We start from the raw sequence: 133493 nt of genomic DNA, 5'->3' as shown, positions 1-133493 counted from the left end.
TTCTCACAAGGATATGTACACAGAATTGAGATTTTGGACAGAGCAGGAGGCAATGTCACAGTTATGGACATTAGAAAAAAAAGTTGACGCCTCACAAACTTCATATTGAAATCCAGCAGGATAAAATAGTGGAATCGTACTGCGCGTGTAAAGCAGGGTGAGTTAGGTTCGATTTTTTACGAGTGCATTTAAACAATGGTGATTAACTCAGTCCGTACCGTAGTCACCAGATGAAAATGTTTGACTTGGCTCGTAATCTAACCCAGTGCTCTGTCTTGAAAGTCCAACAAATAGGCAAATGGACGTTTCTCTTACATGACATCGTGCATTTATGGATCGCTAACCCGACTCTTCGGGGTAAAACATTGCACACTTTATTTAGCATGTCAGTGATACGCTAACAAAGTGAAAGTTGTTCTCCTGCAATGTATAAAGCACTGATAATAACTCAATCAAACTCAGAGAAGATACTTCTCCCTCACTTACCTTCGAACATACAGCCTTGTGTTTGTCGATATTGTTCACATTTAGTTGTACGTGCGGTCTTCCGCAAGCCTCAATCCATCGTAGAATCAAGCGAGCCCCTTGTAACTTAGCAGGATATCTTTCATCAGAATTGCACCTTCCCCAAGCGCATCTGAGGACCATTTTCTTCGTAACATTAAGTTTTCCAAGCGCACGCTACTGACAACCAGTATTGCTTTAGAGACAACATGGCGGCAGGGGCGTGTCAAGCCAGGGCTTAAGACAATGCATCTATCTGATTGGTTATTATTGTACGAGTGATTAACAGGTCGGAAAGGTCCATTGTAGCTGGCTGCACCCGCTAAATCCAATTTAAAACACAAATATGTATGACTTCCAATATGCACAGTAGGTCATGTCGCCAGATAGTCTGAGCTTGTGTCTGAGTTTGTGTCATTTGTGTTCACGGACTACGCATCCTTCCGCAACCCCACCTGGCGTTTAGCAGACAATCAGTCAAAATGGAGAATGGATCTTATAATCCGCAGATGCAGGTCCCATTCATCAACATTAGAACTGCACTTTCTCTTGAGGGACTCGGTTGCAATGCTGCCGGCGTAGCATTACCCCGAGATAACCACACTTGAATAGTTAATGTGGCTGCGGGGGCCCTTCTGCATTGCAAATGGGCCTATCCGTCTCACCTAGACCCCCGTGGGTGGCAGCGGCCCACTTCATCCTCAGCAACTCGAATCATTTATCAATAGGCAGCTATCTGACGCCCGCCGATGTGGGATACCCAACACTGTGACGTGGTCAAGAGATGGACATCCTGGTGTCGGACAAATGATCTGTCAGGTGTTATTGATACGCACACCAGTGTGGGATTATTAAAGTCTCCGTCACTCATTTTGCCATCGTAGATGTGGTGTGAGGGCAAAGAAAATTGAAATCATCAATCTGAATTACCATAAAATGTGATATTGTCATGTTTGTCTAAAAGTAACTGTTGTCTGATGGTTAAAACCGTAATAGGAACGCTAATTTGTGTTAGCATGTCTATGGTATTTCGTATTGCATGTTGACATTGAATGAGAAGTCTTGTTAATGATAATGGCAGTGATGCTGTTTTGAAAATACACTGAATACTCAGTTCTCGAATGTCTCCATTCTCGAACGAATCGGTTTTCAAACGAAAATTTCAAGATTCTTTTGCTTCTGTTTTCGAACGAAAATGCAGTTCTCGAACGCCCCCGAAAAAAGCCCCAAATAAGATATGGTGTGCGGCCCGACCAACTGATCCACGACGCGCTTTGTTATTGCGTAAAAACGAAGCCTCTGTACGCAGACGTGTATCGGTAGCTACATTTACTGACATTTTTTTTCTTCCTATTGAGGGCTGTTACCACCCAATCATGGCTACAAAGAAGTGACCCTAGATGAGTTCTTTGGGGAAAGAAAAGAACTTCCAGGGGTCGAGTCACCCTCACCCAAGAGATTTGATACTTGATAGTTTTGCATTGCCTTTTTCTCGTGAACTTTGCTAATGCTCTGTTCCATTAGCATTTCTGCCGTTTTGTTTTGTTTCAAACATTTAATTAACTCGAGTTACAAGTTCATGTTTTTGTATGTTACTTTTTGTAAAAAAAAAAAATTCTCCCCATCATTATTGCTTGTTTAAAGTTATTTTGCACTTTTGTCAATTAAATAAAAAAAAGTTTACAACGCTGGGAGCTGAGTCACTACAGATACAGCAACGCACCTAGCCTACTACTACTACTAGCCTACCCTACTACTAAAGCATACATTTTCAGCAAAAATAAATTTCTTAAATTATTTGATTGTATAAAGGATTTAAACTATACATGTATTTCTACTATGCATTTTATTATCAGAAAAAGCAAAAATAATGTTTTAAAAACAAATTTTTAGGCTTGGAACGCATTATTTATTTTTACATTAATTGTACTGGGAAATATCGATTCTGATTTTGAACAAATCACTTCTCGAACCGCCTCCTCGAACGCATTGTGGTTGAGAACCGAGGTTGTTAATTTTCGGTATCTGATAAAGAGCTCGAAGCGGGAACATTTTGCCTCTCGTTTGTAAAACTGTTCGCAAACTAATGGCTGCACGTTCAAGGAGGGCACAATAGAGAGAAAACAAAAACTGCCTGCTGTCGGAAATAAAGCCAAGTAGACACAACTCAAACCTGGAGTCTGCTTCCGGTCCCTGACCTGGTGGCAGCGAAAACGAGGAGGCTCCGGCAAACCCGATCGTACAAGAAATAAATCCTGCCGAATTTGGATCGAAAGTTGTGAATACTCGACGTGGGACGCCCTTGGTGACGACTTCGGTGGACTAATAATCATTCTGTGAAATCTTAGTACCCAAATTGGAGCCGTATTCGTGCGCGTCTGAAGCAGCGCGGCCTAGCTTAGCCTAGCCTAGCTTGCTACCAACAAGACGCATCAGTAATGAAACATTTACCGAGGAGGAAACATCAATCGCTAGTATCTACACGACCTGCGAAACCTTCGTATCGTATACAACGAGGTCCGTGAGGAAGTTGGACAAGTTGAAAGGCCGACTTAAACTTGCCCCACGGCCCAGACGACCTTTGCTTAGCTGGCTAACAACGAGACGAGTTTATGATCAAACCGTTGCTGTTGAAGAAGCATCGAACGTGAGTAACTGCATAATCTTGTTCAACTTACACAATTTGTACAACGACGATTACGAGGAAAACTGGTGCCGCAATAATATAGGGTCCCAAAAAATTTATGATAAATATGGGGTCTTTTGCGTTCATTTGTTCATCGAGATGAATGTTGTCAGTCAGAAATAGAGTACCAAACTTCTCCCTGCTTTAAAGTCGTCCTGCTGTATTTCCCTGGTCATATTTGCTCCTGTAAAATCGGTTTTGTCTGGTGTGAGTCGCAGCAGGGCCTTTTTTTTCTGTGACCTTCCCGACAAGAGGACGCCAATTACAGCGGAATCAATAGGACAAAAATTGAAGCGACTCAACTGCAGCAGAGCCTCGCACCTGTTCGAAGCGTAACTTTGTCAACAGAGATATTCCCCGGCCCAGCCCGGCCTTATTTCCCGCGGCGGTCATCGCATCAGTACTCAGCGGAGGGAATCTGTGTAAATAAACACGCTGATAAAAGTGAGCGCAGATTGTCTGGCAAAGGTAACGAGAACAGATGTCACCCGGACGGTGGTCCGTCTCAGAGGGCTGACGCTGCCATGCTGGCGTATGATAACATGGCAAAGGAACGCATTCCCTTTTGATCGGTCAGGTGAGACACACAGTCCGAGCAAAACAAAGGATGCACCTCAATCGTGCTTCAGCAGAGGAATGAAGTTATAATTTCATTCAGATGCTTTGGACTGTTATTACTGAATAGCAAACTTGAAAGGTCAAGTGTCATCCCTATAAACGTTCTAAAATAGATATTGTAATGGAAAATACATATAACATTATTCCGTTCAATGTCTGTACGAAAAAATAAATATGAGCGGAGAGCGCGTCATCTATGCGCAAAGTTGCGGAAGTCTCATTCGACGACATCCAAGTGGTCTCCAAATTGGCTGCTTCTCCTGCCCGTGACGTCACCCCGGACATTCGCCATTGAAAACACGCCGTGGCCCCTACTTTGGGACACGCCCCTTCTGATACGGAAGCTCTTTTCGAAGAAGAGAACACCACACAACCGAGTGAAGTTATTGGGGCAATATTACCATATCGTTTCGAGCCATTTTCATATGATATGCGATCACGGCCAAACCGCCTCCCCGTCCGATCCACTTCCATGGCGGAGATGAGCCATCGCGGCCCGGCGCCGCCACCCCGGCAGACAAGGCCGCCAAGGTGGCTTATCACGGCGCCGAGATGGGCTGCTTCACGGCGTTGTCGTTGCTCACGGCTGATAAGCCACCTCGGCGCCAAAGATGAGCCACCCCAGCCGAAGCCATGACCGGCGGATGCGGCTCCGAAGCAGGCGAAGGCTGCCGTATAGTGCCTCGTGGACGAGCACGGCTTCGGTCGTCACGGCAGCCTTCGCGAGCGAGCCGACGCGGAAGCTGTCCGACGCGCAAATTGACACATTTAGCATACATAAGTACGGGGATCTTTCGTGATATTATGAAAGACCGATTACGTGGTCTGCCCCAAACTATTATTATTTTTTTTTTAGTAGCTGTATACACACCTACCTGCCATTTGGAACCCACGAAGCTCTCGTCCTCTGCACCCGTGCAATCCATTTTTCACGACAAACCGGGTCTCTTACAAACTTATGAAGGGTAACTCCATCCTCCCGAGTGTTCAAGCAATGTCCAGCAATGCAACGAGTCAGCATTTTGGCTAACACGAAGGAACAACGCGCTACCTTCCCGGAGGTAAAACTAATAGAAACAAACGAGTCCACTTGAGGGCGGTCCTGCCATGTACGTCACTTCCTGCTTCTTCTCGAAAACAAATCCCTCAAGAGGATTTTCATGGCGGGAGTTACAAAAAGCTGTTTACGTCAAAATCATATTTTGTGGTGAAAAAAAACAAAACACATGGGTCCATGTCGGCTGCCGTGTTTTCATTAATAACATACTAATAATCATGCATTTCATGACAGTGGCGCTTTAAAGGTCTAATCCAGAGGAAATGTATTTTATTTGTCTATCATACAAAAGTAGCTAAAAATTTCATTTTAAAAAAATATTTTAAAAAATTCTCAACACAACAGAAATGAAATAAATTAGCGTCACAGTCAGTCCCGAGATTTTGTTCGGCAAGTTCCGTAACTCCCCGGAATGTGACGTCACATCTAGACAACATTTAATGGCCGAAAGATGAGCGGATAGGCGGGTTACGGACCAGGTTGGTGAAGACGAAGCGGGCGCATTGGACTTACATATCAAAGTGGACAGTAATAAGTTCCGAGCATTTCACGGAGGACTGCTTTGAAAACCAGGTACAGCGTTGTCTGATAAATAGCCATCTTTTTTATCATTCTACTTAGTAAAATTAGACATTAACTTCAGATATTATCATGATGGAGATCTACAATAAAAAATAAACGAGTGTTTTTTTTACCCTCCATTATTTTGGCATATAGTTTGCTTCGGTTTGCTATATGGATTTTTTTTTTTTTTTGCTTCATTTGTTGCACACTGCGATTGTATTGGAATCGTCAAATGACGACTTATATTTTTTGTAAATAAAGTTACCTGCTGATGATTTCACACGGCTCTGGGTTTCACATCATACGAGCGCCCTCTGGTGGACCATGCAGTATCTTTACGCCGTGTGCGGCCGAAAGTACTCCAAGAGCTGTATGTAAAGTGTATTAACAGCAGGGGGCGATATTTATTTACTTTATGTCTTGTTTTTGTTTTTTTTTTTTTTTGCTTTCCCCTCCAAATCAATAAGCGCTATTTTGATGAAACCTCTTTGGCTCGATGCACATGCAAAATCCACACAAGCGAGGCCGGATTTGCGAACTGTGAGGCAGACGTGGAACCAGTCGCCCGATGTGCCGCCATCATATTATTCCTGATGGCTCCAGTCCCATTTAAAACTGAAAAGTAGATTCGTTTTTTATTACTAATTAATTACATACATGGATCAATTTTTTTAGCCGCGTATCCTCACGGGGGTTGCGGGGAGTGCTGGAGCCTATCCCAGGTTTCAACGGGCAGGTCACAGGGAACACCCTGAACTGGTTGCGAGCCAATGGCAGGGTGCATCGAGACAAACAGTCGCACTCACAATCCCACCTAGCGGCAATTTAGAGTGTCCAATTAATGTTGGATGTTTTTGGGAGGCGGCACGGTGGATCAACTGGAAAGCTTTGGCCTCACAGTTCTGAGGACCCAGGTTCGATCCTGGCCCTCCCCGAGTGAGTTTGCATGTTGTCCTCGTGCCTGCGTGGGTTTCCTCCGGGCACTCCGGTTTCCTCCCACATCCCAAAAACACACAACATTAATTGGACACTCTAAATTGCCCCGAGGTGGGATTGTGAATGCGCCTGTTTGTCTCCATGTGCCCTGCGATTGGCTGGCAACCACTTCAGGGTGTACCCCGCCTCTTGCCCGTTGACAGCTGGGGTAGGATCCAGCACTCCTGCGACCCTTGTGAGGATACGTGCCAAAGAAAATGGATGGATGGATGGATGGATGTTTTTGGGATGTGGGAGGAAACCGGAGTGCCCGGAGAAAACCGACACAGCCACGGGGAGATTATGCAAACTCCCCACAGTCGGACCCGGGGTCAAACCAGGGACCTCAAGCCTGCGAGGCGAACGCTTTCTTAAAACTAAGTTGCTACGTTTTTTTTTCCTTTTTATGTATGTGAAAGGAAGATGCTAACCTTTTAGTCCAAAATCTACACAAGTACAGGTCATGTGAACCTCGCAGAGGATGCCTCGAGCCAAAATTTGGACCCGGGACCTCAGTACTAAGAGGCGGACATGCAACCCGCTCACCCGTTCACTGTCAGTTCCAATACAAAAGTGCAGACTTGAAATGGGATCCTTGGATACACCCTTTCGGAACCCCCAAAGGCAACAGGAGTTTCAAGCGCACTGGACTTCCAGAACTCCCGACCTCCTACCCGCCACTCGCACCTCCGTGTGAAAAAGGTTGCACATTTAGATTCACAACGATCACGTGAATGAAAATGCAATCATTTCAGTTTCTGTTGAAGTATGCCAAAAGTGACCACTTTGCTCACGCCAAGGTTTGGGGGCAGTTGTTGCCTCGGAAGGAAGTTTCAAATAGAACTCCGTTTTCACCCCTTGAAAATATCAAACGCTTGAGTCACGGGGTGAGTGATGCTCCAAGGCCCAAAATTTCAGGATGTGGCGGTTTAAAGTTGACTCAGAGACGTAAAATAAGGTAAAATGAAGTCGTTTGAGAGCTCCAGTTATTGTCTGCATACATAAATACGGCACTGTGTCCGCTAAACAAGCTGCACGCGCTCCTTCCTGTGTTTGTGTGACTCAGATACTACTCATAAATGCCCCCCCCCCCAACCTCCATCCACCCCCTCTCGCATTTGTGTCTCCGCCCACCTCGCTTTTCGACTACTCCCACACTGTCCCACCACAGGGGATGTGCACGCTCCCCCCACCCCTGTGTCCTCTCTTTTGTTTGAGGAGGAGGAGGAGGATGTGCGTGGTGTGTGTTAGTCATGGGGGGGGGGGGCCGCCCCGCGCCCCAATCAGGACTAGACGGCCCCGTCCACATCTGTCAGCCCCGGTTCGGCTGCGGCGGCCATTGCGGTTTTACACGCGCTGCGCCTTGAAATGGATTGCTCGAGACGAGCGTGCCAGAGGCCGAGATGGATGAGCGTTTAGGAGGAGGGAAAAGGGCAAGAGGACATCAGCGGGGTGGGGGCGTGGGGGGGGGGGTGAGCATGCAAAAGTGGGCTAAGACCCCCGCTAACCGTCCCTCCCACCGAGATGCTTAATAGGATTCTGTCTGCCTTGAGCTGCTGCACAGGAGACGATGAGCGCGCGCGTTGCGGGATTTGATTTGGATTCCGAACCGTCTCAGCAGTTCTTCGGTCCGCAGGTTACTCGTGGGCCACTGCAGAACTAATTGGAAATGCAGTCGCAGAAATCAATCGGATCGCAAGGAAAAATTTTGACCTTAACCTTAATATAAAAAAATAATAATAATCTTACAAAATAGTGGAAGGACGTGCGGAAATACTGACTGCCTTTTCATATGCCAAACAAAAGTATGAATTTATTTAAAAAAAAAAAAAAAAAAACAACACTTGTTTTGCATCGTTGCTCAGTCCCCGTTTCGGTCTCCAGGTGGTGCCACTGGCTCAGAAGCACAATCTTGTTTTTTTTTTTTTGTTTTGTTTTCCACAGAAGTACACATAAGGGGACCCATTTCCTCCTCTCCATCCACATTCTAAGGGGCTGGTGTGGCAGATGTGTGTGATTGCGAGGGGGATGGGGAGGGAGTGGGGGGGGGGAGTGGGGAAGATGGAGAGGAAGGAAGTGAATAGAGTAAGAAACAGGGAATGAAGGGGGTGGCATGCAAGGCTCACACATGCTGAGTAGAACATTGGCCTCATTCAGAGAAATAAAAAAAAAAAAAAACACCATCCCGATTCATGCCCTGTCCCAACCGCCCCACACAGCCGGCCTCATCCCACTTGGACAATTCATTCAATATTTCATATCGGGATGGATTAAATAGCCCCCTTTTTTCCCCCGCAGCATGATGCTCTCAAAGCCAAATGTTCTTTATCTTTGTGCAGTTCTGATCAATTTTTTGAACTTGCGTAGCTGAACATAGGCGAGTCATTTACTGTACATGAGAAAGTGTGGTGGGGTGGCAACGGCGGCGGGGGGGGGGGGGGGGTGGATGGCGTGGGACACACCGGGGCCTGCGTCCACCGGAGCCGTGGGACACGCGTTACATGTTTATCTTATTAAAAATGACAATTTAAAAAAAAAAAAAAAACTCCAGCACACGTTTACAATGTGAGAATACAAAACTCTTCGAGTACTCGTGCAGCTTTTATTGTCAGTGTGGAGCGTACCCGTATGTAGCCGGTCTAAAGAACTCGGCATCTGACCGTAGGTATTATGAAAATGTATTTACAAATACTACAGTTTGGACTAGTGTTCGGGTAAATTAGCATCTTTGCAAAATACTATTGGAACGTTACAACTGGAAGTCATGAGAAATCCGTAAGACAACGGAGGGGCAACTTTTACAATTCCAACTGAATAAACATTTTAATTTGAAGAAGAATATCCATCCATCCATTTTGTTTTGCCGCTTATCCTCATGAGGGTCGCAGAGAGTGCTGGAGCCTATCCCAGCTGTCAAGAGGCAGGAGGCGGGGTACGCCCTGAACCGGTTGCCAGCCAATCGGAGGGCACATGGAGACAGACAAATGTCGCACTCACAATCACACCTAGGGGCAATTTAGAGTGTCCAATTAATGTTGCGTGTTTTGGGGATGTGGGAGGAAATCAGGCGTGCCTGTGGAAAACCCACGCAGTCACAGGGAGAACATGCAAACTCCACAAAGGTGGGGCCGGGATCGAACCCGGGTCCTCAGAACTGCGAGGCCAACGCTTTACGAGCTGATCCACCATTCCACCAAGAGGAATATTATCACCATTATTATTCTTACATTCGGTGGCGCAACTGGTTAGGGCGTTGGCCTCACAGTTGTGAGGACCAGCGTTCAAATCCTGGCTCCGCCTGTGTGGAGTTGGCATGTACTCCCCGTGCCTGTGCGGGTTTTCTCCGGGCACTCCGGTTTCCTCCTACATCCCCAAAACATGCAACATTAATTGGATACTCTAAATTGCTCATGGGTGCAATCGTGAGTGCAGCTGTTTGTCTCGATGTGACCTGCGATTGGCTGGCAACCAGTTCAGGGTGTGCCCCGCCTCCCGCCTGTTGGTAGCTGGGATAGGCTCCGGCACTCCTGCAAGCCTCGTGAGGATAAGCAGCTCAGAAAATGTGTTTTCAGTGCATTTACTTTGCACCTCTATTATGTGCACAAAGACTTGTAAAGTGACCAACAGTGAGTGTGAAAGAAAAAGTTGTGATTGAAGGGTAGATATTTCCCACAGAAAATAATATACAGTATATATAATTTAGTGATGACAGCCAAGGCAACACAGTGGACAAGTTGTCCACTTGCGACATCCGCCTCACAGTTTTGAGGACTAAATTCGGTCTCACCTCATGTGTATAGTTTGCATGTTCTTCCCTCACCTGTGTGGGTTTTCTCCCGGCGCTCCGGTTTCCACCCAAATCCCAAAGACCTGCATAGCAAGCCCCCCTTAGCTACAGTTGCCGTGTCACACAATCTTCCAAAATGGCGACTGAACATAACAGGTCTGAACTGGATTCTCTATTGCGTATTCCAGATAATATTGCGATATATTTTTTTGCGTCAGACTTGTCCAAGAGGGTTCCACAGAGAGGTCTCAACTATTTCACGCAAGGATGTGTACACGGAATTAAGATTTTGGACAGAGCAGGAGGCAATGTCAGAGTGACAGCGAAACGTTGGCGATCGATGCAAAAAAGTTCGACGCCTCACAAACTTCGTACTGAAATCCAACAGGATAAAATAGTGGAGTCGTACTGCGCATGTAAAGCAGGGTGAGTACTTTTAACTTGGAAAGATCATGAATAATATCATTGGAGTCTTTAGAAGTGAGTGGGTCGTATTCTATTGGCTTGGCTCGTAATCGAACCCAGTGCTGTGTCTTAAAAGTCCGATGTGATGCAAATAGGCAAATAGACATTTCTCTTGCGTGACATGGCACATTTACGGATCACGAACCCGACTCTTTGGCATAAAACGTTACACACTTCATTCAGCAGGTCAGTGATACACTAACAAAGTGAAAGTTGTTCTCTTGCAATGCATAAAGCACTGTTAATAATTCAATCAAACTCAGAGAAGTTACTTCTCCCCCACTTACCTTCGAACATACAGCCTTGTGTTTCTTGATATTGGCCACATTTAGTTGTACGTGCGCTCTTCCTCGAGCCTTTATCCGGCGTAGATAAATTTGTCAACTGTGTTTTAGATTTTGGAAAATGAATCAAACGGGCCCCTTGTTACCTAGCAGGACGTCTTTCATCAAAATAGCAAGTTCCCCAAGCGCATCTGAGGACCATTTTCATCGTAACATTAACTTTTCCAAGCGCACGCTACTGACAACCAGCATTGCTTTTGGGGACAACATGGCGGCAGGGGCGTGTCAAGACAATGCGGCTATCTGATTGGCTATTATTGTACGAGTCATTGACAGGTCGGAATGGTCCGTTACCATATGCCTCCATTTTGTAGCAGCCGAAGTAGAGACCGAATGCGGATACTGGATATCGATATCCAGTCGATACCATCTTATTTCAAGGTATCGGTAACTCGTAAAGGCTACATGTAGCAGTCACCGATACTTTAGGTAAAAAAAAAAAAAGGAAACTGTGACGTAAAGTAAGTCCTCCTCGCCGACAGCTGATACTGCACTGTGGGAGTTTGACACATCTAAGAATTATCACGCGTGCCTGAAAGGAGGAAATTATTTTTCCACAAATATCTGTCATTGTGTTCATTGAAATTTTATGTATCAAAAGTACTAGTCGTATTCAGGATGTGGTACTTTCTATCAGTATCGGTGAGTATTCAAGTGTCTATAAACGTACTGGTATCGGTCTGGAAAAAAATGGTGTCAAACAGCCAATCGCAGGGCACATAGAGACAAACAGTTGTACTCACAATCCCACCTAGGGGCAATTTAGAGTGTCCAATTAATGTTGCATGTTTTTGGGATGTGGGAGGAAACCGGAGTTCCCGGAGAAAACCCATGAAGGCATGGGAGAACATGCAAACTCCACACAGTCGGGCCCGGGATCGAACTCGGGTCATCAGAACTGTGAGGCCAACGCTTTACCAGCTGTTCCACCGTGCCGCCTCAATACATATTACGTAAGATAAAAGTCGAGCGATGGTACCCAGTTTTAGGTTGGCATTTATCATCCATCCATCCATCCATTCATTTTCTTAGCCGCTCATCCTCACGAGGGTCTTGGGAGTGCTGGAGCCTATCCAGCAGTCATTGGACAGGAGGCCGGCTACACCCTGAACCGGTTGCCAGCCAGAGACAAACAGTTGTACTCACAGTCACACCTACGGGCAATTTAGAGTGTCCAATTAATGTTGCATGTTTTTGGGATGTGTGAGGAAACCGGAGTGCCTGAAGAAAACCCACACAAGCACGGGAAGAACATGCAAACTCCACACAGGGCGGAGGCAGGATTTGAACCCCGGCCAACCAGATGCGCCACCGTGCCGCCAAGTTGGCATTTATTTTGAGGAAACTACCGCAATGAAGTTCAGGCTCGAAATGATCGTGAATAATATCACCATTAAGCTGGGAAAGAACGACGTTACAAATGTGTGATACAGAAATTTGTATTGGCCAAAGCAGCAGTTTGCTCCATTCTTAAAAATAAATAAAATGCACAGGTGCGTTCAACAACGTTGGCAGGGGATCGGCGGAGTCTGACGAGAGAGCTGCGGCGGCGGGCAGCGAGCCGAGCTACCAGGCGGCGGAGGCCGTTAGCCCCGGACGCCGAAGCTCGGCTCGCGGCCTGGCTCGTCATTCCGCCCGAAGAACCATCCGAATATTCAACATTAATTCCAGCCACTGGTTCAAATCCGTATGGAAGTATTTCTCCGTCTTCCCAATCAACTGATATTTCTATTTCTTCATCAGATGAGGATAAATCCTAGAAGTCGGCGCCGGGCACAAATGGAATCGAGCCATTGTTGCGACACGGTACACGTCACATCCGCGCACGTAGGTCACGTGACTCGCGAAAATGGCAGCGCCCCTGAAAATTTGTAATTCTTGATTAAAAAAAAAAAATCTTCTCAAAACACGATTAAATGAGAAAGGATTTCACATCACATTGTCAAAATAAGAGTGCATATTACATGACCTATGGGATACATTGTTCATGCACGCCAGTGGATTTCCCCTTTAAGAAATGTATTAGGCCTGCTGCCATAATAACAAAACAGCATCATCAAGTGCTTTATTGTGGACAAATATTATCTATGATAAGCAAGCATTGGTGAACACTCCCCCTTTGCTCTATTGTATTTCGGCGCATTGTTTCACAGCAAGTTGTGCACACACATTTTATTGTGTCGCCGAGTCAAGGGGGGCGGGGGGGGGGGCATTTGGGGTGGGTGGCTGAGCCCATCCAGTGCCGTTGGTGGCCCATTTATCCTATCTCCGCCCCCAGCCCGCTTTGCTCCCGTGAGGGCGGCTCTTATATTGCCCCCAAAAACTCCTCCCGACTGGCGCCTTTTTTCTTTATCTGCAGAAGAGGAGACGCACATGCTATTTTTAGGGCCACGTAGGAACAAACCGCTTTACCTGCTGGTAAGTTAAAAAAAAAAAAAAAACGCGTCGCGGGTGTCGGAAAACACATAAAAAAAAAGCAGCCTGTTCCTCAGTGCAGACTTGGCTTTCCATTTAAAGGGGACGGGCTTTGTGTTAGTGTGTCGACTCGACGCGACGCTTTGTAGGTCGGCGCAGGGCTCTTTAACCGGGTAGGAGCAGCAGCGGGCTTAACGGGGGATATTCGCCGTGTAATTGACCCTGGGAGCTTGCACTTGAGCGGCAGAGGTGAGTGCACGTTTATTTTGTATTTTTTTGCGCGTAGCTTTGCACCGGCGAGCTATATTTTGACGGCGCCGGGCTCCGGCGAGAGGAGGCGACGCGCTTTCAATGGGGAGCCCGCCTATTGTTGCCGCAAAACGCGACGCGCAACGCCGTGGCTCGAAGATCAGTTTCCGTTGGATTGTTGCTGGTTATTTATTTTTAACACTTGCGTGTGCACGTAAAGAAGGGGCGCGCTATTAAAAGCGCGTGCGGCGTACAGCTCGCCGGCCCGGTTATTGTGTGTGTACGTACGTGCGTGCGAGTCGGGTGCACGCGTGTGTGGGCCTCGGGATGCGGTCGTTGCGTGAACGCGACCGCGAGGCCTGCGGCTCAAGGCTGCGCGATGCAAACCGGTTCGGCCGAGACCCGCGAGGCGGCGTGGGCTGCGCACATAAAGCAGAAATAGAGCCGAAGGGAAGCGTTGATTTTTAGGAGCTGGATGCATCGTGGTTTTTGCGACTCCACCCCTTTTTTTTTTTTTTTTTTTGGACCCTCCCTCCCCCGCATTGAAGTGTCCTCAGCGGGTTGCCCTGCTAGGCGACTTTGACCAGGTGCGGTTTTATTTCCTAGGTGTGAGACGTAAACATGAGCGACAAGGGGACAGTGGCATCCAAGGAGAAGGAGAAGGAGACTGCGGAGAAGAGGGGTCGCGGGAGACCCCGCAAGCTTCCTCAGGTAAAAAGACAAAAGTTTCAGGTGCATCAGGTTTGCATGACTCATCAGTTCCGGGAATCGAGTCCTCGCACCATCACAATTGCACCCCCGCCCCCCATTACTTTGCATCACTATCCTTTTTTTAACGCACGTTTCAGTGTCATTTTCTTTCTGCCAGTTCACAGGTAAAAGGCCCAATTTGTATGCACGCTCCAACTGTGATTGACGGGAAGTTCGCGCACCCCCCCCCCCCCAATCAACAAACTTCCTGTGTTTTGTCAGGAGCTTGTAACCCAACACCCCGAAACCAGTTTTAACCCTCTCAGACCCACCTTATACGACACGTGGTTGTCACTCCGCGCGGTGGACTGAATCGCTTTGGTGGCTGAGCTAGTAAACAAGCCAGAAATCCAATCAGATACGAACGCGCCTAACCGGGCTCACATGTGCAGTTTTGTCATAAGAACCCTGCAGCGGACTTGAAGGAAATGTTTTTGGGTTTTTTTTTTTTTTTTTTTTTTGTAATTGTGTTGGTTGCACAATTCCTTTTATTGGCACATTTTGCAGTGTAGGAATGTCTAGGTGTGTCAGTATTTCATTGAGTGAATTGTATGCCACTCATTTACCGGAGGTTCCCCCCCCCCCCCAACCCCATTTTGTTGCGCGAACAGCAGTCTCTTGAATTTCAGGAGCCCAGCGGATCGCCCACTCCGAAGAGGCCCAGAGGACGGCCCAAGGGCAGCAAAAACAAGTCCATCAGCAAGGGCAAAGTAAGTCCGCGATGTGTGCGTGCATGAGGGCGCGTCGCGGCGAAGTATTGACCGTAGCTTCTGCCGAGTCTGGATCAGCACGTCATAATTGCAACAAAATAACGCTTGCAAAACTGTGACTTCGGCTTTTAGACCAGGGGTGTCAAACTCATTTTTGTCGCGGGCCACATTGCCGTCACGAATCCCCTCAGAGGGCCGTTGTGGCTGTGAATCCGTGAAAATCTTTCACTTTGTGATATTTATGAACTGGTTTTGAATCAGGAATCACGCGGAATCGTTTTTTCAACTATTGTTCGTGTTCAGTAACTCGAAAATGCTTGCGATATCTCAACTTTGTCATTTATGATATGACAATTTGAAATTTTGTTACAGATGATTGCAAAAAAAATCACGGAAGTTGATATACATGGTTTGCCTACGCGGGCCACATAAAATCACCCCACGGGCCGGATCTGGTCCCCGGACCTTGAGTTTGACACCATCATTTAGACTATTTGATTTCATCTAACCCCCGTCAAAGATTCCCCGCGTTTTCCTTGTTAAATATCTCTTTCCCGTAAAATAGCCGCGCAAGGCTTCCCCATTGTAAAAGACGTTTTCTTAGCAGGAAGTGCAGAGCGACGCTTGCCGCGTGCTTCCTTGTCTTACAGCATCCTGCAGCGTCATGCGCGGCCTCGGGCGACGTAGCTGCAATAGTGTTTTTTTTGTTTTGTTTTTTTTTTTTACACATTGACACCAAACACCCCACCCCACCGCCCCGCACACAGTCCTAGTTCTTCTCGGCCTGTCGTCTCCATGGCAACAGCTGATTTTCTCCCTCGCCCTGAACCCTCCAACTCCCCTCATGCGCATTGCCATCGCCGCTACTATACGGCGCATGGCAGGCGGTGGCCAGAAAAAATGCTCACGCGCGCACTTGCGCTATAGGGTTAGCGAGGAAGTACCGAGCGGCCGAGGCTTTACCGTCCGCGCTCGCTTCCACCAGCTGTCTCTGAGCCCTTGGTCCAGGTGGCCAGCGAACTGGAGTGCCCTCTGTGCGGTTCCATTTGGCCTGCAGATAATAGCCAATGAACCCAGTGCCCCTTGTCCATACCGCTTTGCAGAGATTCTGCTGCCACCTGCAGGCCGTCAAAGCAAAAACAAATGGCCTTGACTGTATGTACAGATTTTTGCCTTTAGGACGAACAAGAATGTTTCTGATTATATAATACTGTTTTTGTTTTTGTTTTTTAAACCAAGCCCTTACTATATAGATGCATTTAGCGTGGCGGTACAAAAACAAAGCATTTGCGCGGCATTATATACAATCACACTTTTATTTTATTTTTTTTCTCTCTCTCTCTGTCTCTAGACAAAGGCAGAACCTGCTCCTGGTATAAAACGCAGAGGAAGACCCAAGAAGGAGGTAAGAATTTTCTGTGCAAACCGAATTGGAGCTGGTGTGGTGATTTTTCAGGGCACAATATTTTCCACACACACATTCCAAAATCCTTCAAGATGAGTCACGTTTTATCCATAAAATCTTTTCGGTTTGGACTCCGCTGACAATCGCCGCCGCTCGTCTTGAAATCGGATGGGTGGCCTGATCTCTAGCCATTCAATTTGGACCTTCTGTCACATGATGGTGAAAGAGGTTAAAGGTCAGGCACATGCTTTGTGTGCAGTCACAACCAAAGCACAAAACTAAACGATTGTTTGCAGTTGTGTTTTTTTTTTTTTTTGCAAGTGTTGCTCGAATTGAAAAGCGTGTGGAAAATTCCAAGTTTTTTTGACACGTTTGATAATACAGCGGTGCCTCGCTTCTCGACCACAATCCGTTCCAGAAGGCCGGTTGAAAAGTGAAATGTTCGAAATCCAAAGCGTGTTTTCCCATTACAACTAATGGAAAATAAAATAATGTGTTCCAAGCCTAAAAAAAATATTTTTTTCAGCGTTTTTTTTTTTTTTTTTTTTTTTTAAAAAGCTTTTCCTGATAATATACTGCATAGTAGAAATACATGTATAGTATTTCCGGGCAGGGGTTGCAAATTTTCAACAGGTTTAATATAATCGAAAATTTTAAGTCCAGAGTATCATTTTCTGAAAGTATCGGATTTTTCCCTCTGAAAAATTTGATTTGGTCTGGAGAGGGTTAAATACCTTAGATAATTAAAATCATTTTTTGCTTAAAATATATGCTTTAGGAGTAGAGTATGCTAGGCTGTCAAGAGTCCATTGCCGTATCTGTAGCGACTTGGCCCCCAGCCTTGTAAACTTTTTTTTTTTTTTTTTTCCCCCCCCGCCCTAACAAAAGTGCAGAATAACTTTAAACAAGCATTTGAATTCACAATAACAAATTGTCGTGGGTCAGCTGCTCGGGGCATCCGAATACCGATTGTCGTTTGAAAACCAAAGTACCACTGTAGTTGTCAACCGGTTTCCTTGACTTTTCAACTTGGAACACAGGAGAGAAAAAAAAATAGTCGAGTAGCTTTTCCCTTAAAACAAACATTTGACGCTTACTTATGGTCCATTTAAAGGGCCACTGTCATGAAATGCATGATTTTTAGTATGTTACTAATGAAAAAAACGACATGACATGATTTTGATGTATACAGCTTTTGGTAACTCCCGCCATGAAAAATCTCTCAAGGGATTTGCTTTCGAGTAGAACCAGGGAGTGACGTACAGGGCAGAAACGCATTCAAGCGGACTTGTTTTTTTTCCTATTAGTTTTACCTCCGGGAAGATAGCTCGTTGTTCCTTCGTGTTAGCCAAAATGCCGGCTCGTTGCATTGGTGGACATTGTTCGAACACGCGGGAAGATGGATTTACCCTTCATAAGGTTGCAAGAGACCCGGTTTGGCGTCAAAAATAGATTGCAGGGGTGCAAAGGACGAGAGCTTCGTGGGTTTCAAGTGACAGGTAGGTGTGTATGCAGCTACGAAAAAAAAAAATAATAGTTTGGGATGGACCACGTAATCGGTCTTTCATAACGTAACAAACGATCCGCGTACGCATGACGGGTGTGCGAAATGCTCTGCTGCTGACAATGGCGCACTCAGCCATGTGCGACAACGTCGTAAAAAACGCCCCGGCTCGGCGGTGTTGTTCATAGCGGACGGCGGCGGTTATGAACAACGCCGTGAAGCGGCCCGGCTCGGCCCCATGATAAGCAACCTTGTCGCCCGGGGTGGCTCGTCGCGGCGCCAGGCCTCGATGGCTTATCTCCTCCGCGGAAGTGGATGGGACAGGGAGGCGGTTTGGCCGTGATCCGCATATCATCTAAATATGGCTCGAAACAAAAGGATAATATTGCCCCGGTAACTTCACTCACTTGTGTGATGTTCTCTTCCGTGTCAGAAGGGGCGTGTTTGTCTCCCACAGTAGTTTTCAATGGCGAATGTCCTTGGTGATGTCACGGACAGGAGATGCAGCCAGTTTGGTGATCACTTCCGCAACTTTACGCGTGGATGAGGCGCTGTCTGCACATAATTATTTTTTCGTACGGACATTGAAGTGAATAATGTTATATGTATTTTTCATTACAATATCTATTTTAGAATGTTTATAGGGATGACACTTGACCTTTAAGATAAACCAAACCACCACTCTAGCATTTCTGTTAGCGGCGTCTGTGTACAAGTTGACATGCTGTTCCGACGAGGAGGATTGCGGTTTTGTAGTAAAAGTGCGATACTCGCACGAGTCGTTGTGTGTGTGTGTGTATATTTTCGGAGCGACGTCTGGATCGCATTAGTCACGAGGAGCAATGAGTCGTAGCTACGCCGCAACTTATTTTTATGAATGAACACTGCCAGTCGGGAATGCGCGAAGAAAGCCGGATGCCTCACCGTGACTCATCGGTCCCACCGTGAGTCACCCAGCCCCTCCCCGTTGTTGAGTTCCCCGCCACGAGTGGTTTGTCGAGATTTAGGGTCACGTCAATCGTGTCAGGGAAAGCCTCGCGGAGAGCGGAGTCAGCGTTTCTGTCCGGCGCTGACTGGATTGTTCTCCCTCTCGTTGCAGGAAAAGGAAGAGAAGGCATCACAGGAGTCATCTGAACAGGAAGAAGAGGAGGAAGAGGAGGAGGAGGAGGAGGAAGAGGACCAGTAATACACAACGGCACGCTACCTCACTCGACATAACTGACTTACCGTTAACTGTAACTGGACTGCATCTCCAAAACCAGTGCCACTTTCATCAACCACTGTTCCCAAAAAAGGGTCCTTGGCCCAAACAAGGGCCAGCCAACACGGTCCATAACCCCCCCCCTCCACGCAACAGCACTGGATAAAACGCTGGACCTTGCTCAAGCATAGATCTAAGTATCACGTGACAGCCGACGGGCCCTTTTCTCCATGTCATGAAATCGCATCTTTTATACTGGAGAAGGTGGGCTTTTAGGGGCCTAGTGTTTTTTTTTTTTTTTTTTTTTCCCCTCACCAAAAGATGGTTTGTAGTCTTTTTTTTTTTTTTTTCCCCCCCTCTTTACTCAATGTTACTTATCGATAATCCACGCGTCTGAGATGGTAGGGCATGTAGAGTTTCTGTTTTTGTACTGGACAACGGTGACTTTTTACCAATACTCGTCGTGTTCGTGTGACGTGGTTGAACCTAACCTTCGCGTCGTATGCTAGGTGGAGTTGAGCTTCAGTGTTTAGGGTGAGGATAGGTCACTGGTGGTATATATATATATATATATATATATATATATATATATATATATATAAAGCCCCTCCCCCCCCTTCCCAGTGTCACCTCTCACAAGTAGAACCTCCTAGGACATTTTAGGTTTTAGCTTCTCAAACAGCCTCCTCTGTCGTTGGTGTGTAGCGGGGGAGGCAACTGGTGTTTGCTGTTGATTTTGTTTGTTGGGTTTTTTTCTCATGTTACTTTCCAGTTTCATACCATTTAAAAACAAAACAAAACAAAAAAAAAAAACGTGTGCTGCTTCTTTTCAAGTGTTGTCATTTTAAAAGTACTCTAGGGTTCCAGGTTGACGGCATCATTGTCATTTTTTCAGGGATCTTTTTACCGACGGTGTTTTGCCTGCGCGCTCGCCCAGTCAATCGAAAGACAAACTGTATAACCACGAGGAGATTAATAATAAAATCCAGAGTTGTTGGTACTTTTCCGACAGGGCCGCATATTCCCCCCCCCCCCCTTTCTGCCACCTGCACCCACTTCTTCACCCAGCGCGGTTCACATGTCCTTCATTTTAGTTGTGTTATGCCATTTTGAAGATGTTTGGCTTCCTTCAACGACAAAAAGAACGTTTAAGTGTAAACTTGGCAGTTCTTCCACACACCTCAGCTGCTACAACCTCCTCCGTTTTAAAGCCGGAAAACTGCAAATTGAAAACACAATGCCTAGCGTTTCGTACCTCATTCAGCAGGCTATTTCATTGCAATTAACTTTTGTGTGTGTGTGCGCGACTGTGTACTCTGGCACTACTCTGACAGGTTTCTGTAGTAAACTTTTCTTAACATAAACGTGGTTGAAAACGCCTCAACTTGCTCACAACTGCAGCTTGAAGACTGGCTGGTGTTTGTTCGTACGCGTGCGTGTTTGTGTGCGTGACGCAAAGTCAGCTCGACAGTTGTGTTTGCCGGCTGATAAGTTTGAGCAGGTTTTTATTTTCCTTCAGGTGCACTGAAACGTTTTAACGCCGGACACTTCTCCCGCTCGTTTGGCGAAAGTCGTCATGAAGTGGTCATTTTTGTCCCATCGAATTCCACAAAATTGGAATCACATTGCATAGTGACATCTACATCTGTTCATTTATATACTGTAAACTGTTGAGGATGGGATCATTCTTTTTAATGGACACCGTATGTAAATGTACAATGTATATATTTTCTATGGTGCCCTACGATTTGTATGAAATAAAATGGTCAAATATCATTTTCTGTCATTCTTCTGTCATTCTGGGTGGCAGCAATCGAGCACGTTTGGCTTTGAGTTTATTGCGGTTCTAGTCGGCTATTTTTGGCTTTTTGGTGAAATAAGAACAGGTTAGATCAATACGACCTAATCTTAACTTTTGAATGTGCAAGTACCGCAACTTGGCATTTGTCAAATGAGCTGAAAGGCAAAATTCATCACAGGTGTATGATTATTTAACCAATGCATATTTCACTAGCATCTGGTCAACACTGATCAGTACTACTGTTCTGTCCCCACAAGTATTTGTTGCAAATGGCTCAACAAGCATACTGTTTTATTTTTCTTAGAAAGTGATGGTTTTGGCATCTGCATGCGCTCGCAATATTTACATCATGAGAGCAAGCGCAAGACGGCTACGAATGAAATGATCCAAACGGTATTTTTCTCAGAGGGAAGTGACCACTGAGTTGTGCGTGTTACTGTCATCAGAAATATTAAACATCATACTTGGGGAGCGGTCGGAGAAAGGCACAAAATTGTCCTTGGAAAATAATGCTGTTCAGCTTCTTGTTACAGATAAGTAAACTACTGAAACGTCAAACCGTTGGACATCCGTCCAAAGGTTTAGAGGTCAAATGAAATTTTTCTATAATGGTTAGAGTAGATGGTTAGAATCACCTGAAAGACAAATCTTCAAGTATTCTTTTTGCGAGTAAAGTAGAAAATGCGTTATCCAACCTGACAGACTGGAAACATTTAGAGCGCAGTCTATAGAGTTCGTGCACGTGACGTCACCATTTTCACGGCACCGTATTGCCGGTCAAAAAGAGATGCTTGACAGTGTGGGGGACATTAAACCGGAGAGGAATATTCACAGTGCTCGAGACTTGTTGTGCTGTTGGTTGTTACAACAGACAAGACAGATATTTAAAGACATCATTCTATGAAATACCAGCTGAAAAGTTGAGAAAAGAACGATGGATGCTGCCCAACCAAAGACACACGACTATGTAGCGATCACTTCATTTCAGGCAAGAATTATTCTTAATCTCAAATTCCCGAGAAGTATTTATAACGCCAAGTTGGCTCATTTGAGAACAATGTGTTAAAAAAAAAAAAAAAAGGGAGTAATCTCCAACGTACACAGAAGCGTTTTGCGGCCACACATTAAAGTTTGGTAAACCTCTCCTCGACAGATGTTTTTTTTTTTTTTTTTTTAAATATGCATTTTTCTCAAATGAGTCCAATGCATATTTAAAAAAAAAAAAAAAGTCAGTCACAGTGATGTTTACGTAGGTTAATGTGCCTAAATACGCATTGGACTCATTTGAGAACAATGCATATTTAAAAAAAAAAACGTCACAGAGAGGTTTACCAAAGTTTAACGTGTGGCCGCAACACACTTCGTGCACACAGGAGCCGACTCGCTGTCTTCACCCCCCCCCATCATAGTTAATGAATGCGAATTTGTGTAAAACCAGGGGTGTGTGTGTTTCTTTCGGCTTGTCCCTTTCGGGGTTGCCACAGCGTGTCATCTCAGATGAACGCATATATATGTTTGGCACAATTTTTACGCCGGATGCCCTTCCTGACGCAACCCTTCTCAGGGAGTGGAGGCCCCAGTGGGATACGAACCCACAACCTCTGGTTTACCAAACCAGTGCTCTAACCAGGGGTCATTTATTTAAATATTGGTATTTGTATTGAAAAAAATCTGAGTGGCTCCATCACAATGTGGGATTTATTCTTGATTGAGAACAGATCCAGCAACAAAGTATTTTGTAAGCGTCCAGACTTTTCTACGCTTTCAAACTCATCCGTGTAATTCTTGACAACTTATTCACCAGATCCATGTGTAGCTTCAGTTGTCCAAGACAAGCAGAAGCGGGTTAACAGTCCACTTTCTTTTCGGCGAAAACATCGACTTCGGCATTAAATATGGGTCCTCTATGCCAAGTGTCTCTCATTTTTCCATGTACCTTTGTTTATTATAACCTTCTAAACGTTTAACGGTATCGGACAAAACTCTGGGCGTCGTACTATAAGACGTATTTTCGTGCCGTCTCCAACCAACTTAGCATTGAAGAATGCTTTGCTAGACCGTCAATATGGCCAGTCACGTGACTTCGGTGACGTAGGTCCACGAGCTCTATAGGATCAAAACAGTAAGCTTCGAGACGAGTAAATCTCTCAATGCAAAATCTACATTTACAAATAACAAAACAAAATGTTTTTGGTCAAAGTATATATTCTGTCATTACACCCAGTGTAATAAACTAGTAATGACTGATCCTGTTGTACCGACAATGCAATCCTCAGACGTTTAAAAAAAAAAAAAAATCTACATTGACAAATGTTTTCTTCAGCAAACTTAAAAGCAACAACTGAGAGCAGAAAGAATATCTCAGAGGTGGGTTTCATAACAGTGCAGACAAAATTTACATCGATCCATTCAAGCTGTAGTAGAATTCAGTGGCTCAGTAACAAGTACAATTCTCGTATGACCGTACAAGAGTTAAAATAGTTTGAGGAAAACGTGGCTCAACGAATCAGATGAGGTTTACATTTCAACCAAATAACCTGGTCTCTCAATCACATTGCATAACTTGCTCAAATGCACTGAACTAGTACATTCTGTGTGATGCGTCGGCACTAACTACTAAGAGTCCAGAATGGCTTTGAATAAATGGGGGGGGGGGGGGGTCCTATCATTGGATACAGTCACAACCATGGCATTCATCTCTGGCTGGAGGGTGAACCTGTGCTGCTGTCACGTCTTCTGCACAGGACATATTTGGAGCGGGAGTCATTCAGAAGAACGCCGGATCTTGTTTATGTTCATCCTGAGGTTTTCATGCCATCCTTGCGACTCACAGGATTTGGCAAAACCCACACGATCTAGATCACGGGACACGGATGTTTTTTGTTTTGTTTTTTTTCGAGGGGGGAAAATAAAAAAAAAAAAGATCCTCGGCATTCTTTGAATGAAATAGAAAGTGAGTCACCCGAAAACTTTTTGTTTTCATGAACAGCTCACTTATTCAGAGAGATGATTACTTTCTCTTTTGTGATCTGCGAAGGTGTTTTTCCTAAGGCGCCGCAAAAGCTGCAGTCCAGAATGAATTCCAACACAATGGCGGGTCCAGAATGTTCAGGAATACTCGATTAGCTGGACTGACGTGTGAGCGGTAGGCACGGGACTGAATTAAACGAAAAGAAATTTATATGCTCTGGAAAGATGTTCCGTTTTAACACGGGTCACCAAAATCCAGTAAAAGATTGTGAAGAAATAAATATGATGAAGGTTGTTCGTACTGCAAATGCCTGACTTGTTGTATTGAAACATTAAAGGGGAAGCCGGGGGGGGGAAGCAATGCTTTTGTTGTTAGTGCAGATATTTGTCTTGCATTGTCATGGTTTGTATTCTTCAAGCATCTTCGGTCAGAAGAGGGCGTCGTTGTTGGTACCTTCTTGCCCAACCTTGAACAACCTAACAAAAGAGAAAATATGGTACTGTTGTGCTAAAAAAAAAAAAAAAAAAAAAAAACTGTAGCGTGAATTCAGAGATTTGTTTTGAAAAACATTCCATGTGTTGGAAGATAACTGTTAAAAATATGTGCAAAGGATGACAATCATCACCCGGTGTGATGGTCTGAGTGCTCCCGGTTCTGAAAAGTCTTCTTGTGATTAACGCGCAGGCGCGTATATTTTGTAAACTTCCGGCCAGTCTGAAACATCCCCATCCGCGCTTCGACGTGTGCCATTCGCCAACTTGTCGCCGAGCGTTCATGTTCGCTACGGACGTCCCAGAAAGACGAACACAGCGAACATCCATGTGTACATATTTTTATCAACTTTTGTTTTAAGGTTACATTTCTGAGTTACTTGGTCACAACATGGCAGAAACCAACTAAACTGGACCATTGCAAAAAATATATGTATAAAGTCAGTAACTCTGCACTACGCAATGGATGGAGCCGTGAGCGTGATTGACAGCTCACTTTTGACCAATCAGTGAGCGTCATTTTCTGACCTCCGCCCGTGCTGCCTACAGCCCCGATCCTTTACCCACAAACAAAAGAGAGCGCGTGGTTACTTTAAGCCTCTGAATTGCGAGTGTATAGTCCTGCTTATATCCGATTTGGAAATATGGTGCTTCGATGTGGCCTGGGAACGTGTAATGGAGATGAGCGCTACCCAGAGAGTTTCCCGGGAGGATATCTGTTGCGCTTTCCCACCCCAAAGCGTAATTTAGATAAATGCAAACTGTGGATTAAGGCTCGTGGCCGACCTCACCACCATCTGAACGTATCGAAGATAAATCAGCACAAAGTCGTCTGTTCCAAGGTAATTTACTCAATTAGTCGGTGTAATATTTATAAAGGAAAGAGGGAAGCTCTACCTGAGCAGGGCGAAACTCAAAAGCTTCCAGCCGCACCTCGGCTCTGCTCTCAAGCGCTTATCCATGATTAAACGCATCACGTGAATACAAATATTTTGGACCTACATTCACGTGTACAGTACATACGTTCAGACCGACAGAGGACACGCATACTGCCATCGTTTATATAAATTATCCACTATGAATGTGGATATCGTTTCGAATCGACAAGTTCATGTAGCGCAAAAATGGAAACTTAGGCATCGGAAATCTTATCGCATTCGATGTCCAACGTTAGTTTATGAGATGCTTGATTTTTTCGCATGGACTTACGGCCAACACGTTGCAGAAACTTGAACTGGCGTTCCCGTTTGGGAAAGTTCGACATTATGAATATATCCCTGTTGAAAGTAATTCAAGCCTTTCTGTACAATCTTTGTCAATATTTCTGATAGCATGGGCAGAAAGGAAACAAAAATACTATCGGGAATTCGCTCTAATGAATCACGCTCGTAACATGCTTCGGCCGCACTGCGTCCGCCATTTTGATCGGTAGCTCGGGGAGCATAACAACAGTAAGCAGGCGTGGCTTAGGCGCCCCGTGCGGGTCTATCCATTAGCTTGAATCTGATTGAAATGCACTGGCATGCCCTTAAAAGGACCGGTCATGCTAAAAAAAAAAACCTCAATTTTAGCTGAATTCAAACAAATGTCTCCACAGAGACCGACTCATCGGCAGTTATGTACAAATGCTTGATTTCAGATGATGCTGACGAGGACGATCTAACCAGTTATGTTTCGGGGACAATTATCTTTTTACACAGGGCCAGGTAACTTGGGGGGAGTTTTCATTTTTTTTTTCTTAGTAAATGGAATCATCATCTAAAAACAGCATTTTAAGTTCACTTGGGTTTCATTTGTCTGATATCTACATTTGTTTGATGATCAGAAAACGAGACTTTACGCCGATTTTCAGTTGATAGACTTAAAGTGTGATAATCCATCAATGCTCCGCAAAAGACATTTTACCCCCCGTCGCCATTGTGCCCAGTACATTTGAATTCATTTTTACAAAACAAGTTTTATTTTTTGCCTCGTCACGTGTCTTATGAAGTAGAACTGTAAATATCTGATGGCCAATAAAGTTAGTTAAAAAAAAAACTGTCGGCGCATGGGAGAGACAAGACGGGTTGAGAGACACAACACGCAACGCCCGGATCAGATTAAAATTTGTCAAATTTGCGCTTTCACGATTGCACGATGTAAGACTACTGCAATAAAATCTTGTATTCTGATACAATTGCATCATGGTTTTTACCATCGTTGGGCTTTATCTTGCAAACTGAAATTTGACTGGGGACATTCGTTACTGTGGCGATGAAAACACAAGTGGATCGAGCCGACCGTGTTATGGGGACAAAAATAGCAAAAGCGTGTGCTGGTTTGTCACCGGTGCTTAAGAGAAGGCGAGGAGAATTCAAGGCTTGCTTGAGGTATGTTCGCATACTTTTAATACGATATGGCTGGCAAGCAGGCAACAAAACATTACGGAGCTGAGCAAGCTAGTGCTAGCGCTTTTGCTGGCAGTTGTATGCAAACATGCTGCTGTTCTGTCGAGTCGTGCTCGAAAGCTTCGGTGTGGGGAAGTAATTTAATTACACTCAGTTACAATTCATTGTTTCTGTCTTGTTGTCATACTGATTTGACTTGAGTGAATAGAATAAGGTGGCACGGTGGATCATCTGGTACAGCGATGGTCTCACACTTCTGAGGACCCGGGTTCAAACCCAGCCTCGCATGTGTGGAGTTTGCATGTTTGCCTGCGTGGGTTTTCTCCTGGTGGGCACTCCGGTTTCCTCCCATATCCCCAAAAATATGCAACATTAATTGGACACTTTAAATTGCCCCTAGGTGTGATTGTGAGTCCGGCTGTTTGTCTCCATGTGCCCTGCGATTGGATGGCAACCACATCAGGGTGTACCCCGCCTCTTGCCCGTTGACAGCTGGGATAGGCTCCAGCACTCCCTGCGACCCTCGTGAGGATAAGCAGCAAAGAAAGTGGATGGATGAATAGAATTCATGATCTGACCGGAGCACTGAATCATATTTTACAATAAAAATTTCTCACCAACAAACAAAAAGTAGATACATAAAATACTATAAGTACTTACTGCCATCTAATAGAAGGCCTTTTTTCTGTCATGATGCCTCACTGGCATAAATACATGAACAAAGATACATTATCCATTCATTTTCTTAGTCGATTATCCTCACGAGGGTCGCGGGAGTGCCGGAGCCCATCCCTGCCGTCAACGGGCAGAAGGCGGGGTACACCCTGAACTGGTTGCCAGCCAATCGCAGGGCACATAGAGACAAAGAGCTGCACCCAAAATCACACCTAGGGGCAATTTAGAGTGTCCAGTTAACGGTGCATGTATTTGCGACGTGGAAGTAAACCGGACTGCCTGGAGAAAACGCACGCAGGCACGTGGAGAACATGCAACCTCCACACAGGCCAGTCAGGGATTGAACCTGCAACCTCAGAACTGTGAGGCCAACGCTTTCCAGATGATCCACCGTGCCGCCAAGGGGCCATTTAAATAGACTCATTGGTCCGGTGACCGGTTAAGGTTTTTTTTTTTTTTAAATTCACTGATCGGCCCCAAAAATCTTGATCTAAAATATTACAGTATATAAGATTTTGAGAAAGAGGGTGCAATACTTTTTCACAGCACCATATACTTTGTGATTTTTTTTTTTTAATCAAATTTAAGAGGGTGGTAAACAACATTTCTCTGTGGTGTCAAATTTCAAAGAAATTTTCACTTCACAGGGACATTTTTGATCTAACAGCCAAGAAATAAACACGCCCCTCATCCAATCGAAATAAGGAATAAAGTAGCGGTTTTGCGCGAACATCTTATGTGCGGTAAACACTGCCATCTACTGTTTCGAATCACGTGGGGCAAGACTTGGACTAGAACAATAATTTCAAGAATCCAGCCGTCCGGCCATTATCTGAGTTGCGTATGCAACTATATTTGCATCCCAATCGGGTTTACAGCTGGGATTTGGTTTGGTTTGATCCGAATTACATGACTTGAACGTAGCCCACGTGACCTTCTCTATTTATTTAGATAAAAGCTACGAGTTGATCAATCAATCAAAAGCCGTTAGGAAGAGTTTTCAACATGACTAACAGCCATTTTGTTGACACCCATACGGCCCAATTGGTACCAGACAGTTAATTAAGCGAAAAGTTCTGCCTCACAGTCGTGAAGTTCTGGGTTCTAAATCTTGGCTCCTGTCGAGTTTTCACGTTCTCCTCAGTCTTGCCTGGGTTTTTCCTCCAGGTATTCTGTCTGGCCTCCTTTCACATTCCAAAAAGCATAACTCACAGCATTAAAACGTGTGACTGTGAATTGTGAGATGTCGTTATGTCTTCTGTGATTGACTGGTTTTAAGACCTGGTCAGGGTGTAGCCCCACCCGTTGCCAGAATTCAGACGGGATGAACACCAACCTCAGTCAGGACACCAACAAAAACAAGCGCTACAGAAAATGAAATAATGTTTGGCCTCATCTTTTCCACTTGATAATGCCGATCCTAGCACACGGGTTCCGAAAACAGCCAAAAACTCAACACTGCTATAATCGAGCTGTGCTGGTTCTGATGTTTGGAACTAAAACAGTCCCTGAATTGTTCTATTTTCTTCGAGCAAGCGGCTGTTTTCCTACACATTAGAGGAACTGAGTTGTCAGAAACCGACAGTAACAGCCTAGCCACATAAGAGTAGATGAAGCAACCAAAGGAAACCACATAAATTTAAAAATAGAAACTAAGAAATGTATTTGTACAAGTGTTCAATTTATAACGTTTCAGTGAAAAAGAGAAGTTTGCCTTACTCTGGTGTCCTCTTCTCGCCACAGCATCTCTTGCTCAGCTTCATTCACCTCCTCTGAGGGGTCATAGGAGTAGATTGGTAGCAACTGATGGCGAAGTCTATCAAGTCTGAGAAGAGAGCGCAAGACCACATTCAGAGACACAAATCATCGCGAGCAGGTTCATCTCAAACAAGGGACTGCATCTTTACCTCCGTTTTTTACGAATATACAAGATCTGAAACAGAAACACAGAAATATAAGTAGGTTCTTTCTCATACATGCATTTCCATACAAGATGTGGTTTAAGCAAAACTAAAAACATGCACGTTAGGTTGACTAAAAACTCTTAAGACTGTTTATAGGTGTGAATGTGAGGATGAACAATTGTTTGTCTTTGTGTCGCCTGTGATTGACTGAAAAACCAACACCTGCTTAAAGGGGAAATCCATTGGTGTGCATGAATAATGTATCCAATAGGTCATGTAATATGCACCCTAGTTTGACAATGCGATGTTAAATCCTCTCTCATTTAATCGTGTTTTGAGAAGATTTTTATCGACAATTACGACTTTTCTGGGGCGCTGCCATTTTCGCCAGTCACATGACCTACGTGCACAGATGTGACGTGTACTGTGCCGCAACAGAGGCTGCCCAGCGCTGATTTCTTAGATTGATCCTCATCTGATGAATAAATAGCAGTATCGGTTGATCGGGAAGACGGAGGAATACGTCCGTTCACAGCTGTGAGCGGTGCCGCTCACGCTGCCGTGTAACTAGTTGGCATTGCGGAGTCTTGTTTGTTATCGGAATTAACCGGGACCCGGTGCGGCGGCGGCTTCGGGACGGCGCGCTGCACGATTGAGCTCTCCACCGGCAGCCCGGTGCCGAGCCCGCGCACGGGACGGAGGAAATGCACGTGTTGGTTTCAAGCGGAAAGTGTCCAAAAAGTTACCAGAGGGATAACTGACTTGTGGCGGCCAAGCGTTCATAGTCACTTTTTGATCCTTCGACGTCGGCTCTTCCTCCACAATGCGGAGGAAAAAGCCGTGAGTGACGCGTGTTATGCGGGGGACAGACACCCCCAAGCCGGCTCGCTGGTATTCCTTCCTCTTCCCGATCAACCGATAATGCTATTTCTTCATCAGATGAGTATAAATCCGAGAAATCAGCGCTGGGCATAAATGGTGTCCCATGTAATCGAGCCTTTGTTGCGGCACGTAACACGTCACATCCGCCCACGGAGGACATGTGACTCGTGAAAATGGCAGCACCCATGAAATTTCGTAATTGTCGATAAAAATCTTCTCAAAATGAGAGAGTATTTAAAATCACATTGTCAAAATAGAGTACATATTAGATGACCTATTGGATACATTGTTCACGCAAACCAGTGGATTTCCCCTTTAATGTCACCTGGATAGACTCCCAGTCACCCACACCCAAATGAGGACAAGTGGACAGTTATTGTCAAAGTAGGGTACGTGGGCTCGTTCTCCTGATATAGTTATCGTAATTCCAAGCTTACAGAGTGCGCCTGGTTATAAGCCTCACCTGGTACATTTGTAAAGGAAATACCATTTGGTACATATATACGCCGTAGCTGTATAAAAGCCGCAAGTGCCCACATTGAAACCCTCATTGAAACACGAGATATTTACAAAGAAAGCCGGTACACGGAAAGAGTTTAATGCTAGTGAGGCGCAAACACTAGCGCAGCACTAACATGGCCGGTAAAAGTCACTTCCTCGGCACATACATTGCGGTCTCGCTCTTTCCTTTTCCGCTCGAGCGCCCCCCCTTGAGGCCGTTAAAAAACAATGCGCAAATTCGCCACATAGCCGCATAAACCGCAGGGTTGAACGTGTGTGAAAATTTAAGTCGCGGCTTGTAGGCCAGAAATTACGCTTACCTCATTACATCGGGATTCTTTTAAAAAAAAGTGTGATTAAGCATTTATTTCAGTGCATTATTTTAAAACTAAGAATGAAGGCTAATGAAGTTATTAAGATGCCCCCCCCCCCCCCATATCTAAGTTCAGTGGCTGAGGGAAACGGAAGTCTGGGCATCCCCGTTAAAGCTCCCGCCTCCCTGCATCCTAACCTCGGATAAGAAGTAAAAGAATGATGAATGAATGAATTTAAGATCAGTCTAATTGTTTAAAATGTGCATAACCTTACAGTGGCTAGCTAAAGTCTCTGTTATGTTTTTGAACACGATTGTATTTTAGTTGTAGTCGTGGCTTTGGTACTCGACGGGCTGAGTATTTCTTTAGGCGGGACTATATTTGAGAACCGCCGTGCGGTTGTTTGAGAGGTCGGGAAGGATGTCGGGTTTTTGCTGAAAGTCATCCGCCAACTTACCACCGCTGCAGCTATTCCAATGACGGTGATGAGGAAGAATGGCACCAACACATAGCTGACCGCCACATCCCCATTGATGGTGGGGGACGGAGTGGTGCTATTCATTGCATACAATCAGGGCAAGGGGGCTGCAGGGGGCTGCTTATGCAGGACCTTCACAGGAAACACCAAACGCCCACCCAGGGACACACACTGTGCAGCGGCTGTCTCCTCGAGATGCTCCCTTGTTGATCAGGCCTCATCCTTTACATTCATGTGACTCCCGCATGATACCGCCGCTCCTCCTACTTGCGACAAACCATACAAGGCATTTATAATAACATTTAGTGAACAAGTCAGTCATATTTTAAATAATATCAGAACACCATTAAACGTTGACATATGTCTCGGAATGATTGCAAAAAGCAACAAGTTTAAGATTTCTCCCAAAATCGAAAATGCCATTTTCTCAAGTACAGCACGCGACCTGCTTGACTGACCCTCGACGCACTTCCGGCTTGAAAAGGTGCCGCAAACTGTCGCGCACGCAGAGCAACTAGTTTGGAGCTAACTTAGCTTCTGCGAGTGTATCATAAAAGTTATTTTAGCACGTAAACATGCGCGGGCTAGCCACCTGCATAAAGCCGCTATTTATTTCTCACGGGCCACACGCGCCGCTTGCTTCGTTTTGAAAGGAAAACGATGTGAATTCTCTACTCACCTTCCGTGAACCGCGTCAATTTGTTTGTGTTTGCTTCCGCAAACAGCTTATCTGGAGCACGTTAGCCGCAGGAGCGACGGCAGCGGCGGCGCTTCCTCTTTCAAAATAAAACGACACACGCCCCCTCTTCGATATGCTTTTTTTTTTTTTTTCCACAGAAACATTGCCGGACGGTGGCATTTTTTTTTTCTTCCACCCATTTTCCAAGCCACTTATCCTCACGAGGGTCGCGGGAGCACTTATCTAAAAAACTAAAAAAGAAACAAAAAAGACTGGCTAGCGCATACATATCTAGCGGCGTGTTGATTGGTTGAACCCAGTTGGCCGCCATCTTGGTACTCCAAAACGCGTGGAAGACATGGTTTACAGGTTGGATTATTGCGGGGTTTCTCCTCAAAATTTGGCATGTAGAATTAAAACTGGTCGTGTGAGCTTCACATTTTTTCAGTGCTGGTAACATGAAGGATTTTTAATTTGACTTGGTAACCCCAAAAAGGCAAATACAAAGTAAAGACTAAGAACACCGTGACTACCAAGAAACCTTGCATATTACCAAGGGCCCGATTTCCGTGACATGTTAACTTTTCCCAAAATACACTGTGAAGCCGTATCATCATAACATTGCAAAAAACTAAGCATTTTTGTCATAAAAACATGAAATTTTAAGTCAATCAGTTAGATATATTTTTGCAAATAAGGACTCGCAAAGGGGAAAATACAAGCTAAACACATCGTTCATTTGTTGTCTGTGCGACGTCCTACTTCAGACAGAAAATCTAAAATTGTTTCCTCACATTTAAAAATCAAATTCAATTTGCAGAGTTCTGGATTATGAAATACATCAAAACTTTCACAGAACATGTATTTTCTTGCTTATCCACTGATGAAGTTTGGGAAAATATTGACATCGCGAAAAACCGTCAGCCTATAAAGGTGAAGCAGAGTGTGAACGGTGAACAACAACAACCATAAACAAAACTTTGTTCAAGTGAATTAATATCATCAGAAAATAAAAAACCCTTTACATACAAACTTTAACAGTGTCAAAGTAAATCTTTATAACGTACCCGTGGAATGTTTTCTCACAGCCACGAAACTGGCGATTAACGCAGTTTATTGCTGTCAACTGCACGGGCGACATGGTTATTTTGGGAGTATCAAGATGGCGGATGGCGACTTCAGTGTTGTTGGCCAATGAGCCTTCCACTCTTTTTTATTTTTTTTAGATCAGTGGAGCCTATCCCAGCTGTCGACGGGCAGGAGGCGGGGTACACCCGATACTGGTCGCCAGCCAATCACAGGGCTCATAGAGACAAACAGGCGCACTCGCAATCACACCTAGGGGCAATTTAGAGTGTCCAATTAATGTTGCATGTTTTGGGGATGTGGGAGGAAACTGGAGTGCCCACCCGGAGAAAACCCACGCAGGCACGGGGAGAACATGCAAACTCAACACAGGCGGGTCCGGGATTGAACCCGGGACCTCAGAACTGTGAGGCCAACGCTTTCCAGCTGAGGCTATGTGCCACCCAAGTATGAACATAAGAAGCTAGTCACAACTTTGTGGCCAAATTGGGATTGTACCCGAAATCACGAAAGACTCAAATGCAAATAAAGTACTGCTGGTCAATCATTCATCAAATCTTATGACATTACACTTCTTCGGCTCCAACAAAATTTTCCCCAGTCTCAATAAATTTGTGTTCTATGTTGAAAACCGCTTTGTCATCAACAACGTGACAGACTTTTTATCGCAAGGTCTTAGCTGCTGTTCTTTGCAATAAAAAAATGACTCATTTGCTCGACGTCTTTCCGGCCTTGCAACTCATTTTGCTCCTCTTTTTTTTCTACTTTCTATTCAAGTCATAGTGCAAAGTGGAAAGTCATTGAAATATAACCATGTAATGATGAATTATCATACAACCGCCATGTATAATGTATAAAAACTCTATTGAAATACACGTTTGTAGCTTTAAGATGGAGAGAAATTAATTAGAATGAATTGTAAGTGCGGCAATAATACAGGTATAAGCAAGTTCCATTTGAATGATAATTGCAAATTGAGAGGTATAAATGTCACATACAGTATATTAATAGAATAATATAGAATGTGTAGCGGCACGGCGGGCGACTCGTTAGAGCATCTGTCTCACAGATCTGAAGACCGGGGTTCAAATCCCGGCCTGTATTATCCATCCATTTTCTTCGCCACTTATCCTTATGAGGGTCGCGGGGAGTTCTGGAGCCTATCCCAGCTGTCGACGGGCAGGAGGCGGGCTTACACCCTGAACTGGTCGCCAGCCAATCGCAGGGCACATTGAGACAACCAGTCGTACTCACAATCACACCTCGGGGCAATTTAGAGTATCCAATTAATGTTGCATGTTTTTGGAATATGGGAGGAAACCTCACAGTTTGGAGGACTGGGGTTCATATCCTGGGCCTGACTGTGTGACGTTTGCATGTTCTCCCCGTGCCTGCGTGGGTTTTCTCCGGGGACTCCTGTTTCCCCCCACATCCCAAAAACATGCATTAATTGGACATTCTAAATTGCCCATAGGTGTGATTGTGAGTGCGACTGCTGTCTATCTTCATGTGCCCTGCGATTGGCTGGCAACCAGTTCAGGGTCTGATGATAGCTGGGATAGGCCCTACCACTTCTTGTGAGGATAAGTGGCTCAGAAAATGAATGGATGGATAGTTCAGTTCAGGCGGCATGGTGGCCGACCGGGTAGCAAACCCCCGCCCCAGAGTTCTGAAGACCGGGGTTCAAGGCCGGCCTCATCTCTGTGGCGTTTGCATGTTCTCCCCATGCCTGTGTGGGTTTTCTCTGGGTACTCCGGTTTCTCCCACATCCCATAAACACACACAGCATGTTAATTGAAGAGTCAGAATTGCCCGTGGGGGTAAATGGGAGTGCTAACGGTTATTTGTTTATATGTGCCCTGCAATTGGCCGGCGACCAGTTCAGGGGGTGCACCGCCCTCGAAGATCGCTCGGCTAGGCTCCAGCACGAGTGAGGATAAGTTTGATGAAAAATGAATGAATGAATGAATCATTTTTCTCCATAACAAATGAGGTTCCCATTGTTTTGACGTTTTAGTTTAAGATTAAACAATACATATATTTCCATGTTCGTATTGCTCTTGAACTGACTGATGCCCATTTCTGTTCTGTAGCTTCTGAGCACAATAAATTTGTGCTTTCCGCTGTTAATTCCCGCGGGGGGAGTTGAACGCATCACTCGGCGCATTGTCTGGAAACGGGCGAGAAGGGCTTGAGGTGATGCGATTCCAAATTACAGTACTGCGCATACGGGAGTACACCTTGCTCCTCTTTTTTTACTCAATTGTTTATATTATTGAATTTCATTCTCATTTAATTGAAATGTAATTGTATCAAAGATGGAACACATGTCATAACCTAACCCTAACCTTAAAACAAAAGTTGATAAAAAGATATACACATGTATATACGTTCGCTGTGTTCGTCTTTCTGAGACGTCCATAGCGAACATGAACGCTCGGCGATAAGTTGTCGAATGGCACATGTTGAAGAAGCATGGATGGGGATGTTACAGACTGGTCGGAGGTTTACAAAATATACGCGCATGCGCATTAATCACAAGGAGACTTTTCAGCACCGGGAGCGCTCCGACCGTGACACCGGAATTCTCTGTTTTTTTTTAAAATGTTACTTCTTTTTTTTTTTTTTTGGCGCAGACTAATTTTATTCGGGTGGTTTCCTTTCCTTCATCACGCTGCTTATCGACTGCTTTGTTTCACTGACGGCCTGTCACGCACTCGCAACTAATCCGTATTCGACTGGGGTGAAAGATCCCGCCCGGCCACCAGATGTTTCCTGCTTCCACCAGTGGTGTACTTTGCCCAGTGTCACCATTTTGAGAATTCCCTGTTTGATTCCCACAATTTACTATATATGTGATGTCACGTGACTAAGAAAGAATAACTGGATTGGCTGGGTGTTGGGTTCTGACATCCTTTGCTAATGTCTGTGAACTGAAGTAACCCTGCCTGTTTTACACTGAATTTAGACTTTGAATTTCAGACAGCGAATTTTAGCCAGTTGAATCTCAGGAGACTGAAAATATTGCATTTGAATTTTGAAGCTGATTTTTTTTTTTATATGCCGAATTTGTTAACATCCATCCATCCATTTTCTTTTGCCGCTTAACCTCACCAGGGTCTCGGGGAGTGCCGGAGCCTATCCTAGCTGTCATCGTGCAGGAGGCAGGGTACACCCTGAACTGGTTGCCAGCCAATCACAGGGCATATGGAGACAAACAGCCCCACTCACAATCCCACCTAGGGGCAATTTAAAGTGTCGAGTGTAGAATGTCGCGTGTTTTTGGGATGTGCGAGGGAACCGGAGTGCCCGGAGAAAGCTCACGCAGGCACGGGCATAACATGCAAACTCCACACAGGGAGGGCCGGGATCAAACCCGGGTTCTCAGAACTGTGAGGCCAACACTTTACCAGCTTCTCCACCACACCGCCAATGTGTTAACATTGAAAAGTTAAACTAAAATACAGCTATTTAAAATGTGATCTAAATAAAAATATGAATTTTAAAATGTAGTCAAAATATGTATTCAAAAATACACCACAAACTTTTCAGTGGCGTTTTTAATTCAAATCCTAATGGCACATATTTACTTCCATCCTCAACAGCCACTCTTATCAGGTGTCTCCTCTTCATTTTTTGAGTCTGTATCAAAAGTAATAGGGACAACCGTAACAGAATGCAGAGTTTGAAAATATGTCAAATATTGGGATTTTATTTGTATTCACTATATGGGTGCTGCACCACTAAAAATGGCTGCTAACGATGTTGCAAAAAAAAAAAAAAACCCAAAAAGTTACCACTCATTTCCATGATAATGAATCTTTACGAGGAAGGGGACAGAATTACATTTTCCGAGCATAGTCACGTTTTTGATTGAACTTGATCCCATTGGTTGCCCAGCAACGAGCGCATCCATTTGCAGCATTTGCTCACCACCAATGCATCCACTGAGAGGACTCTTCAAAGAAATCCAGACACCCCCCCGCCCCCCTCTAAACACACACACGGAGCGTGCGCCATGTGGACGTGATTGACAAGGCTTTGGGCGACGCCCTCTTCTTCCGATCTGTTCGGTGATTGGTTATGAAAGTATGTATTTGGGCTCCATCCAAGTGATTGAAACAACCTAAATGTGTCCAAAAAAAAAAAAAATACTACTAATAAAATGAACTATTTGTTCACGTTTCTACTTGGGGATATAGCCTTTAAAACGATGCTTGTCAAATTAAATTTACACTAAAAAGAAAGGGCGATAATTATTCTTATTATATTCTTATTATAATACAAATTGGTTGCGTCAGTTCGCTCTTGCAGCCCGGTTGCGCGGTCCATTGTGACGGAAGCAAGCGCGGGGCCATCCTCCCACGTCGCGCCTGTGCTGTGGAGCTCCCTCTTGCTGCGTGCATCGTGATCGGTGCTGCAGAGTCTTGCGGAGGACGCGGGGGTCACCTTCTGTCACCGCGAGGGGAAATACTGCTTCCTTTCCAGACCAGGCTCGGCCCGGACTCGGTGCACCCTCGGCAAGCTGCGTTTATCCGGTAAGACGGCGGGTCACACTTTTTGCGTCGTTTTTGATCAGCGCGAAACAGCATCCTCGCGCGAGGCTGAAGCTTGGGTAGAGGAATCTCATCCTCATCGGGCTGCGGCCATCATGCACTTTCAATGGGAACGCCGTAGCTCACAAATTATGCACGCTTGATCGTCCGCGGTGTTGTTTTCAAGAGAAGCAGCTTGCGTCACGTCGCCTTTTTGTTGTCGTTTTAGCGTGCACGCCATTTACATCACCTCCCTTTTTCAACTAAATACATTTTTTCTTTATTTGTATTGATGTGTTCGCAAACTGCAATGTGTATTTGATGTATTTTTTTGCAAAAAAAAAAAAACAAAAAAAAACAGAGTGAGTCTCAATATTTGGCAACACGTCCTATGCCTCAAAGGCAATTAGAACCATGTTGTTGTAGTAGAAGACGATGGTGGCCATGTCTGCAAAGGAAGGACATATTTGTATTCAATTTATTTTCATTTCCAGGCACAATATCAAACCAATCAAAGGACAAGCATCTTAATAGGTGTTTAATAGCGGTGCAAAATCGCTACCTGTTAAGTTTTTTTTTTTTTTGTGGGTGTATTTTTATGAGGTCAGGAATATAAATGAGAGCGCGCCTCTGTGCCGTTATGTAATTGCTTCTCTGCTCAGCAAGGAGTCATCTCTCCCGTCATTGTTTTTTTTTTTTTTTTGCCTCTGCGTGGCGAACAAACAACATCGCACGGGCGCATCCTGAATGTTAACATTTACGCGTTTGTTACATGCGTTGTTTTAAGGGCTGCTTAACACGTTGTCCAAAGGGAAATGCCGCAGCTCACAAATAACACCGCCCGAGCCTTGCATCAGATATACCCCCCCCCCCCAATAAGGAGCACATGGAACCCTGAAGGGCACTTGTGGGTGCAGTTTTCAATCGAGATCGGTCGTTTATCAAAGGGTGACGCAGTAGGTGACCGGCAGGTCAAACAATCTGGAACTGTCCGACGTCCTGAATGCGTGGGTGGGTGGCTGCCAGGAGCCAAGGTGCCCCCCAAGAAAGACAAGATAAGGCCAAGATCGTACCATCGGGGTGGGGGTGGGGGTAATTCTGTTTCATTGGACAGGAAAAAATTATTAAGAAGTTGTCCTCTATCTATCTATCTATCTATCTATCTATCTATCTATCTATCTATCTTCTATCTATCTATCTATCTATCTATCTATCTATCTATCTATCTATCTATCTATCTATCTATCTATCTATATCTATCTATCTATCTATCTATCTATCTATCTATCTATCTATCTCTTCGTCCATCCGTCCAATCTATCTATCTATGGAAGTAAATTAGTGCCACCAGGATTTTAATTTTGAAACGAAAAGTGATCACATTTTCAATAATTGCTCCAACCCGCTGTCTGAATTTTAACTGGCTACAATGTCATGTCATTATCCAAGGCGCTTATCCTCACAAGTATCTATCTATCTATGGAAGTAAATTTGTGCCACCAGGATTTTAATTTGAAATGAAAAGCGATCACATCTTCAATAGTTGCTACAATCAATATCATGTCATTACTCAAGGCACTTATCCTCACAAGGGTTGCGGGAAAGCCGGAGCCATTCCCAGCTCGCTTCGGGCGCAAAGCGGGCTACACCCCGAACTGGTCCCCGGTCAGTCGCAGGGCAGATATCGACACCATCACTGAGCGGGAATCGATCCCACGTTGCTCACACCAAAGGCAGGCGTGTGTCCCACTACACCAGCAGTGACTCTTCTGGCTACAATTCGCTGTCTAAAATTCACCGTCTGTGCCACCAGGCAGGGTGCAGGTCAGAACCCAACAGCCAGCCAATCCAGTAACGCTTTCTTAGTATGTGATGTCACGTGACTAAGAAAGCCTAACTGTGATTGGCTGGCTGTTCGGTTGTTGAAAATGTGATCGCTTTGCATTTCAAATTCAAACCTGTTTTCTGTGGCATTTCTAATTCAAATCCTGGTGGCACGAATTTACTTCCATAAATAACTATTTTAGCAGGAGTGTTTGAAGTTACAGTATTTTAGTTGGTTTTTTTTTTGGTTTTTTTTTTTTTAATCTTGGGAGGACTCTCGAATGCCGGATTGATGATGTATCCCGGGGGAATATGTTTTTTCATCGTGACCTTTAAGTCGTTGTCACATCACTTGTGTGGGCCACAGAGGACAATGTGAGAACTTGTTTTTTTTTTTTTTCATCTTACATCCCCAAATCCCCTGCGATACGAAGAGTTGGTGAGTGCAGCGCGACGGTTGGAGGTGGAGATAGCGGTGTCTGACAGGGTGTGAGGAAAAGGGTGACGTGCAAACAGAGAGCACACATGGGGGAAAATGCTATCCCGTGTCAAGGAAGCGGAGAGGATACTTTGCATCAGCTGTGCTTTTACTCTAAATCCACCCAATCCATCCATTTTCTTTGCTGCTTATCCTCACAAGGGATGCGGGGCGTGCTGGAGCCTAGCCCAGCTGTCAACGGGCAGGAGGCGGGGTACACCCTGAACTGAACCGAGACAGACAATAGTCGCACTCACAATCACACCTTGGGGCAATTTATCCATCCATCCATCTTCTCTGACGCTTATCTTCATACAGGTTCCGGGGCATGCTGGAGCCTATCCCAGCTGTCAACAGGCAGGAAGCAGGGTACACCCTGAACGGCACACTCACACCTAGGGGCAATTTATAGTGTCCAATTAATGTTGCATGTTTTCGGGATGTGGGAGGAAACCGGAGTGCCCGGTTTAAACCCACACAGGCACGGGGAGAACACGCAAACTCCACACGGGCGGGGCCGGGATCGAACCCGGGACCTCAGAACTGTGAGGCCAACGCTTTACCAGCTGCCCCACCGTGCTGCGTACTCTAAATCATTGTAAAAACAAAGTTGCATGTGAATTTGCTCATCATGCATTTTTTGTTGATGTGCAGCTGTTTGATTTATTTCTTACTGTCCAACGATGGAAATAATCTTGGAGAAATAATTTTGTGCAGTTGGACATTTGAGGTTCAATTCCTTGTTTGTTACTAAGATGCAAAAGAGTTGAGAATGTGCTTGTTTTTCGACACCGTTCGGCATCCCTGTGGGAATATTGTGTCGTTACATGGATAATAACCTGCAGAATGAAGTTTTAACATGTTTTCTGCCAGAATCGGTAGATGTGGCTCACAGTTGTCGCGCATATCTCCAGATGAGTCAGATTCATTGCAGTCATCATTTACTCTCCCTTATTTTCAGCACATGGCTACGTCGATGTCCTCATTATCCCTATAGGAATGCAAAAAATAGAACACAGAAGCCACTGAACTCATTAAAGTATCATTTGCATGCCTCACGCATGGAATGCAAATAAAAGATAGGAGCATGCAAAAGGACGCTGATACTACTTCTCCATCTCAAAATATCCTTCCCGGTGTTGTCGCAATCTGCGAAATGTTACCTACCCCATCTCTAAAAGGTGCTTCCCAACCATCTGAAACTAAAATATGTGTGACTCACAATGATATAAAACTGAAACGCAGATGAGGATTGAGTGTGTTTGCCAAGTAGTTCTCAAATGTATCAGTCATGATAATGTTGCAGTCCACATTTGAAAAGATTTTACTACCCACGCTGCTCTTGTTTGCGAATAATGTTGCATTGAAGCTATTAAAGTCCAGTTTTTAGGGCACGTTCGAAATGGCACCGTTGTTTTGACGTTGACTTGGAGAAAACCCTTTGGGAAGTTTGCCTTGCTAACTCAAAGTTTGGTGCCAATTCGAGAAGGGGTTCCCCTAACAGCAGACGAAATGAAAACATCAAGGAAATATGTTGAGAAATAATCACGTTGTACTGCTTTGCACTCATTTGAAGGCGTTTTTTTTTTTTTTTTTTGGACCAGATTTGATGCAAACGTCACAAAAACCTTTTCCCCCCAAAAAACTTTTTTTTTTCCCTCATGAGGTGAAAAGCTCAATCGCTCTGCAAACTCATCATCCATCTGGGCACACTATAAAATCTTGTCACATTGCTACTTTAACAATGATAGTTTAGTGTGATTTAAAGGTATTACTTTATATGTCTATCCATTCATCCATTTTCTGAGATGCTCATCCTCACAAGGGAGTGCTGGAGCCTATCGCAGCTGTCAGCGGGCAGGAGGCGGGGTGCACCCTGAACTGGTTGCCAGCCGATCGCAGGGCACACAGAGACAAACAGCTGCCCTCACGATCACACCTTGGGGCAATTTAGAGTGTCCAATTAATGTCGCATGTTTTTGGGATGTGGGAGGAAACCGGAACGCCCGGAGGAAACCCACTCAGGGACGGGGAGAACATGCAAAATACACACAGACGGGGCCGGGATTGAACCTAGGACCTCAGAAATGCGAGGCCAATGCTTTCGAGCTGAGCCACTGTGTAAACATTTTCAGAAAATCGTTCCAGGTAAAAATCTTGTCACAACTTTGTGGCCAAATTGGGATTATGCCCAAAATCACGTAGTCAGAAGTGTTTGAAGACTGATGACGTCCAGTTAATCAGTATTTCGTTTTGAAAACGAGTACCTGTCAAGAAGTTCAATGGAAAAATGAAATCTAACATAACTGCTGCTTGCTGTAATCAATGGCGGCATATTTTTTGTTTCTTCAGTTTAGAGCGTTGGCCTCACAGTCAACTCATGACTCAGAGTTCACAGTTATTAAATTCGCACCTTTTTTACCTCGATTCATGAAATTTGACATCTCCATTTGGTTCACAAGCAATTCCAACCCACCCATCAATTTTTCATACCGCCTGTTTTCATTTTCATGAGCTGACTTTGGGAGAGAGGTGGGGTACACCCTGGATTGGTCGCCAATTAATAGCAAGCATAATCCGTCCCTCTAACACACAGGTGTCAAACTCAAGGTCTGGGGGACAGATCCGGGCCGTCACATAACTTTACGTGGCCCGCGAACCAAATCACATGTGTCAACGTCCATGATTCTTGTTAAAATCTGTACCAAAACCTCAAATTGTCATATCATAAATGATAGTGGTGAGATGTTGCAAGCATTTTTTTGTTTGTTTCTAAACATGAATAAAACTTGATTTCTAATTCCAAAACATCCATCCATCCATTTTCTGAGCTGCTTATCCTATTCCAACACTAGTTTATACATTTTATGTGCGAATATGATGAGCCGGGCGGCACGGTGACTCAGCTGGTGAAGCGTTGGCCTCACAGTTCTGAGGACCCGGGTTCGATCCCGACCCCGCCTGTGCGTGGAGTTTGCATGGTCTCCCCGTGCCTGCGTGGGTTTTCTCCGGGCACTTCGGTTTCCTCCCACATCCCGAAAACATGCAACATGAATTGGACACGCTAAATTGCCCGTAGGTGTGATTGTGAGTGCGGATGTTTGTCTCGATGTCCCCTGAGATTGGCTGGCAACCAGTTCAGGGTGTACGTTGACAGCTGGGATAGGCTCCAGCACTCCCTGCGACCCTCGTGAGGATAGGTTGCAAAGAAAATGGATGGTTGGATCGATGGATGATGAGGCGATTAAAGAATTTTATGATTTCACAGTCATAATGGCCCTCTGAGGGTAACCATAACTACAATGTGGCCTGGAACAAAAATGAGTTTGACACCCCTGCTCAAAAATAATTCATAAAAAATAAAAAAAAATGTAAAAAAGGATGAGAACAAGGTGCATTCCATTTGACCGCTAAATCGAAATGCTGATTTCTGCGACATTTGCATGAAAACAATGCTTCAAGGCAACCAAACAAAATGCAACAAGATTTGAAAGGTCATCTTGGATTATATTGTCGCATGAACAAAATGTGGAGCTTTGTCCATCCATTTTTAGTTCATAAAGTGATCTGTAATGTGTCCACCTCCCCCACACTGCACTCTTCTCCAATATGCATCGCCGCCTTTGAGCAGCGCGCTAAAATTCGCAAGATCGGAAGTCAGCGCAGCAATCGGCAGCCGAATGACAAGAACGCGGCGGACAGCTGATGCGTTTGAAGAGCCGTTCTTCACAAACTGTGCTTTCTCCTCAAGCTCCGTCCACCTGTGTCAACATCGGCGTACCGCTCTGTCCCTCCACAGTTCAGTCTTTCATCAGCCGCCATCACGCTGAGTCTGTTTCCCCCGTCGCCTCTCGCCTCCTCCGCGCTGTCACTGGGAGGCTGGTGGCAAAAGCCCGGATTGTTACGTAACCACTGCAGCAACGTGCAGGGACGCTGGGTGCAATCAGAACGCCGTACAATAGTGAGCGGATAGTTAGTCCTATTGATGATGTAACAAAGGGTGGCTGAGGAAGGTGGTGGGAATGTTCGATGCCATCCATCCATCCCTCCATTTTCTTTGCTGCTTATCCTCACGGGGGTCGCGGGGAGTGCCGGAGCCTATCCCAGCTGTCAATGGGCAGGAGGCGGGGTACACCCTGAACTGGTTGCCAGCCAATCGCGGGGCACATCGAGACAAACAGTCGCACTCACAATCACACCTAGGGGCTCCACGTGCCTGCGTGGGTTTTCTCCAGGCAGTCCGGTTTACTCCCACATCCCAAATACATGCACCGTTAACTGGACACTCTAAATTGCACCTAGGTGTGATTTTGGGTGCATCTCTTTGTCTCTATGTGCCCTTCGATTGGCTGGGAACCAGTTCAGGGTGTACCCCGCCTCCTGCCCGTTGACAGCTGGGATGGGCTCCGGCAGTCCTGCGACCCTCGTGAGGATAATCAGCTAAGAAAATGGAGGGATGAATGGATAATGTATCTTTGTTCTTGTATTTATGCCAGTGAGGCATCATGACAGAAAAAAGGCCTTCTATAAGATGGCTGTAAGTACTTAGAGTAATTTATGTATCTACTTTTTGTGACGTTTTTGTTTGTTGGTGAGAATTTTTTATTGTAAAATATGATTCACTGCTCCGGTCAGATCATGTATTCTATTCATCAATCCACTTTCTTTGCTGCTTATCCTCATGAGGGTCGCGGGGGAGTGCTGAAGCCTATCCCAGCTGTCAACGGGCAAGAGGCGGGGTACACCCTGAACTGGTTGCCGGCCAATCGCAGGGCACATCGAGACGAACAGCCGCACTCACAATCACACCTCGGGGCAATTTAGAGGGTCCAATTAATGTTGCATATTTTCGGGAAGTGGGAGGAAACCGGAGTGCCCAGAGAAAACCCACATAGGCACGGGGAGAACATGTAAACTCCGCGCAATTTACCAGCTGAGGCACCGTGACGCCTGTTCGATGCCAATTGTGCCATTATGTCCATCCATCTCCACGCGTATGCATGTCTCACTGAGAAGGTTATATTACAATCATACTGACATCATTTGACGACCATATTCCTTTTCATTGCTTTCCCTTTTTTGATACGAGTTGTTGTTGTCCTGTGGATTGGGGAATTCTACATATTGTAGACGTGACTGTTGATTATACTCTCAAAGCAGTAAATGCAAAATTGTGTGCCCTGCTTGACTGCAGCTAGCAGAGGTATTGTACATTAAGTCTCAACTGCTTTCCGGTTAAAGAACAACACAATGTTGATTATAGAAACAGATCCCAAAAACATACATTAATTGGGGGCTCTAAATTGCCCCTAGGTGTGATTGTGAGTGCGGCTGGTAGTTTGTCCCTATGTCCCCTGCAATTGCCTAGCAACCACTTCAGGGTGTACCCTACTGCTGCTCAAAGATAGCTGGGATAAGCTCCAGCACTCCTCGTGACCCTCATGAGGACAAGCAGCAAAGAAAATGGATGGATGAATAGAATACATGATCTGACCGGAGCAGTGATTTCCAATGTTTACGGACTCAAGGATCATATTTTATGATGAAAATCTCACACCAACAAACAAAAATGTCACAAAAAGTAGATACATAAATTACTGTGAGTACTTACTGCCATTGTGGGGATAGGCGGCTCAGAAAATGGATGGATGGAGGGATGGAGAACTATAAATTACCATAACTTCTGGTCTATAAATCGCACCTGGTTATAAGCCGCACCCAGTACATTTTTAAAGCAAAAAACATTTTGTACATATATAAGCCGCACCCGTCTATAAGCCGCACGTGCCCACATTGAAACACGAGATATTTCCAAAGAATGACGGTATACAGAAAGATTTTTCAAAGTTTTCATCATATACCTTAGCTTTTCTTTCCAAACAGTGTCTGTGACCAGGCAGTAAGATGCTAGCACAACGCTAACACGGCTGGTTAAAAAAAAACATACCGGTAAAAGTCACTGAGATGCGGCAGCAACACGGTTCAGGCCACCTGCTTTCATTACCTCTAAAAGCTTTTTTCATCTTTTTGCATTGCTCCAGTTTTTCCCGCTGCCATTTCCACCGTCTCACCATCGATTAATTTATGCAACGCCATCTTTATCAGCCAGCTCGATTGCTTTTAAACTTGAAAGTTGCGTCATATGTATTTCTTCTTGCATTTTCCATGATGAGGGTCTCTTCATGCTAATATTAATCACGCACAAAACGCAAAGTTACATTAAACTTGCTTGACACATATATTGCACCCGTCTCACTCTTACGTTTTCTGCTCGAGCGCCCCTAGTGGCCGTTAGAAAAAATACAAAAATTAAGCCCATCATTGCGTAAACTGCAGGGTGAAAAGCCTGTGACAAAAGTCGCGTCTTATAGTCCGGAAATTTCGGTCGTTCATTTTTGGAAGAGTGAGCTCAAAATTTTGCTCAACAAATTATAAACTGAATGAGTTCAGTTTTGAAACGATGAACTAATTATACATATCGATTAATCACTTATTTATGCGTTCACCACCAATTAGTGACCCTTTAATTAAAAAATGGGTGAGTAAGTGTGCGGCATTTACTGTTGACTCAGACAGAAAAAAAATACTACCCATGTACAAGGACGCTTACACGAGAAGGAAAATCCCTCACAAGGCAAAGAATGATGCAGAACCTTGACTGGTGCGACATCGCCAGAGGCATTCATGACGAGGTAGCTCAGTCATCCTTTCCTGTATATTATTCTGGTTCTGAGCCGTGAACCACAACACATGGCGTCTATTTCTCAGGGGGGAAAAAACGGTTTGAAATGAAAGCAACAGCATCAGACATTTTGCTATTGCGGGCTGACAAGCTAAACATGGCTTCTGTGTTAAAGCTAAACACTAGCATATTCAACTAAGAGTACTATGACTCAAGTAAAAATAAAAAGTAGTTCTCCAAATACAGTGAAGAAGATAAGTATTTGAACACCCTTCTATATTGCAAGTTCTCCCGCTTAGAAATCGGGAAGGGGTCTGAAATTTTCATCGTAGTTGCATGTCCACTGTGAGAGACATAATCTAAAAAGAAAAATGCAGAAATCACAATGTATGATTTTTTTTAACAATTTGTGTGATACAGCTGCAAATAAGTATTGGAACACCTGAGAAAACCAATGTTAATATTTGATACAGTAGCTTTTGTTTGCAATCGCAGAGGTCAAACGTTTCCTGTAGTTGTTCACCAGGTTTGCACACACTGCAGGAGGGATTTCGGCCCACTCCTCCACACAGATCTTCTCTAGATCAGACAGGTTTCTGGGCTGTCGCTGAGAAACACAGAGTTTCAGCTCCCTCCAAAGATTTTCTATCGGGTCACAAGTGTCACGGGGAGCGCTGGAGCCTACCCCAGTTGTCAACGGGTAGTAGGCAGGGTACACCCTGAACTGGTTGCCAGCCAATCGCAGGGGACATCGAGACTAACAGCCGCATTCACAATCACACCTAAGGGCAATTTAGAGTGTCCAATTAATGTTGCATGTTTATGGGATGTGGGAGGAAACCAGAGTGCCCGGAGAATACCCACGCAGGCACGGGGAGAACATGCGAACTCCACACATTGACAGTGATTGAACCCAGGACGTCAGAAATGTGAGGCCAACGCTTTCCAGCTGAGCCACCATGGCGCCCTCTTTTGAAATTACATTTTGAAATATTTGGTATCCATCCCTCTCTCAGTCGAAAAGGATCCCGACCCCTGGATTAGACCACGAGTACCTTCACTGCGCCTCCATAAAAACGCAATGACAAAGGACTGAAGTTCGAGTTTTGGATGGATGTGAAGGTCCTTGAATCTCAGTACTTTAACCCTTCTACAGCTACTACTGTTCAAAGAACAGTGTTACCTTTTGAAACTTTGAATGAGTGAGCACACGCAATAATAGCTTAAGTAAAATCTACTGCAATGTTTGCCAAAATTAAACAATAACCTGTTTTTATTGCCATATTAAACCTCATAGGAGTCTCCAGAAATACAGAAACAATAACATGCAGCTATATTGTGTTTCTGGATTTGGCATTGTGGCCCAACCTACTGTTTCTTTCTGTATTTCTGTGGGGGTGTAGCATTAACTCATACAGAAAAAAAAAAAATAGTGCAGTATGTGTAGTTTGGCCACATGGTTGTAAATGGCTACGCCTCTTCTCAAACACTGCCCCCCCCCCCAAAAAAAAAAAAAAAAAACAAAACACCCACATTGCAATCATGAGCATCTCAAGTGGGGTTTCTTTTAGACAGCTACAAATAATACATGAAACATTTAAGGAGGTAGCAATGATAGCAGTTAGAAGTTTTTGCAAGTCATCATCGACATTGTTACTTTGTTGAAATATTGTAAAATTTGCCAGGCTTTGCTCAAACAAATCACTGTGAGGTTTGCTAAAGTGCAAACTGCATATTGAAGTTGTGGTTGACCAACAGCTAACTCTTTGTCATCCTATTAGTTCTTCACATTGCCAATATCCTCAGGTAAGATAGCAGGGAGAGTTTTTCATTCTTTAAATAATAAAACTGTAGTTCTGTACATGCTAATCTTCGGTGGAAATACTGTAAATGCTGCTATGTGGACGGTGATCTGAACGATGGCGAAATCTGCGCCAGGCAGCTCTGTTCCCTGGCAACGAGCGAGAGACGACTCACCTCGGTCCTCCTACTTCTGTGACCACCTCCCCTGGGATTGCCACATTTTCACCTCGCCTCCCTTCATGTCACGTCCCCCGTTAAACCCCCCACCCCACCGACCGCCTCCATGTCAATCAATTCTGCTTGTCACCACCACCAGACGCTGCTGTCTCACCCTGTTTGTCTCTGTCACCCCCGTGTCACGCTGCTTAAACCCATGTCTCAATGAAAAACCTCCCCCTGTCCCGCATCGAGTTGATCCACTTTTAACCCTCGATGGACACCTCGGTGCCTTTCAAACCCCACCCGAGCAGCGCCTGCCACCTGTGCAGATTTTAGCCACATCATAAGAAATATTATCATTCCGCATCTAACTCTCATTTACCATTGTCTAACCAGTCTGAAGGGTTCATGTGCTGGAGGTTAAAATTAGTTCATCTTCGTGAAATCTTCTTACTGTAACGAGCTTATGGGTTTGTTGTGGTTCTTGTAGTGGCTCAGTGTGGACAGTCAAATGTGTGTTCCTTTTAGTTCTGGGTTTAATTAACATTTTCTCTTTGTGCTTGGAGTCCAAAGCTGTGTCCGAAATTGTTCACTCATTTGCTACTCCCAACTTCCCAAGTAGGTTCATAAAGAATTCCAAATGCCATCCATCCATCCATCCAGTTTCTACCGCTTTTCCACGTCGGGTAATGTGGGAAGCAGATTCAACAAGGATAGCCAGATTTCCCTTTCCCCAGCCACTTCTTCGAGCTTTTCCAGACGGATCCTGAGGCGTCCCCAATCCAGCTGAGAGAAATAGTCTCTCCAGCATGTCCTGGGTCATCCCCGGGGTCTCTTTCTGGTGGGACATGCCCGGAACACCTCACCATGGAGGCGTCTGGGAGGCATCCAAATCAGATGCCCCAGCCACCTCATCGGGGTCCTCTCAATGCGGAAGAGTAGCGGCTCGACACTGAGCCCCTCCCCGATGACCGAGCTTCTCACCCTATCTCTAAGGAGAGCCCAGACACCCTGCGGCGGAAACTCATTTCGGCTGCTTGTATCGGGAATGAATCCCAAATTAATGGATGAAACGATGGATCGTTGGGTGGAGATGAGGATGATTATGGTGGCCCTTAAAATGTTTCAACAATCGAGTCCTTTCCTTCCATCAATCATGTCTGACAACACAACATTCTGATTCCAGCGTTTGGGCAAACCTGAATCTTGGATATCAATCGGTTGCGCGAAGTTGAATGAATCACAACATATTTCTTATGAGCTACGTTAGATTGGCCCTGGGTTTTAGAAATTCTGAAACTCTTTCTGGGACCGGTTAGTTGTTTGTTGGGGAGCTCTGCGGCAACTTTGCTCCAGCTGCACCAAGCAACCACAACTTGATGTATCCATCCATCCATGCATCCATCCATCCATCCATCCATCCATCCATTTTCTCTGCCACGCATCCTCAAGAGGGTCGCAGGAGTGCTGGAGCCTATCCCAGCTGTGAACGGGGAGGAGGCGGGGTACACCCTGAACTGGTCGCAAGCCAATCGCAGAGGACATGGAGACAAACAGCCGCACTCACAATCACACCTAAGGGCAATTTAGAGTGTCTGATTAATGTTGCACATTTTTGGGATGTGGGAGGAAACTGGAGTGCCCACCAGGAGGAAACCCACGCAGCCATGGGGAGAACATGCAAACTCAACACAGGCAGGGCAGGGCTCGAACCCAGGTCCTCAGAACTGTGACTTTAACCACCGTGAACCACCGTGCCGCCCAACTTGATACATCATCTTGTCACATTGATGCAGCCAAATTATTTCATCAAAATGAATTGGTATGAAGCAACTCAATCAAAATTTTCACTGGGTCTTTTGTCTCAATGGAAAATGACAATGCAGGGGTCTTCCGTTTACTTTCCCAACATGCAACATTTCAAGGAATGCAATGGTTAAAAAAAAAAAAACATTATCACGTGACACTTGTGACTTCCCCGCCGTAGGAGCGGAAGTCCAATATAAACAGAGAGCCACCTCTCTTCGCACGTGGACCGTACATAACTCCTATCAATGCCACGCTGACGTACCGCGTGGCCATTGCCGATTTGCATTTCGAACGCCGGTTTGTGTCCCATCCACTCCTTTGCACTTCTTCCCTCCCCTCCTCCTCCCTCTCCCTCCCCCCTCTAAAGCTATTCAAGTGGCACACAGCAGGATTATCTCTCAGCCTCTGAGAAACGCCCGTTTGGTCGCACTCTCCTTTCTGGGCTCCCTTTAACGACACAGGTCAATGTGAACATTTGCTTTAACGGGTCAGACCTCTCAATATTTGGGATACGTTTGGACGACAAGCAGAAATCTTCTCGAGTGGTTTGCTTTTTTTTTTTTTTCCCGAACGGAGGCAATGATGGTAAGTAAATGTGTAAAACAATGTTTAGTTACAAATAGTACATCCACAGCTGCAGTTGCAATATAGTTTGAATGTGACATTTTTTGTGATGGATTGGGAGTGGTAGTTGAAACAGTAACCATGGCAACCTCCTCAAATGCGAATGCCCTGAAGAATGTGAAAGATGTTGATATTTCATGTTTTATTACACGTACAGTACCAACCTCCCACGATTGTTTTCGCTGCTCTATCTCTTGGGGACACATGGCACTCCTAGGACTGTAGGATGCATTGTTTTTGTGCTTTGTGGCGTTGTGAGTCACCAGTCCTTGTCTAAATTGCGCATTGTGACTGACTCCTCAGTGCCCTCTCATTGTCTTTCCACCTACATTTGTGTTCACGCAAAATGTACAGCGAGCATATGATTACTTTCGGGGGAGTTAATTTTAGCTTCTCGTCACTTTGGTTTGTTGGGGGATTGTGGCATCACGCTGGAGGAGCTTAACTGGCTTCCACGTCGCCGGGTGTTGTCGGCACGAACGCAGAAGCTGATTAGGTGGCTCAGTTGATGGACAGACTCTTTGACCAGCACCTTGTGACGATGGCCGAGATTATGACTGCTTAACTATCATGCCGCTTTAGGACATCTTGTAATAACGAATTAATAATGTCTCCGGGATTGCGGTTGATCTCTTTCTTCAAATCTTTCCAGAGGCATTAGTAACGTTTTTGCCAGTTCAGTCAAAATACGTTTCTGCGACTATTTTCCACACAGATGAAATAAGTGTATATAAATAACTCATTGGAGGGATTTAGAGTAATCTCACGTTGTTTTTTTCCTTATTGAAGTCGATATTAATATTAGGTGTTCAGTAAATATGGATGGTAACAGTGTGGAAAATAGTGGAGAAAATTATAAAACAAGTACTGGTAGCACAACTTTTTAATTTCACAAATGTATCTTCACCTAACGAGGGATTTCCATGTAAAATGGAGAGTAGTAATGTAAATACTTGGGGTCAACAATACAGAGCAATGGTGAGTGTGGTAAGGAAGTGAAGAAACCGGTCCAAGCAGGGTGGAACAGTTGGCGGAAGGTGTCTGGTGAAGAGTCTCCGCTAGGATGAAGTGCAAAAGTTTATAAAAAAAAGTGGTGAGGCCGGCCATGATGGACCGATTAGAGAAGATGGCACTGAAGAAACAACAGGAAGCGGAACTGGAGGTGGGAGAATTGAAGATGTAGAGGTTCAGGCTGGATAGGATTAGAAATGAGCTCATTAGAGGGACAGCCAAAGTTGCATGTTTTGAAGACAACATTCCAGAGAGCAGACTTGGATGGTTTGGACATGTCCAGAGGCGAGAGAGGGAGTATATTTGTAGAAGATGTACTGCTGAGGATGGAGCTGCCAGGCAAAAGAGCGAGAGAGAGGAAAACCAAAGAGAAGGTTGATGGATGTTGTGAGGGAGGACATGAGCGTAGTGGGTGTTAAGAGAGGAAGATGCACGAGATAGGCTTAGATGGAAAAAGATGACACGCTGTGGCGACCCCAAACGGGACAAGCTGAAAGGAAAAGAAGAAGATGTAGAGTAGTAATGTAATGTATTATTGTAATATGTAATACATTGACATTTACCCTGCAGAATATAGCTTTTTAACCCTTTTTTATACACCGCACATCAAGACACGATACACTGGATATGCAAAGTATAATGATATATATGTTTCATAGCCAACGCTCATATTTGGGGGAATGAAATGGAACAGATTCATTATTTCCCTCTCGGTCGGATGCTGGATCTGTGAAATTGAAATTGCTGCAGTTGAAAAGTGGCGTTCCACAAAACTGGGAGTTTCTGCGAACTGACTGCCGCATTCATTAAAAGATCCGATTTGGCCGAATTGGTGAAACTGGGACGGGTCACAAAGGCATTGCGTGTGTTCCCATAATAACGTTTTAGTCAAATCCCTTGAATCAAAGCGGTGAGGGAGTTGTCACAAAGAGAAAAGGACACCCCACCCTTCCCCCCCCGTCTTTCGCACCTTGCTGATCACCTAGTAGATTCATAAGGATGAAATTTAGAGTATCAGGAAAAAGAGGCCCAGATGGTAATTTCTCATGACTCATTGTCGGGCGGAAGTACAGCTATATGATATAACGATATACAATGTAGTGTAATATGAAAATGTCTACTGTGCAATATAAGCTTTTATTGTTTACATTGTTATTTTGACATGCTGTTGCTACACATCCAAGTCAGTAATACAACAACAGTTGCATTTGTTTTACTTCACCCTTCTCATCCGAGTGTTATATTAGTGTAACTGCTGCATTGAGCATCAATTAGTTAAGGGCCGACGTCCCTTGCAGAGAAATTACTGCGACTCACGTGACCAAAATAATTGCTTGTACTCTCACCAGGGTAAAATCTCGCAGACCAACTTGCCTGCAATGTCAGTGACGTCGCAGAGACATTGGGCGACGTTTGCGGGGACCAATTCGGCCGAAGTACCACGTATTTCTCTGTGAAGTCTCCTTGGTCTCCAGTAGGTCCCTGCGATTTTGCAGGGATCTCACGAGGGCGTCTGTTTAGTCGTGGACGGAATTATTTCCGGAAACATCTTAGAGACCCATCCTTATTCTTCTTCTTTGGCTTTCGGTTTGTCCCGATTAGTGGTCGCCACAGCGTGTCATCTTTTCCCATGTAAGCCTATCTCGTGCTTCTTCCTCTCTAACACCCACAGTCTTCATGTCCTCCCTCACAACATCCATCAGCCTTTTCATTGGTCTACCTCTCCCTCTTTTCCCTGGCAGCCCCATCCTCAGTACCCTTCTACCAATATACTCACTCTCTCACCTCTGGACACGTCCAAACCATCGAAGTCTGCTCTCTCGACCCTTGTCTTCCATCTTTGGCTGTCCCTGGACTTGAAAAGGTATCCAAAAGGTCTCCGAAAATATCTATCATCGTTCAATTCACCCGTCACTCCCTGGCGACCCGGGTAGTCTCCAGGAGACGTCGCCGAGACATCTCCACAACCAGTGGAGACGTGAGTCACCATCAGGTTGCAAACCAGTCTCAAAGCCACTGAGGTAGTATTGGCCTTGCACGCTACACGAGCATTGTACGAACAATGAATAATGGTGAATGTAACGACAGCAATACTACAGCTTTGCAGTATAATATATTGTATCCTTAGTGTCATTTCAGAGTTACAATGAAATTATGGCACAGTAAGCCTGAAAATTCCCCCCCAAAAAGCATTTACACAAAACACAATAGATGTACAAGATACTGGAGAGACCTCTTGTCCTCAGAGGTGCAGCCAGTGTGCCTTACCATGATGCAGTATGTAATGATGGATTTTACTGCATGTCTGCCCCGTTAAAGTTCACCAACTGTTGTTTTGGGAGCTGTGCTTTCCTCAAGCACTTTAGGGAGTGGAGCTCCTAGAGTTCTTTATTAGCCGTCACTGTTGAATTGCTGTTAAGAGGCCCCATAGCTCAGTGGGGTTTGCTAAACCAGGGGTCATGAGTTCGTATCTCACTGGGGCCTCTACTCCCCAAGAGGGCTTGCGTCAGGAAGGGCATCCGGCGTAAGAACTGTGCCAAACAAATATGAACCTCCTAACGGGACAAGCCGGAAGAAACTTTTACTGTTGTATTGCAGTACCACTTTGTGTCATGGCTGACGTGGACATCCAAATACTAAATATCTGCACGACCACTATCTCTACTCCATCAATATGGAGGGGCCAGTGAGGAATGGGATTTTTTTCTTCCTGAAAATCGTTTTTCGCCAGGTTTTCTACCAACTCACTGTTCCTTGTGATTCTACCCACAACATTGTTGTTGTCAGCAAACCCGAGGATAGTGTAGGTAGATCTACTTGTTTGAGGGAGAATAAGACTTGGCTTAGCATACAACCCTGCAGCACACCTCTGTTCAGCATGATTGATGTGGGGACCTGATTTCATATGTGAACAGTTTATGGTCTGTCAGTGAGGATGCCATGGATCGTTCTGCACAGATGGGCGTTGAGTTCCAGGCAATGCGGTTTTCTGACCATTACGGGGAGGAGATTGCATTCAAGGCAGAGGTCGAATCAGTCAACAGCATTCGTGCATACTGTCACTGTCTCACTGGTCCAAGTGTTGTCAAGACACGCCATTAACACGGGCGTCCTCAGTCGACCTACTGGTAGTTTTCCGATAAGCAAACTGGTACTGTTCCAGTGTGGGTGAGGTGTTGCTGGTGACGTGTGCTAGCATGTTTACATATTCTGAAAATACTAATTTACAGCACTGTTAAGGATGAACATAGTAAATATTGTACTTCCCAGTGCAATCTGTCGGCCGGAGAAAAATTCCTTGGGTGTTATTTTTACGCACTTGGCCGAATAAAGCTGATTCTGATTCTGAATTTACTAACAATAATTTACATTCCTTGAGAAGTGGTTGTGCTTTCTGATCGATCCACTGCACATCTGTGTTTATTGTTTTTATTTACATAGAATATTGTCCACGGCGCACATTTGCAGGCACGGCGGCCACTGACTATATTTGAACAAGACGTGCCGCGTGATGCGGCGACCTGCTAAAATGCAGACTCATGACTCAATCTGTTCGTCATAAAAAAAAAATCAAACATGTTCAGCTAACGCTCGACTTAAGAAGTGAATGCAAGTAACCTGAGAGATAAAAATCTGTCATTTCATTTTTTATTGAAATCACCTGAAAAAGAAACTACATTTAATTACAAGGGAAATCCTGATCAGCGTGAGGAGTCCTGTCAACCGAGCATCAGAACAGATTGCATCACAGCCAGTGCAATGAAGAACTCAGAGTCAAAAGCATCAGTCAAGGAACTGATATTGATCCGGCTCTCAACTTAACCTCTTGTGCTTACGGGCCATATAAAAACAATATATCACTGTATGAGATGTGCATTCTCGTTCCTTGGAGCGGGGAAACTGGATGCGTGGTTGAGCAAGCTATTTTTATCGAACTATTATGAACGTCTCAGTGAAAGAGTTGCTTTCGGTAATTGGCATATTGTACCGCGAGGCCCGTGTTGTTGTTTTTGTCCAATTATATGCGTACTAGAACGTCTCGTGTGTTGTGCAGTCATCCGTTTTCTTCCTCTTCTTCCAGCGTACGAGAAGCCAAGCACCGCTGCAGAGCACAGGTTCGCTTGAGGAAGAGCATTGCGACGTCCACAAAAATGTCTGGCTCCTACGATGAAAGTGCGGGTGCTGACGACACCATGGACAGCTTCTGGGAGGTATAAACACACAAGCCGCCACCTGCTACGAACCCTAATGCCAATTACGTTTCTACATTGAGTTAAAAAAAAAAAAATACAGCGTTAATCCTTTTCAATTTATATACTGTTGAATACACCACAAAGACAATGTATTTATTTTTCAAACTTATGGTGCGTTTTATAAATTTTACCTCATTCTATTTCTTCTTGTTTTCCTTTCGGCTTGTCCCATTACGGGTTCACCACAGCGTCTCATCTTTTTCCATCTGAGCCTATCTCGTGCATCTTCAGGGTTTGGGAACTGTGGACACCAAATTGTTGAAGCTTTGTTGGGTGACTTTGTTCTCATTCTTGATTTGCGTATAATCTCAGTTGTGCAACAATCCAGGATTTCCTTTCTGTTGTTGTGTTTTGTGCCACACATTTTCGATGGGAAACAGAGCTGGACTAGAGGCTAATATTTGTCAGGAATCCCATAGAAATGCATCAAACTCACGATTGGGAGGAAGTGGGAGCGAAGGTCATCTAGAAAGGGAGTGATAACAAAGTCACTGGGATTTAATGGGAGCTAAAACCACAACGCAGTTGTTTTATTTTGTCACAATTGATTTGGAGTTGCGGTTTGTACAGTTTATTCATTATTCTGTCATTCTGAAAATTTGAAGCCTTCAAAGTTGTGCGTACTTTGTTAATATAACAAAAGAAAAAAATGACAGCAAATTTATTTTGGCCTAGTGGTTTGGGTATATGCCCCGTGTTTTAGAGGTGCCAGGTTTTAAACCCAGCTCAAGCCATCCAGAGTGAAATTTACATTTTGTCCTTGCGCAAAGTGAGCTTTCTCATGTCTCCTCTGGCTTCCCGTCACATTCCAAAAACATCCATTTTAGGTTAGTTGCATTGGTGCGAATATTCGTGAACCTACATGTGTCCGGGGTATACCAAATCCCTCCCTTGAATTAAGATAGGATAGTCTCCTGCTCACTCACAACCCAAGAACTGGCTGTGTAGAAAACAGATGGATGGATGAAATACTTTGTTTCGTGTGTTCCATCACAAGAGATAAACCTGGCCAGGATGTATCCCGTGAGGCAAAACAGATCACAAAATTAATTTTATTTTCTTTCACTTCTACCATTTGTGTGAAACCAAACAAATATCCATCCATCATTTACCCAAGCCATTCATCCTCACAGGGAAAGCTAGAGCATGTCCCAGCTAGCTTCAGGTGAAAGGCGGACTACAACCTGAACTGGTCACCAGTCAGTTCCAGGGCAGATATCGAGACCATCACTGAGCGGGAATCCATCTCACGCTGCCCGCACCAATGTCAGCCGTGTGTACCACTATACCATCACTGACGCTCCAAAACAAAAATCATTGTGCTCAAGGTGCTCACAAGTCTCTTCTCAGAATTCAAAAACATTTTCCCTTCTCACCTTTATCTTCTCCAGCTCTTCTCATCCCCCCATTCTTGTTCTGTCTCTTCTCCACTCTTCCGAGCCTACTATAATGTGGTGTCCGAAGAAGCCACACCTGTTAGCGACGTGGGGCATTCTGCGACGTGCATGCCGGAATTGGCAGCCATTTTGTAGCATCAGGTCCTCCTGCAGGGGAATATAGCGCCTCCACCACTACACGCCCCAGTGTGATGCCACACTTTTCAGATCAAAATAAACGTGAAAGAATTCTGAGCTGCTTGCTTGTCGTATGTGACGGGAAATGAAGAAGGACAAAAATTCTGTGAAAGAAAAGATTTTCACCCTCATTGGTTTGTAATGTAATGTAGGTTAAAATACACAACTTCCTCTTCTTCATCTTTAATATCACAAGTTGGTTAGACACGCAAATCCCAACAAAGTCAACGTGTATGTTGTGTGCGCGAGGGAGCGAAATCACTTGAAAACCCCTCAAACTAGTGTTAATGAATTCAGTCTCCACAGAGGCTTCTTTGTGTCATGGCACTCGGCTCCAGCGGCACAAAGAACTTCAGTCATCAGGATTGTGAGGAGGCCTCCCGCTATGTGTGCAACTTGTTCAGACGATTGACACACCCCAAATGACAGTACGTTGTGGGGCAAAAAGACGTCCCCGTTATTTTTCAAGGTCAAGTGGCATGAAATGGATGATTTTTACTATGTTATTAATGAAAAAACTGCATCCAGTCTGGACCCATCCCTTTTTTCACCACAAAACGTGATTTTTTTTTTATGTATATGGATTTTTGGAACTCCCGCCATTAAAAAATTCTCTCTCGGGATTTGTTTTGGAGAAGAAGCAGGAAGTGACGTACAGGGCAGTCGAGCGCTCAAGCGGACTCGTTTCTTTCTAGTAGTTTTACCTGCAGGAAGATAGCTCGTTGTTCCTTCGTGTTAGCCAAAATGCCGGCTCATTGTATTGCTGGATGTTGCTAGAACAATCGGGAGGATGGATTCACTCTTCATCCTTTTCATAAAGACCCGGTTCATCGTGAAAAATGGATTGCACGGGTGCAAAGGACGAGAGCTTTGTGGCTTCCAAATGACAGGTAGGTGTGTATACTGCTACTAAAAAAAATAATAATAATAGTTTGGGCGGGACCACGTAATCCGTCTCTCATAATGCAACTAAAGATTCGTGTACATATGACAGAGGTGCTAAATGTGTTGATGTGCACGTCGCTCGGCTTCCGCGTCAGGCTCACCGGCGAAGGCTTCCACGTCGGGCTCGCCAGCGAAAGCTACCGCATCGTGCCTCGCGGACGAGCACGGCTTCGGCCGGGTTGGTTCATTTATACAGTCTGGGAGTCTGTTGTTAGTTAGAAGTGATCCGCATATCATCTAAATATGGCTTGAAACAATAGGGTAATTTTGCCCGGGACACTTCACTCGATTGTGAGATTTTCTCTTCTTCAAAAAGAGCTTCCATGTCAGAAGGGGCGTGTTCGTCTCCCATAGTAGGGGCCACAGCGGCGAATGTCCAGGGTCACGTCACGGACAGGAGATGCAGCCGATATGGCGACCACTTGGATGTGGAATGACACTTGCGCATGGATGACTCGCTCTCCGCTCATATTTATTTTTTTGTATAGACATTGAAGTGAATAATGCTATATGTATTTTTCATTTCAATATGTATTTTGTTTATTGGGATGACACTTGACCTTTAAGTAGAAAGAGTACGTCTGCATGTCTTTGTTGTTGTGTTGTTGATGGAGCGCACGTACACACACACACACAGTGTGTGTCCTCAATGCATTTCTGTCTTTTTTTTCATCTAGCCCTTCAAATCCGTCCACCTGCTGTACACATCACTTAGGGGGATTAGCGCGCGCACACTCGCACTCATGGAAGCGCACTAACACAAGCTCACGCCATTGCATAACTACACATGCAAAGGCACGAGCCCCTCGCCACCTCCCTTCGTCCGTCATCCTGCATGAGCTCACACACCCTTGCAGGCACCGAGGTTGGAGCCACGCCGGCCTGCCGCTGCGTTTTCGGAAGGAGGTCCTTCTGGAGGGCTCATCTATGAATATAAATATTTCCTTCATCCTCCATGCTTGGCGAAGGACCACTTTATAGAGTCCCAAATTCCTCCAGTTCAAGGAGGAAACCCCATTGTACACGCCCGTCCATTTCAAGCTGTGCCGATCGGCAAAAACGTCTTCATATCAAATAATACTACAATTGTCCAGCGACACGTATGATCGGTAACAGTAAAATAAAACATAGCTTGTCATTCCATTGAGCATTGTTTATTTTTGCCCATGGTGGAATCGTAGTGATGATCCATTTTCTGTACCTCTTACATTTCAAATATTGTTGGTAAATTTGCAAACTTTTCTTTAAAATCTAAAAGCAAAAACAGTTCCTTTTACACACAAATGAGTTGTGCCACACTTCCTGTCTGCCACAATGCAAAGGGCCACGTCGCAGGAGTGACATTTCCACAGTGCGTCCTTGCTCTGCTTGTCTAACTGGATGCAGCGTTTGCATTTCTGCTTCATCGTCAGACTTGTCACCAAGTCACCGCTTGGCTGTTTCTTCTTCGACCCCGTTAAGCTCATAGGCTCCGTGTTTTATTTTGAAGCCACATTTATCGGGCGGCTAGACGAGATCACTTCCTCTTGTGTTTCACAGATCTTCCACCAACACTCCAAATGCATTTTTCCCCTTTACCATGAGCATTTTTAAGCACCCAATTCCTGATATCAGTGATAGCGTGAAAAAGAACGAAAAAAATAATAAATGCCAGAGCATGTGCTGCTTTTCAAAATAAGAGTCCAATTCCACGCCCTGTTCCTATTATAGCGCACAACATCACACCATTACAGGTGCAATTGGAGAAATCCAAACATTATTGAAAGTAAGTTACATTACTCTAATACTGAATTATGGTGGTCTGATTACACCACTTACAACATTTTATGAAAAGATAACTTGCAACTCTGTAGGAATATATTTTTCAAGTTAACCCCACTACCCTGTATTTATGTCCGTCTTTAGCGAAATGTACTCAAGAATGGTATGCTAATTTAATGCTCAAGTGTCATCCCTATAATCATTCTAAAATAGATAATGAAATGAAAAATACATCTAAGATTATTCACTTCAATGTCTACATGAAAAAATAAATATGAACGGAGAGCGCGTCATCCATGCGCAAAGTTGCGGAAGTCTCATTCGACATCCAAGTGGTTGTCATATTGGCTGCATTTACTGTCCGTGATGTCACCCCGGACATTCGCCATTGAAAACACGTAGTGGCCCCTAATATGGGAGACGAACACGCCACTTCTGACACGGAAGCTCTTTTTGAAGAAGAGAACATCACACAACCGAGTGAAGTGACCGGGACAATATTACCCTATTGTTTCGAGCCATATTTAGATGTCGACAAGGCCGAGCTGGCCGCAGCCTTGTCGACATCTAAAAGGCCGGTAGCAATCCACAAGGCCTGCAGGGGACACATCGACACATTTAGCAACCCTGATTTATGGATTACAGCCCCACAACTATTGTTTTTTTTTTTTTTTAGTAGCTGTATATACACCTACCTGTCATTTGGACCCCACAAAGTTCTTGTCCTTTTCACCCGTGAAATCCATTTTTCACAATGAACTGGGTCTCTTGCAAACTTCTGAAGGGTGAATCCATCATCCCGAGTGTTCAAGCAACATCCAGTAATACAACAAGCCGGTATTTTGGCTAACACGAAGCAACAACGAGCTACCTTCCTCGAGGTAAAACTAATGGAAAAAAACAAGTCCACTTGAATGCGTTTCTGCCCTGTACGTCACTTCCTGCTTCTTCTCCAAAACAAATCCCTAGAGAGGATTTTCATGGCGGGAGTTACAAAAAGCTGTATATGTCAAAATCATGTTTTGTGGTGAAAAAACACATGGGTCCATGCCAGCTGGCGTTTGCTCATTAATAACATACTAAAAATCATGCAGTTCATGACAGTGGACCTTTAAGTTTCAGTACTTAAACTCAACTGTGCACTAAGTAGGTCATGTGACTCGTGTGACTTCATGGTAATACTTAGGGTATTGCGTCATGTTAACCTCATTTTGTAACTTTTATGGGATTTTTTTTTTTTTTCGTATGAGATGACACACGTCGGTCTTGTGTTGCCAGGTGGGGAACTACAAACGTGCAGTCAAGAGATTCGACGACGGCCATCGACTGTGCAACGACCTGATGGGCTGCCTGCAGGAACGGGCCAAGATCGAAAAAGCTTACGGGGATCAGCTAACCGCCTGGTCCAAGAGATGGAGACAGCTCATTGAGAAAGGTTGAGTTCCATAAAACAATACATTGACACGGTTAAACTGACACATTTGACCTAAGTTATGATCATTGGACTTCCACCTCCCGCCAGGCCCCCAGTATGGCTCGGTGGAGAGGGCCTGGTTGGCCGTGATGACGGAGGCAGAGAAGGTAAGCGAGCTGCACCAAGATGTCAAGAACAACCTGATGAATGAAGATGTGGAGAAAGTCAAGAACTGGCAGAAGGAGGCCTATCACAAGCAAATGATTGGAGGCTTCAAAGAGGCAAAGGAGGCAGAGGAAGGATTTAAGAAGGCTCAGAAACCCTGGGCAAAAAAACTCAAGGAGGTGAGAAAATTTTTGACTAAAATGTGCAACATTACCTGACAGATAAAATTGTTTATGAATTGCCCTGAAGAAAAAAATGGAAGAAAGTCTTTGACTTCCAAGGATTGCACGCATTAGGAAGAAGCATAATGCTAGCTTGAGAAGCAAACCGGCGATCGATGAGGTTTGTCAGGAGAACCGAAAAATCATTTGCATCAACATAAATGTTTAGTACTTGGTTTTGTTCTCCCAATCGCTTGTCATAGAACGTCTACAATGGCAAAATCCACAATAATCTCATCGGAGAGCGCAGTGAGGTGTACACACATCAAAATATATGAGTCGATCAAAGCGGTATCTGATTCTGAACCTCTGTGTGGGTGTTTATAATCATTCGCGTGTCTTGATGTCAAATCGTGTGCGTGATCGTGACAAAGCCCGTGCTTGGACCCGCAGATGGAGACGGCGAAGAAAGCGTACCACATGGCTTGCAAGGAGGAGAAGCTGGCCGCCGCCCGAGAAGCCAACGGCAAGACTGAGGCTTCTGTCACGCCGGACCAGCAGAAGAAGCTCCATGAGAAAGTGGACAAATGCAAACAGGATGTGCACAAAGTAGGAAGAAGACAGGAAACACTGTCATCATTTTTTTGTTTTGTAGACAAATAAAGGTGTTTCTATAATTGCTGACACGGCTGAATATCTGCATACTTTAAGTACAATCGCTTATTGCTGTAAAACCAGGATTTCGTAATTCTTTTTTCCCCCCACAGATGTTAGCATGTGAGTTAAAAGTTTGAATTTCTCTCAGGCTAAAGAAAAATACGAGAAGTCTCTGGAGGAGCTCAACAAGTGTGCGCCGCCCTACATGGAGAGCATGGAGCAGGTGTTCGACCAGTGCCAGCAACATGAAGTGAAGAGGCTGACTTTCCTGAAGGAGGCCTTGCTGGACATCAAACGCCACCTCAACCTCACAGAGAACCAAAGGTCAGCCTCACCAAAATAGTGAGATATTAAAAAAAACACACACACACACATACACAGAGGTCTAAAAATCACTGCATCTCCCAAAAGATTTTTGTAGGATGAAACAAGTCCTCATTTCTTCCCCTCTGATATTATACAGTAAGTAGGTTGCTCCAAACAGGGATATGAATTAGAACCCACTTTCCTCATTTCAGTCTTTACTTGGGCTTCCATTAATTCAGCCCATTTTTCATTTTCCATGTGTATTTTAATTCTGCACAGTAGTTTAGAACTTTCAGTTTTGGTTAGAAACTATTAAATGAAAATCACAAAACTGACAGTGTGAACACAAACAAAAGGTGTGCTGTATCATGACAACAGCTACCTCTGCAATCTTATTATCATGCATTTGTTTATTAATGTATTCATTTGGACACATATAAAACATGTTATATTTCCCCAAAAGGCTGACAAAGCCTTGATCAAAAGTGATGGCTGACCATATAAGTGTCAGTGGAAACTTAAAGGTCTGCTGTCATGCCTATAAAGATTCTAAAATAGATATTTTAATGAAAAATGCATATAACATTATCCACTTCAATGTCCATATGAAAAAATAAATGTGAGCCCAGACCCTGTCATTCATGTGCAAAGTTGCGGAAGTCTCACTTGACATTGAAGTGGTAGCCATATTGGCTGCATCTTCTGTCCGTGACGTCACACTGGGACAGCCGCCATTGAAAACACGCTGTGCCACCTACTATGGGAGACGAACGACAGAGATATTCAGATATTGTTTCTGATGCCTCTTCTGACACGGAAGCTCATTTTGAAGAAGAGAACATCTCACAACCAAGTGAAGTGTCCGGGGCAATATTATCCTATCGTTTCGAGCCAAATTTAGATGATATGCGGATCACGGCCAAATCGCCTGCGGCCAAACCACCTCCCCGTCCGATCCACCTCCGCGGCGATGATAAACAACACCACCCGCGACTGACGATGATGCCGCGGCCAAACCGCCTCCCTGTCCGATCCTCTTCCATGGCAGAGATGAGCCACCCCGGCGGCGCCGCGTCCGCCGATCACACCTTCAGCCGGGATGGCACATCGACACATTTAGCACCCCTGATTTACAGATTATACCCCCTTCCCCCCGCCCCAACTGTTATTTTTTTTTTGTAGCTGTATACACACCTACCTGTCATTTGGAACTTATGTAGCTCTTGTCCTTTGCACCCGTGCAATCCATTTTTCACGACAAACCGGATCTTTTTGAAAAGTATGAAGAGCGAATCCATCCTCCCGAGTGTTCGAAGAATATCCAGCAATACAACAAGCCGGCATTTTGGCTAACCCGAAGGAACAAAGAGCCACTTTCCTGCCAGTAAAACTAGTATGAACAGATGAGATCGCTTGAGTGCGCTACTCCCCTGTATGTCACTTTCTGCTTCTTCTGGAAAACAAATCCCTCGCGAGGATTTTCCTGGCGGGAGTTACAAAAAGCCATATAGATCATATTTTGTGGTGAAAAAACAGATCGGTCCATTCCGGCTTCCGTTTTTTTCATTAATAACAAACTAAAAAAACATGCATTTCATGACAGTGGACCTTTAATCATGATTCAAAAGCCATCTCAATCTCATAGCTTGATATTGTATTAAGGAAAATCATACTGCATTGTATTTAATGGGAAATATTTGGCTTCATATCATTCATATCATTCGGGATAAAATGACTGATCTCAGTTGAAGTGTGTATTTTTATCCTTTCATGCTCACTTATTAATTAACTGATAAATTGAACACGTCATGGCGCAAGGAAAAACTGAGCCTTGAGCCATTAGGAAGCGATGATAATCCTGATATACTGTAATTGGTGTTCATCCATTATTAAATCCCATTTGGAGAACTTTAGTTATCGAATGGTTTCTGGACATCATATTCTCACAATCCATTTTCAAGATTGCAGTTTTTGCAAGCGTATAATTGTGTTGTATTTTTTTTTTTTTTTTTTGCAAAAACAACAAAACCATCTATAGGCTGTCGGCGCCCATCGCTACAGTTGTTCTTGCATTTTGGGGTCATCTTACTCATAACAAATGAAAATCACAATTTAGTGACTCATGAAACTGCTCCAAGTAATGACTGACTAAGTACAATAAATACATATAATATCCCGTTAAGAAAAATAAAGCTGACATAAAACTGAAAATCAGGTCATCATGTATTTTTAGGCGTTCAACCCGTTGCGAGAAAACAGTAGCAACCTCAGCAGCAGTTAAAGGTTCTAGGTGAAGGACCACACAAAGGATGGTTCAGAACCCGAACGGCCCTCTATTGCAATAACTGATAAATGTTTCCCATCCAAGGAAGCGAGTCACCTGCTGGAGCCAGGCCTGGAGATTGGGCTTGGTGGTGAACCCTTGGTGACCAAACCTTCACAGCTCAAGAAGTCCCTCTATGTACCACCTCCCTTATCCTGAGCAACTTTTGAGATGGCGGGGAAGGAGCTGGTGTATAAGATCAAGATTTTGCTATTAGATACCACATATAATTGTACTCCCGAGGGCTGCTCCAGACCTACTATGCCTGAGAGAGGCAAGATTCTCTTCCACTCTGTATTTCTGTGGTTCGCAGCCAAGTGTGAAGCGACTGACATGAGAATCAGCACCTCCAAATCTGAGGCCATGGTCCTCAGTCAGAAAATGGTGGTGTACCCTCTCCAGGTCAGGGATGAGATCTTGCCCCAAATGGAGGAATTCAAATGTCGTGAGGTCTTGTTCACAAATGGAACATGGGATTGATAGGCAGATTGGTCCAGCATCTGCAGGGATGCAGACTTTGTATCGGTCTTTTGTGGTAAAGAAGGAGCAGCGTCAAAAGGCGAAACTCTCAATTTACCGGTAAATCTACATTCCTACCCTCATGGTCATGAGCTGTGGGTTGTGACCGAAAGAACAAGATCCCAGGTACAAGCAGCCAAAATTAGTTTCTTTCGCAGGATGTCTCTGCTCTTGCTTAGAGATGGGGTGAGAAGCTCGGCCATCCGGGAGGATCACAAAGTATACCTGCTGCTCCTCCGCATTGAGAGGAGCCAGATGAGGTGATTGGGTCATCTGATCTTGATGCATCCCGGACGCCTCCCTGGTGAGGTGTTCCGGGCACGAGCCAGGACACACTGGAGGGATTTTGTCTGTCGCCTGCCCTGGGAATGCCTCGGGATCCCTCCAGAAGAGCTGGATGAAGTGGCTGGTGAGAGCCAAGTCTGGGCGCTCCTGGTAAAGCTCCTGCCCCAACAACCCAACCTCGGATAAGCGGTAGAAGATGGATGGATGGATGGATGGATGGATGCCTGTACGTTAGAATTCACCTCAGTGGACAAGAGGGTGCCCTCCATTCACCTTCGAAGTGAGGTGAAGGTCCTACTGTTGTTTTTATCACCCAAGTCAGAGTACTCAGGCTTTTTGAAGACTTTGGAGGGATTTCTGAAAAGTGGTGAACCATCTGCAATGACTGCATGGATCTGTCACTATAAATAAGCTGAATGTGAAGGCAAAACTCTCAAATTAGTGATTGATTCACCCAATCTCCCTCACTTATGGTTACGAGCTGTGGGCCATGACAGAAGGAACAGGATCATGGATAAGAGTGGCCAAAATGATTTTTCTCCTGAAGGATTTCTGGGGTTCCTGTTTGTGATAAGGTTAGAAGCTCAGTCATCCAGGAGGGACTCAGAGTAGAGCTATTGCTCATCCGCATCGAGATGAGTCTGGTTTAGATGTCTCCTCGACACTCCCCTGGTGATGTGTTCTGCGCCCATTTCACCGGGAGTCTCACAACCACTCAGATAAGTGGAAGAAGATGGAAGGATTGATAGAGCAAGCTGTTTGGATTCAGGAGAAAAATAATGCTTGAGTTTAGTATTTTAATGACCTTAACATCCGAGTACTCTCTACTCAGTATTAAAACTAAATTGTTGGATCCGTTATCAAACTGAAGAACATCGTCAATCGTCTTGCAGTGGATTCTTCACGTCAGTTTGTTTGGCTTTTCTCTCCTCAGCTATGCCACAATATACAGAGAACTGGAACGTACGATCCTGTCAGCGAACACGCAAGAGGATCTGAAGTGGTTCAGCAACAACCACGGGCCTGGCATGCACATGAACTGGCCCGCCTTTGAAGTAATCCCTCCGACGATATTTGACTTGGCCCCGAATTCATATTGTGATTTTCATTTGTACCCGTTTTGAGCAGGAGTACAACCCAGACCAGGCAAATGCTCCCCCAAAGAAGAAGAAGCCGGATGGAGCTCCTCCCACTCCGAGCACCGACCACGTGGCTCCTCCTGGTGACCGGAGCAGGTTCGTTCCTTTGATTTTGAAAATTTCTCATATTTTTTTCATGTAATTTCTTCAATTAAATTCATTCATTATAAATATTTGTTCATGCGGCAACAACAATGTTATTTTATTGCAGTGCTCAATGTAACCACAAATGTGATATTGAATTATATTTTATAGGTCTGCTCTTATATTATAGACTATGTAGTTTCATGAAACATGAATGAGTCAGATTTCGATCATTTGGAACTGGAATTATGACATAACACACTCACGTTATCATCTATATTCTCTGTTTATCCAGCGTGAGCAGCTACGATAAGAACCAAGCATACTCAACGGAGTGGTCCGATGACGAGCAGCCCGCTGCATACTCTGGCAATGAAAACGGTGGGAACGGAAACTCGTTCGAAGAGGATTCCAGCGCTGGAAAAGGTGTTCGCGTGCGAGCTCTCTATGACTACGATGGCCAAGAGCAAGATGAACTCTCTTTCAAAGCAGGTAAACACCAGGGACTACATTTAAAGATGGTATTGGACCTCTACGCCTTTATTGTGATTTACAGAGGTTGTCAGAAATTCCCTACATTGCCTTCAACTGCATTTTAATGTTGATTCCACTCAAGGAAATGAGTAATTATGAATAATGGCCACAAGGAAAACTCAGAACTAGACCTCCAGGTGCGCCCCGCAGTCAGGAAATGTACTGTCGGCAAAAGTTCTGTAGGCACGATGTTGCAGGGAGCCCGTTAGCTCATTGGCAATATGTCGCCCGAGATGTTAATATTAAATAAAAAATGACCACCGCATGACATTTTAGCGATTCAAGGTGGAGCGCCGAGCCAGGTTAGCCTCTTCATATGGTTTGAATTATGTGACGATTGTTTATTCATGCCAGATTATTTCAGGGGGGCAAGAATTCATTTTACTGGCATGCTCTGAAACAATTCAGTGGCTAGAAATTGATTAGTAAATTTTTAATTAATTTAAAATTAATCACATCAATGATTAATCACATCATTAATTAATCACATCACCGTGAAATATCGTAGGATAAATTTCTTTAAATCTTTTTTTTTAACTTCTAAGGGAATCAGGTAAAAACTAATCATGGTCATTAAATATAAAGATTTTCCAGATGTACTTTTCATTTATGTGTTTTATTATTTACTGCACAATGTGTGAGTATGCTTCGTAAAATTTTATTGATTGAATAAAATGCTTTGCAATAAAAAAAAAAGGGGGCAAAAAGGGATAATTCTTATTCATATTATATCAGCTATGATTTCATTGTCGGACAATTTTTGGGGAAATTTTGTTAGAATTATGAGGGGGGGTGGTCCTTGAAAATGTATCCACTGTAAGGTCTACCTAGTTGGACTCAAAGTTTGAGAATCCCTGTGTGAGGATAAGCAGTACAGGAAATGGATGGATGGGATAAACAGTTAAATACTAATATTAAGTGTATATAATATATATCTATATTAACCTTTTTCTGAATAGATGGGTCAATAAGTACTGTTATTTAATACTTAAGTAAAACCCGGGGCCTACTGTACGTTTATAAATGTACATAAGTTAAAAAAAAGGGAGGGGGGAGTAAAGTGATATTTTAGAGCCAACATTAAAATATATACTGTCATATTTTTGCATCTCTCTCGATGGTTGGTCTGCTTTCTTTGGGGGCTGCAATGGACAAACAAAGACAAAAGATGCGGGTTCAAATTAAAAAGATGAGCCATCCATCCGGCCAACGTAATTAAAAATAAAAACGCTAGATCTGTTTTAAATACATATTTGTTCAATGAAATAAATGTTTGAAATATTATTTTAATGCTCACACATGACAATTCACTGCAAGAGAGCCTGACTTTTAACAAGCTAGCATTAAAAAAATGAATAAATAAATAATGTCACCAAATAATACTTATGGAGTAAAATGGTAACAATAATCTGATAATCTACGTAAAATTGATAATTTGGGTGGGGTAGCGCCAACATTCCCATAAGAAGCAATGTTTGTGTACTGAAAATAAAGCATAATTTGTCATTTCAAAATGTAAATTCCTGCCCACACGACATGGGATCGGCAAGATGAGCCGACCCAAAATAGACTTCGGCGAGACGGTTAATGCATCTTGAAAATATGAGCGGACCGGGCGGTGACCCCAGGCATCCACCCAGAGGGAGGCATCATTCGTGTTTACAAACTGGTTTCGGGGGAAATTGTATGGTTAGCTGACTGGGAAGTGATATGTACACAGGCTTCTGCTTGCAATCCAACTGGTGGAAAAACCTACAATTATGAATTTGCAACGAAACACTTTAGGAAGAGAAGAACACAAAATTTGAATGACTTCACGAGATGTGTGAAAATGACTACACAGTGTCCTTTTCTGACCCTTTTCTGTCCGGGTTTTCCGGCAAATTTTCGTGAGAGTCGGCACGACCTCAATAGGGGTGTTTCTTTTTTTTTTACCTATAACCTTTGAAAATAATCATATGGTTTACATATTCAGGGAGTCCTCTGGTTAAGACAGTCTCGACCTAAGACATTTCAACTTAACAACGCCCGTCCCCGTCTGCCATTTTGTCTGGCTAAAGCGTGTCTCTGTCTGTCGGGAGTATCTTCGCATTTTTCGCCCTCGTTTTTAGATGTTATCGCCTCAAAGAATAAAGCTGTGTTTTGTTTAGCAATGCTTCTGCAGCCAAAAGAAAACCATTACCAAGAAAACGAAGCTCAAGATCATAAAACGTTTGGAGAAAGGAGAGAGACACCAACACCGCCAGGGCTTCAGTCGGTCGACAATTATTAAAAACAAAGCCCGTATTTTAGCGCATGTGAAGGGTTGCGGTCCTATGTCGGATACAATGATCCCAAAACAAGGTTCTTTGATACTTGTGGAGCTGTAGCGGAATGAGGACCAGGTTCCTGGGCAATAGCTAAGCACAGCCTCCCCTTCTTCTCCTCAATCCACATCTCAGCGGTAATGCTAAGTACATCATCTTGTTTATTGCAATGCATGTTTTTCTATACAAAGTATTTTGACGTAAATTCTGACTTTAATGGTGCGATCCGACTTAAGTCGAAATTGGAGTTAAGTCGCGACTGTAGGAACGGATCTCAGTCGTAGACCGAGGACTCCCTGTATAAGGAAAAGCTCGTTTTCAGTTCACTTCTACCATTTGACGCCACCCTGCACGTCGGTGCTTGTGACTTGACAGGCGACGAGCTGACCAAGACCGAGGACGAAGACGAACAAGGCTGGTGTCGAGGTCGCTTGGACTCGGGTCGAGAGGGACTGTACCCGGCCAATTACGTCGAGCCAATCTAGGCCGGGCGGGTGGACAGCGAAAAGACGTGCTCCTGGAGGCAGCTTGAACCGCACCATCAAATTGCACCGCACATAGCCAGAGACCTAAGAGCAACACTTGCCCAACAGATGCGCCAAGCAGTCATCCAAACTTAGTCACCTAAATGACAATATATCCGTACAGTATATCTTATCCAGATTTTGGGGCGGGTGGACTCGGCACAATTCAAAACAAGAATGGCAGGTATGCCAGTATATACACATTAAACTATATACTTCCTTGCCGGGAGCAAACGGTGTAGCTGTACATAACGAACGATGCAGCTTATTTCAACTCTCCTGGAGTCTGTGGTGGAAATGGAAGCTGAATATAATCGGTTATACCCATCTGACAAAAATAAGCTTCTCTAACCTGTATTGTGTATATACAGTATGATGCCATTTTTTGAGTAGCTTCTTTTTCTGTCCTCCCCCTTTTAAACGCTGCGTGTGCTCAGTCATCATTCTTACATCAGGAATGCCGTGTGTCGTGTTAAAAGTACCACAAAGAGTATCCCCCTTATTTTGGTTTTCGTGCTCCGGTTCAACATCTTTCCCCTTGTGCGTCGTGTTCCTGTACTTGTGACTGTTTCTGGGCGTGCATAGCAGCATGCGCTATGCAACGACTCCCACTCCCCGGATCCCGCTGACCTCGTGAGGGCCACGACCCGATGCAACGCTGCAAACTACAAATGGCAGAAGTCACTTTTAAAGCACCGCATGCGTCTGTCCTCGTGTGACGAAACTTGCTGACAATTTGCTCGATTTCTACGTTTGTCTCGGTGTCGTGCAATCCATTGAAAGGAGACGCGTTTCCGCAGCGGCTTTTCATTCAGACCCGCGTCCCGCCGACATCTACTTTTCAATGACGAAGCAAAAGCCGGGTCGGCGCATCCAACCGCAGTCTAAAGAGAGGTTTTGAACGATGCCCACGTGAGCATTTTTCGACCGGAAACGATGTTGAGCTCCGGACTGCTGTGTGAAGACCAAGCCTCAGGTGTGACGAGGCCAGTGGAAAACACAGTACTTGACTGTCAGAAAAGCCCCCACTAGCTACGTGGCCCATTTCTATGCCGAGCCAAAGAATGACCCCCTCCCATCCGCTGTTTTCCCGCCATGCAATAACCTCACATATCACATGACTAGACGAGATCTTCTTGTAGCTGCCTCACGGTCCACCAAAGCTTCATTTGTCTTCGCACCTCCGGTAATGCGCCGCACGTACGACCCTTGCGGCGCATTACGGGCTGATTTCTCATCTCGCATTTTAGACGTGTTTGCGTCCGTTAAATTGATTTGTGCGCTGTCGTGTGATGGGTGACTCCGAAATTTGTGAGGATGGTTGCGATACAAAAGACGCCCTTGGTTTCGGAACGACTGTCAGATGTGTTGCGCTCCGCATGGAGCAGGATTTGATGGGTTTTTTTTTTTTTTATGGTGTCACAAGTGAGGAGAAACACGTCACCGGCTCACAGGATGCATCTTACGAGTAAAGTTGTCCAGCAAAGCAAAAAGGACTTCTTGTTATCATCCATATCCCATGCACATGTACAGTACTCGCACACAGTGCAACACAATACACACACAACACACAGACCCAGTAAGAACAGGAATAAGATTTTGAGGAAGACACCATCCAGCCATTTTTGAGCCATTTTCAGGACGCTCCAGATCCAGTATTTATGCATTATGTAAAATAAAAATGTAAAAAAAAAAAAAAAAAAAGCCGAGTGGTTCACTACGGAGACAAAATGTAGTGTTATGTATGTAAAAGTGTTTCATTCAAATAACAGCAATGGAAAACATTTAAGTAGTAGACACCATGTCGTATGAATTTCATGCCAGTGGGTTAAGTGTACCATAAAAGCGTTAAAACCCCTGCTGTCAAATTTGTACATGAAGATGTAATTTAAAAGAGTATATTGTAACTGTGCGACTGTGTTGAACTGAAAATGAAACCTAACCTTGTTTGAGGCTGTAAAAATGTGTAAGTGTAAATGCTTTTTTTTTTTTTTTTTTTTTAAATGGTGATCTCTTCCTTATGCACACGAGGGGGGACCGCAGCACACGTCGCGGAAACCTTCCATACGATAGCCGTCTAGGTGATGTGTGTTCATAGTTAGTGATGTACTTTTATCTCCTAACTGGTGTAGTGCCTGTTCATCTTGAAGTAACAAGACGTCCGTTTAAATATGCATAAAACTAAGGATGATCGCGGATAAAAAAAAAAAAAAAAAGGACAGTTGTGACGAGAAGCCCCAATCAAAATTTGTTGTGATGATGTCAACGTGGCGATATCGGTTTGAAAGGGAAAACAAGTTGGTTTGAAAATGCAAATGGCTGTGTTGTTTTTATTTGATGTATTTCTTGGGCTGCCTCTGTGTGTCCACCGTATAACGGACTCAGTTCCAGAAAAGTGAAATGAGATCTCGAACAGATCAAATGCGTGCTTGTATGGTGTATTTTTATATCATATATTTAATATATAGAAATAAGGAAATTTAAAAAAAAAAAAAAACATTGAACTGGGATTATGACTGGTCAGAATTAAATTGGAGATGTGTTTTTCAAAGCTGAGTTAGTTGCCGTTGCAGATATCTGGAATTCATATACGCGTTATTGCAACTGATATGTAGATTTCTGTAGAGGCTTGCCGGCACGGTGGTGCAACTGGTTAGTGTCGGTCTCAGAGTTTTGAGGACTGGGGTTCGAATCTCAGCCCCGCTTGTGTGCAATTAGCATCTTCTCTCTCCGCCACGGTGGGTTTTCTACAGTCTGGTTTGTTCCCACATCTGCAAAAACTAGGATTAATTGGAGATTCTAAATTACCCCTGGCGGCACGCTGGAGCAGTTGGTAAAGCGTCAGCCTCACAGTTCTGAGGAGCCGGGTTCGATCCCGGCCCCACCTGTATGGCGTACCCGCATGGATTTTCTGCGGGCACTCCGGTTTCCTCCCAAAACAAGCAACATTAACCCATTCATGGGCAGGGTGGCAATATTTTGCCTTCAGCAGATAAAAGTCTCCTAACATGCCACAATCATGGAAATAACACTTCTTTTTCGTTTATGCTTAAGTTACATGATAACTTTACTAATTTATAATCTCGTCCCAAAAATGGGACGCTGCCCGCGAGAGGGTACTTGGGTTTTCTTAGATACCAAATTATGGCTTCAGAAGGAAGGATATCATGCGCGGAAATCATGATGTCCCAAAAATGGGAGGCTGCCCACAATTGGGTTAATTGGACAACCCTAAATTGCCCCGAGGTGTGATTGTGAATGTGGCTGTTTGTCTCCATGTGCCTTGCGATTGGCTGGCGACCAGTTCAGGGTGTACCACGTCTCCCGCCCGTTGACAGCTGCGATAGGCTCCAGCACTCCCTGCGACTCTTGTGAGGGTAAGCGGCAAAAGAAAATGGATGGCTGGATGGATAAATTGCCCCTAAGTGTGATCGTGAGTGCAAACCGTTGTTTGTTTTTGTGTGCCCTGCAATTGGCTGGCGACCAATTCAGGGTGTACCCGGCTTCCTGCCCATTGACAGCCGGGAAAGGCTCCAGCACTCCCCGCGACCCTTGTGAGGATAAGCAGTGAAGAAATTGAATGGATGGAAAAGTGAATTGTGGACATCTCCAACACGTCCAGTGTAGCAGTTAAATGACAAGAAGGGAAACGAGTACGTCAACAAATGATGGCAGTCTTCTCTTTCGATCCCCGGCAGTTGCTTCCTCACTCAAGATTATTCATGTCCGTGTCGCAGCCAGTTTGTTCGTTACTCTGCTCGTGACTTGTCGACGCAATGATATTGCGTGGTTGTAAAATACGGAAGTCGAGCTCGGCGGAAAGTGATTTGACAACCGCTGCCGGGCCTATAAAAACGCGCTCTGCTGGCTTATGCTGCCAGATATACACGGAAAGTTTAGTTTTTATTTTTATTTTTTATTTTTTTCAAGATATTGGAATTTTTAATCAGGGGGAGGCTCATATTCGGCCCAATCGACACGGTTGTAGTGGTAACGTGCTTAAGACGGAAAATCCCTCATTAAAATGTGGTCACTGAGCCATCATTTCATGACGATTTTGAAATTTAAGGATGACTCTACAATGTGTTAGTGTGCTATAAAATATACTTAGATATGGTGGAGTGGTCTCAGGAAATGAAATGCAATCTTCATGTATTCACTTCATTTATGACAGAAGCAGAAATTGATGAATATCAGAATCAGAATCAGCTTTATTGGTCAAGTGTGTAAAAACACACAAGGAATTTTTCCCCGGCAGTTGGTGCTGCCCAGGTACGACATACAAAACGAGAACGACAAAGCAACAACAACAAAGAACAAGAGATATTTCTAAAGATGAAATGACTGTGAAGAATCAAAGTAAATCTTTGTGACATCATCTTGTTTGCAAAGGGAAACACCATTCCTTTTTTTTTTAAAGCCAGTAATACAAAGTGACTTGTTGCCTGGCAACCAGTGGAGATGTCAGCAGGGTGCTGAAAACAACACAGTGATGCAATCACGGTCATTTGTTTTCATGTAAAGTGTACATTTCACTAGGCAGTCTTTACAATAGAAACTAAAGGTCAGGGAGCTTACACGTTCTTCTCTTCATGTCCAGCATATTTATTCTTTTTTTTTTTTTTCAGCTTGCCTCGTTGAGAACCTGACGGAATCGCCACGTCGCTCATATCGGATTGACAAACTGGTAGACCAGTCTGCGCGACACATCCGGCTTTCGGATGATGCCCTTCTTGTAGTACTGCCGTATAGATCGACTCAGTTTGTCGTAGTTCATTGCTGGACGGTTCTTCCTGATGCCCCACAGCCGGGCCACGTGAGCCGAGTCTTCGATTTTGAAAATTCCTACGGGCAGAGGCGGGAAGTTGTCAAAAGACGGGTAACAAGTAAAGGCAAAAATGTGTGGCACAAATTACGACAATGGAGAGCCCAGACTGTTGAGCAACTGAAGTTGTACATCAAGTAAAAATGAGAAAACATTTCACCTGCAAAGCTTCACCAATTAGTCTCCTTCTTTCCAAAACGCTCATTGACCGTTTGTCAAAAGGAAAAGTGACGGAACAAAGTGGTAAACATGCCCCTGTCCGGCGGCGTCATTCGGCCTCGGGTTAGTTGTTAACCCCTCCTAAAGGATTTTTTCGTTTGTCGTCAGGCCTATTTTATGTGTTTCTGCCCCTCTAAAAATGTGTTCAGCCCTCTCACACCAAAAATAATTGAATTGGGTTCAGCCAACACCAAAATAAATTTCAGGCTAAGCCAATGCCGGGGGCTATGCCCCTGCTCTCCATCAAACGTAGAGACTCCTCCCTTTGACTAAGCTTTTTTGGAACATTTTGCAGGTATTAAAAGCAAAATGAGTTGATATTTGCATGTAAAAAAAAAAAAAAAAAAAAAAACAATAAAACCCATCAGTTTGAAAAGGAAATACTGTACAGTATCTAGTACAGTAATTTGTTGTGGGTCAAATTCAATTCTTCTTCTTCTTTTCCTTTTGGCTTTTGCCATTAGGGGTCGGCACAGTGTGTCATCTTTTTCCATCTAAGCCTATCTCGTGCATCTTCCTCTCTAACACCCACAGCCCTCATGTCCTCCCTCACAACCTCCATCAACCTTTACTTTGGTCTACCTCTCCCTGTTTTCCCTGGCAACCCCATCCTCTGCACCCTTTTACCAATATATTCACTTTCTCGCCTCTGGACATGTCCAAACCATCGAAGTCTGCTCTCTCCAACCTTGTCTCCAAAACATCCAACTTTGGCTGTCCCTCGAATGAGCTCATTTCTAATCCTATCCAATGTGTTCAATGTGTGAGCGAGAGCCTCAACATCTTCATTTCTGCCACCTCCAGTTCTGCTTCCTGTTGTTTCTTTAGTCCCACCGTCTCTAATCCACACACCATGGACTGCCTCACCAATGTTTTATAAAGTTTGCCCTTCATCCTAGCGGAGACTCTTCTGTCACATGGAACACCAGACACCTTCCGCCAACTGTTCCACCCCACTTGGACCCATTTCTTCACTTCTTTACCACACTCAGTGTTGCTCTGTATTGTTGACCCCAAGTATTTGAAGTCGTTCACCCTCGGTATCTCTTCTCCTTGGAGCTTCACTCTTTCTCCTCCGCACATATACTCTGTTTTACTTCGTCTAATCTTCATTTCCAGTGCCTCCATCTTTCTAATTGTTCCTCTGCCTGCTCCCTGCTTTCACTGCAGATCACAATATCCTCTGCGAACATCATAGTCCAAGGGGATTCCAGTCTAACCTCGTCTGTCACCCTATCCATTTCTATTACTGTCCATTGTGGGTCGAATTCATTATCGGCTGGAAAGGATTTGCAAATCATTGCATTCTGTTTTTATGTACATTTTATACAACATTCCAACTTCACTAGAATTAGCGTTTGTAAAATACTGGAAGCAAGTTCTTTAATCCTTACCCTTCTCCTTGTTGATCCAGCGAATGCAGCAGCTGTAGCTGTGTGGCTTGAGGAGCAACTCCTGAAGGAACTGCCACAAGTGGATCGGCTGGCTGGGGCAGTTGCACCAAGACCCGTTGTTTGCTTAAAAATAAGTCAATAATTCAAGTAGAGGTAGACCCACAGGAACTGCATCCATAGTGCCACAGTCCCTGGATTTACCTGACTTCATGTCTTCTAGTGAGCACTGGCCTTTCATTGCTGCAGCTAATAAGAAACAAACACAAAATGGAATCTCGTAGCAGTTTCCAACACTCAGCTAGCATTTTTCTTTGCAGTGCACTGTGTTTGTTTCCGGATGTCCCGGGCAAGATTCTTCCTTCCCGTTCTTACCAGATCGCCAGATGTCCAGATGAGCATACACCATGCCTCCAAACTGCGAGGAGCGTTGTCTGAAGTCACCCTCTGTCATGGAACACATATCCCTTCCGTTCAGTTCCTTGAAGAGCGTGCTCATATGCGGCAGTTGGTACAAGTGCTCCGTCCACAGCAGCCACTTGTAAACATGCATGCAGTTCCAGTCTAGTGGGTCTGAGGAGGGAAATGCAAACAACAATCAACTGTTAATCAAAAACGTTGGGTTAATGGCTCATGCTTATCAGTCCTGCCATTGAGGTGAAACGCTCGCAAAATGAAATATTTATGAGCATTATCTTCTTCTTCTTTTCGGCTTGTCCCGTTAGGGGTAGCAACAGCGTGTCATCTTAGATGAACGCATATTCGTTTGGCATAGTTTTACGCCGGAGGCCCTTCCTGATGCAACCCCTTTGCAATTTAGCCCGGGAGAGAGGTTTACAGCACCCGGTATTCCCGGGCGGTCTCCCATCCAAGTACTAACCAGGCCCATAATGATGGTTAGTACTTTAGATTATAACAATACCATTCAAGACGGCGCCTACCCATGTGGTCAGCTCAGTTACGTGCTCTCTAGTGTTCATCCATCCATCCATCCATCCATTATCTACCGCTTTTCCGGGTCAGGTCGCGGGGGAAGTAGCTTCAGCAGTGATAACCAGACTTCCCTTTCCCCAGCCACTTCTTCCAGCTCTTCCGAAGGGATCCTGAGGCGTTCCCAAGCCAGCCGAGAAACACAGTCTCTCCAGCGTGTCCTGGGTCGTCCTCGGGTCTCTTTCCGGTGGGACATGCCCGGAACACCTCACCAGGGAGGTGTCCGGGATGCATCCAAATCAGATGCCCCAGCCACATAATCTGGCTCCTCTCAATGCGGAGGAGTAGTGGCTTGACACTGAGCCCCTCCCGGACGACCGAGCTTCTCACCCTATCTCGAAGGGAGAGCCCGGACAACCCTGCGGTTTTTTGTTTTTTCTCTGGATACATCACACGACTTACTTACACAAGGGAAGACGTGCTAAACATGAATGAGTTCACGTTCGCTAACAGGAAACTGTGGTTAGCTGCCAAACATAAGCAACTTTGGCAGGCTAGAGAGGAAGCCTACGGAAGTGGGGATAGGGTTCCGTATAATTGTGCTAAAAACTAGCTGAAAAAGAAAAAGAAAAGAAAAGTTAGTAAAACATTTTACTGCTAATGACTCTAAATCAGTCTAGCTTGCATCACAATCGCTAAAAGGGTAGCCGACGACTTGAACACTTTCTCCTGCAGATTTGAAAAGGACACTTTCGCACCTCAAACCCACCCAGCCGCACCACCGACCACCATCACGCCTCCGACCTCTGCGTTGACCATCCGCAAACAGCATGCGAGATGCATCTTCAAACAGCGAAACATCAACAAACAAGCAGGCCCTGAACTCACGTCCCGATTCTGCCTTAAAAGTCTTCTCGGACCAGCACACTCCAGTCTTCACGTATACCTTCCAAGTCAAGTTCCAAGTCTGTGGCTTCTAAATCCAACTTTTCGTTTTTGTCAAGTCAAATTAAAATAAAAAAAGACACCAAAACATTGACTCACATTGAATTGAGTTTAGGGATGCAGTGACTTGAATCATCTCTGAAATTTCTAAACGCAACTTTTTAGATATTCATCTTGGAAAATTCCAAAACATGATTTGCGTGACTGCTTATTATTTCGGATGCTGCGTGCGCTTTGACACGGCAAACAATCAGCGTCATGGATTTTAAGAACTGTCAGTTGGAAAGGGACGAATGTCGATCGTCTGTTTGCTAAAGGAGGGCAGGTCCCCAGAGGCTCGTCGAGCCCGAGCGCATATTGATAGCAAGCAAGAGCAAGGGCAGTGTTTGAACTTCAACCAATGACTATTTAATTGCAAACAAATAGTTGTACCTGGCGCGATGTTAAGTAGCTTGCAGGCTTTGTTGACATCGCTCAGCACTTCTCCCACCACCATCGACTGGACCTGCTCCAGACAGTATTCCTCTGCTTCACACTCCACGTTGAAGGGAGGGTTCTGAGCTGAGCTGGGCACGGGCGGGTTTGGCTCTGGAGTTCCCAGAACGTGACCGGGGAGAGCAGCAGCCTCTGCCATCTGCGGTTCTTCGTTCACAAACTCATAACCGGTAGGGTACAGTCCTGGCCGGCTGAGCTGCGGGAGGACCAAGAAAGTGTAGCAAGGTTTGATGTCACCCATCTCCTCATCCCAGGTCGTCGTAGTCTCACATGGGGGACTCGTGCGGAGAGAGGAATGTTCTGTGGAGCCCGTGTGATCAGAACCTGAATTCCCCATCCACAACATCATGCAAGGCTGCAAAAAAAAATCACACGTCTCGTAGATGACATTTTGTTCATTCTGTGATGAATGTGCCATATTCGGGCGGCAACAATATCAAAGCAAATGTGGTGTGTGTCTGTGTCCCCCCCCCCCTCACCTCCCACCCACCTCCGTCATTTATTCAATTGGGATAATGTACATGTATTAATATAAGTGAATTGTGCATATAAATAGGTCTCATAAGAATAGCTCGGTTTAATCTTAACTCCTGAGATTGAAAATATGGAACAAATTTATAAAACAGATCACACAGAACGCCACATATGGACAAAATGAATACATTTTCTTACATATAGAGAATTTATTTTTAGTCATTTATTTTTATTTTATAGATTTAGAATAGCAGCACGGTGGGCTCAGCTGGTAAAGCATTAGCCTCACAGTTCTGAGGTCCCGTGTTCAATCCCCGACCCACCTGCGTGGAGTTTGCATGCTCTCCCCGTGCCTGCATGGGTTTCCTCCGGGCACTGCGGTTTCCTCCCACATCCCCAAAACATGCAACATTAATTGGACACTCTAAATTGCCCCTAGGTGTGATTGTGAGTGCGGCTGTTTGTCTCGATGTGCCCTGCGATTGGCTGGCGACCAGTTCGGGGTGTACCCTGCCTCCTGCCTGTTGACAGCTGGGATCGGCTCCAGCACTCCCTGCGACCCTAATGAGGATAAGCAGCGAAGAAAATGGATGGATGGATGGATGGTTGGATGGATGGATTTAGCATCTAGAAGAGTCTCTGCTAGGATGAACGGCAAAGCGTATAAAACAGTGGTGAGGCCGGCCATGGTGTACGCATTAGAGACGGTGGGCCTGAAGAAATGACAGGAAGAAGAACTGGAGGTGGCAGAAATGAAGATGTTGAGGTTCTCGCTCGGAGTGAGTAGTTTGGATGGGATTAGAAATGAGCCCATCGGAGGGACAGCCAAAGTTGGATGTTTTGGAGACGAGGTTAGAGAGAGCAGACTTCAATGGTTTCAACATGTCCAGAGGTGAGAGAGTGAGTATACTGGTAGAAGGGTGCTGAGGATGGAGCTGCCAGGCAAAACAGTGAGAGGAAGACCAAAGAAAAGGTTGATGGATGTTGTGAGGGAGGACAGTGGGTGTTCCAGAGGAGGAGGCACGAGATAGGCTTAGGTGGAAAAAGATGACACGCTGTGGCGACCCTGAATCGGGACAAGCCGAAAGGAAGAGAAGAAGAAGACATAGAGAGAGAGAGAATTTAGCAGAAAACATTTTTATAGCTTGGGTAGTGGATGAAAATAAACAACTCAAAAACCTGGATGCACCACTGACTGCAGTCCTGAATTTTGGTCACAGTGAAAACTTGCTCTTCTAGATATCCTTTCCTTCAAGATAAACAATCTCTCCATTTTGCCCTTCTTTCTGTGTGTGCGTGCGGGAGAGAGAGAGAGCGCAAGTGAGAGAGAGTGTGTTTTTGTACGTTTGTGAGTGCCTGCACACACCACATTATACATTATTTAGCATATTTTTTTCAAACCCACCAAAACAACAAATTATTATTCAGTACAACAACGTTTATATAATCAGGCTGTAGGCAACGTTACAGACCTCTTCAAAACACGTCATATTGCACTTTTGTAGCGGGATGAAACGTCAGCAGCGGAATGTATGAAAGCAGAAAAATCGTACAATCCGACCACAGTACAACTGCACACAATATCGTCACGATAGGTCAAAAAATGAGTTTCCGCGGTCACATCTGTAACAGGCATTCATGTCAGGTGCGCACTACGATTTCCACAATTCATTCAAGGTTGACCTCCAGATGTGAGAAAAATCATGAAGGAATAACACAAAAAGCAAAATATGATCATGATTGTCTTTCATATTGAAATAATGCATTCCATTGTGAAAAAGTCTTTTTGCTAATACTGCATTTATACTCAACTTAGTTTAGGACAGCAGCAAAAATACAAACACATCAAAAAAATGCACCATGAAAGAATTATTTTAGTTGTACAGGGAATTTCTTACCTTATGCATTTGCTCCAAATAAGTGACAGCGGAGTTCAGTTTGCTCTCCTGATGCATCTGCTCCGCTTTGCCCGTCTCCTTCCCTGAAACGGTTTTCTTCTCCTGTGTTTGTAGATCTCAAATTCAGGTTGGTTCAGAACTGTTTGACTTTAGTCTACTACCACCTCTGAGACACCTTGATACCTGGCTCTCGGGAGCGAGGGCCCGACTTGTGCTCTGACATTTCAGTTGAAAAAAGAATGGGTGTGACCCAATGAGGGGGGGGCCAATTTGGTCAAAACACACAATTCTCATTTTTTTGGCTCTCTGAACCACCACCACAATAGATTTGAAACGAAATGAACAAGAAATCAAATGAACAAAATGTGCTTCGAGGCTCTTCCACGGGCTCCCACGACCTTCAGACTTCACTCGGGATTATTTACTTCTTTACTACACTTTTATTATTAAACTATATATTATGTGTCGTAAGGGAGTCACTGATGGTGTAGTGGTACACACGCCTTCCTTTGGCGTGGGCAGCGTGGGATCGATTACCGCTCGGTGATGGTGTCGATATCCGCCCTGCGACTGACTGGCGACCAGTTCAGGGCGTTGTCCGCCTTTCGCCTGAAGCTAGCCGGGATAGGCTCCAGCTTTCCTGCAACCCTTGTGAGGATAAGTGAGTTGGATAATGTCAAATGGAGTGGAATTATATATAGTATATATCCATCCATCCATTTTCTTCACCGCTTATCCTCACAAGGGTCGCAGGGAGTGCTGGAGCCCATCCCAGCTGTCGACGGGCAGGAGGAGGGGTACAACCTGAACTGGTCGCGAGCCAATCGCAGGGCACATTGAGACAAACAGACGCACCCACAATCACACCTAGGGGCAATTTAGAGTGTCCGATTAATGTTGCATGTTTTTGGGATGTGGGAGGAAACCGGAAGGCCCGGAGGAAACTCACGGAGGCAACGGGGAGAACATGCAAACTCCACGCAGGCGGGGCCGGGATTGAACCCGGGACCTCAGAACTGTGACCCCAACGGTTTATGGATGTAAAGACACATTGCTGAAAGTATAACAATCATTTGATGAAAGTATAAGCACAGTAAAGCAACTTAAATTTATTTGCATAGTGCATTTGATACACGAGGTGACTTAATTTGCTTTACACGATTAATAGTAGTTGAATACAAAGAAATAAAACATTTAAAAAAGGGAAAAATAAAAATGACCCAAAAAGATAAAATGGAAACACTCCAAGAAATAGAATTGGAAAATGGAAAATAAGAAGAGTTTTCAACCTGGATTTAAAAACATTCACACTTGGGCTGGCGTCACCTCTCTTGGGAATGTATTATAATATTTCGTACAGTACATTGTACTATACTATACTATGTTCTACTACAATATGCTATATTATCAATCCAATTTCAGAACCAAAAATACGAACAAACTTAAGTTACTGTTAGAGCATTATACATAAGTGGGTAGCCAAGTTTGATATTAAAAAAAAAAAAACATTTCTTCATGTACAAAATACAAAGCAGATATTGACCCTCTTTATATTGTAATTACTAAAATAGACCCCCCCCCCCAAAAAAAAAAAAAACACAAATCCGTGTGATAAGGAAAACATACAATAGGTTTCACTTCTTTTAAAATATTTATTTATGCTGACAAAAAAATGCCACCAAATGTTTTCTGTGTGGAAAAGCTTTGCGTTGTTTGTCTAGCACAAATATGAATCACAATGTTTGAATCACAAATATCTGCACAAATGTAAGATCATCTCCTTGGGAGTCAAAAGAATGGAAAAAAAATCTCGTTTTGGTTAATTCGCTTTAATATTTAGAAAAATTGATCTCTGGATGGTTTTTGAACATGAAAGGAAACTTCATATAACTATCTCGATTTGTTTCGATGACTATTTTTGGAAAGTCAAACAACAAAGGTGAACAAGTCGTAGAGGGGCGAGCAAGAAAGTGTCAATCGTCAAACCGTGTTGAATTATTGTAAAGAGCTGCTTAAACTACTTTTTTAAAAAAACAGGTTTGCACACACACTCAAAACAAATTAAGTGTTATTTAGTGGTCTCGAGATTTCTCTCACGCTGCCCAGACACATTTGCATCCGACATTCCAGAAGAGCAAAATGAGCGGGAAGCGTTGCTTCAAAAAATTTATCGTGCCGCTGAGCAGGAGCCGTTGAGAGGAACCACGTGCAGACCAGTATGCCTCGAGGCAAAAAGGTAACCTGACTCCTGCTTCTAATAAATAAAGGTTGCGGGTCTTTCCTCTTGAGTTTAACACCAATTCGTTCTTTTAATCACGCTTATCCAACAGCGAACAAAGCATTTCTCGCTTAGGTTTAACTGCTGAACATGGTAGGCACGCTTTTTTTTTTTTATATAAAACAGTTAAATGGTGACCTCTGGTTACTTCTAACAGTGTAAATACAGGGCAATCAAAATATTTTGAAAACTTAAAATATGAGTCCATCCATCCATCCATTTTCTTGACCGCTTATCCTCACGAGGGTCGCAGGAAGCGCTGGAGCCTATCCCAGCTGTCAACGGGCAGGAGGCGGGTTACACCCTGAACGGGTTGCCACCCAATCGCAGGGCACATCGAAACAAAGAGCCGCACTCACAATCACACCTAGGGTCATTTTAGAGTGTCCGATTAAATGTTGCATGTTTTTGGGATGTGGGAGGAAACCGGAGTGCCCGAAGGAAACCCACGTATGCACGGGGAGAACATGCAAACTGCACTCAAGTGGGCCCGGGATCGAACTGCGGTCCTCAGAACTGTGAGGCCAACGCTTTACCAGCTGCACCACCGAACCAAAATAATTTTGCCAAACTTCAGACATAAAAATGTTGACCGAGTGAAATTTATATCAAATGGGCTACTCTACAGGGCCAGCACTACAGATAGGCCTAATCATAGTAACAGTTGTCAATTATATAATATTTGAGAAATTTATACTTATGTTGTGTTTCCTGGTTTGGATGTGCTGCTGGATATTTTTTGGTCCAATCAGAACACTGAGTGCACAGCACTTTGCCGGGAACGTCCATATTTTGGATGTGTTCGGTTCAACATGTTGATAGTTTTCGTTCCTATCTGCACGGTTACACTTTTTTCAAGCCATGCCCATCTGAAACAGTTTTGATTACCCCTTGGTTTTTATCAATTTCCCTGGCACAATTTTCACCATACTGGCAAACGTGCAGACCGCTCGATAACATATGCGTACGTATGTCTAGAAGTTACAATTATGCCGTAGTAAACAGAATTGCTTCTCTATGAAATGTTAACATCAGAGTGATACCGCCGGAAATCGGAATGTTGTCGTTATCCTAAACACCAAATTTATTGCAAACAGATAGCAATGCCGTAAACAGATAGCGATGCCGTTTTCCGCTATCACAGCTGTGACAGATTTCACGCCGAGGGTTGCCGATAGATGCTGGTCTTGATCACACCCCCCCAAATTTTCTCACGTTTCACCAAAATGACAATTTCAGCTGAAAAAAAACTCGGAATTCCACAAATCTGCGGAAAATTCTCATCCCTGCAATCGTACCTTTCAAGGGACTGGAGAACACCGACATTAAGTTCAGCAAGGCTAATGTGAGGCCTTGGACCAAAGCCTTCATGTGTGTATTCATGCAAAGGTGGCGCGCTGTTCCGCATTTGTTTGACACAAACAAGCCGAAAGCCTTCAGTTTTCAGCGATAATTTATTCATACAAACATTCATCAAAACTTACGAGAGGAAAAAAAAAAAGCATTGAACAACTCGCACGCTCGCAAACATGTTGCCGTATGATTCATCATTGGAAACCTCGAAGATAAACACTTTGCACTTGATCAGTGACGACTGAGAGCAACGAGTGTTGCTGTTTGACCTCAGGATATTTTTCATTTATATATTTTTTTGGGTGGTACGCTGAAGTGTTAGCTGGTACTGTCAGACGTTTAGCATCGTTTAGGATTTACACTTCCATCTGTATTGACGATGCTTAACAACAGCCAAGAATAATATATTCTTAAAAATGGCTGTGATTGACAGATTCCAACTGTAGGAAGAAACACATACACGCGCATACACACACATGGGCCTCAGAGGTCAGGTTACTCAGTGCATAGATCAGTCAGTCGAGTGCTACTAAATATGCAGCAAAAAAAAAAAAAAAAAAAATGAAGACAACACCGACGTGTCAGCTCTTACGTCGCAATAGGGTTGGTGCTGCCTGCTTCTAGCAAAGGAAGCCCTAGAAGCAGAAAATATTCAACACAACAATCCATCGCCTCGGGGCTAACTCATCACTTTGCCAAAAGCCCCCCCCCCCCCCTCTCTCTACATTCATAGAATACATTCAAATCAAAAGATAAAAAGTGTGCAAGAGCTTCACGACGAATTGGGCATGTAAACTGATTCGGTCTTGACAATTGCTGTTCAGATCGACCGCGGTACGATGCTATAATGCCTTCGCTGGTTCAATCGCGGAGGGATCAATCATGCATTTACTTCAGCTCATGACGACTAGGATAGTGTTGACGTTAATACAGCGTACACGTTCAAAGTAAATGATATGGGTGGTTTTAAAGGCAGCACGGTGAAGCGCGTGGTTACTTGTTAGCACATCTACTTTACACTCGAAGGCTGGGGGTTTGAATCTCTGCTTTTCTGTGTGCGGGTTGCACCTCCTCCACACAATTACATGTATTTTCTCTGGATATTCTTACGTCCTCCCACATTTTTCAAATATGCATGTGAGGTGAACTGAATGCTCTGGTAGAAAATCAATGGTTGGATGGTTCAAATCACAAAGCTATAATTCAAACCTCATAATACTTCCTCACAAGAAAACCTTTAATAATGCTTTGAGGTACTTGCATATTACTTCTGATAACCAAATTAGGTTTGGCTTCAATAATGCCATACAATCTTTTTCCAGGTTATTTCTGATAGTCCTGCTTGACAGTACAAGGAAGCACAAAAAGTGGAAAACATTTTACGTTGAATTGAATTCGTAATGCATTCCAAAGGCAGCCAAATAAACGAGGTATGAACAATGGGGTTGAAAATCATTGAACACAACAAAATCATTGAAGCTGCCCTGCACAACATGTTAAGATGATACCCTCGACTGGAGGATAATTGTACTGCATTTTATTTTCGTGACTATTGGCAAATTTGGGTGGTTGTGGTGGGGCAAGTGGTGTAAATGTACTACCTGACTTAAGCTTAACGTTCCGGAGGATTTCTCTGTGTATTATAAAAATAAAACGTGCTTTTTCAAAGTTGACTACTGGTACACTATTAATATTTTTTTGTGAAAGGGAAAATTTCAAGAAACTCAATTACTTGATGAATCGGGTAATCTTAGAAGAAACGGGAGAATAAATTGGCAAAATAAATGGCTTTTCCTCCAAAGTTTGTCTTTGAACTTATACACACAAACACACACTCAGAAGAATACACATACAATTTGACAAATACACGCAATTTTGCCAACTAAATCATATGATTAAAAAAAAAAAAAAAAAAAATCACTCAAAGGACTCAGCGCTATTTTTCAACTTAGCATTCAAACAAGCACACAGTGGCTGTGGGATGTTGGTCGAGCCGACTTCAGAGACCTCTGCTACTCAAGAGTGACCCTGCAGGGCAGAGCTGCTTTGCATAAATAATTCCTGACTCTCCTGCAGCAACTTGCGAAGCCTCTCCCATCTCCTGTTGATCTGGTCGGCTCCGGAGGCGCTTATTACTGCAGTTTCTCTAGAACAAGTTCCAAGATTTAAGAGTGCCCAAAAGGGGAAGGCTCCTGTAAACCCTGTAATAAAGAGGAAGATTTAGAAAACATTTTAAGTGTACAGGTCATAATTTTGCAGTCACTCACATTTGAAAAATGTACGGGTGTGGTCCACCAGTCATGCCCGCAGATATAAAGTTACGGGTGTGGTCCACTAGTCATGCCCGCAGATATAAAGTTGCGGGTGTGATAAGGGATGGAATCTCAAGACCTTAAAATAACCTACTGAGTTGCTATACCAGAGTATGTAGTTGTCACCAAATACCATAATCATAATTTATTGACACTGCATTTTCATTCATCATTTTATTTCATCATGATGCATTGTTATAATCTCTCGTAATTTACGGTGGTGTCTATTGTCAATCCATTAATGAAAGCTAGCAGTAGATGATCTATAGCTTCCTAAAGCATGGAGGGGGGAAAGGTTTTCAACTTCAAGATGACGCGTTATCACGGGGGAAAACGACGTTAGCTATATGGACAGACTAGTCTAACGTTAGAACTTAGATCAAGTCAAAGTAAATATTATAGATACTGAAATATTACCTGTGTTATATGAAAAGTTTTCAGTGTAACTCGGGGGTTCCCAGATTTTTCCCCGCCAAGATCTACTTTTCAAGCAGCCAGCCTCTCGCAATCGCCCGGCGCCTTCACACGATCAACCAAAACTGTCTCGCGGTCGACGCATAGACCACCCCTGGTTTAACTGAATTTCCTTTGACATGGCTCATTACGTTGATGACTTTCGAGGTAAATGCGCTCGCAGTACATGAAGCAGCTCCGAAGGTGCTTTTGGCATCACTTCCGTCCGTACATGCTCAGTTCGGTCAACTTGCATTTCCTGTTTCCGGGTGAATACTGATTGTTTAGGAGTAGGCTTGTTTTGTTAACGTTTGTGAAATAAACACATAAATTAATGTCAAGACTACACAAAATAAGCGACGTCTTTCAATATCTATTTTTTCTACTCGTAATGAATTTTACGTGCGTGATTTTTCGAGCTCGACTGTGCAGATTTGCGAGTGTGATGGCGTGTCGGCGCGAACGCGCTCGTCAGATGTGAGTGACTGGTTCTGTATGTACAATGTGACTCGGACCGAGCTCGTAGTACATGTAAGTTTGTAAAGCCAAAATGCTGGGTCAGGCAAATCTTTCGAAAGAAGCCAAATTAGTTTTGAGTGACACTGACAGAACGGTATTGCCATTGGCTGGCACAATTTTTGCATCTCCAAAATCTCTAGTTTCCAGGAAATAGTGCAGTTGACCAAACATTTAGTTCATGTTCGTATGGTATGGCTGGTATCTCGTGTTGATTCCAGTTAGTCACCTCGAAAAGTATTGGAATGGCAAGGTCAATCCCTTTATTTTTGTTGTATACTGAACACATTTGGGTTCTAGATCAAAAGATGAATATGAGATAAAAGTTCAGAATCCGAGTGAAAGTACTGGAACATGTGACTAACGGGTGTTTCTAGTAGCTCAGGTATGTCCTTTTAGAGTCATTGCTTAACCCTGGGACCATGCCTGTTCTTGGCTTTGGGTTTCACTTGGGAAAACTGAATTTGTTACGCAAACATGAAGACCAGAAACCTGTCTAAGGGTGAAAAGTAACCCCCACCCCCTTTATTTTCCCCCTTAAACCTGCCTTGTTCAACCGTACGACCTCACACATTGGTGGATCTGTATGCTTTCGTGTTGAAACAATTTTTTTCTTTCAAGTTATTTTGAAATACTACCTCAGCTTTTTTAAAATTATTCTTTTTGAAAATGCACCTGGACCAAACAAAAAAAAAGGGGTGGGAGAGCGAGATGACTAGTGGTCAAGTTGACAACGGGTGAGAAACACACTAAAACAATAGACAGTCCATCCATCCATTTTCTTTTGCCGCTTATCCTCACGAGGGTTGCGGGGAGTGCTGGAGCCTATCCCAGCTGTCATCGGGCAGGAGGCGGGGTACACCCTGAACGGGTTGCTATCCAATCGCAGGGAACATCGAGACAAACAGCCACACTCACAATCACACCTCGGGGCAATTTAGAGTGTCCAATTAATGTTGCGTGTTTTTGGGATGTGGGAGGAAACCGGAGTGCCCGGAATGAACCCACACAGGCACGGGAGAACATGCAAACTCCAAACAGGCGGGGCCGGGATTGAACCCGGGTCCTCAGAACTGTGAGGCCAACACTTTACCAGCTGATCCACCATGCCGCCGCCTGAGACAGTCTACTGTACATATTTGAACACGCGTAACATTACATCACTCATTTGTAGATGGTGGGTGAACACCTAGTGAGGACGTGCAATAGCAACCCAAAAGAACAAGATAAAGACAGAAAAGGGCAGGAGAGGATGTGGGTATATTGACCGGTGGTGCAATGGGATTATTTTGTCGGAGCCTAAATACCTCCGAGTTATATGTTAGTATATAACCTGCATTGTTGTCACAGCTCACAGCACAAGACGTGAAAGCCTATAGAGTGTCTATCAAAATTATTAGTAAAAGAACACAATATCACATGCATGTTACTCAAGTTGTGTCATGGGTTGCTGAGGGTGAGCGCCCCAACAAGACAATGACCAAAAACACACACAAAAAACAACGAAGGACTTCATCGGGAAGAAAAATTGGAATGTTTGAGACAAATCACTCATCAGACCTAAACCCAATAGAGTATGAATTTTACTTCGTGAAGAGGACACTGACGGGAGAAACCCCCAGGAACAAATGACGCTGTTATTGCAAATAAGGATTATGGCAACAAATATTTTAAAAACGAATTGACCTTGCTGTTCCAATACCTTTGGAATGGGACATATATCTCTGTGGGGTATGTGACACCTTACCTGGTTATAAGTGACTATTGACAGATTGCTTTGTAGGGTGTTTGCTACTAGGTCTACAGAGTTGTGTGAAAGTCCATTTTGATCTTGCTGCAGCTGGTTTGGGCTTCCCTGCCAGTGTTCCTCTGAGACTTTATGGCTGCTGTCATGATGGAGGCTGGTGTTGCTGTTGGGCCATTTGGTTCTCTCTGGTGAGGCGAAGGGGTTGTAATTTTCCTCTACATTGCGATGGGGTTGGGTGTTGAATTCCGCCTGGAAGGACGAAAGTTGCTGTGTGACACCAAGAAGGCCACCGACCTCCACGCTCAGGATCACCCAAATAATATCTGTCAAAAAACAGGGTACAATGCAGAAGTGTGCAAAAAAAGGCAAAACAGGACTGTTTTGGGTAGTGGCCCTGACAAACGGATTCACAATAATATGACTGTCTGCGTGATAACCTCGTGTTCACAAGCAAGATGACGATCGGCGAAAAAGTCAAACTTTTGGATATGATCAAAGATGGCAAAAGTTACGCTTTTGTTGTGCCATTATGGTGTGAATGAATAAGCGGTGTGTTACATAAATAAGGATGTGGTAAACATCTGTAAAACGGCTTCAAAAACTTTTAATAAGGAAGCGAAATATGTGGTGACTCTGTGAAACAAGAGGATTGTTTAAAATTCTCCAAGTCCACAGAACACATGTAGACTTGTTAGGCGAACTCCTATGGATCCTGCCGAGGGTGTAGAGCCGATCTACTCTTCCACGGCCAGGACGAAAACCAAATAGCTCCTCCTGAATCAGACGTTCAACTTCCTGATGGACCGTCCTCTCCACCGCCCCTGAATAGACCTTACCAGGGAGGCTGAGGAGTGTGATCCCCCTATAGTTGGAACACACCCACCGGTCCCCTTTCTTAAAAAGGGGGACCACCACCCCAATCTGCCAATCCAGTCACTGTCCCCGATGTCCACGAAATGTTGCAAGGGTGTGTCAACCAGAACAGCCCCACAACATCCAGAGCCTTCAGGAACTCCGGGCGAATCTCATCCACCCCCCGGGGTCCTGCCACCAAGGAGCATTTTAACCACCACGGTGACCTAAACCCCAGAGATAGAAGAGCCGCCTCAGAGATCCCAGACTCAGCTTACTCATGGAAAGGTGTGTTGGTGGAATTGAGGAAGTCTTTCAAGTATTCTCCCCACCAACTCACAACATCCCGAGTTGAGGTTAGCAGTGCCCCATCCCAACTATGGTGGACAAGAATTTCCTCGAAGCCGTTCTCCATGGCTTCAATGAACTCCTCCCACGCCTGAGTTTTTGCCTCTGTGATCACCAAAGCTGCATTTTGCTTGGCCAGCTGGTACCTATCAGCTGCCTCGGGAGTCCCACAGGCCAAAAGTCGGAACTTCCCGACCTCATGCAGCAACTCAAGCTCCTTCCCTGCCAAAGAGGTGAAATTCCATGTCCCTAGAGCTAGTTTCTGTAACCGGGGATCCGCTCGCCAAGGTCAACGCCTTTGGCCACTGCCCAGCTCACATTGCACCTGACCCCTATGGCCCCTCTCTCAGATGGTGAGCCCATGGTAAGGGGGACCCATGTTACCCTTTCAGGCTGTGCCTGGCCTAGCCCCATGGGGGGCAGGCCCGACCACCAGGCGCTCGCCTTCATGCCTCAGGAACATCAGGACTCACAAACCCCTCCACCACGATAAGGTGACGGGTCAAGGAGGGGTTCTATGTAGTAGTGCTTTGAAAATGACCGCAGCCCAACTTAAAATAACTCTTAATGGAAAGCTACAGTGTGTAAAATGCACGGGCGAATTTCATAAAGTTTCAGAATTTTATTAGGCATCCCAACGAACAAGTAACAATGACTATTATTGTTCCATAGTTTGTTTACGTACCTCCATAGTAAAGTCCTGTTGCTGTGCACATTCTCCACTGGCCCTGGTACATACCAGGAGACACAGGGCTCTGCATAGGCACACTCACGTCCGTCATTTCATGAGGGGCTAGAGACCGTACCGTGACCATGTTTATGTGACCAAACTCATCTCCCCCAACATACTTCAGGCAAACCCCAGGCGGCCAAGACTCTGTACCTGGAAGACAGGCAGACATGAATGCAGCGCATCTGTAAGGTTTTCATGGGGATTCTTTTTTTCCAATTTGCACTAGTGAAAAGTCATTTTAATGAAATTGAAAATATGACAAATTTTCATGAGTAACTCAAAATTTACTAATTTTGACAGTTATACTGGGCACTGCCTTATTTGCCGAACATGCGACAGAATAAATCGGGGAGTGACATCACACATGCTCATGTGTCCAAGAAGTTAAGGTAAGAGTCATTTAGTCTGATAAAAATAAATATATCAATAAATGAAAAAAACTTGTGGTTCCGATTTCTGGATTGACCCTATAAATTCTAATCGACCCTAACATTTTTACACCAAGTAATAAATATGTCAGGGGCGTGGTTCTCCACGGCCACGCACGCATGCGTGGCGCACCCCGCATGCTGATACAGAAGCACAGAGTTAAGTCAGGTGTTTGAGAACAGCTGCGGCGGATGGCGGCGTGGCCGTGTGCCCATTCCTCGTTTTTACGCCTTGGTTTCATGCCACTTGTTCCCAGATTGTTTTGTGTCTATGCAGTTGTCAGCCATCGTAACTGCCTCGTCCCATGTCATAACGTTACTGAGCCACGTCAAGTCAAGTTACGTTTTCATGTTTTGCCATGTCTGATTTTTGACATTGTTTCATGTTTTTTGGACTAAGCCTTATGCCTTGTAATTTTTGTACCATCGCCCTGTTGGACTGCCTTCCCATGTACAACCTCTGCCTGGCAAAAAAACCTTCCTAAAATCCACGCTTACGTCTCGGCTTCCTGCATTTGGGTCCTACCTGTTCATGACAAAATCACATTTATTTATCCATCCGTCCATCTATTATCTCCCACTCTTCCGGGTAGGGTCGCGGGGGAAGTAGCTTGAGCAGGGATAGCCAGACTTCCCTTTCCCCGGCCACTTCTTCCAGCTCTTCCGGAGGCATCCCGAGGCGTTCCCAAGCCAGCCGAGAGGCATAGTCTCTCCAGCATGTCCTAGTTCGTCCTCAGGGTCTCTTTCCGGTGGGACATGCCCAGAACACCTCAGCAGGGAGGCGTCCAGGAGACATCTGAATCAAATGCCCTAGCCACCTCATCTGGATCCTCTAAATGCAGAGGAGTAGCGGCTCGACACTGAGCCCCTTCCGGATGACCGAGCTTCTCACCCTATTTCTAAGGAAGAGCCCAGACACTCTGCGGCGGAAACTCATTTTGGCCACTTGTATCTGGGATCTTCTTCTTTTGGTCACAATCCACAGCTCATGCCCATGGGTGAGGGTAGGAACGTAGATCGACTTGTAAAGTGAGAGCTCCGCCTTTTGATTTAGTTCCCTCTTTACCACAATGGACCGATAAAAGTCTGCATCAGTGCAGACGCTGTATCGATCAGTCTGTTGATCTCCCACTCCATTCTTTCCTCACTCGTGAACAAGACCCCAAGGTATTTGAACTCCTCCACTTGTGGAAGGATCTCATTCCCGACCTGGAGAGGGCACGCCACCCTTTTCCGACTGAGGATCATAGTCTCGGATTTGGAGGTGCTGATTCTCATCTCAGCCACTTCACATTCGACTGCGAATTGCTCCGGTGAGAGATGGAGATCACGGCTTGATGCATCCCGGAGCTTTGTAACGAGAGACGCCATCATGAATTTTGATCTCGTTATGCATGAGAGAGTGTGAATTAATGAGAACTGACAAGAAAATGGCAGAACCATGTGCTTGAGACAGAGTAAAATATTTCGTAAAAAAAAAAAAATAAAATAAAAAAACTACCGAAGCAAGATCTCAAATGCAGGAACTCAGAACCACATTTTTTTTGGGCCTAGCCTACAATGCAAGATTCTTCAGAATATCCTGTTAGTTTATTCCTACTCTAAAAGAAAATGTAATCTTACGACTGTGTCCATACAGCTCGGCCATATATTAGCCATTAAATTACCTCCCCCTCCAAAGCCATCTGCAAATCATTGCTGAAAAGGATAAGATGTGGGAAATGGAATGGTGATGAATTACCGCAAGCACACTCCTATACCTTGTGGAAAGCCTTTCCAGGAAGATTTTAAAGGGCCACTGTCGTGAAATGCACGATTTTTAGTGTGTTATTAATGAAAAAACGGCAGCTGACATGGACCCATGTGTTTTTTTTTCCCCACCACAAAACATGATTTTGACGTGTACAGCTTTTTGTAACTCCCGCCATGAAAATCCTCTCGAGGGATTTGTTTTCGAGAAGAAGAAGGAAATGACATACGTGGCAGGACCGCCCTCAAGTGGAGTCGTTTGTTTCTATTAGGTTTATCTCCGGGAGCTCGTTGTTCCTTCATGTTCGCCAAAATGCCGGCTCGTTGCATTGCTGGACATTGCTTGAACACTCGGGAGGATGGATTTACCCTTCAGAAGTTGGTCTTGTGGCTCATGTCCGCCACGGAAGTGGGCGTTTATCACCGGCGCGCAGAGGTGGATAGGGCGGGAAGGTGGTTTGGCTGTGATAACATGTCATCTAAATATGGCTCGAAACAATAGTGTAATATTGCCATGGTTACTTCACTCAGGTGTGTGATGTTCTCTTCTTCAAAAAGAGCTTCCGTTTCTGAAGGGGCGTGTTCGTCTCCCACAGTAGGGGCCACAGCGTGTTTTCAATGGCGAATATTCAGGGTGACGTCACAGACGGGATGAAGCCAATATGGCGACCACTTGGATGTCGTCGAATGAGACATCCGCAACTTTGTGCATGGATGACGCGCTCTCCGCTCATATTTACTCTTTTGAATAGACATTGAAGTGAATAATACTACATGTATTTTTCATTTCAATATTTTAGAATGTTTATAGGGATGACACTAGACCTTTAACATTACAATTGTAGAGTGTGGCACGAAGTCATATTAAACCCTAGAGATTGGGATGGGACCCAATGAACTGCTTTGAAAGATTCATATGTGATCAAGTAAGGTGAGACAATACATAGTTATACAATATCGTGTATATGTGGTAAACAAATGACTCTTGTCTGGGCTCTACCTGTGTTCTGTATCCGCCAGGTCTTGGTGAAACGTGTGTCGGGTGGAACTGATTCACCCTCACCAATTGTCACATCCTTCACAAGGGACATGCAAGGCGCATTGATATTCGGACTCTCAAAGTCATAGTAGGCTCCGATAGCTGCTTGTAAATTCCTGAAACAGAAAGGAGACATCAAGAGGTAGTTACACAACATTTATTAGCACTATCTATTTCAAAGGAAGTGTATCAATATGGGTGTCTATTGACAGGTTTCAAAGCCTTTTTGAAGCATATTTGCTTTTGTAATCAGGAGATGGAACAACACAAGAAGAAAATGTTACAGACCAGCACAATTCCATTGATTTGGTGTGATGGCCAGGAAAACACATTCATTTTGAAACATCTAATATCCGGTCCTATGAAAATGTAACCTTGCAGTGTGAATAGTTCAAACATACGCAAGTAAATGTTAATCAACAGTTCCACTACAAAAGATATCTGTACAACTCCCGTACTCGAGTGGCAAAAGTGACATAATTTGTCAAGGGTTGGGAGGGCTTGTCGGATCGTGTCCAGGTGCGGCGGTTGATCCAAGTTCGCGTTTAGTCCCTTTAGCAACACCGATCTGTTCAGGTGTCGGAACTGGTTGTATGGTGGCCACTGATCCAGGTTGTAACATTTAAAACCCATCTCAGACAAGAGTCCCGGGGTGAAATGTTCACTGCATATGACAGACTCCTGACTGGGTTTGGAAAAATTAGCTCTCGTTTGCACAAACCTGACAGTCTTCTGAGGCTTGGGTCTTTGGAGAAATAATGTAAACTGTAACCAGAATAATTTGAATTGCGACAAAACTGAACCACACACTTCTTCACCATTGTTACGGATTGATTTTAGTTTACAAACACTGAGAACTTCTCGAAACAAATGTTTTTTTCTTCAGCGTCAACAAGTAATGCTACTAGCGATAAAGCCATTTCGCAGACAAGAGTCCTCGTTGTGACGTCAGAGGTAAATCACTGAAAGGGGGCGTTTGTAAGATACGGGAGAATAGGTCAAAGTAACCCCTAAAGCAAGTGCTATCTGAACATGCTTCCTTAGCAATAGCTAAGCACAGCCTCCTCTCATTCTTCTTCACCACGTCTCGCGGTATTCATAAGTGCAGAATCTATTTTTTCTTTTATTTCAATGTATTTTAGTGTTTTTATATGAAATTCCTACACCCACCCATTTTCAGAGCCGCTTATCCTCATGAGGGTCACGGGAGTGTTGGAGCCAATCCCAGCGGTCATTGTAAATTTTGACTTTAATGGTGAAATCCGATTTACGCAGAAATTCGGATTATGACACCAGTGTAAGAACGGATCTCGGTCCACTACACCATCAGTGACCCCTGTTTTAGATGTCAGTAACTGGGATTATGAATAATCAAAATAACTAATGACTAAAACTAGACTTCCAAATTTGTCAGCGCTAAATCAGTTGCATTTGTCCGTAAATAACAGCAAATATTCTTTCTGGCCGAAGACAGCTGGGATAGGTTCCAGCACTCCTACGCCCCTTGTGAGGATAAGGGGCTCAGAAAATGGATGGATAAATCCCTTTCCATATTGCAGTCCACTCAATGCTAGAATAGGTGTTTCACGTGACCCTTATATACTATATATCAGTTCTATATTTTTTGCCCTTTTACGTCATCACGTGACCATCTCACAGTAGTGACAAGGCCGGAGCAGGTGTTTAATACTTGGCCTCAACGCATTGTCGATTGAAAAGTATTCTTCTCACATTTTGTAACACAGGTTTTCTAGTAACATTAAAATATGCATACTATCCAGGGTTGCCACACGTTTCGTTTTGTCTGCCTGGTTACATAATACTGCACAATACGCTCATTAGGGTTCCAGGCGTTTATGTTTCACGTGACCCACGAGAACACATTAGTCTAAAATTCGTTTGGAAAACAGTTAAATGACTTTAGTTTAGCGGTTTAAAGTTAGCTAACTCCGCAACTGTCAAAATTTCACGTAAAACACGTGCAAACAGGTATAGTGGGAGCATTACACTATATTTAACTCGTCATGCTAATTGCTATCTTAGATAATATGTCACTGACTAAAGCAGGTTAAATATCCACCTCAATTCCTCTGCGAAAAATGGCGTTTGCTGTGTTTCTTTCGGTATGACTCACGCTCTCTTGAGTACCGTTCAAACAACCACACACTATAGAAAAAAGAGAACGGTTCTTCCCGACGTTGTACATATAATTATTCTATGATATATCCGCGAATATAACGTTAGCTAGGTAGCGTGCAATGGCTAGCGTGATGCCAGCTCAACAGGCCAGGCGAGTCCCCGAGCTCACCAGTTGGTCATGTCCAGGAAGAAGGCGCATCCGGCGGGGTTCAGCTGGAAGCCGAGGAGCCTCTGGAACTCCGATATGAGGATGTCTTTGTCTGTTGTGCCCATGCAACTAAATTTTTGCGTGAGTTCCTGGTCCACGTCCAGGTCCATACCCTCCATCGTGACTTCACCTTTTCAAAAATGTAAAAAGGGCAACAAAAAACAAAACAAAACAAAAGACAAATAAGAAAAACAAACTTCTAATCGAGATCAAGGCCTCGGCATGTCAAAACAGTGAACAACAGCGTCCAGTGCGCATGTCACAATCGCAACGCTCACCTCTGACACCGCCGTGCCCACGTGACTACTAACAATAAAACAATACGATGTACGCATGCGCAAACACATTGGCTGAGTAAATGACTCATTTTTTTTAATTTTTTTTTTCATTTCTGCCACCTCCAGTTCTGCTTCCTGTTGTTTCTTCAGAGTCACCGTCTCTAATCTGTACATCATGGCCAGCCTCACCACTGTTTTATAGACTTTGCCCTTCATCCTAGCGGAGACTTTTCTGTCACATAGAACACCAGACACCTTTCGCCAACTGTTCCACCCTGCTTGGAGCCGTTTCCTTACTTCCTTACCACAGTCACCATTGCTTTGTATTGTTGACCCCATGTATTTGACGTCGTCCACCCTTGCTATCTCTTCTCCTTGTAGCCTCACTCTTCCCCAAAACATTACACACTTCATTCAGCAGGTCAGTGATACGTTAACAAAGTGAAAGTTGTTCTCCTGCAATGTATAAAGCACAGATAAAAATTCAATCAAACTCAGAGAAGATACTTCTCCCTCACTTAACGAGGAACATACAGCCTTGTGTTTGTCGATATTGCTCACATTTAGTTGTACGTGCGCTCTTCCTCGAGCCTTAATCCATCGCAGACACTTCGTCAACTATGTTTTAGGCTTTGGAAAATGAATCAAGCGGGCAACCTTGTAACCTAGCAAGATATCTTTCATCAGAATTGCACGTTCCCCAAGCGCATCTGAGGACCATTTTCTTCTTAACAATAACTTTTCCAAGCGCACGCTACTGACAACCAGTATTGCTTGTGGGACAACATGGCGGCAGGGGCGTGTCAAGCCTTAGGTTAAGCCAATGTGTCTATCTTAATGGCTATTATTGTACAAGTTATTGACAGGTCGGAAAGGTCCATTGTTCTTCCGCCTGCTCCCTGGTTTCAGTGCAGATCACAATATCATCTGCGAACATCATAGTTCAAGGGGATTCCAGTCTAACCTCATCTGTCAGCCTATCCATTACTACCACAAACAGGAAGGGGCTCAGTGCGGAACCCTGATGCAGTCCCACCTCCACCTTAATTTCTTCTGACACGCCAACGGCACACCTCACCGCCCTTCTGCTGGCGTCATACACGTCCTGTACTATTCTATATGACATATTTCTCTGCCACACCAGACTTACGCATGCAGTACCACAGTTCCTCTCTTGGTATTCTGTCATAGGCTTTCTCTAAATCTACAAAGACACAATGTAGCTCCTTCTGACCTTCTCTGTACTTTTCCATAAGACAAATAATGCATCTTTGGTACTCGTTCTAGACAATGTTGGGTGAGAAACTACTGGATGTAATTTTTTAAACCTCACATCTTTACACATCTCACAGCTCCTCATCCCATGATTCCTGTTGTTTCGTGCCTCTGTCAAGGAGACGGGACCTAATTTTAACCCAATACCGTGTTTTATTTCTCCTGTCCGGCAGATGACGCCATTGAATCTTCAGCGCTGTTAGGGAATGAGGGCGAGAGAGAAGAGAAGGAGGGAAAGCGTGAGAGGAGAACGGTGGGTCGAAGCGAGTCGGCGCTTGGCAGCCGAATGCTGTCCGTTGCGGTGCTAGCCTAGCATCGTCACGGCTTCCAAGATGCCTCCAGCGGGTGATGCAGTCTGTTGAGACCAATTCCCAAGCTGTACATGTTGATCTAAGTAGAAACCCGTCGGCTTGAACCCGGTGGCAGAAATGGCCGGGATTATTAAAAAGCAAATTCTGAAACATTTGTCAAGGTAGGTGTCATATATGTTAGCCTGCTAGCCCCGCTGGATGCTGGCAGTGTAAATAGTCACCATTAGCTGGCTCGTGTCTTTATTTGTATTATTTGTTTATCTCAGCGTTTTAAAATTCTAAGTACCTTACTATCAGAGTCGTTCACGGGGTCTCTTACTCAAAAGTGCTATCTTTAATTTGGATGTTGGACTGCATCTCTGGGTTTACAACAAATAAAATAATTATTTTGATATTTGACTAATATTGTACATTTACAGAGTGAACAAACGCCACTTTCTAATCAGGGGGCTCCAACATACATTTTTTTTTTTTAAACAGGCATGATTTTCCACATCCATTGTGGAACTCTCCTCTCTTTAACTCCATAAGCGCCTACATGCAAAGTTATTTTCCATTATTTGGGTTCAATCACGGCCTTGTACATCTGTTTTTCCACGCGTAAAGAATGGTTATGTTGCAGTGGGTTTCGTTATCCTCGTCTGATTTGTCTGTGGCCTTTTTGAATTCATGACAGTGTTGTGGAGCCTTTTCCTGGCAGTTGAACTATTATTAGATGCATCTTCATAGTAAGTGTGAGGCAATATTCAGTCTTATCACCTGCATAGCTTTTGCAATCATTATCCGAGCCGCTTACCCTCACAAGGGTTGTGGGAGTGCTGGAACCCATCTCTGGGCAGGAAATGGGTTACACCCTGAACTGGTTGCCAGCCAATCACAGGGCACATAAAAACAAACAGTTTGCACTCGCAAACACGCTTATGGGCAGTTTTGAGTCTCCAATTACCTTTTTAAATGCAAAATTTATATTTGTACTATATTGTGTTGCTGTCCTCTGCTATCCTGTAAACTGAGTATATCTACAACGTATAGCACCAATTTCTCAAAAAAAAAAAAAGTAATGTGACATTTGATAGCTTATATTTGGTAACAAAATCAACGGGCTTTACATGATCAGGAGTTTTGGGGCCAATTCGCGAGTTTAAAAAAACTAACCGATCACAAGATGAAACAATGAATCTATTTAAATCAGCTGTTCATTTTCTGTATATAATTGTCGACTTAATTGCTCAAAAATATATATTTACAAAAACTAATTTATCCTTGTTCTATTTATGCCAGTGAGGCACAGTGACAGAACATTTTAATGGTCTTCCGTTAGATGGCAGTAAGTACATACAGAAATTCATGTATCTACTTTTTATGACATTTTTGTTTGTTGGTGTGCTGCTAGATTTTTCAATTGTAAAGTATTTCCTTTCACTCTATAAAGATTGGAATTCACTGCTCTCTTCAGATCATGTATTCGACAGAATGGTAGCATGTTTACACACAAACACTAGCGCTAGCACTATCTTGCTAGGCTACGTAATGTTTTAGTTTCTTGCTTGTGTGCCGTATCGTATTAAAACTACGTGAACTTAACGTATTTTCCGGGTCAATCTGGAGTTCAAGTTGCAACAGCCAAAAAATTGCTAATGAAGATTGAAAAAACATGTGTCGCATTGGAGTATAAGTGGCATTATTGAGGGGAAATTTAATTGATAAATCCCAAGACTATTCATAGACTTTTCATCTTGAAATAAAAATAGAATTGCAGTCACTGTGATCTGACAGGCGCGTATGCGCCCGCACGCCATCGCACCCGCAAATCTGCACAGTCGAGCAGACGTCGCTTATTTTGTGTAGTCTTGACCAATGTTCCCGCTAAGCTGTGCCACTGCGAAATTTGTCGCACACTCTCAGAGCACATGAAAAACGATTCAGCGCAGTGAACCACAGCCTGACGTCCTTTTTTTTTTTTTTTTTTTTAAACATGGAAACACATGATCTCTGCTGCTCAGCCTACTTCTACTTCCTAGTTTACCTGACACCGTGCCTCTCCGCTCTTAAAGAGGTACACTCATAATTACAAACAACACATACCCGCAACTTTATATCTGCGGGCATGACTGGTGGACCGCACCCGTAACTTTATATCTGCGGGCATGACTGACCACACCAGTACATTTTTCAAATGTGAGTGACTGGAATTGAGAAGACGCTGAATGGGTGTACGATATTGCTTACGCTGTATCACACATACCGAACTGAGAACGTGCCTGGTTTGTTAACGTAACGTAACAGTTATTCAGATAACTATAGCATAATGAACATTCTAACAAGCTTACCAAACCATCAGTCTCACTTCAAATCAAGAAATCCAATGAAATCTTCATCCTCGGTGTCACTTCTAAAGAATTCTGCCAACTCCAGAGGGAGACGGCGCGCCGCTTCCTCTTCTACGTTGCTTTCATCAGTCTCCCCGTCACTTGCAGTTACAACTAGCCTATTCCAGCCTTTCTGAATCCCGACAGGATGGTTTTGGTTGTCACTGAAGCCCATACTTTGTCGAGCCATCTAATGACTTCCCGGAAAGTTGTATGGCGCGTTCACTATCGTGTTTGTCGTAGAGCTGTGCTCTCCGTCCATCATCCACTGCTCCCCCAGGTTACGCAAGAATCCCTGAAAGCGCCGATTCACAGAGATGTCAAATGGCTGGAGTATTTTGGTTAAACCCCCAGGGAAGATGGCAGGTATGGAGTCGAAAACAAATTTATTTTTGAACTGTGGCGTGATTTGTGCTCGCGTGCCATCAACGCATCACAAGCAGATCTTTTCGTGCTCTAAAGAAGCCATCTTTTGCACTTAGTATTGCTGCGTGTTTCACTACTTGCAGTTTTTAATCTGCAGAGTATGATATTCCCTTCAATGCCATTTTTGTTCCGTCCTTCTCAGTTGTTTTTATAAGTTACCGCTAATGTTGAAATGATGAATTTTCAGCGGTACGGAAGTAGAAGGAACAGCAACACAGGCCGAGAGCGACTTCTTGCGGTTGTCAGTGTAAAAATGATGGATAACGGGCTCAGTAAATGGATGAATGGATATACTGTCATAATATGTTAATAATTTCACATATAAATTGCTCTGGAGTATAAATTGCACACCTCTCTGAACTATGAAAAAAAACTGTGACTTACACATTATGAAAAATATGGTACCTCAAGCGAGCGTTACACAAGCATCCTCTCCTGTCTGAGCGTGACCACAAACATACGTGCCTCCCCACCAATATAATCTTTTAATAAAGTCGGCGCGATTCACTCATGTTGTCATCTCCACAGCAAAGAGTGAATCCGGTCGCATTTGAGTTGAAAAGCCCAATGATCTGAAAACAAAACGGGATGCGGTGATGCGATTTTATTGCAGCAGTCTGACATCGTGCAATCGTGCAAGACCAAATATGTCTTATAGTTTGATCCGGGCATTATGTGTTTCTCTCATGCCGCTGATGTTTTTTTTTTTTTTTAAAAAAACTTTACTGGTCGTTGTACGTCAAAAGACACGTGAGAAGGCTGAAAATGTGTAAATCTGTGTAAATTATTTAAGACCAGTTTTAGTACTGTTTAATTGATAGGCCTACAGTTTTTAAAATGAATCGTTTGTTTCCTAGGTGGATAAGGTCCTGAATTTTTGTACTCATTTAATGCATGCTAATCTTAACAATTATCTCAAATGACCACTGCCACCAAAGTCTTTCAACTAATACTGGTGTTAATTCCACAAATCACTGGAAAAAAAGAATTCATTTGTTAGAAAGTTGAATCAGATATTAAAGCAAATCCAAACAAACCACAGATTTGTCCAGGTCATGTGAAGTTTAGTGTTGATTGCTCAGTCAGACCAGGGAGGCTCAATGTTTGACTGGTCTGGCAAGTTTCTCAGTCATATCAAAAGTTAACTAACAGAGTGCAGTTTGGGCAAAATAGAGCAAACTGAACTCATTGGATATGTGCTGTGGGTGTCAACTGCTCCTTAGGACTCTTTGTCTGACATTTTACGCCCTTTTATTAAATGATGTGAAACAATTGTTTTGTGCATAAAATATAGAGATGTTGAAGACTCTTTCAACTGCTATTGTATTGCCTTCGTACAGTTAATTAGGATTAGGTAATCCAGTAATGTATCAAAAAATGTATCATTCACATTTTTTTTGGGGGGGTTTTATGAGGCTAGAAATGAATTGTAGAAACGCCCGTTTATATTCTGTCCTCTAAATCGGTGATGTTCTGTTTCATTCAGTTTGAAAACCTGGTTATTCTTCTTAGGTTCACCAAGAATCTGTCCCCGGACAAGATCAATCTGAGTACCTTGAAGGGGGAGGGGCAGTTGTCCAACCTTGAGCTGGATGAAGAGGTTCTGCAGAACATGCTCGACCTGCCTACCTGGCTGGCCGTCACGCGCGTCTACTGCAACAAAGCCGCCATCAGGGTGAGTCAGTTCAAAAATGAGGCTCGCTGACTGGTTCGACAGATGAGAGCAGGAATGAACCACAAAGCAGAAACTCGATTTTAAGTATTCTGAATAATACCTGTCTAAGAGTAATCAAAATAGCTTTGTTTTATCTAATCTTTGGAAAATTTCTGACCAAAGTGGAGAGCCAGTGGAAGATATTTGAGTTGGAGCATTCTGATGTCATGACATGTTTATGTTTTTTTTTTTTTTTTTTTTTTTTAAATACATGATCAAAATTAAAGATCTAATCTGTGATTTCTGGCACCGTCTGACACTGGAATTCAGCATTCCAACCAAGCCTTCATCACTTTGATATCATGTCGGCTAAATGCTCGTGTGTCCTCCTCACTCCAACCACGCACTACTTTTCGGACCCCTTCCGTGTCTTTAAGAGCACACCTCATACATTCTGACGTTCAAAATTTTGAAAGAAAAACAAGTGGGAGAAAAAGATTGAAGTCATAGGATTCACATCTGCACCCTTTCTTGGATGTTTTTCAGGTTTCTCCTCTAGCATGTTGCTTCTATTGCTTTCTCCCCTCTCAATCTGTTGACTTGCGTGCTGTCCTTGTATGGATGTGCCCATTTGTAGGTAAAATACAAAATATCCGCGACGCCATTTTAGAGTTCCACAGAGTTATACAGTACGGGAATTTATGGGATACATTAAATATAAATTAACAAACATAATTGCTTTGTTCTGGTCACAACCCTTGATGCAGCATTCTGTTTGATGCTCTTTTTGAGGAGCCCAGTCAGAAGATGAGGAAAAAATGCTCAAGAATCAGCTTCTGACATGTGTTGCTATATTTTCCATTAACGAATCTCATCTACCCCTGTGGCCTTTTCACCGAGAAGCTTTTAACCACGTCGGTGACCTCAACCTCAGAGACCCCAAACTTTGGTTCCTCATTGGGAGGCGTTTGTGGAATTGAATAGGTATTCCCAAGTATTCCGGTCAACAACCCATAACATCCCGAGTCGAGGTCAGCAGCACCAACTCCCTCACGACTCAAATTGTTGATGGTGCAGTGCTCCACCATCCTGAGACGCCGCATGGTGGACCAGAATTTCGTTGCAATCTACTGGAGATCGTTCTCCATGGCCTGCCCTAACTCGTTCCATGTCCGTGTTTTTGGCACATTGACTACCAAAGCTGCTTTCTGCTTGGCCAGCTGGCACTTATTAGCTGCCTCTGTAGTCCCACAGAGCAAAATCCCCCAATAGGATTCCTTCAGCTTGACAGCATCTCTCGCCGCTGGTGTCCATGAGTGGGTTTGAGGATTGCTGTTTGATGCATGGGCACAAACAACAGTCAGGACCCGTCCCACTACCCTAAAGGGGAGGCAGACTACCTTCTTGTCATTGAGGTTGAACACCAATGTAGAGCCACTGACCTTGGGGCACAATAAGTATACCCTCACCTTCCCTCTCACCATGAGCAACAGCAGAATAGAAGAGAGTCCAACCCCTTTCAAGAGGACTGGTACCATAGTTTAAGTGGTCTGTGGAAGCGAGCCCAATTATATCCAGTTCTAACCTCTCAAGCTCGCACACCAGCTTGCGCTACATCTCTGCCAGGGACGTGATATTCCATGTCCAAAGACCCATCTTGAAGTTCCCTGCTTTCGGCCACCACCCGGTTTACAGTGCACCCAACCTCTATGATCCCTCTCATAGGTGGTGAGCCCATGAGAAAGGGAACCCACGTTACCCTTTCAGGCTGGGCCCCGTGGGTGCAGGCCCGGCCACCAGGTTCTTGCCTTCGAGCTTCAACCCCAGGTTTGCCTCCGTAGGGGGGCTCCAGTGACCTGTATGCAGGCCAGGGAAAACGTCTTCCTGTATTTTTGGACATCAGAGGGGATTTTGGAGCCATCTTTTCACTGGTCCCTCACCTAGGACCTGTTTGGCGTGAGTGACACTGCCAGACCCATAAAGCTCCGGAGAACTAAGCACCTAGGATCATCACACAGACCCCTCCAAGACAATCAGGTGACGGCTCAAGGAGGGGTTTCTCTTACTCATGAGTAATGAGAAAAAAAAATCTCAGTCAATCAGAGAATAGAGCTTTCCCATTTGTTATTGAATACCATGTTGTTGGTTAAAGAGGTTTTTACAATGAAAAATTCCATGCCAGTAGACCAACACATTTTTAATTATAGAATTTATACAAAAAAATGCTGGATTCCAAAAATCTGCCTGCATAAATCTTAAAAAAAAAAAATTCTGTTTTTAGGGTTAATCTCAGCACAAATGCATTTGAATTTGTTTTTAATCTCTTTTACCATCGTTGACTCACTGAGAGGTGTCGGAAAAAGTCTTGCTTGCTGTGTCACAATGACGGAGCCCTTGTGCACACTGAATACAAAAGAGTACAGAATTTTTCGAGATAGCCTTCACTGACGTTGTACTCCTCCTGTCTTTTCAGATACAATGGACCAAGTTAAAAACAAGCCCCATCTGCCTGGTAAGAATTCGCTGCATATGTTGCTACATATTTCCGCCACACTTAGCTTGTCTCTTTGCATCCCAATCATTCTAGTATCCACACTTTTCATTTTGTAGGTTGTTCTATATCTTTAGTACATATTTGCTTTTATTTGTAGATATTCAATTCTATCCCCGTTTTCTTTTTTGTTCAGTTCCTAGATAAGGTGGAGGTAGAAATGAGGACATGTGAGGAGCCACGTCCTCCCAATGGCCCCTCTCCTATCGCCATCACAGCAGGCCAGAGGTAAAGCTGCAGGAATGCCACCTGAAAGGGAGCACTTTGGATCACATTCGCTGTAACTCTTCACAGCGAGTACGGATTTGCGGAGAAAGTGGTGGAGGGCATGTCTGTTAGAATCAACTCCATCACCATCAAAGTGCAGGCTCAGGCCTTCCATGCCTCTTTCGAGCTGTGGCAGTTGCAGGGCAACAGCCTCAACCCAAAGTGGCAGCACGGCGACCTCCGTTCCACCCGCATCACAGACCCAACAAGAGGAGAGGTACCACTACACCATTTAATCCTCTTCACATTTTTTGTTCATGTAGTTTGCAACAGTTGGTAAAAACATTTATTTAAAATTCATACAATTTTTCTCCACATTGTTTACTCTGAAGCAAATTCAATCCATACCGTAAAGCAGACACATGACACTCCACTCCAGAAGGGGATCGCAACGAGGGAGGTCATTGGTTGCGATGTGACTGTGACTCCTGGTGCATATTAGTAAACAACAGTTAACAAACAACAAGACGGAAAAGTGGTGGACTGAACACATAAAGTCTACTAACACTGTTTTCGGGGACAACTAACACTAATCAACAAAAACATCACATTTCTAAAACACTTTATAATATACACAACGGCTCTCATCATGTTGGCTAGTCCTCTGACGCTACACAATTGATTCTTAACCTTATTGGACATACGAAATCCCGCTAGTTTCATCTGGAGCTCACAGAACCCTTTCTAATTTGCAAAATAAAATATTTTGAATTCAAAATGGCTGAAAAATGTATATATATATATATATATATATATATATATATATTTTGTTGTCTGTGAAGATTCTCAGTTATCCAGGTGCACAAATGAGTCAGTCATCCAGAGGCACAAAATGAACTCCACAATAGTTCCACGCAAAAGTCATTGTGATAGAAGAACAAAACCAACGAAACTTGATTTTCATCAAAAGAAAAAAAATTCAATTGAATTAAAATGTACCAGAAGTGAATGGACATTTTGTGATTGTCGTTCCCCTTGTTGAGTGCCACTCTCATGTCAGAGGAAGGGAATTTGTTGTGAAAATTCACAAAATTGTTTCTTTTCTTTATCGTATATCAAGAATCCTCGAAATGGCTTCTTAGGTAAGAGTAATTTTTGGGGGGCTCTTTTTTATTATTGGATGTGCTGTCTGACGCCACTCTGCTCAAGTCTGAAATGTTAAATCGACATAGTTTTAAAAAGACCAAAGAATTACAGCTCAGGGTGCAGCGCCGCAATGGTACACACCTTGACTTTGGATGGCATGAACACAGCATTCAAAATGCAGTTGAAAAAGACTTTTATGCATACATGCATGCACGTTGAACCCCAGTGACTTGCTCACCAAACCCCAGGGGTTCGATTCAACCCAGGTTAAGAACCACTGCGCTACACGGTTCCATCCAGTACTCCATAATCCTTAGTCGACCCAAACCTGTGTGCCATCTTGAAAGTCCTCCACTCTACAGTGGCTACTCTAATGTCCTCTTTTGGGTATTTCCTGAAGCTGATCTCAAAGCCTGTTGTAGTTGTCCAGTTTAGGTTCACCCTCCACCTCTGGGAGGACCAGGCCTTCCTCTGCAAGCCCAGCATAGAAACAGTTGACCATGCAGGTCTTGGCTTGCTTCCATCCTTCCTTGGACACAGCCAAGGACAGGCTTATTTATTCTCTGTACCTGCTGGAACTGCGCTGGGTCGATGTCCTCCACATTCTGTGCTGTGGTTGATGCCGCGGGGCTGTCAGTAACCTGGACGTGGGCGTCCTTCGAGGGCCGAAGAAATATTATTGCGAAAATGGCACAGGCAAAATTTGTGTGGCAAATATGTTTGATAAATTCATCCATTCATATTGTATTATCAGCTTTATTTCACTTGTGTGGCATTTATCGAAGTATGACAAATCAGACATGACCTTAAATGCACATTGGCATCCATCCTAGATACTGGTATTCTATTGGCGTCACAATGAGCTTCTCACTAACAGTAGGCAGAGGAAGAATCTCAAATGCAAAGGAAGAGGACATTAAAGAGGATGAAAACAATGAACAACTAGTGGCTAAAATCAATAACACATCTGCAGTATGAGACTACTTCGGCTTTAGGAGCAAAGACCATCCCAGGTGAAGGTACAAAGCAAGTTATGTCAAAGAATAGTCACTACATTGAATGGAAACTCAATTCTCCCAAAACTACTGACACAAATGTAAATTGTAAAAAGCTAATCTATAGACAAGCATTGATGAAAGTTTCCCTCGCGGCACTCCTTCTGCACGCTGACCATCCATCAGAATTCTGACACCGATGCGTCAACAGTGAGTTGAAAGGAAAGAGGCAGTGTGGCTTTGAGGGCGTCCTTTACTTCAAACATACAATAAAGCTGACAACCTTTCACTACACCGCATGAGTGAGAAACAATGAGGGTCATTGGTCATGATGCGGCGGTCACTCCTAGTGCAAAATAATTTACAGTTCACAAACAACAATGCGGAAAAGTGGGGGAATGGAGACACAGTCAGTTTTAGGGAATAACTAACACACCCAAAAATACATAATTTATATAACACCACAACGACTGTATGTACAATGCCGCTGAGCATGCTGGGGATTTCAATACTTGTGTGCCCATTATACCTACTTGATCAGTTCCACATCCTCTTCCTGCTGATGAATGTCATGTTTGACTGCTGACTGTGTTGCTTATTCATCCTATTCAGGTGTTGACGTTCAAGGAAATTAATTGGCAGACTTTGCGCATCGAGGCAGACGCCATCGAGAGTGATGACCAGGATTTGGGGAGCACCCCGTTACGCCTCATCACTAACCAAGGACGCATTCGCATCGCTCTAAAACGCAGAGTGAGACAAACTGCTATATTATATTATCCTTTTCACATTAATTTTCCATTCTTCTTCTTTTACTTTCGGCGAATCCTGTTAGGGGTCGCCACAGCGTGTCATCTTTTTCCATCTAAGCCCATCTTGTGCATCTTCCTCTCGCTGTCCTCATGTCCTCCCTCACAACATCAATCAACCTTTTCTTTGGTCTTCCTCACGCTCTTTTTAATTTTACATTAATTTGTATAAATGTATGTACGAGTAAATACATGATTCAGGGATCCCTTTAACTATAGTATCATAGCATTTTTTTTTTTCATTTCTTGTGCAACACACACGGGGTTGAAATTACTTTTGCAAAGGCCATGTTACAAAAAAAGAATCATTAAAACTCGTGATGCACCAAAATGAAAATTCTTGACCGAAAGCGTAAACACCGAAAGAAATTGCCAATCAATCAAACAAACTTTATTTGTAAGGCCTTTTCATACAAAGTGCTCTTCAAACAGGAATTAAAATCTGACTCGCCTGACTTTGGTGCAGTGACAGCGTCTATATGTGCCTTTTCACTGACTGGATCGTGTCATTTTGTTGCATTTTTTTTTTTTACCTTTACCTTTTTTTACCTTGATTTTGTGGGGTTGGGATTTCTTGATTGAATAGGTCTGGAGTTTTGGGTGGGATGAGTGAAAATCAGCTAAAGATTGTGATTTACCGTAGCTAATTCATGATTTAACAACTGAGATAGTTACTTTTTCACTCAGGGCCAGGTACAGTAACTTTTAATTGTTATTTCTCCTGAACATATTAATTCTCTCTTTAGATTAAAATTAATTTGGGTTATACATAACTATTTACATTTGCTTGAGGGTCTTAAACCTTAAAGGAGTGAAACTAGGCAAAAATATACGAATTTGAGAAAGGGACCAATGCTTTCAGACAATTATCATGGCTGTAGACTGGTGCAAATTGTCTTCCTTCAAACAAGCATCTCTACTGGTAGTTTGCAGCTACTGCGAGCATCTTCCTCTCCCGCCAGCTGCCAGCACAAACAAAGTATTTTAACATCTTCAGATGATACACGACGAGATGTTGGGTTATTTTTCTCACATGTATTGATAAAGTAACGACACAGTTTCTGAGATGTCAACTATCACCAAACTCGGCTTCTCTGCACAAGGAAGCGATGCGTTCAGAGACATTCAAAAATCACAGTGCTTAATCTCAGTGCTCAGCAAAACTTAGCTTTTGACTGTACAGTTATTCCATTTGTTTTAATTTTCTTTAGTTTCTCATATTTCAGGGTTGAATTTTTTTTTTTGTACAAAAATAAAAAAAACGTAAGAAATCCTGTTACATGCTGAATTGTAAGCGATATCAATCCTTAATAGGTAAACTCTCAATATACAGTAGTGACACTTTACTGTGTACAATGGGTCCTCACTTCATTGTGCCTTGGCAATAACTAGAGATACTTTGAAGAAATACATGGAAATGAGAGCAAGGATGCCTTCGCTTAAAAGATGGAAATTTCAAAATTAGATGACAGAACATGAAACTAAGTGAAAACAAACGATGTAGGCTGTCTGTGTCAGGTAGGATCACCAAAATAATTTAATTTTGTAAACAGCCACAATCATGAGATTGAGAAATTCTTAGAGAATTTTATGTTATTTTCTTCGAGGTAAAAATATACTTTTCCTATTGAACAGCATTTCCTTTAAACTGCATGACTTGTATCAACGTTTTGGGTAACCTTCCAAGAGCTTCTGACAGTACTCTGCTCGAATCCTGGCCCATTCCTCCTTTTTTTTCCTCCCGTTCCTCCTTTTTATACCATTGCTGGGATCCCTGAGAATTATATTTCTTTCATTTAAAATAATGTAATGTGAATTTGAGGATACAAAGTGCATAAAAAGTATTTTCTCTTCAATCTGTGCATTTGGGTCACAAATTCTTCATTGTTCCATCCAGATAAAAGACTGCAATGTGTTGGCCTCGAAGCTGCTTTTTATTCTGGATGACTTGTTGTGGGTGCTGACCGACTCTCAGCTCAAAGCCATCATCCGCTATGCCAAGTCCCTCAGTGAGGCTATGGAGAAATCGGCTCAGCAGAGGAAGACCATGACTGCAGAGTCCCTGCAGGTTCTGCCTATTGTAATTTAGTCAATGAAACTTAAAAAAAAAAACAACTCAGAGATAGTATTTCATCTGAAAACCATTGTTGAAATATTGCAAATTACAATTCCATGTGCTTTTTTTTTTTTTAAATCAAGTTTTTCATATTGCATTACATTATTCAACAAGGTGAACACTAGCTTCCAAGTGTTTTTTTGTTACTAGATATACTCCCCTGTTGTGTATTGTAGACTGCTCCTCCATCACCTGGGCTTCACAATCTTTGGACAGAGTTAACGTCCCCTCCAACTGGCTCCTCAAACAACATGAGTCAATATTTTGATCGCTTTGACGTGAAAGAATCTTCTTACCACACTTTCATTTCCCGCTTAGACCTACATGTATGCAATGACAGTTCGTCAATGGCTGAAGGTAAACAGGACAGAGTTACATAAAAATACAATGATCTTCGAAAGCACAATCACTCTACTAAAGCGACAATATATTGGCAGATGTAGAAGAACCGCCAGGTGTGCAAGGCGCAATGCAGCTGACCTTCAGAAAGTTGGGCTTTGACTACTATCCTGTTCACAGACCTGGTGAGTGGGGTGAACCCTCCTTATTTTACTGCCCTTAGTTTAACAATGTCCTGCCACATACGCATTTGTGACTTGCTGTTCTATGAGAGAACACACAGTTCATAGTACAGCACATATATTAAAGGTCTAGTGTCATGCCTATAAATATTCAAAAATGATATTGTAATGAACAATACATATAATATTATTCACTTCAATGTCTGTACAAAAAAATAAATATGAACAGAGAGAACGTCATCCATGCGCAAAGGTGCGGAAGTCTCATTCGACATTCAAGTGGTAGCCATATTGGCTGCATCTTCTGTCCGTGACGTCACACAGCCGCGATGACGACGGCGCGGCCATACCGCCTCCCCGTCCAATGGATGTCAATTCCTGCTTCTTCTCGAAAAAAAATCCCTGAGAGGATTTTCATGGCGGGAGTTACAAAAAGCCATATACGCCAAAATCATGTTTTGTGGTGAAAAAACAGATGGGTCCATACCAACTGCCTTTTTTTCATTAATAACATGGTAAAAATCACGCATTTCATGACAGTGGACCTTCAATAGCCTGTGATGGGGTAAAGCATTAGTGGAATCACCTATTGCCAGATTCACCTTTTCACTTTTTTGGGGGGGAACATATGCACTGGTTTTTGCAGAATGTCACTTTTTTCATATTATTTTCTTTCATGACAGATAATTGGGAAAAAATAATCATAGCAATTGAGGGTTAATTATTTTGTTGATTTTTGCCAGTTGCAGTTGGGCCTGGTACCAACAATAGTAACAATATTGGGATAATTAAATACAAAAAAATTTAATCATATTTTCAGCAAAAGGATTTGAAAGCTTTTTAAGTTAAAAAAAAACTGTTTTTAGAGGTTGTTGCCACCCAGACTAAAACTTTTATTGCATAATCCAGTATTTGTATTAACCATAGTTTTGCTTGGTTAGAGAGCAATTATGAATACGGAATAGAAAATAAGCCATTTGAATTATTAATGAACTACAAATTGTTTTCGTTTTTTAAATAATAGATTTTTTATTCTTAAATCCACTTTGGGTACACCAGCAAACTGTATTTTCTTGTCAAAAATCTTTTCAGTAGTGAGACAATTTCAAAGACATGAAACAAATACAATAATAAATTGAATAAAAATAGTATAAATAGCCTTCATCTTGTGCACTGGAGCTGCTAGCGTTTTAGCATGTGACATAATAATACAGTTGGTTCACAACTTTTGGTGACTGTCTGCAATACTTTCATTATTGAAACATCTAGTCCAAGACAGGATGTTCTGATGATGCAAGGGGAAACCGCGACAAGCAACGCCTGACTTTATAAATGGGGCTGTATTCGGGATAGCCTCGAGACAATAACTGAAGCTAACAATGCTTCTTCGGCAGGACTGATGACACTTTTCTTTTACAAGCGGCTGCATATATCTAACCCTTGTAGTCGACATTTTTTGTCGTAGTTTAAGTTAAAGCAAACTCACAGGCAGCCGTTTCTGATGTTTGGTGCAGTAGCAACCAATATGTTATGCTAACAATTGTAAAATGGCAAACTCCCGCGACCAGGTCAGGGAGCTCAGGTTAGTGGCACACATTACCGTAATTCAGATAAATGTGTAACAAGACATCGAGTATCATAATGAAATGTAAATGTAAACGTTTTTTTTTTTTTTTTTAACCACTCTATGTACCTGTACAGTAATCCCTCTCTATTTCACCTATCGCTGATTCAGTGCATTGCGAATTTCTGGGGGGGGAAATGCCGGATCGCTACGTACTACTGCGCCATCCCCGGCTTGACAGAATGGACCAATGAAGAAAAAAATAATGAAAAGAATGAAATAAGGAAAAAAACTACACAAGAATACATTCGTACAGTACTGTAACGGGAAGCTGCATTGCCAGGGTATAATGCGGCATCCGTAGCAAGACGACAAGGACCTTTGAAGCAAAAAAAAAAAAAAAAAATGCCATTTACCCCATACTTTGCAGTTTTTCACTTTTCGTGGGTGGGTCTGGTACCAATTAACCGCAAAAAATGAGGGATTACTGTATTATTTGGCAAATTGTATCCCCTTCTTCACATTTTTTTAATACAAAAAAACAAAGGGACTTTGCAGGGGATTCCTGTAAATAGATTATCTAGACAGAGATGTCTCATCCACAGTACTTACAGGCAACTCCCATCACTGTCTCCCATCATCCTGGAGCTGATCATTGTCTGATTATTCTGCAATCCAATTTGATGGTTGTCTTCCATTTTTCTGCCGTGTATCTCTGCTTTTACTCTCAATTTCAAGGCATGAGAGATCATTTAAGCTGAACAGCCTATAATTTTTTTGCTCCTTTTTACAAGGTTTCCCCTCTCCAATCAACCTTTTAATCAAAGTACACTGTTCTTCTGAACAATGTGTTCAATGACCTATTCTTCTCAGGCTTTCGAGGGGAAATGCATGTTCACCAGGTGGTTGCTTTATCCTTAAATCATCTGCCAATGCGTCCGTCACATGATGCAACGCAGGTGTTGCTGCCTGCACACGCATAGGAGTATAAAGAAGCGTTTGCAGAAAATGATTTTAGTTGTTGCCACTGATGATAGCCCAACCAATTATTATGTTTGGGTATTTTTCACACTGGGCCAGGTAATTCGGAGTAGTTTTTTTCCACCCGAGTAAATGAAAACATTTGAAAACAGGATTTTAAGTTTACTTAGGTTAAATTTGTCAAATATTTTCATTTCTTTGATAATCATAATCATTAAAGTGGGGAAACTATGGAAAAATATAAGAATTTGAGAAGGAGGGCATAACTTTTTCATGGCACTATTTATGTGGCCTCCCAAAAATCAAAATACAGTGAAAACTCTGAATTATAACCATAATTCGTTCTCTTGAGGTGTTCAAAATCTGAGTTGTTGAACTTCTGACACATTTTCCCTTGGGAATTTACGTAAATTAGTTTAATCTCTTCCCAACCTCCAAATAGTGAATTCCTATTTATGTAAAAACATATACACACTGCATTCAAATAATAATAAAAAAATTGCATCAACTTAAAGCAACTTAAATGTGTCTCATTTACCTTTTTGGTGGCATTGTGATGGCTCGAGAGGGAGCGGGGAAGTGTTGCCCCGAAGTCATCCTCCGGTAGCTTCTCCATTTCTTTTATTGTCTTGTGGCCTTTGCTTGGTCACGCTAGTCACTCCTTTGGCAACACTGTCTGCCTTTTTATTCTTTAGGATTGTCGAATTAGTCGACTTAGCCATCCAATGCTTGCTAGCAAAAGCCGTAACAAACACGCACCGCATTTCTGTACTTAGCATCATTAGATCCACTGTGGTTCGTTCAACTTTCCTTTTTTCGCTGCTGGTATCGCCACTGTCTTTCTTTGGGCCCATACCAAAGAAACTACTGGAAAAATAACAAAAAACAGTCTTGAAAAGCACGAGCGAAGGTACGTGCTCACACTGGGAGCATGCTGTGACTGACAGCTTGAGTCTACGTGAGAAGGGAATCGTCTCGCACCGCCCTGTGTGCATTCGTTCTCGCTCTGCTCGAGTGGGCCCCCGGGTCGACATGGTTTTCGGATGTTCGGACACCGAGAATTAGGTTGAAAACCAAAGCGGGGTTTTTTGGACAAAACCCAATTTCAGAGACATTTGAATTCCGAGGTTCCACTGTAGACTTCACAATATTTCTTTACTCTTGGTTGTTATTTATCTAATATTTAATAAAATAGTGGGTGGTACGATGGATCAGCTGGTAAAGCGTTGGCCTCACAGTTCTGAGGTCCGGGGTTCAATCCCGGACCCACCTGTGTGGCGTTTGCATGTTCTCCCGTGCCTCCGGTTTCCTCCCACATCCCCAAAACATGCAACATTAATTGGACACTCTAAATTACCCCGCGTGTGATTCTGAGTGTGACTGTCTCCTCGTGCCCTGCGATTGGCTGGCAACCAGTTGAGGGTGTACCCCGCCTCCTGCCCCGTTGACAGCTGGGATAGGCTCCAGCACTCCCCGCGACCCTCGTGAGGATAAGCGGCAAAGAAAATGGATGGATAATAAAATAGTTTGTGGTATTGTGAGCCAGAAAACCTGATAACGGGTGGCGGATTATCTGTTGGAGCATACTGGTAGATGTGCTTGGTGGGTGGCAAACAGTAACCAACTAATTATTTCACAAGAGTCCATTTGAGTCACGTTAGGGCACCGCGCTGATTGGGCCTAAATTTGGTGGCTACTTTTAAATGCTATTTTGTAACTGCTCTTCCACAGCTGATGGATGTCGACACTGGGAACGCTACAGTCGAGCCATGGAAGCGCAGGCCCACTGGGCAGGGAAACTGCTGCACGAGTACCAGAGGAGAGTCGAGTCGTCAGGGTTTCCCAGTCCGCAGACGGAGATGCGCGAGCCGCGGAATGATTCACCTGCAAGGGGAACTCATGGTATGGATGCAGAAATCATTTTAGAATTTCACAATAATTTGTGCATGATTTCATACATTCATTCATTCAGTCCTCTAAACCAGTGCTTCTCAATTATTTTCTGTTACGGTGTGACGGTCGGAGCGCTCCCGATGCTGCAAAGTCTCTTTGTGAGTAATGCGCATGCGGATATATTTTGCCATTCTGAAACATCCCCATCCATGCTTCAACATGTGCCATTCGACAACTTGTCGACGAGTGTTCACGTTCGCTATGGACGTCTCAGAAAGATGAACACAGCGAATGTACATAAACGTGTATATCTTTTTTTTTTTATCAGCTTTTGTTTTAAGGTTAGGTTATAACGTATGTTAGCTCCCTCTATGTAGAAGAAGGGGAACTATGAGACCGGGGGATTTCCCAGTGAGCGTCTGCCACGTATCCAGAGTTCCCCTGTTAGTAACGCATGCGCATTCATCACAAGCAGACTTTTCAGCATTGGGGAGCGCTCAGACCATCCCCTCCCGCGACTTTAAATATTATCATTTGTCAGTAAAATTGTTATAAGTACGTCTCTGCATAACATTGTATCCTTATTAACATTAAGGAAAAGTACAAATAAATGATAACTATAGTTCTCACAACTTGCATCAAAGAATAACTTTATTAACAACATTAACATTGTTTTTTTTAGTTTGCATCAATTTCTCTGAAATAAAAAAAAAAAGCCTTGTTTAAACTGTAAACATTTTTGACCGACTTATTGTACCATTTGATTGTGAAAAATTCAGTTCAGCAACACTAACTCAGAAGCAGAATACACAAAACACTTTAACTTACAAAACAAAAGTGACTACATCTGCTATGGTGTGGGGTTTTAACAGCCCAAGGACAGAAAGAAATGAAAGTAATGAGTTAAAGATTACTAAATTGATACTCAACCATTTTGTCTGCTTGTAATCACATTCTTTTCTCTCACAATTTAGACGGCGCAACTAGTCCAAAGTCAAACCTCTCTGACAAAGAACCAGCAGCCAGAAACAACTGCTGTATAAGTCCTTCAAACGTAACACTGAAGAGGTTGCGGTCAAGCTGTATGGTGGTCCGGATGGATGATGTTGACATTCACCAGGCAAGATTTTTATCATGTTCTGATTTGATTTGCTTCTTACTGTTTCTCCCGGCAAGCGGTCAATCACAACAAGCTGCAAACTGAAGCCGTGGTAAAACAGCTGCAGACTTCACGCTAACAACACAGTTTTGTTACGACGCACCAGTGCTCAAATTAGCAACACGACAAGCGGCTGCCATACCGCATAGACTGCTCTTCTTACAAATTTGCATTTTAGCTTGTTAAGTCAAGTTGTAAGAGGAAGTGACACCTTTTGAAACGCATAACATAATTTTGGCGAGTCAATTTTAGCCTGTACAAGTGATTGTTGGGTATTTTTAATTGAAACTTGTCAGTTTATCGACGTCAGACTCAATAAACCATCTATCCATTCTCTGAGCTGCTGAACCTCACAAGGAATTGCGGGAGTGCTGGAGCCCATCCCAGGTATCATCGGGCAGGAGGCGGGATACGCCCTGAACTGGTTGCCAGCCAATCTCAGGGCACATAGAGACAGACAACAGCCGCACTCACAATCACATCTCCGGGCAATTTAGAGTCTCCAATTAAGTTATTAATTAAATTCTGTTTTTTTTTTTTTTTTATGTGGGAGGAAACCGGAATTGTCAGACAAAACCCACACAGGCACAGGGTAAACATGCAAACTCCACACAGGTCAGGCCAGGATTCGGACCCCGGTACTCAGAACTGTGAGGCCAATGCTCTAACCAGGTGCTCCACCGTGCTGCCTCAACAAATCAGCAAGAAGAAAGAATTTAAATTTTTTTCACTATAATTTCAAAGTGCTTTCTGACCACTCTTTTACAAGGCTAAATTACAGCAAAATGTTCCCCTAAAAAGTACATATTTTTCTGACACCAAAAACATTTTTGTGGAACCCATCAATTGTGTTGTAGTCAGTTCTAAGTGGCCATTCCAACCAGATCCTGCAATTTGACAGACTAATAATTTTGGCAACCCTTGTCACATTGCGACTGAAATATACATCTTAAATGGCCACTGTTTTTGCTGTCAATGAGTCATGGATCAGCACTACTCCCATTCTGTGCCAAGCCACAGACTTTGATGATTAAATAAAAACTCCAATAAATAATTCAAAATGTTGATCTTGAAAAATACATAGTGAAATGAATACTTAATGACTAATGTATTCATTTATTAAATTATGTATTGATTTTACCCTTGGTGCTCCATAAGTGGACTCTGTGCGTGTTTGTGCATGTGTGTGTGTGTCTTATGTATTCGTGTTTTTGAAAGGGGACATAACAAATGAGAGGAAGAAGAACTAAAGAGAAAAAGCATGACCAAATAGGAGAAAAAGAATAACCAAATACAGACTAGTATGTCAACCCAAACAGAATAAATATCCATCCATTCATTTTCTTGGTCGCTTATCCTCACAAGGGTCGCAGGGAGTGCTGGAGGCTTTCCCAGCTGTCAATGGACAGGAAGCGGGGTACACCCTGAACTGGTTGCCAGCCAATGGCAGGGCACATTGAGAGAAACAGTCGCATTCACAATCACACCTAGGGGCAATTTAAAGTGTCCAATTAATGTTGCATATTTTTGGGATGTGGGAGGAAACTGGAGTGCCCGGAAAAAACTCACGCACGCACAGGGAGAACATGTAAACTCCGCACAGGCGAGTCCAAGATTGAACCCAGGACCTCAGAAGTGTGAGGCCAACGCTTTTCTAGCTCCGCCACCCAGAATAAATAATCAAATAAATATATTAACAAATGATATCTATCAAAAACATCAAGTTAGCTATATTTGTAGTGCTAACATCACAATTCCTGCATTAAGGTGGAAGGACAAAGCACAGAAGTAGCTGCCTTCGTGAGCCATGCTCAGTCCATTTCACAAATTAACATCACGTTCAAAACTACAATTAATGCTAATTTTGTTATAAAATGGCATTTAAAGTGCACCTGTATGTTCCTACTCGCTTAGTCATACACAGCTGAACAAAACTGTGTTGCGTCCATCCAGTCATTGTGACATTGTCACTTAAATATGAAATATACAAATCTAGACAAAAAAAACATTGTAGTGAAGAACATTTGTCCTAACAACAAATTACTTTGGAGTCTTTTCTTCAGGCAATCTGTGTGTCGTTGGCATGGAGACAAATCCTGATTTACACTTGCTGACCCAACATAAATGCATAGTACTGGAAAACATTTTTCAAGTGGGAAACGCCTCCCATGCGGCTCACTGCCTCACGATGAATGGGTTGGTTCTGGTTGACTGGGCACTTCGCTATGCAGAGTGAAATGTGGCTTAGGGCCATACGACTACTTGTACTCTTGAATGCTCAATCTCATGTGATCTTAGAAAGTTCAGGGGCCACAAATGATCATCCGGCGTGAGTCTGTCTATCGAATAACTGGTATATTACATCCTATGTGGCCATTATTTTCTTCTAAATTTTAAATACTTTGCCGTGCTATGCATGACTAACATTAATGCCCTCTGTTCATCTATGGACTTTGCTAATAAACAATGTTAGTATACAAAATGTTAATGTGCAGGGAATGTATTGTTTAAAATTGTTTTTTTTCCCAGTGTGTTTCAGATGTAGTTTTGTTATTTTCAAGGTTATTCTAAGGACCTTTCATTCTGCTTCACACATAGTGAGACCCTGCTGGGAAATGTTTGTTTTTTTGTAAAAGCAAATATTCATGTCTAACCTCAATTATCCGCCTCCTGCTACCCCCTTCCTGCATACATTTTCTTACTCAACCCATTCATGGGAAGGGTGGCAATTTTTTACCTTATTGAGATAAAAGTCTTGTAACAGGCCACAATCAAGGAAATAACACTTATTTTTCGTTTATGGTTAAGTTAAGGCCAAAAAAGATGTACCCTCTTGCAGGTATGTTATCAGTTTTGTGAAGTTGTACATACTACAGATATGTTTATTAATTAATTCTTATTCTAGAACAACAATTATGCAATAATAATCCTGATGGATTAGCATTTTGAAGACAAACTTATTCTCCCTTTCTTCTCTTTTAAAATGCTCAATTTGTACTTGAGGCAGCCGTGTTGGGTCAGGAAGGAAAGGGAAATAACTCCGTGCTAACTTTGACCGATGAGTTATCCTCTCCTGATACCAAATTATGGATTCAGATTAAAACGTTTAAATATTTTGATATACTGAAGGATATAATGTGTGAAAATCACGATGTCCCAAAAATGGGACGCTGCCCACGAATGGGTTAACACATAAGTGCCTCAATTCATGAAATTTCTCAAATCTCTTGATTTTTTTTTTTTTTTTTTTTTTTCATTTGTTTCTATCCAGGTGTATACAAAGAGCCGCCAAAAGAAGAAAAACCAGCCTTTGTTGTCATGTAATCGTAAAGCTTTGCATCTGCCGGATAATATTCCAGCAGTTCATCTCCAATTTACTGAATACTACTTTCCGAACAATCCCAGTTTCTCAGGTAAATGACGTAACGCCGGTAAACCCTGGTTCTTTTCCAATCTATTTGCATTTATGTACATTTTTCTTCTTAACTTCGAAGTTGTTCATCTGTCTATTGTGCAATTTGAACTGAGCAATTGCCTTGTTTTCTACTTCCAGTGCCAACCTCAAATCTGTACGCCCAGGTAAACGGCCTCCAGCTGTGTGTTGACCCAGAAAGCGTCTTGTGGATTAACTTGTTTTCAAGAGGACTGCTTCACACACTGGACCAGGTCAAAGCTTTTTACCATTTGCAAGATGGCAGCAAAGCAGATGAGCATGTTGACGTCCGAATGGATGCCACCCAACTCAAGGTGAATTCTGATTTTTTTTTTTTTTTCATTTGTTTAGTATTTTAACACTTACTTATAGATCTATCTATGTATGTGTGTTACTTTCCCTAGGTGATGATTCCGCTTGATTCTTCTATTTTGGACCATCCAGAGCGTCCTCAGTCCCTTTTTGTGACTGTACCTCAGATGGCGTTCAGCAACACTCGCCATTGCCCCCATGGCTCCAGAGGTGACCTCGGCAATACCTGCGACACCTTCGCAAGCTGTTCTTTTTTCCAGCCTAAGCCACCCTGTCCTTACCCCAGAGACCGCAGTGCCTTCTGCGGTATACCGTCCGTCTTCTTCCAGCACTCTCAAGAGACTCTTTCACCGACTGTTACAAAACAATTACGATTCCAAGATGTTTGGTCACTAAGCTTGTCACGTGTTGCGCTAGGTTTTGATGGAACTCGAAGACTCCCCAAAGGCAAAACACTCCCTTTTGTGGAACCCTTTGCTATGTCTATATGGATTTGTCAGCCTGCTGCCTGGTTCAGGGGTTCATCATATTCCCCCACCAGCCCTAATCAGAACCCATCAGAACAACTTCTGCACAAAGATCCTTCACTTGCCTGTGTCCATGTCATGGGCCATGTGATCACTCCAGTCAAGATGTGGCTTAACCACTACCAGTATGTGGCCTTGTTGAGAATGAAGGATTCCTTGGCACGTTTGGGGGTGGAATTAAGTCAGGATCTAAAGGACATTAAGCAGAGTTGTGACACAAAGTCAGAACCCGCTACAGTTTGTTTTGCCCTGCTGTTGGACTCTGTGGAAGTGGGTCTTCTCTTACCACCAGCTGGCACAGAGCCTGAGGAGGAGGTCCCCCATAACCTGGAGACTGACAGTCCCAGTCTTACAGACTCTGACATCTCCCCATCTCATCACGGTACAGATTTGATCCCTGGGGGCAACACGTTAGAGAACGGCGTGTCTTCCCTCGGCACAGCCCACACTGGATTTGATCAGGATGAGCAAGATGGTATGGTGGAGGAGGCATGTGAGGCTGTCGAAGGACTGGAAGGTGACGTGCTGACCATCCTAGAGGACATCCCAGTTCCATCACCCCAGCTTTCACCTGTAAACTCCCCTGTCATCTCCCGAGAGTCTTCCACCTTCAGCCTGGATGGGGAAATAACAAGCGCTGTCAATGTCACTAAAGATGTGACCAAAGATGCCATCAGCGCCTCACTGGACCTAACTAAAGGCGCATTTTCAATAACGAGGGATGCCTTTAACATATTGAGTCGTGGGTCTGGGATGAGCAAACTGTTCAATCCACACACAAAGTAAGTGCTGGTGCTTTCTTGCTGTGCGGGTAACAACATAAGGTATTTTTCATGCATTATGCTGTTATTAGCGCTTGATAAGTGTGTGTTCTTGCACATCACAGGGAACAAGTCCAACATCCAGAAGAGTCCTCCCCCTCCCTAGTGGCTACCCTACGGCATCAAATGATGAAGCATTCGCCTTCCCAACATTCCTTCGACAGCGCCATTTTGGATGGCAGTCTGCCTGATGAAAGCCTCTCTGTGGGGAGTGACGTCAGCGACAACTTTGCTGTTCTCATGGAATCAGGTACTGTGCTTGGAATGTTTCGCCTGTATCAATTTACGTCTGCAACATTGTGAGCAATGCAGTCGCACTGGACTGAAGCGGCTTCAGGGCATTGTCCTTTTAGAAAAGCCACTTGCGCCCATGCCTAAATTCCTGGCTGATGTCTTGAGATGTCGCTTCAGTATTTCTTTTGTCTCCAAAAATTCAGGTCGTTGTCATTGTGTGCATTTGTAATCTGGGAATTTGATGTTTCTTTATGAGAAATGCCTTCTTCCTGACAGTCGCCTTTCGGCCCATGTCGATACAATAATCGTTTTAGTGTGAATTATGACAAACTATTTTAGATGTTATCTTCACAAGATATTTTACGTTTGTTCCGCAGTTGATATGCACATTTTAGACCAAAGCATGTTTATCTTTGGGACACACATTCTCATGGTGTTTGTACTTTGGGGTAATTGTCTGAACAGATGAATTTGGCACCTTCGTGTACTTTGTATCTATCTATTGCACATAAGGATGAACCGGAGATGTTCAAGCCCACAATTCTCTGCGTTGTCTTGCCTGATTTCATTTGACTTTATTTCCTCGATGGTTACACAAGGAAGCACTGTGTTCCAGGTGTGTCTTCAAATACACCCACAGTCTTGTCTCTCATTAAGTGAGATTGTCAATAAACGTATTCCCTCGCATTACATCATCTGGGGTTTTCCCGAATTGTTTAAACGCAGTCATCTTACAGAATGTTAACTCTGAATTTGAAGAGAGTTTTTGAGGAAAGTAATCTTTTCGTTATTCTGCCATTTAGTAAATCTAAATCATGTTTATAATACTAATGATCGTACAACTCGAGTGTTGGTGGGGAAATACGTCTTTTCGTAGCTTATCCTGTTATGTAAATATTTGTTTTCAACTATATATGTGGAACTTAAAGCATTTCTCAATCAAAACTGTTTTGCAACAGTCCTTCAAATTAAGTTTGTACGTTCAGGGGTCAATGGACCTTTCCGATGGCGATCTTAAGCTCCGCCCCCTTAGCCATGTCCCACAAGCTTCCAAAATGGCAATTGAACAAAATATTTGAAGTTGATTCTCTCTTCGATATTCCAGATAATATTGGGGTATGTTTTTTGCCAAATGCGTCAGACTTGTCCAAGAGAGTTCTATAGAGAGGTCTCAAGTATTTCACGGAAGGATATGTACACGGAATTATGTGTTTGTTGATATTGTTCAGATTTAGTTGTACGTGCGGTCTTCCGCAAGCCTGAATCCATCGTAGGCACTTGGAATATTAGGAAGAGCACTTAGTGTATGCGAAAAATTAAGTTTGAAGTGATAGAACTGGAAGTTCTAGTGGAAGAGGCAAAAAATTACCCCTTTAAATTCACTCTTATCTTGGACTTTCAAGGAATGTGTGTGCCCACAATTATGGAATATAAACTTCTTTTCTGAGAGGGGAGCAAGTTGCACATGAGTTTGTGGGAATCAGATGTGTTTGGCCACCCTACATAAGATTTAATTTCAAACTTGGGACATCACACACGAAAGAGAAGTCAGCGCAGCACCAATTATCAGAGCGGGAGAAAATGGCCAAGACACAAGGCTCCAAGTCAGCTCATTGATCATTTAAAAGCTCAATAACTTTCCATATTTTTTGTTTCTGGCATATCAAAAAATGTTTTAATGAGCAGAAAAGATCCGTCTCCGTCGCCTCTCATTTTGCCTACAACTTATCCCTGCCACAATAACCTCCGTCATCGTTTCGCACAGCAAGGCCCGTTTGCACCTGTTGTTCAGACACGATATTTAGAGACACACATTCTGAAAGAAATACGGAAAATTAATTGCGAGGCGTTTTGCACGTTTGGCGGACACAATCCTCGGTACTGCCTGATAGCGTATCAGCTTCCACTTCTGTTTGTGTGCAAGTTTGCTCCATCATTGTGTGTGGAAACGTTTTTGTAAATCCGGCCCCCTGAATGTGTTGTTTAACGTTTCTCTCCAGAGTCATGTGTAGATTCTGCACGGCTCGGTGTCAACCCTTCAGGGAGCCGAGGCAGCCCTGCCCTTGGCACAGAGGGAGGGTCATCAGCTGAGCTCAGCAGCTCTTTGTCATTCAGTATAGAGGATGCATCTGCAGATATGGTAGGTTTTTATGTTAAGGATGGCGTTGCTTAGCACATTTTGTTTTCATAATAGATTATTCTTGTCTTTATCTGAAATGCAATTAAGCAGAAGAATTTTTTTTTGATTTACGGTCCTTACAGTCCTCAGTGTTATTACTAATTCTGAATGGAACATGCTGCACGATGGAAATAAGGGGAGAGGATCAAGTTATTGCTCTTGAAGCCCAGAATCTAAGCTTGGTACAGATGGGCAACGTCAGGGTTTTTGACCTGCTAGCTGGTCTCATTCAAGGTAACTTGGACTGCTGCTAGCAGGCATACCGTGAATGACGCAACATTGACAGTGTGTACATTATATGGTCAGCCGATTTAGGAGATACATTTCTCTGCTTTGCCCATTACTTTCCTTTTGTGTAGCTCCTTCCCACAAGCAGAATGGACACGGTGTCAGAGCGGCTCCTGCTGTGTGTATGCGAGCAGAAATGGGTCCATGTGCGGCCCGACACAATGAAACGACCGAGTTTTTGGGTCTGCTGGATGTAAGAGTGCAAGACTGTCAAGTCGAGCTGTTAACATCCACCGTTGCCAACATTGGGCCTTTTCTGGAGGACGAGTTCAGTGTTGATGGGCAGCCAATGAATGTACACTTGAACAATGTAACCATTACTATAAAGGTAAACTCCTTTTTAATTTGGAAACATTTCCATGAAAAATCAACACAAACTTAATGAAAAGGCTGTAGAGTGTTGTTTTATGAGCGTTGTTCATTTTGTGTGTTTTTAATAGGATGATAGCCCAAGAGTTTATCCCACAGCTCCTCAGCCAACCTCAGCCACATTTGTTATTGATCAGCTCCTTCTTGAGCGCAGCGACGATGGCATCATGAGGCTTAAAGGTGGCTGTAACAGCGTTTTAATCTTGAAATGTTGGGTACCACGATGGGTGCTTGGCTGGTTTTGTATCTGCACCCGTCTATTATAAATTCTCATGTTTTTCATTTCTTCATTTGTTGTAGCTGAGGTTCTGAACGGTCTAAACCATTCCTGCTCGCTTCAAAACCAGCACGAGGTAAGCGACTACCTTGCTAGCACAACCATACGCACTCATCGGCCACGTTTGTTAGATCCACACAAGCTAATTTGATCCAATGTGCCTTTTATTTTATTTTGTTTATAGATGTTGCAATTTCTAGAGATGTACAGGTCCTGCTTTATCCTTAAAAACAATCTGATACAACTGCAATTTTTGTTTTTAAATTATTATTATTCCTATCTTGTGGACCAGGGGTGTCAAACTCATTTTTGTCGCGGGCAACATTGGAGTTCCCGTTTCCCTCAGAGGGCCGTTATAAAAACCTTTAATCGCTTCATCATTTTTACACATTACATTTCTGAACTCGGTTTGGAATCATAAATCAAGGGTAATGGGTTTTTCAACTGTTGATGTTTGGTAACAGAAAAATGATTACAATATCTCAACGTTATCATTTATGATATGACGATTTGAAATTTTGAGGAAGGAAGAATGTTGTGCAGCCTTTCGGAGAGAGGTGAGACTGGCTCTCGATGGACGGGAAGACTGGACTACTACAGCCAAGGTGATCGGAGAGACGGGCAGGAGAGTACTTGGTGTGTCTTCGGGTAGGAAAGGGGAGAAGGAGACTTGGTGCTGGAACTCCAAAATACAGGAAGTCATACAAGGAAAGAGATTAGCGAAGAAGAAGTGGGACACGGAGAGGACTGAGGAAAGGCGTAAGGAGTACAGTGAGATGCGACATGGGGCAAAGGTAGAGGTGGCAAAGGCTAAACAAGAGGCATATGAAGACATGTACACCAGGTTGGACACGAAAGAAGGAGAAAAGGATCTCTACAGATTGGCCAGACAGAGGAATGGAGATGGGAAGGATGTGCGGCAGGTAAGGGTGATTAAGGATAGAGATGGAAATGTGTTGACTGGTGCCAGTAGTGTGCTAAGTAGATGGAAAGAATACCTTGAGAAGCTGATGAATGAAGAGAAGGAGAGAGAAGGAAGAGTAATAGACCAGGAAGTGGCAATGATGAGTAAGGGGGAAGTCAGAAAGCCACCACAAAGGATGAAAAATGCAAAGGCAGTTGGTCCTGATGACATACCAGTGGAGGTATGGAAGCAATTTGGAGAGATGGCTGTGGAGTTTTTGACCAACATATTAAACAGAATACTAGCAGGCGAGAAGATGCGTGAAGAATGGAGGAAAAGTCTGCTAGCTCCCATTTTTAAGAACAAAGGCGAAGTTCATAGCTGTGGGAATTATAGAGGAATAAAGATGATGAGGCACACAATGAAGTCATGGGAAAGAGTAATGGAGGCTAGACTCAGGACAGAAGTATCTGCGAGCAAACGTTATGGATTCATACTGCGAGAGTGAGTATATCGGTAGAACAGCTCATTAGAGGGACAGCCAAAGTCGGATGATTTGGAGACAAGGTTTCGAGAGAGCAGACTCCGATGGTTTGGACATGTCCAGAGGCGAGAGAGTGAGTATCTTGGTCGAAGGGTGCTGAGGATGGAGCTGCCGGGCAAAAGAGCGAAAGAGAGGAAGACCAAAGAAAAGGTTGATGAATGTGGTGAGGGAGGACATGAGGACAGTGGGTGTTCAAGAGGAGGATGCAGGAGATGGAAAAAGATGACACGCTGTGGCGACCCCAAACGGGGCAAGCCGAAAGGAAAAGAAGAAGAATACTTTGAAATTTTGGTCCAGATTTGAACAAGAATCATGGAGGTTGACACACATGATTTGCCTTTGCGAGCCACATAAAATCATCTGGCGGGCCGGATCTGGCCCCCGGGCCCTGAGTTTGACACCTGTGTTGCAGACACTGTGCCGTGTCCTGTGTGCTGCTGCAACGCCTCTGGCGATCATTAACGGATTGTCTTGTTTTTAGCTTGTTACACATAACCTATGATGCATGCACGCATGATTTATTAAAAAAAAAAAAAAAAAAAAGTGGTTTCTTTTTTTAGTCGCATTTTCCTTTACTCTGAACCATGAAAAACAATTATTGATGAGACTAATTTTCTTGTATCATCCAGTCATAAACAGAACGTATATTGCATTATACCATGCTACTCACTCACTGATGTAATTATCATGCAATTACAGAGGCAAACCCTGGACTCCAAGCTTTCTGATGCGCAGATTGCCCTCACACAGGCCCTCTGTGACCGAGAACGCCTCCTTCTGGAGATCAAAAAGTATGATCCCGAGTTCACGCTCTGAGCCTTTTGGACTTTGATCCCTCTTGCGGGGATCACTGCTCCTGCGGAAGAACACTGGCAGAAGCCAGCGTCACCCCTTCCGAGCACATCTGGACAGTCTAGATCATTACATGATGACGACTTATATGGACTATGACATATTTTTTGACTCAGTATATTTGAAATAAAACTCCCGTTCTTCTTTTCCTTTCGGCTTGTCCCGTTAGGGGTCGCCACAGCGTGCCATCTTTTTCCATCTAAGCCTATCTCGTACATATTCCTCTCTAACACTCACAGTCTTCATGGCCTCTCTCACAGCATCCATCCTGGCAGCTCCATCCTCAGCACGCTTCTACCAACATACTCACTCTCTCGCCTCTGAACATGTCCAAACCACCGAAGTCTGCTCTCTTGGACTTTTGTCTCCAAAACATCCAACTTTGGCCGTCCCTCCAATGAGCTCATTTCTAAACCTTTCCAGCCCGTTCACACCGAGCGAGAACCTCAACATCTTCATTTCTCCCACCTCCAGTTCTGCTTCCTGTTGTCTCTTCAGTGCCACCGTCTCCAATCCGTACATCATGGCCGGCCTTACCACTGTTTTATAAACTTTGCCCTTCATCCTGACGTATACTCTTCTGTCACATAGCACGTTCCGTCAACTGTTCCATCCCACTGTTACGATTCAAATATTGACTTTCAGCTTTCATTTAAAGTATTTTAAAATTGTCACGAGGGTCTTTTAGGAATTACAGCCATTTTGCGAACTTCATGTAAATTATAAAAGGCTCAACAAAAGAATTTAGATCAGGGGTGTCAAACTCCTTTTTAGCGCGGGCCACATTGTGTTTACGGTTTCTGTCAAAGGGCCATTATGACTGTGAAACCATCAAAAGCTTGAATTGACCCATCATATCAACACATGAAATTTAGGAACTAGTTCCGGAATCAGAAATCAAGGGTAATGGGCTTTTCAACGATTGTTGACATTTGGAAACACAAAAAAATGCTTGCAATCTCTCGTCATCGTTTGTGAAATGACAATTGGAGATTTTGGTACAGATTCAAACAAAAATCATGGACACGTGATTTGCCTCCGCGGGCGCCATAAAATTCTGCTGCAGGCCGGATCTGGCCCCCTGGCCTTGAGTTTGACACCTGTGGATTTAGATGATTGACCTACAAGGGCGCCACGGTGGCGGAACTGTAAAGCGTTGGACAGTTCTGACGACCCAGGTTCAATCCCGGCCCCGCCTGTGTGGAGTTTGCATGTTCTCCCCGTGCCTGTGTGGGTTTCCTCCGGGCACTCCGGTTTCCTCCCACATCCCCAAAAACATGAGACATTAATTGTATGCTCTAAATTGCCCCTAGGTGTGATTGTGAGCGCGGCTGTTGTCTGTCTCCATGCGCCCTGCGATTTGGCTGGCAACCGGTTGAGGGTGTACCCCGCCTCCTGCCCGATGGCAGCTGGGATTGGCTCCAGCACTCCCTTGTGAGGAGAAGTGGCTCAGAAAATGGATGGATCTCCATGGAGTGAGATGTTCCCTCCTTTCCTTAGGCCAAAAAAAAATACTAATAATAGAGTATACACTTTGATTACATTGCCTGACTGATTAATTTCAAATCCATTGTGGCAATCAAACTGAGGCACATTTTGAATGCGTCACCGTTCTAATACTTCCAGCTCAAGCCAAGTACATTACTGGCTGTGCTCTAATCCTACAGTGAATCGTGTTTTTTCTTGCCCCATTAGCATGGACAGTCGACTTGTTGTGCGGTTTTAGGATTTGTCACGCTAGTTTTACATGTCAGACTTTCAATTTTTTACACATTATAAATTTATGATACGGCTACTGAACGGGTCAACCCATTCGTGGGCAGTGTCCCATTTTTGGGACATCGTGATTTTCACGCATTATATCCTTCAGTATATAAAAATTTTTAAGTGTTTTAATCTGAAGCCGTAATTTGGTATCAGGAGAGGATAACTCCTCACTCAAAGGTAGGATGGTGTTATTTCCCTTTTTGTCCCAGCCCAACATGGCTCCATCAAGTTATCATATAACTGAACCATAAATGAAAAAGTGTTATTTACTTGATTGTGGCCTGTTAGAATCTGACTTTTATCTTAATAAGGCAAAAAATTGCCACCCTGCCTATGAATGGGTTAAGGTTGATCACGTGTCAAATGTGCACCGAGTGCACGACTTTGTATTGTAGATTGGGACTCAATATACCTCCACGTATGAAATTATGTAGCATAGTCGTCAAAACATTGAACACATTGTGAAATGTGGTGTGTTTGTGTGCGTCCACATACTGTACGTGTATGTACAGTATAAAAAATTGGCATATGCAAGTCAGAGTTCACCTTGTTGCCATCATATCAGTTTTCATTTTTTTTTTGTCCATGCAGTGTTAAGGTTATGAAATATATTGGGTTTAGAATTTAGCGCCTTTACAGTGGCTCTGTTGTTACTTGCCAGGAAACGAGCTGATCATGTTCGTTAGCAGGGGACACTGAGCATAAGATGATCTAGCATTTTATGGCTCGCTATTATTGTACAGTATTTTGGAACCATATTCCAAAATCTTTGTGGTACTAATTATGCATGCTCATGCTGTGACACGTGAAGCACTTTTTCGGAACATTTAATATTACTGTGAAACAGAATTGACAGACCAAATCCTTGCATTTTTTTTTTCTGTTTAATGCAGAATAACAACGTAGCCACTCATCACAACTGTACAATATGACATTCATTATTTGAATGTTTTTAAATGTTGATAATTCTATATTGTCATGTGGTGTGCTATTTTGTCTTGAGAGGGAATGAATTGACAATACTGACCTCTGAGGTCACGTCTCGCGTGTACGAGGCAAAATTCTTTGTGGTTAAAACTCACCAATGCACTCATGTCAATGTTACTTTGTTGCCTTCCAAGCAGATGAGATGGGAACTATTACATATTTTAAGCAATATTGTTGCTCATCAACCAAAAACAAGAAAAAGAACAGGCGTGGACCGCATACTGAAGAAAATAAGTATTTGAACACCCTGCTATATTGGAAGTTCTCCCGCTTAGAAATCATGGAGGGGTCTGAAATTTTCATCGTAGGTGCATGTCCGCTGTCAGAGAGATAATCGAAAAAGAAAAATCCAGAAGTCAAAACGTTTTTTTTTTTTTTTTTTTTTCAACAATTTGTGTGATACACTGCAAATAAGTATTGTAACACCTGAGAAAACCAACGTTAATATTTGGTACAGTAGCCTTTGTTTGCAAGTACAGAGGTCAAACGTTTCCTGTAGTTGTTCACCATGTTTGCACATATTGCAGGAGGGATTTTGGCCCACTCCTCCACACAGATCTTCTCCAGATCAGGTTTCTGGGCTGTCGCTGAGAACCACAGAGTTTCAGCTCCTTCCAGAGGTTTTCTATTGGGTTTAGGTCTGGAGATTGGCTAGGCCATGGCAGAACATTGATATGCTTCTTACGGAGCCACTCCTTGGTTTTCCTGGCTGTGTGCTTCAGGTCATTGTCATGTTGAGAGACCCAGCTACGACCCATCTTCGATTTTCTGACTGAGGGAAAGAGGTTGTTCCCCAAAATCTCACAATACATGCCCGTGGTCATCCTCTCCTTAAAACAGTGCAGTCGTCCTGTCCCACGTACAGAAAAACACCCCCAAAGCATCATGCTACCACCCCCATGGTTCACAGTAGGGATGGTGTTCTTGGGATGGAACTCCTCATTCGTCTTCCTCCGAACACGGTTAGTGAATAATGACCAAAAAGTTCCATTTTGGTCTCCTCTGACAAAAAAACTTTCTCCCATGACTCCTCTGTATCCTCCAAATGGTCAATGGCAAATTTAAGACGGGCCTTGACATGTGCTGGTTTAAGCAGGGGAACCTTCCGTGCCATGCGTGATTTCAAACAATGAC

At 43.7% G+C, this 133493-nt stretch overlaps 6 protein-coding genes and 2 long non-coding RNA genes across 17 annotated transcripts in view; 3 read left to right on the top strand and 5 right to left on the bottom strand.

The window, feature by feature from the left end:
• Window positions 1-11810: 11810 nt before the first annotated feature.
• On the bottom strand, window positions 11811-19123 carry LOC133513335 (uncharacterized). 2 transcript variants are annotated; one of them, XR_009798459.1, is made up of 3 exons: window positions 18441-19123; window positions 16088-16242; window positions 11811-12861 (listed from the first exon to the last, which is right to left on the bottom strand). It is a non-coding gene; the product is annotated as an uncharacterized LOC133513335 (long non-coding RNA). The 2 variants fall into 2 exon arrangements; XR_009798458.1 differs by lacking the exon at window positions 11811-12861 and having other exon boundaries at window positions 15131-16242; window positions 18441-18588; window positions 18958-19123.
• On the top strand, window positions 13261-22090 carry hmga1a (high mobility group AT-hook 1a). Of its 6 annotated transcripts, none has more exons than XM_061844013.1 (5): window positions 13261-13418; window positions 14271-14375; window positions 15044-15124; window positions 16476-16529; window positions 19133-22090. In XM_061844013.1, exons 2-5 carry the CDS (start codon window positions 14286-14288, stop codon window positions 19217-19219), a joined length of 312 nt encoding a protein of 103 aa, XP_061699997.1. In that variant the 5' UTR covers window positions 13261-13418; window positions 14271-14285; the 3' UTR covers window positions 19220-22090. The 6 variants fall into 6 exon arrangements, with proteins under 6 accessions (XP_061699997.1, XP_061699977.1, XP_061699962.1 ...); XM_061843993.1 differs by having other exon boundaries at window positions 15029-15124; window positions 19133-21028; XM_061843978.1 differs by having other exon boundaries at window positions 15026-15124; window positions 19133-21020.
• A 209-nt stretch (window positions 22091-22299) lies between these two features.
• Window positions 22300-31904, bottom strand: smim29 (small integral membrane protein 29). Its single transcript, XM_061843945.1, has 4 exons — window positions 31618-31904; window positions 29467-29492; window positions 29279-29384; window positions 22300-24482 (listed from the first exon to the last, which is right to left on the bottom strand). The coding sequence occupies exons 1-4, from the start codon at window positions 31720-31722 to the stop codon at window positions 24420-24422; spliced, it is 300 nt and encodes a 99-aa protein (XP_061699929.1). The 5' UTR covers window positions 31723-31904; the 3' UTR covers window positions 22300-24419.
• Window positions 26741-72982, top strand: LOC133513282 (protein kinase C and casein kinase substrate in neurons protein 1-like). 4 transcript variants are annotated; one of them, XM_061843907.1, is made up of 10 exons: window positions 26741-26866; window positions 56410-56539; window positions 62140-62296; window positions 62384-62619; window positions 63055-63210; window positions 63407-63582; window positions 67626-67746; window positions 67820-67926; window positions 68210-68406; window positions 71130-72982. In XM_061843907.1, the coding sequence occupies exons 1-10, from the start codon at window positions 26751-26753 to the stop codon at window positions 71237-71239; spliced, it is 1506 nt and encodes a 501-aa protein (XP_061699891.1). In that variant the 5' UTR covers window positions 26741-26750; the 3' UTR covers window positions 71240-72982. The 4 variants fall into 4 exon arrangements, with proteins under 4 accessions (XP_061699891.1, XP_061699916.1, XP_061699899.1 ...); XM_061843932.1 differs by lacking the exon at window positions 26741-26866 and adding an exon at window positions 37721-37941; XM_061843915.1 differs by lacking the exon at window positions 26741-26866 and adding an exon at window positions 50923-51278.
• LOC133513309 (uncharacterized) lies at window positions 56481-58093 on the bottom strand. Its single transcript, XR_009798451.1, has 3 exons — window positions 57958-58093; window positions 56713-56822; window positions 56481-56591 (listed from the first exon to the last, which is right to left on the bottom strand). It is a non-coding gene; the product is annotated as an uncharacterized LOC133513309 (long non-coding RNA).
• Window positions 72983-75749: 2767 nt separating the features above from the next.
• LOC133495512 (SAM pointed domain-containing Ets transcription factor-like) lies at window positions 75750-80582 on the bottom strand. The gene is made up of 6 exons (XM_061810258.1): window positions 80574-80582; window positions 80021-80438; window positions 78089-78286; window positions 77918-77962; window positions 77717-77839; window positions 75750-76123 (listed from the first exon to the last, which is right to left on the bottom strand). Exons 1-6 carry the CDS (start codon window positions 80580-80582, stop codon window positions 75945-75947), a joined length of 972 nt encoding a protein of 323 aa, XP_061666242.1. The 3' UTR covers window positions 75750-75944.
• A 6760-nt stretch (window positions 80583-87342) lies between these two features.
• Window positions 87343-98909, bottom strand: LOC133513276 (protein ILRUN-like). Its single transcript, XM_061843898.1, has 5 exons — window positions 98572-98909; window positions 96225-96379; window positions 93000-93197; window positions 91115-91437; window positions 87343-88287 (listed from the first exon to the last, which is right to left on the bottom strand). The coding sequence occupies exons 1-5, from the start codon at window positions 98727-98729 to the stop codon at window positions 88252-88254; spliced, it is 870 nt and encodes a 289-aa protein (XP_061699882.1). The 5' UTR covers window positions 98730-98909; the 3' UTR covers window positions 87343-88251.
• A 1372-nt stretch (window positions 98910-100281) lies between these two features.
• Window positions 100282-133493, top strand: part of bltp3a (bridge-like lipid transfer protein family member 3A) — a 34162-nt gene continuing 950 nt past the window's right edge. The window contains exons 1-21 of the mRNA XM_061843866.1: window positions 100282-100635; window positions 104782-104944; window positions 107397-107435; window positions 107611-107702; window positions 107769-107958; window positions 110435-110575; window positions 112529-112699; window positions 112924-113104; window positions 113185-113271; window positions 117545-117715; window positions 118681-118826; window positions 122137-122278; window positions 122419-122612; window positions 122703-123919; window positions 124024-124208; window positions 126193-126332; window positions 126455-126605; window positions 126731-126987; window positions 127100-127208; window positions 127329-127381; window positions 129453-133493. The exon at window positions 129453-133493 is cut by the window's right edge and continues 950 nt beyond it. Of these exons, the coding sequence (XP_061699850.1) occupies window positions 100592-100635; window positions 104782-104944; window positions 107397-107435; window positions 107611-107702; window positions 107769-107958; window positions 110435-110575; window positions 112529-112699; window positions 112924-113104; window positions 113185-113271; window positions 117545-117715; window positions 118681-118826; window positions 122137-122278; window positions 122419-122612; window positions 122703-123919; window positions 124024-124208; window positions 126193-126332; window positions 126455-126605; window positions 126731-126987; window positions 127100-127208; window positions 127329-127381; window positions 129453-129569 (3990 nt within the window). The 5' untranslated portion in view covers window positions 100282-100591 and the 3' untranslated portion in view covers window positions 129570-133493. The remainder of the gene's footprint in view (window positions 100636-104781; window positions 104945-107396; window positions 107436-107610; window positions 107703-107768; window positions 107959-110434; window positions 110576-112528; window positions 112700-112923; window positions 113105-113184; window positions 113272-117544; window positions 117716-118680; window positions 118827-122136; window positions 122279-122418; window positions 122613-122702; window positions 123920-124023; window positions 124209-126192; window positions 126333-126454; window positions 126606-126730; window positions 126988-127099; window positions 127209-127328; window positions 127382-129452) is intronic.

The sequence above is a fragment of the Syngnathoides biaculeatus genome, chromosome 2, assembly GCF_019802595.1.
Source record: "Syngnathoides biaculeatus isolate LvHL_M chromosome 2, ASM1980259v1, whole genome shotgun sequence".
In the NCBI taxonomy this organism is placed as follows: domain Eukaryota; kingdom Metazoa; phylum Chordata; class Actinopteri; order Syngnathiformes; family Syngnathidae; genus Syngnathoides; species Syngnathoides biaculeatus.
The sequence above is the reverse complement of the archived record's forward strand: the minus strand, read 5'-3'. Positions and strand labels throughout refer to the sequence as shown.

What these genes read in the sequence shown, in the direction of transcription:
- LOC133495512 (XM_061810258.1), bottom strand. An exon ending in GCTACTTAACATCGCGCCAG is followed by an intron (nt 78,287 to 80,020) that starts GTACAACTATTT and finishes TTCCCTCCTCAG; the next exon opens with ACCCACTAGACTGGAACTGC. An exon ending in CTGGATCAACAAGGAGAAGG is followed by an intron (nt 76,124 to 77,716) that starts GTAAGGATTAAA and finishes CTCTGCCCGTAG; the next exon opens with GAATTTTCAAAATCGAAGAC.
- hmga1a (XM_061843978.1), top strand. Translation starts at nt 14,286, where the DNA reads ATGAGCGACAAGGGGACAGTGGCATCCAAGGAGAAGGAGAAGGAGACT. An exon ending in GACCCCGCAAGCTTCCTCAG is followed by an intron (nt 14,376 to 15,025) that starts GTAAAAAGACAA and finishes TTGCGCGAACAG; the next exon opens with CAGTCTCTTGAATTTCAGGA. An exon ending in AGTCCATCAGCAAGGGCAAA is followed by an intron (nt 15,125 to 16,475) that starts GTAAGTCCGCGA and finishes CTCTGTCTCTAG; the next exon opens with ACAAAGGCAGAACCTGCTCC.
- LOC133513282 (XM_061843907.1), top strand. Translation starts at nt 26,751, where the DNA reads ATGAAAACACAAGTGGATCGAGCCGACCGTGTTATGGGGACAAAAATA. An exon ending in GGGCAAAAAAACTCAAGGAG is followed by an intron (nt 62,620 to 63,054) that starts GTGAGAAAATTT and finishes TTGGACCCGCAG; the next exon opens with ATGGAGACGGCGAAGAAAGC. An exon ending in CCTCCTGGTGACCGGAGCAG is followed by an intron (nt 67,927 to 68,209) that starts GTTCGTTCCTTT and finishes CTGTTTATCCAG; the next exon opens with CGTGAGCAGCTACGATAAGA.
- smim29 (XM_061843945.1), bottom strand. Translation starts at nt 31,722, where the DNA reads ATGAATAGCACCACTCCGTCCCCCACCATCAATGGGGATGTGGCGGTC. An exon ending in TTGGAATAGCTGCAGCGGTG is followed by an intron (nt 29,493 to 31,617) that starts GTAAGTTGGCGG and finishes TTTCTGTTTCAG; the next exon opens with ATCTTGTATATTCGTAAAAA. An exon ending in TATATTCGTAAAAAACGGAG is followed by an intron (nt 29,385 to 29,466) that starts GTAAAGATGCAG and finishes CTCTCTTCTCAG; the next exon opens with ACTTGATAGACTTCGCCATC.
- LOC133513276 (XM_061843898.1), bottom strand. Translation starts at nt 98,729, where the DNA reads ATGGAGGGTATGGACCTGGACGTGGACCAGGAACTCACGCAAAAATTT. An exon ending in CTGGCGGATACAGAACACAG is followed by an intron (nt 93,198 to 96,224) that starts GTAGAGCCCAGA and finishes CCTGTCTTCCAG; the next exon opens with GTACAGAGTCTTGGCCGCCT. An exon ending in CAATAGTCACTTATAACCAG is followed by an intron (nt 88,288 to 91,114) that starts GTAAGGTGTCAC and finishes TCTTTATTACAG; the next exon opens with GGTTTACAGGAGCCTTCCCC.